Consider the following 139556-nt stretch of genomic DNA (forward strand, 5'->3'; position numbering starts at 1 on the left):
ATATCTTTCTCCAACGGGTTAAGATGTCAATGTTTTCTTATTAAAAGGCCTACTTGAAGGTTATTTGAACTGTTTTGGACACTTTGTTTAGGAATGATGTTAACACTTAGTTTTAGTTACTGTTACGATACGTAACTATATTCAATTGCACGGCTTTTTATTTATTAAATGTGTGTCACGAAAATGACCAAATAAAGTCACTTGATAACTCAATCTTCTCTGAGCAATATTGTATTGAACTTCTTTTAAATATAATAATCGCATTGCCATTACTCGATCTTGAAAATCTTTTTTGAAAATCATTGCTAATTGTCGTTGTTTTGGTGCAATGATTGCTTGACGTAGCGAGTGAATGATGAGTTGTTGTTTCTTTACTCCTCCCAATGAACGAGAACAGTTACAACAACAAACAAACCAAGAACTGTATTAAAAATCATCGACTGATTAAGTGAGTGACTTCAGCTTGTTGTTATCATATTTCCATTCATCTTAAATATACAAGATGAACAAATGCAAATAATTTACTAAATTTGCGGCAATAAATACATTAATTTGAGTTAGTATTTTAAACTCGAAATGATACCCTATGTAAAAGATAATACGAAATGTGGACTGAGCAAATAGTTTTTTAACCATCCGTCCGTCCGTCCGTTCGTCCACAAACCCACTCACTCACTCACTCACTCACTCACTCACTCACTCACTCACTCACTCACTCACTCACTCACTCACTCACTCACTCACTCACTCACTCACTCACTCACTCACTCACTCACTCACTCACTCACTCACTCACTCACTCACTCACTCACTCACTCACTCACTCACTCACTCACTCACTCACTCACTCACTCACTCACTCACTCACTCACTCACTCACTCACTCACTCACTCACTCACTCACTCATCCATCCATCCATCCATCCATTCATTCATTCATTCATTCATTCATTCATTCATTCATTCATTCATTCATTCATTCATTTAGTCATCCAATCAGTCAGTCAGTCAGTCAGTCAGTCAGTCAGTTAGTTAGTCAGTCAGTGATTTACTGATTGATTTATTCATCGGTAAAACCGTATTCATTTTATTAGTCAATTGTTTATAATTAATTGAATTATCGGCAAAACATTCACGGATTTCGAGTGGAGATACTGTACTCTATTGACCTGAGCTGTACTGTACTGTACTGTACTGTACTGTACTGTACTGTACTGTACTGTACTGTACAACAGTTACCATACTGATCACGTGGTATGGTCATTACCCATAGACCTACATAGATACACGTTGTGGGTGGAAATATTAGAGAAGTACAAAGTTTTCTAGGAAACACTTGATTTGAAAAAAAAGAAGCCTGGAATCAAGATTACTATTTTCTCATCTATAAAGGTGAACCAGTGTAACGATCGAGTGACTGTCTGTCTCTAAAGGCGAAGAGAGGAAAAGATTAGCTACCACGAAAAGTATCAAATATCAACCTGCCTATCCTCCTCCGTATAGTTTATTACACACCAGTAGAAAAACATACACTTTTAAACACATTGTAAGTATGATTTTAAAAGTCAACCTTATAAATTGTACATGACACCCCTACCCCCATCCCCACCCCACTCCCATTTTTGATAGTTATCATAGTCATACATACATTGTCTGGATATCAGAACGAAGCTTTCCATGGGTTGTATGGTAGAGGCAAACATTCTACATCACTCTGCATAACAAAAACCATGTTTTGCCTCAACTTTCTATTGCGATTGCATGCTTGGGTGAGCATGAAGAGTAGCATGATGACAAATTGGTATGTGCATGGATAGGAGGAAATACCAGGAAACTGATACGGATAAAAAACCCTCTAAAAAGTAAAGTGTTTGGATGCTGAAGCGGAGGAAACATTTAGGGCAATTGAAGAAATGGACAAGTGTACTATCACTATGATGTCGTATTTCCTGTCTGTCATGTTCAGTTAACTTCAATTGTGATGACATTTACTGTGTGAACGCAGTAATCAGACTCATAAGTGAGTTAATTGAGAAGTGAAATCAAAATGGAATTTTTATGTTATATAGATTCCCCAGTCCCTGTCTGTGTATCTATCATATTAAGTCTATTAATGGTGGTACAAGGCTTTAATGGCAATAACGTGACACTAATATCTCGTTAGAGTAAATTGCACAAGTGGGCAGCAATATGCACGCGATTGGTGTGACGTCATTCTCGACACTGAATAGTGGTTTTCAACCATATTTTGACGGCTATGATCCTTTAATACAGAATCGTCACTGAACACAGCACAAAAAAGGAGCCAAAATAAAGGATGTATGTATGTATGTATGTATGTATGTATGTATGTATGTATGTATGTATGTATGTATGTATGTATGTATGTATGTATGTATGTATGTGTGTGTGTGTGTGTGTATGTATGTATGTATGTATGTATGTATGTATGTATGTATGTATGTATGTATGTATGTATGTCTGTCTGTCTGTCTAGTGTGTGTGTCTGTGTGTGTGTGTCTGTGTGTGTGTAAGTGGAAAAACATCAAAATAAAACAAGTATTCAAAGAATGTTTCAGAAGTACGCATTTGAGCAAGTCCCTTTTTCAAATCCCGTAAAACTTTTTAAGTGGAAGGCCATGTTTTGACAGACAATGTGGTAAAATCAGTGAAATTATAGTTACTGTACAGAATATTCCAATGTATGTTAAATTGGCTCTGCGTCTCAACACCTTTTAGCGTTCGCTCCGCTTTGAAACAAAGAAAACTCGGTTTATTTAATACCGATATGTTAATTAAATATTTCTCTTGCGAAATGATACATCTGCCATCGACACGTCTGATACTCGTTGCTATGGCAACCCAAATCAGTACACCGCCAACCGGAAAACAGTCGTAAACTGTTTAAAAGATTCGATATCCTACCAATTGTTGGGATGTTCGCCGATGGACAAAAAAAATAATCATTATGTTTTAGAAATTGTCACATTAAGAGTTGTAGTGTTAGGTTAAATGTCGGTTTGCAGAAGGCTCGCCGCATGGCGTACAACGATACAATACGAGCACTTGAGTTCAAGTCGGCATAACACATAATAATCAATGTCTATAGGAGGGCATTATGATTTGTTATTGACACTGTACAGATCGGTAGTTATACATCAATATATATATATGTATATCATAAGTGAAGGCTCGCCTCTTCTACAAAGTTTAGTCAATACACAACAAACGTACTATCGTGTGTTATGTTGAAACTACAAATCTTGCATTATTGTAACGTGCGTGCTTTAAGTCAGTTCGATATTGAATTTATATAAAGTTCAGATTCGATAAAGAGTTCCCGTAAATACTAAAGATTTATATTACACTTGTTTCTTCATTGAACGAAAACATTGAAACTTGCCGATAAAATCAGTTTCGTCAAAAAAAAATTATTGTAAAATTTGAAATTCGAATGCATTGATGAATGTAAGCGAGTCGAGTTATTGTGATGGATGTGTGGCTCACACGAATTTTTAATTTCGGAATAATAATTTAGTTGTAAATTACATTGCACTTAACATGTAGTATAGCCATTCACCAAACTCGACGCTATAATTGAAAATGTCGACGAGATGCCCGACCTGTCGAATGCTACACCCCATCATCATTGTTGAGACGATCCGACACGTTTGATCACTATTCCGTATTACACCTCGGCTCTCTATTCGGTAAAATTTATTTCTCGGGTCACAAAAAATCATTATCAAGGAACAGTCTGAACGGCGATTCGATTGCCGATAGTGATTAGCGCTTTATGACCGCTGGTGATCGTTTCTGGACGGATGTTTCTTCTGTGGATAGCAGTTTCGCAAATAAATGGAATTATCCGACTTTATTTTACGCAAAGATATTAAGGAGGCGAAGATGCATCCCTTATCACAGTCAGGGGTTTTAGGAGACTATGGTGGATCTTACTTTGTCATTAGTAATTTTGCTCAAATTCATACGTCGGTCTTACTCTATCGATCAAATGTCCATGTTTTAGATATCCCCGTGAAAGATGACTTCTTTGTTTGGTTGCGACATTGCTTAGAGAGCAAACTCTGTGATCGTCATTCTATTTGAACACAGTGATAGTTTTCGATGATGTTGTGTGCACTCGGCGTTAAGATAGAACCATGTAATTATGCCTGACACTCATGTAAAAACTGTGACCTCATCAGTAAACCTCTCTCTATCTCTATTGGTCATTCGTCGAAGACAGCCAAGTGAAACATCGCTAGTTCGCCCAACTGGAAAACATGATGGCTACATCTCGGCCGTACCTTTATGACTGATTAAACTGAAAACACTCGCTTTCGCTAATTGCATGTGACAAAAACCCAAACCCAGTGAACCTGAGAGAATATGCTGTTCTTTGGCGAATTTTAACAATATTAGTATTAAGGCCCATCTGTATTGTATTTCTCTTGAAACCGTGAGTATTCTACTCATGCAGTAATGCGCTTCCAACAGTGTGTGTTATGCCGTTAAACGCTGCTGCCCGTCCGGCCAAATACAGACTTTATCTCTCATCTCTTCAGTACTGCACAGAACGATTAGCCCTTGTATTTGATCTACGTCCGTTTTAAGTACTTACACTGAGCTAAAAACTCGGGACTCAGACTTGCGATGATAGTTTTTTTTTTGCTTACTAGATTATGGTATCCCTACGCATTACGCACGAAAGATGCCCGTTTCGAAGCATCGTAGACTCAAGCGACATGGGAGACTAGTCTTCTCACCCTGTACATTAAATATGCAACGCTACTTTCATTGCCTTTGCAAGTTGTCGACAGTTACTAGCAAGTGACGAAGTACCGCTTGAGAGTTGCTTACCTCAGCACACATCATTGATCTTTTAATTTGGTTTCTTTAAAACTCAAACCAAAACTTAGAAATACAATCCTACATATTTAGCTAACAGATACCAGAGAGCTGACTTTTCTCAACAACCTGCATGTTTTCTCCAACTGTGGCATTTTAAAACAAAAGTACGATGTACTTACAATCCCAACCCCAAATGGTGTATGTATTACCCAATGATTCTATTGTTCCGATTGTTTATTGTGGAGGACACCCATTGTTCAAAATGGGGACTAACATGCTTTACAATTCGTATTGCAACGTTACCATTTCAAATATCTTATCTTATCAGTCATAAGATGCTACGTTACTTCACAAAACTGAAAACAATACATATTAATAATAACTGCGGACAGATGTATTTAAAACAATCATGGCTTTGAATTCAGCTTACCATACAAGGCACCATGAAATACGGGGGAATTTGTCGAGTTGTAGTATCGGTGAGAAGTTACGTCAAAGTACACATACACTAAACAGTGGAGTCTTCATATAGAGGGCAGGCAGACACGTCACGGGGAAGAATCGAAAATGTAGTTTTAATATAACACCTTAACAATCGCCAATATATGCTGTTCAGTCGATTTTTTTAAAAACCCGTTGAGTTCTCATTCTGACCCCCTCCCTTCCGTGTGACATTTTTGTACAATATATACACCCCTTGGGCATTATATATATATATTTGTAGCTTTTGATATGTTGAAGTCGAGCGTTTATTTTACTATAAAGTTTGTTCAGTCGCATCACAATTTGTTATTGACGCTCTGTGGTAACTGACAGGTTCTGCTAGCTTCTGTCGTCTTTCTCACGTCACAAAAACCGAACATCTAGGTTTGATCAGAGGACGAGTCTCTCTATAGTAACATATATAGGTGTAGGGTATTATAGTACTTGCACAGAAACATAAGCTTCAAGTTTACCTCTCCGTTAAAACTACACCTGTAAGATAAATAACGGCAGTCTTGAAGCTTTCAAAATTGATGAGGAACGCTTTGAAAGGCATCTGGCTGTACTGGCAGTACAATCATTACTACTATTAAATTTGGTGGTGACTCGTAGGCTGGTAGAGCGATGGGAACTCGACAGATTATTCAGCATTGGCGCTACAAAACAAACTGTTTTTTATTCAAACCCTTTCATTGTATTCATTACCTCGTGTTGTAATTCGTCATAGTTTAACGATTTTCTCGCGCTAGGGTTGTAACTCCGTGTTTTTTCATTCGTTCAGTGTGTTTTCATTGCTTCGCCAACCTGTATGAATAGTTCAAACCGAGAAGAAATACATTCGTTTCGTACAAGTGAAAAATTCGATGATCTTTCTTTATGTGGCTAAAAAAAATTGAAGGAGGGTTAACATTTTGCATTTATTAGCTTTTACTAAGTGTATCGCTTGTAAGCATTTAACCAGACGACCGACTATTGGCGCAAATTGTCCAGTCGTTTCGTCGGGCGCGGATATTAATTGCTACGGGAGTTTTAAAATGTTACATTGTGTGTCAGTATTCCCTGGCGTTTCCGTTCATTTGCAATGGTCCACTCGCTGTCCAGTAAGCTTCGTAAAATTATTGCCTTAAAACCGGTAACGCGCATGCGTCGTGACGTCAGCCTATGAATATATGAGAACAGCTGCAGGTGTATTGATGGCAATACAAAGCATTATATTTTCTAAAGGTTTCTTTCCCGTGCACACCAGTTAACAGAACCATTTTCGATTCGACCCCCTTATCGCGTACACATCTTTGACGAGGGCTGCGCGTCGATTCAGAGTTCTACTGCTGTGATGCAAACGAAGGACCACGTCAGTATGCACCCACCGATACCGGCTACTCCTAAATACGCGCCTCTACACCGTCATCACGATCATAGCTCCGAAATGATGAGAAGACATTGTATGTCAAGTGCTGCGGTATGTATATTTATGCACAAGAAATTTTTTTTTTTTAGTTTCTTCTACTTTTACTTGTGTGTTATTTTCATAGCCGAATACCCACAACTGATGGAGACTATCACTGTTCACTTTCTCTCTTCACGTTATTTATGTATACACTGTTTCATATTTTATGACCCAAGCTGGAATTTTATTCCTGTTATGTGTAGTGTGCTGTCTTATCAGAATTCCCCTCTGACTGTCTTGCATCTATTTGCAATTTCACAGAGCAATATATTCGGCGGATTGGATGATAGCCTACTAGCACGAGCCGAAGCCTTAGCCGCAGTTGACGCAGTGTCGAAGGGTCCACCGGGTATGAGCTTCAAGAACGACACAGGTTATCCGCACATGAACGGCGGTAATATTAATCACCATCATTTGTCAGCGCCTACCTCACGAAGTGTTCATCATGGTTATGACCATGCCGAGTCGTTACTGGGAGATCCTATGTCCATGAGTATGTCGACGGCGATGCCGTTGACCAGTATAGGGGACAGCATCACATCTATGGCCATGACGGGAGCCATGACTTCTCATCACCAAAGTCACGTCGGAGTTCCGCCCGCATCTCACGGTTTGATGGGGCCACATTCAATGATGCCCCATGGTATGACAGACCTCGACACAGACCCACGAGAACTCGAAGCATTCGCCGAACATTTCAAACAACGCCGTATCAAACTTGGTGTGACACAGGCCGATGTTGGGAATGCGCTAGGCAACCTCAAATTGCCAGGTGTTGGCTCACTCAGTCAGAGCACAATTTGCCGATTCGAATCGTTGACACTAAGCCATAATAACATGATAGCATTGAAGCCTATACTTAGTGCCTGGCTTGAAGAAGCCGAGAAATCTGCCAAAAGTAAAGAGAAAAACCCCGATATTTTCAGCAACGGCGAAAAGAAACGTAAACGTACAAGCATTGCCGCACCCGAGAAACGATCATTGGAGGCGTATTTTGCAGTGCAACCGAGACCATCCAGTGAAAAAATTGCCGCAATAGCAGAGAAGTTGGATCTTAAGAAAAATGTCGTCAGGGTTTGGTTCTGCAATCAAAGACAAAAACAGAAGAGGATGAAATTCTCAGCACAAGGAAGGTGACGGGCTTGAACAAAAACTTTGATCATGAGAAAAAACACTGTCCGAAAAAAACCTATATTGAAGCTTTGAGGAGCGTAGCACCAGACGCCACTAGAGATCAGGACGCAGTTGTTGAACGCTGCTGGTGCGGTATTGTAATATTTCTGTAACGTTTTCATTGACTGACATTGCTGTGATATTGTCGTATTTTTTATGAGTTTGGCACTCCTTTTTGTAAAAAAAAAATGGTGCAGTATTTAAGTATTCTTTGAGAAACTTTATAATTTATAAGAAAGGCTATAATATATTTTATAATTTTTATTTACTTCGCGCACAAAAAAAGGATGAACTGACACGGGCATGGTACGATGTGGGTGGAATGAGGGACACTTGTCACTTTCTAGTATGGCGCACTTTCGACCATCCCTTTGACGAAGCCTATAAAGTGTGCATAAAGAAAACACGTTAAGCGGGACAGTTGAATACAGAACGGTGTGTTGACAATAGAGGCCATCTTCACTGCCTGACTAACAATAGATTATCGACTAGGAGAGAACACGGCCAGTGAAATCTTAATCCGTATGTAGATTTTGAAACTCTTCAGGATTATCGAAATCCGACTAGATCGACTATAATGATATGTTTACACAGAGGTCGTGAAATGAGAATGTCATATCATTCCGTAGAATGTACGTATGTTTTTTTTTCCAAAACAGTGAACGTCTAGACTAGTCTAAGAGCAGAAAATACTATTTCCCGTAATCTGTTAACACAACCAACGATCTCATTCATCACGGCCGCCAATGTACCAAAATTACCTTAAATATTGCAGTGATAGTGTTATTAAGGGGTTTCATATGTTACTTATAAGTGAATTGGTATGCTATATTAGCCCGATCGTTCACTTTAATGAGTGTGTGTGTGTAGTAGCTTATCGTACGATGGGACATCATTTTGTAGTTCTCATTTTCATTGATAAAACATAACAGCAGACGACATCAGAATTTTTACATTTTGAATACGAGCATCCCACATCACGTTATGTGAACCAGTGTTAGGAATTTTACTGCTTGCTTTTTTGTACAGTATACATGTTTTCTTTTTCTTTCTTTTTTTTCGCTATGAAAGTGTGCCTACAGCAGGCGGATTCACCAATTCCGATGGGGGTTTTCACGACTTTGGCAACCAAGCGGAGCCAATTATTTTTGCCTACTCCGTAGTAGATAAAGGGTAATTTATCAGTGACACAGTCTTGCTGGCTGCATCCTTGAAAATTCAACTATAACATATCATAATACTATCCACAATTCCATATTATATTTATACAAGGGTGATTTTCTGGACCAAGATAAAAAAGAGTGATTTTTTCAAATTTTGTCTGTATATAATCCTTATTACGATTGCCATACGTATTATCGTTAGTGTGTGCGTGTTGCTTTTTTTTCCTGTTGGCTTTCCTATCACGGTAAAAGGCCAATGCTGTTGGTTCGATAATAAATATAACAATATTATGTTGTAAACGTAAGAAACGAGTGTATTGACTAGAGTTGGCACAAACACGTGTTTTCGTAATGGGTTACATTTAGCCCATTATGGTAGCCATTAGGCCGTGCATGCGTTCCCCTATTACTATAGTACCATACCCTACCACTTTATAGTATAACCAGAAACACTTTACAAGTGTGACACGGCATTGCCTTCTTGTCTTTAAAATCGTTAACTTCGTCTATTTTTTGTCCACAACAAGGTCAGTTTTGGTAAGGCACGCGAGTCTGCAAACATAGGAAACCTGGAGTGATTAATCATGTATTGAAATGAATGTTCAACACTAATTGCCTTCACTGAAATTAGTATAAGACTCGTGCTGTACACTAAACGATATTCTTTCTGTTTCGACCTTTTGACTTGCTGACAACCCTGTCTTAGAAAAAAAAATAGAGAGAAGGAGAGAGAAAGTCGTTAAATTTGAACCGATGTTGTTGACAATGTTGGGTCTATTGTATATAATCTATATAGTAGTACTAGTAGTAAGGTGGTGTTGCAATGAAGCCTTACGGCTTTCTATAAAAGTTGGCCTTCCGTTTGCCATGCTCTACTCTTTCCTGTTGGTTTTTAGATGCATCATGCATTGGGGCCCCCATGGGATATCAGCAACACAAAACAAAATCCAACCTAGTAATATATTGCAGTGTTTAGCCATCAAAATAATTAATTAAGTTAACGTGAGAAAGGTCACACATGCAAATTACTTCATGATATATATATACATGTATAATTAACATCAGCTTCTTGGTAGATATGGGGAGAAAAATTAAAAAACTGAGAAAAAAAGGGGAGGAAATTTATTACCAGAAAGCTTTTAAAATACACAACAATAATGGCTTCTACTAAAGGTACTACAGGTGGAGAATAGTCAACAAGAGAGCTGAAATTACTTTATGTCCGGTAAAATTGTTCTTTGGTCGGATATGTGCATTGGTAATGATGAGTCATTGAGTGATCACTTGTTCGTTTCTTCTATTTATATTATCTTGTAAGAGGAAGTAGCAGAACACGGGATAGTTTTGAAAACACGACGGTTATCAAGGTATGATTGGCAAAACAGCAACGGGATCGTAGAGAAAGGACGCTATCAATTAACCCTACTATGCCGTAGGGGGCAAGGATATGGCTAATAATGGCTGCCACTGGGATAGGTACCTACCCAGGGGACAAGGCTCTTCCCCACGGTTGGCTCACAAACATGGGTATCAACTTGAAAACATCACTTTGCTCTATGCGCGTAAAAGCTGGTGAAAGCGCTTTAAAAGGTTTATTTAGTCAATTATAGTGGAAGAGAGAGATCCTTATCGATGTGAATGCATTGGCGTAACCCCAGCAGCTTTGCTACAAGAAGGTACATTTAACTTGTTTGAAAGGACGCGTGTCCAGTTTGCAAAGCGGCACACTCACTCGAACTATTATCACTGAGTTTGTGTATAACAACAACGGGCGGCAGCCAGTGTGCAGCGTGCAACGCTCGCATCTTGTCTTTGCTGCGGAACTTATCGAGATCGACTCCACTGTGCTATTCCCCTAGGGCCGCTTTCAAGCTCACTGTATTTGGGTATGCTGAATCAGTTAATATGAAAACATTAGTACATATGTCTATGTATTCCAGTACACATGCTTTGTGTAGGGGACACATGATTGCAAACGCACTACTTAACCAATCCACCACGCTGAGTAGTACGTCTATATTAAGTCAATCCGGAGTGGTGTCCCAAAACGCCATCAACATGCACGAAAAACCTCTCAAACAGGTGTGTGTCTCTGAATAAAAAGCCCTAGAAGCGCAATAATAAATATTTGTATGGACACTAGTTAAAAGTTCAAATAGTTAGATAATGTATTTTGTAAATATACTGAAGTAAAAGAGACTAATGCCTAAGCATCGCACCTGCTTCCGTTTCAAAATTTGTGCTTCCATAAACAGTGATAATGTTATTCATTAAATGTCATCTTCAACGGATTAGCAATAATAGAGGCCGTAATTCCTGTCAACTATATTACAAAGCTTACAAGAACGTGTAATAGACCAGAAATGCTAACATCATCTTTCACTCACAGTCTAATACCATTGTGCACAGCTATCAAAACACAATAGGCAGAGGTATACCTACTTCCATAAAACACACAATTTATATCACAAAAGTGTCTACTTTATGTTTTAATGCTTACTCTTAAACTACTTATAAAACATTCAAAATAAACCCTCAATTTCGCCAGGTTCGCGACATGATATATATTATGACTCTCACATTCAAAAAATCAATTCGTTATCCTCTCATCGTTGAAGTAATTCAAGGAGATATCAAAGGAATATTTGTGCGTTTCTCTTAAAATATCTTCACATTATATATATATATGTGTATAAACGGTGCAACCTGAATTTTGTTGAAATATTGACGAAGATAAAGCATAAGCTTATTAGTGAAAAATTTCAGAGAAAAATGTGTATGAGAAAGAGATATAAAGTTTGCTTGTAGTACGATTGAATTTAAATGGCTGTACCGTTTTAACAGTCATTGCAAGCAGCACAGGGACTCGGAGGAACTCATACAATTACAATATTATTGACTGAAGCCATAGTTTGAAAACCTACACACTCAATGAGAGTCAATATATGTAAACAGTAAAAGCAAACACTGACTTATAAGAATAGATCTTGAATAATCAGTATCAATAACCAAACTACATCACTCAAAACACGAAAATTACATTCTGATGAACTCCGAAAAAATATTCAGTGCCGGCCGCGCCATCAGTGTCACTTTGATTCAGTAGAACATATGTAGTGCCGCTATACTGTCACCACGTCAACAGTATTTTGATGTCTGTACGTCGCTTTAGCGCTGTTAGCTTTGACATTCAGAGCAGCTTACTATCACTGCTCGATTGTGGACAGAGATAAAATGCATTGACGGTGATAAGGTCACAGGCAGTCATTTCATCGCCTAGTCACTGTAGACTTTCACCAACTATTGAAGGATTTTGGGTCGTCTCAACGGTGCTGTAGCTCAGTATTTATCAACCCTAGTCACGTTGTAAGGAGACTGATTACTGAAACAGGGCGACCAACCGGTATGCGATTCCAATTCTACAGGGTGTTAATAAACACAAAGATGACTGTAAAACCCAGAGCTCATCTTTCCTATTTTTAATGACAAAACCAACAATCTTTGTGATTGATTAGAAGACATGTCGTTGCTAAAACACGCCCGAACATCTACACTTCATTTGCGTACGTTACTACCAAGTTTGTCGACACGTAGCTGGGTTTGTTGTACCACCGAAGGTCTCAGCGCAACATTCTGCACCTACCAATAAAATTAATGAAACCAGTGGAGATCAGTTACAATTATATAATTGCTAACATTTTAACCTTATTATTAATATAATTGGCTCACCACTAAAAGAGTTGAACGATGCGGAAATCTCGTTGTCATGGATAAATTCATAATTTATTTTGAAATGATGACTAAAGCTTCTGCAATAATCGCATCAATGTATTACTTCGTTCCCATATGACCGTGTTTCTCTTTTCAAAAATGGAAATATGTACTTTATGGAAAACATACAGGAAATGAAATGTACATCATGTCCATTGCTTCACTCATAACAATAACGTTGTTAAACTCGCGATAACATAGCACATTTAGTAACTGCCCCCCCCCCCCCCCCATGTCTTCAAATATTCACATCATACGCAAACACAACCTGGATCAATTGTCATTTGTTGAATATCGACCAGTTTAGGTGTTTCGCTGGTTTGACTTAACGATTTTACACATCAGCAGGTACCTTTGCTCCAACTTACAATTTACTATCTCAAAAATTAATACTTTCAAATACATATAGATTGTACTTGACAAAATTCGATTATTTCAATATTAAATTCATCGTCGGGTCAAGTAGGGTTAAACTTGTCTCGGGATGTTTCCTAACTCATATTAAAAAATGATCATCAGCCACGCTTTGAAATATTCACGTTCATTAATTTTTATTTGGTAAATAATGATATTCTGATCTGAATGATTGGTAATCTTTTCATCACAGGTCAAAATTTTATTGGATATTGGCAGATGTTTACGACTGTGCATTCTAAAATATTGAAACAATTGACGTTAGCCATGCAGAGGTCAAAGGTTCAAGGGGCAAATACAAGCATCACATCATCTTGAATGATTACATACAGAATTTTGTCATTTCTTTAAAATTTAATTAAATTGATTCCTGTAATAGTTTCTAATTATGTGCTGGTTTGATTTCATAGGGAACACACACACACACACACACACAAGCGCGCGCACCCACGTGCACACACACACACACATACATACACCTATACATACATACATACATACATACATACATACATACATACATACATACATACATACATACATACATGCGTTCGTACGTACATGCATGCATATAAGCACGCAGGCAGGCATGCATGCATGCATGCATGCATGCATACATACGTACATACATACAGACAGACAGACAGACAGACGTTGTTATTCATTCTTATGACAGTTGGGCATTCAAAATGTAGTTTCTATCGATAATGCATTCTTTCAACAAAACACGTCAAGCAAATGATCCGTAAATTTCAACTCCGATCCGGCATGAAATTTCAACACTGCACACCTGTTCAATAACGTACAACACAAAACACCATTTTCTAACATATATACACACTCTTACGCACCCTTTCACGACAGACATTCAAGCCAGATTTCTGTTCACTTATTTTTGTCAATGAGTTATTGCAATTTTCTGTAATCTGCAATAATATCACAATTTATTCCGATTTGCTGTCTTTTTTTATCAACCATCTTGATTGAGTTTTACGAGACTGTTTGCATGTTTGCATATATTACACAATTGTCAATTGAAAACATTCATGAAAGCTGTCATTAGGGATAAAAAATGTAACAAAGCGATTCGGTGAAACTATAATGTATTGTCTGGATATCTAATCTCACTACTCATGGTGAATTTCATTTACATAAGTTAAAAAACGCGTCTGAAGTAGAAAGGGGAAGCACCTGACCTATTTGTACAGATGAATAATAAAAATTCACTTTATTTGAGAATGTTTGAGCTTAAACCAGACAATTAGTAAGGAACAATGAAGAGAAATAACTCAAAACAAATCATCTGCGATGACCGATTCCAACCTGAAAGGGAGGTTGGAAAAAAAAGGATGGAAATTATGAAGTGATGTGATTTTGGTGTAGACTGTACATTGTACTCTCCAATGAAGTGATTTAGTTTCAAATCAAATCAATTAATGATGTTTGTATAGATTTAAATAGAATGATATTCAGCAATTACGTGGGCTAATTTTCTCGTCTTCGTTAAAATGATATGACCATTCAAATCAGAGTGAGACGAGACTACCGGCAGACAAACAATTAAAGTTATCCTTCTCGATCATGGTGTCAAGTCATGATAAAAGTCTGGTCGGAGCTCGTGAAATGAGATACATTGCAGAGACGAGGAATTTTTCCCATTCAAAATTTATGCAATTTATGAAATTACCGAACTGACGGCGAGGCTTGCGGCAATATGCATATATCCAGAGCCCTTCTAGGCCCAATCAATGGTGAAGACTCAGCAATATTGCTTGCATTGGTGAACAAAGAACTCATTCGTCGTGTGCCGACATGTGCTTCTATCCGTTTTACCCAACACCTGAACAGCTACGGTGTACTTGAATAATTCAAGTTTATAAATTTCTCAATCAAATTAATAAGTGGAAACAAATTTAAAGGCAATTCGTCTATCTGTGCGATATTGTCTTGTTTTGTTAATTATTAAAATTCTATTTAGTGAAGCCAATGCCCGCCAGGCTGTCCATGGCGGTATGTGGAATTCCACAAAGAAGCGACCTTAAGTCATCACCGCTTTCTTTTTTACGTTTCAATCTTGGCTCCCAGAAATAAATGCATTTTAATTATCTCTTGAGTTGTTTCATTCATTCCTTAATTGGCGATACTGCCAAAATTTAGGACAAAACCTTCTGTTTTCATCTTTTGATATGCTTGAATGCATATACAGTGAACAGAGCTGCAGCCGACCACATCTTGTGAATAATATTTGTCTGAATGATGCTTACAACTATCACACAATCAAGTTGTTGCCGAAATTTTTTAAACAAAAGTTTGGGGATATTTACACCCGTTTTCCCGCCCTTCTTTTTGTTTATAACAGAGAAATCGCAGGACTTCAGTTCTAACGAGTTTTAAAACCGGTCTATAATAAATAAATGCGTGCATCGTCCGCTGTCATTCATGAATTTTCTGCATGTTAGCGGAACTATTCAAAATAATACATTTTTTTGGTCCCATCCAACTTTGTTCCGATTTTTGGACTTGTGCCAAGTTTTTAAGTCATAAATTATTCTACTCTTGACGATTTCTAGAAGAAAAAAATTGCTGAAAACTGCAACTCTGTTTAGTTTATTAACAGAAAATAATTTCAAATAATCTTCGCGTAAGTAATGATATTGGGTCATAAAGGCAAAGAAAAAATTAAGGGCAATTGTTGAACGGAAACAAGATTGCTTGCAGCGGGATTCGGGAGTGTAATGGTTTCCCTTTATATTCATTCACTTCCGTAGATGTGTCCAAGTAATACTGTCATTTGAATGAATTCACCGTACAACGATTCTTTCAGCGTTGTACATGCTTTGAACATGACAGCAAGGAGTCGGTTATAACCTTGAGTTCTAGTCAAACACCTGCACTATCTAAGCTATCTTTTTTATATCTCTGTAAACCTAAAATATAGGTAAATCTATTTCTTTGAAATACTACCAATATTGGGATTGGCCATTTGCTTTTAATTTACAAACTACCATATTGGCAGAGTTACACTTACGAAGCAGATTGGCCATTTTTGAAATCCAAAATGGAGTCACTGAAATATTTGTTTTAAATCATGTATTATTATGATGCATTTTATACATATTCACGTGAGTGTTTTTGTTATGAAAGATAGTTAACCAGTTTAATATACATTCATATATATATATCGGTTGTATGAATAACCATCGACATGAATTAAGATGAGTTTTGGGAAGCGATAAAAGCTGAAGACAAAAAGCAAAACTCAAAACTACACCATTTCAAATATCTTTCATCATCTCGTTCTTGCTTTGGGGGTATATCTGCTTCAACCCGACCATTTCTAAATTAAGCAATAGTTGCTAAGCAACTTGATATGCCGAAATCGCTTTTGCTGAAGAATCGTATGAGGCGAAAACCTGCGTAGTTGTTTGACAAATTACCCACCGAGGGAATTAAACCTTGTTGATTTTAGAAGCATGTCAACCCATAGTAGAGCCGACATTCAGCTTAGCCCACGGGTATCGTACAGACATTATGCTATCAAGTGAAAGCCAAAATTAAACCTTGGAAATATCTCTTCACAATATATCCAGATCCCAAATTATTCTGTCATGCAAAATTGTCGGTCGGGATAATGATATACCGACTAGTCAGAGGAAGAAGGGGCGATTATCTAAGCCGTGCGGTGTGAAGTTACACTTTTGTTGGCGAGTCCGATGCTGTCATCAACACGCCAGGATAGATTTCCCCTCGTGCGCAGAAGCATTTCCTTGTTATTGAAACTGGACCCATTGCAAGGTGATATCTTTATTTTCTCGCTTGGGTATCGACGAAATTAGGCCCCGCACACTGCATGCATTATCGCAATAACATCGTTATGATATAACCTCCTCTCTTTAATAAAAAACAACAACAAAAACGACAACAACAACAACAACAACAACAACAACAACAAAAACGACGACAACAACAACAACAAAAACGACAACAACAACAACAACAACAACAACAACAAACATGGCGACACGATGAATTTGTCACACCTCCCTTGAGTACGTGAACATAGGTATTATTTTCGCGAACTCACGATATTTAAAATGTCTGTGGTGTAGTGCACACAACAACTAAGCTTATCGCTTTGATGAAGAAGTTGGTGAATTTGACATAATTTCGTTTGCTATTAACAACGCATATTGATAACATATTATCGACGTTCCAAACTCGTAGTGTATTTTGATTCGATGGACCGTGTCAATCCGTCGATAAGCCAGTCTTTGAATGAGAAAGTAATGTGACTCTCATTTTGAAGAAACCCTGCATGCGAATCATGTCAAGGAAACTTATATGTACATCTCCAATCAAAACAACAACAAAAAATACGATAAAATGATAGTGAAATCAGAAGACAAGCATTTTAACATGCATTGTAAATAAGAATAAGATTACCATGTATAAACGTGCATGGCTTGTATGTCTTATCTCATTAAACATTCATATTTCTTGTATTTCCCGCGTTTTTTATATCTTTTTCAGCGACAGCATTCTATAGTTAGAGTTGGTCATTTTAAAAACCTATATTTTCTACTTTTGCATAAATTTATGTATCAGTTTTGATAAAATAAATAGGTAAACAGAACATGATTGTTTTAAAGATGAAGATTTTGGCAAGAATGACAGATATTACGGTATTTTCAGTATTAAAAACGAACGCACGGACGATCAAATGTAACATAAAATACACGGTTCACCTACAGTTCTACATCGCATCGTTGATCACGCATTTCGAATTCTGATAAGTACAGAACAATAGTGTATGTGCCCTATTTTAGTTGCCATCAACATCATCACGACATTTTCTTTGTCTAATTTACATACGAAAATTCATCCTCAAAAGAGAGAAAATGTAAACTCCTGTTTTAGGACATTTAGTGACAGGTTTTCCCCCACTTGGCACAATATTCATTCCTACACAGAGTGGTGTAATACGATAGTAGGTCCAGTTAGTGCTATATATGGAGTACGAACGACATCACTGTGTTTTCTCGAGTGCAGAGCGTTGACATGACGTCGTTGACGAGTTACTCCTGAGACGTGATAGTTAAATCCCAATACTATACTGAAATTAGTTTCCATAAATTGTATTCAAAATAATTCCATATTTATGCTAATTTTTGCCATAAATCAAAAAGCTGCTGTCAGTATACTCGTAGACTTTGCAATAACGATAAACTTGTTGTCGACGCGCGCGATCGAGAATTGTCATCAAAATACAACCACGGTCAACAATCACATCTATTTTTTTCACTCTCAAGTTTCAGGAACTCTTGTCAAGTTTCAATATCTCGTATGATCTTTGCCATGTACACGTAGTAAACTGTAACAGTCCTAGAAACGTAACAGTTTTAGAACACACACAAAGCTAAAACATTCGGTATCACATTATTACTTCATATCATACTTTTACCGGGTGAAAAACACACACATTTTGATAATCGAGACAACGAAAATAAAAACTACGACTGACTGAATTTCTACTTCCAGGTGAAAAAAATTACTGTCATCTGATTAATATTTTTCTTCGATGCTGATCGTAATCATACGAGGAATGATTCCATGATTGAAAAAAACAACATTAGATTATTGTTAGGTCACGTGATGATGATCTTTGCAATATATCATTCATACGCCATCACACACAACGGTTTGTGATAATAGATTTTCAGTCGAAGACAATATCATATTTTAACGCCTGCTTATTTCCTGTCAGCAAAAAGATGTTTGATACGAGTGTGTATAAACATAAATATATACTATTGTCACCGTTTCCCCCTGATTTTATTCAAAGTCTGCCTCAAATGGAAGAAATCATTATACTCATTTCTTAATTTTTAATGATATTTTTAATCACTAAAACACTTTTATTATGTTTTTCCTACTTTAAAAAACAACATACACAAAGTCCGTGTTTCTGTTCCACTTAGTGTTTGTAATCATTTCTTGTACGTATACAACAACAAACGTTTTTACATATTTTTTTAGAATAATTGTTTGCAATTGATTAGTTACAAATACGGGCTTGGTCTATGTTGTTTCACATTGCTTTTTCAAGTAGAAAAATGAAAGTTGTTTTATTTTTTAATCATGAAAAATGCAAGATAAATAAATACCTACTGCCCATTCACATACTTTTTTTAGCCACTTAACCACAAGAAACCAAACGTGCTCTATGCTGGCAAATAGTTTACGGTGTAATTTGAAATTGCGTTTGACTGTTTTTTTTTTTTAAATCTCCAATGTTCACCAGGAACGAAAACATGTGGACACAAATCAAAGAGGAAACAAATGAAACGATAGCAAATCTTGCAGTGTGTGGTTCTGACCTTAGTCTTAACCCTTGACCCGCCACAAATCTTAGTTGTTTTCTCACGTGGTCGCTGAAGTAACGTCACCTAGGCCCGTGCATGTAATTTTTTTGCCCTTCTACATTCAGACCCCGTATATTGATGGAGTTGAAGTTGTTCCCATTTTGTTTGAGCATTACAAAAGGTGATAAAGTTTGGGAGAAAATTGACACTTTCCAGCGCCGTCTTTGATATATCCGATATTCTAACACTAAGCAGTCGGGTAGTCATCTGATTCGTCGTTGTTCTGGCGCTGAAATCATGTTATACATGACTATCACATGAAACGAGATATATCACCCTTTTTTTGCACAAAGTGACGTCACACGGGAACATATGGTGACTAGTCGTATACTTTATGCGTGTATGTTTGTCATTACCTCGCATCACTGACTGTAAACAAAGCTTTAATCTTGATGATTTTTACGTTGATTAAAATCGTTTGGATTCAAGAGATGTTTTAGGAATTATTGTAATATTTCATGTCAGTAATTCATTCAATGTAAACAGGTACAATATTTCAAAGTTTCAATTTTGTCTGTTATAAACTCAACAACTTACAAGTAATTAATCAAATTAAAAAAAATGATGAAGTCGTAAAGACTACTGTAGCCAAGCCTGCATCCATCCATCCATCCATCCATCCCTACCGACCTACGTGCGTACGCACGTCCATGCACGCAAATAAATAAATAAATACATACATACATACATACATACATACATACATACATACATACATACATACATACATACATACATACATACATACATATCACAATAAATGACAAACAACTTAATCTCAAACCTTGCAGATGTAAATTATTTTAATATCATACTCTACTACAGTATATACAATTATGCCATTTTTAAGCGAACACAGTAACCAGGCATAATTAACAAAAGTTTCAAAGACGAATTTTCTCATCCGTCCACAACCCCTCCCCCTCCCCTCCCCTCCCTCTATCAATCACCTCACTCCTCTAAAGTACGTGTTTAGGCAATTACAACGATCAACGAATCGATAGATAAATGGTCATAAATACATGTATGATGTATCGTCATTTGTTTCGACTCATTGTATGCTAAGGTCTCTGACATCACTCTGTTCCACCATCAACGAGCGTAGGCATACTATGTCTTGCCGCGAGGAATACTTGTTATCTTGTTAACCAACACGGTGTCTAGAAAACTAGAAACGGTCATATACGAGATAAAACACAGTGTGAGAGCCAACAGTTCTCTCAGTCAAAAAACGTGACTCGGATAATGATAGCTATACTGTTTACATCATACACTTCAACTTGTAAGAGAAACTAAGTTGAGCCTGGTTTGAAATGTACATAATCGATCAATCAATCAATCAATCAATCAATCAATCAATCAATCAATCAATCAAACAACCAACCAATCAACCAGTCAGTCTGTCTGTCTATCTATCTATCTATCTATCTATCTATCTATCTATCTATCTATCTATCTATCTATCTATCTATCTATCTATCTATCTATCTATCTATCTATCTATCTATCTATCTATCTATCTATCTATCTATCTATCTATCTATCTCTCTATCTATCTATCTATCTATCTATCTATCTATCTATCTATCTATCTCTCTCTCTCTCTCTCTCTCTCTATCCGTCCGTCCGTCCGTCCGTCCGTCTGTCTGTCCGTCCGTCCGTCCGTCCGTCCCTCCCTCCCTCCCTCCCTCCCTCCGTCCCTCCCTCCCTCCCTCCCTCCCTCCCTCCCTCCCTCCATCCATCCATCCATCCACCTATCTACCTACCTATCTATCTGAAGCAAGCAAGTCTGTCTGTCTGTCTGTCTGTCTGTCTGTCTGTCTTCTGTCTCCTTGTCTGTCTGTATTTTTATCTACCAGAAATGGATGGCAATTACAAACACTTGTTAAGGCCTGTTGTCAAGAGAAGAGAAGTCGTTATGAAAAGTGCTTCATCTATTAAAAAACAACGTCAATGCAAAGAAAAGTATATTGAATCTTAACACAACAAATGAAAGCTGAGTAGCAAAGCCAACAAAGGAAGATGTCACAGTTGAATGTCTCATATCTGTCAGGAGTCTTGATAAGAAAAGAGGTTTTACCCCAAGCACCGTAGGAAAGACTATGGAATGATAACTTATATTCATATTTCCCAAATTGTATATGATATAGTACAATTAGACGCCATTCATCTTATTCTAGTAAGAAAGAAAATAATTTGGAAGCTTCTAGTTGATTTTGCAGTTGGTCTAATTTTAAAATGTTTTGTTTATGTTTATTTTTTTATTTTTTTAAATCGAGTTTTCTGGTCAATGCACAAAAGCAAATGTGTACATGGGTTTATACCACCTCATACGAACGACTGTATTGATAGGTTGTGACGTCACAAATCGTTATCTATGAGCGGTTTGACACTTAATACTTTGTTTTTATTTAAAGTGTTTCAGTATATCTTCCTGATCGTAGTAGTACAATAGAAACCATGTCACTTGAAACAGAACGACACCAGGCTCGATATATTCTGTACTACATTGCTACAATTCACTGTTTGTTCTATACTACATTGCTACAATTCACTGTGTGTTCTATACTACATTGCTACATTTCACTGTGTGTTCGAGTCTATACTACATTGCTACATTTCACTGTGTGTTCTATACTACATTGCTACATTTCACTGTGTGTTCTATACTACATTGCTACATTTCACTGTGTATTCGATTCTATACTACATTGCTACATTTCACTGTGTGGTCTATACTAAATTGCCACATTTCACTGTGTTCTATACTAAATTGCTACGTTTCACTGTGTGTTCTATACTACATTGCTACATTTCACTGTGTTCTATACTATATTGCTACATTTCACTGTGTGTTCTATACTAAATTGCTACATTTCACTGTGTGTTCTATACTATATTGCTACATTTCACTGTGTGTTCTATACTACATTGCTACATTTCACTGTGTGTTCTATACTACATTGCTACATTTCACTGTGTATTCGATTCTATACTACATTGCTACATTTCACTGTGTGGTCTATACTAAATTGCCACATTTCACTGTGTTCTATACTAAATTGCTACGTTTCACTGTGTGTTCTATACTACATTGCTACAATTCACTGTGTGTTCGATTCTATACTACATTGCTACATTTCACTGTGTGTTCTATACTACATTGCTACGTTTCACTGTGTGTTCTATACTACATTGCTACATTTCATTGTGTGGCTTGGCAAACCTCTTACAAACATTGCTACATTTAGATGCCTGGGTCGACATTAGAGATATTACATTTCGGTCCTTTCAAAGTATTAACTAAACACTAATAATAATGTCAGAATATTCACTGAACGTTTACTTTGCTACATTGTAAAAAGATTTCCATTATCTGTTTCAATAAAGGCACGCCACACAAAGAAAATGTAGCAATGGAATGTAAGATTTGTGCCGAACAAGATAGTGTAGCAAACTTAGTACGATTTTTTTTCTAATGTAACAAAATTAGCATGATTTTTTTCGAGTCAGACGATATTCTATTTCAGATGAACTGGCTTTCCTTTGTAAACTGTTTTGAATGTTTTATCAACACATTTACAAAGACTCGTTATAAGTTATGGCTGTAGATTTTACTGGCTCTTTTAGGTTGATAAAAAAAGGTCACTTTTATCTCTGAATTACACGATGACGTTTATCACTTACTTGGCCCTGAGTTATTCTTCAGATTTTGTGCAATGCGAGATTGTGTTGAATTACTTTTATTTTGAAGCGAGCGCTCAAGAGATTTGAAACACATCCCCGTCCATTTTTCTCAAAAGTGAGTAATGAAAACTTGGGGGGTAAAAGTATCGCTTACTCAGGAAGGCACAATCCATAGTTATACTATATTGTATTGTAGACTGAGTAAATGAATGCGATTTCGTCGATAAAATCGTTTATTAACTATGGTTGTAAGCGACTGGGGATTTAAGAGAGACAATACTCTTGAGCGGAAAACTGATTCTTTGCGTTTCGAAAGTTAGATTTATGACTCGGGGAAATTGAATTTGTTGGCAAGTTTAGCCGGTGACAGGTAAGTGTAATAATATGCCCTCTGCTTTCTTTCGAGGTCTCTCGCACCTCTGTCTCCCTTATCTTTTCAAATCGAGGTCATGATTGGAGGAAGTATAACGAACGTTCTGTATACGTGTCATGGATTCGCATAAAGGACAGAAGGCCGTTTTTATCAGGTTACACAGCACCTCTGCGATATTTCTATATTTTTTTTTGAATACACAGAGGTGAATAAAAACTACAAATCTATTCAACATTCTTGTTCTCATATCCACTCAATATATAATACTCAGTAATAACTTAGGGAAAAATATCAATTATTGGATACACTTGATCAAATATAAAAAGACCAAATTGGTGCACATTTTCTTTATATCTTATTACAAGTATTCTATGTCAAGTTGGAAGAAAGATGAAGAACAGAGTCGCTACTGTACTGTTGTCTCTCAAGTGACAGCTCGTGCTCGTGCTCGGGTTCATCACACGTGATAAAGGGATTAGTAATTTGAGTTCCACTAGTTTTTCTTGTAAATCCCTTTTTATAGTACGCATTGGTGATGCTTGAAAGTGTGTATCACGCAAACATTGCATATTTACTTAACTTACCTGCATTTAATTTTCATTTACTTTATTTTTGTTTTATTTCACCTGCATATTCGAGAGTACACAAATAAGTACGCTTTGTTGTGATTTTTTTTTATCAAGTTAAATGCCGTCTAAGATTGGAATTATTTGCCTATGCCATTTTGGGTGGGAAGGATGTTGATGGGGGTTACAGACTAGTATGAAATATCAACCCCAAACATTGTAGTAGAGGTTTAAGCAGCAAGATATTGGCGGGGAAATAATTCGTCTGACAGCATTTGATTGGTCAGTCTGTGTGCCGGTTACTTGGGTCGCTGATATAGTTTGATGGATTGAATTTAGATGAATGGTTGACAAATTGTTGCATAGATTCATAATAAAGTCGATATATGTGAAACTTTTGGTGTTTTGACTAAGCGTCTTAAGTAATTGAGTGGTATTCTTCAATTCAACCACTTACCTCTTATAAAATGCAATATTCATGTAGCAATCAAAATAAGATTTTGCTAGAGTAAGACTATCCCTCCAAACATTCTCCGACCAGTTTTATAATAATCGCATTGGAAATCTCAACGGAGTATTATATTTCATTGGACTAACTCATCTACGCCAAAAATTATTTTGTGTTTATTCGCCTTTCAGCCTCTCTCTCTCGGCTGTCTTACTGCTGCAAGTAATATATCTGAGGAAATTTATCGTTACATTGTTGGCAAAGAGACGATTACCGAAATGTTGCCTCTTCAGAAGCAATCTTATTGATAGGATGGTGATAGGCCCAGAGGCAGTTTACGACGGGATTTGGTTCATCAAATTGAAAAACATATTTCCGTTAGGAGAACTAATCATGCTATCGCCGTTTATTTGTCAAACCAACATCCAAGCCCAGGCCTTCGTCTATAAATAGAATGACGTAGAATGGCGAGGTCACGCGTCACGCTAGCTGACTTTTCACGAATGGACAGCTCCGTCAAATCAAATCACCATGTTCAAATTTGATTTATTCATTTAGTGGACATATCGTTGACTCGTTTTGACTCGTTGAATTTACAACGCGCCCCTTAGAAAACGGATGAGAAGTCGGCATAAATCACAACATGGTACATTTTCCTGAAAATAAAATATTTATCTTCAAATCGCCCAATTTTGCACTCTCTACTCCTGTACTATCATCACCGAGTGTTATTCTTCAAGCGTAGTTTTCCCAAGAATGTTGTAAAGACGATGAAATTGATGTTATTTGAGGGGCAAGTTTGGCAAATTGATCCAATAATACGCCAATTAAAACCAAGTATACCACGATTAAAGAAATCATCAATGATTGTGTATGGTGAGGAAGGTATATTTCGTATCATCCTAAAATGGTTTTCGGGCAGCAATGAATACATAATTCGTTATCCACAGTGAAGATTTCCAACTTAGATTGACTAAGTAAAGAGCTAGACTACGATTACACAGTTTTATAGTTTAGTAATTTATAAATAATGTTAGTGGAGTTTGTACCTCATTTGTATTTTCGATGGGAAACAGCAACATTTCTACGATAATCAACATCGTAGATAGAATCAAACAAAAAATAACCAACCAGGTATAAGAATTGCACTTTAAAAGAGGCACAGTTTGCGACCCTCTGGGTATTTTGTTTAAATGGACACAATCTGTAACTTTATGGTCTTTGGGGGTTACTTTTGTTTAGAGGTACACAGTCTGTAACTTTATGGTCTTTGAGGGTTACTTTTGTTTAAAGGTACACAGTCTGTAACTTTATAGTCTTCATGGGTTACTTTTAATCACGTCTAATAATTGCTAGACCAGCATTTATGATATAACAATGTCAGTATGAAAATAAATGTTTTGGTTACCAATAAGATATATGTAAGATATACCCCTCTCAGTATATATTTAACTTCAGACCACTACAGTCTGAAATTTAACCACTCCTAAGTTTTACCTCAGACCACTATTTTCTATAATGCTCTGACGTTTTAGTGTGCATTGGACATGTAAAGTAAAGACGGAAATTGAATTTCAGTAACAGACTATGCCCCTTTAACTTATGTTACGTAATCGTATGTGTTGTTTGACACACTACAAATCGAGTACATGATACATGTAGTAACAGGTCATAACCCCTACCAATAAAACGGTCGGATTTTCAGACGAGACCTGCGACCCGGCGATACTTTCAGACGGGATTTGAGGCGAGACTTTGATAAAAAACCTTGACCGGAACGACATATCATTACTTTTTTATTTCAACATGTATGTTTCATTTTAATTCTAGATTTGTTTGTTTGTTTGTTTGTTTGTTTGTTTGTATGTTAAACACTCTCTACTAATCATATAAATGTGTACTAATTTCAAATTTAAACTGACCATATACAAGATATTACTAGAAAATGTTGTCTGGTCAAAACCTATTTTACATAATATGTATGTATGACTGTTAGACAATCATTTTTCCCTTAGATTGGTTTTATTTACAAGTTTGTGTAATATTTTAAGAATCACTTTGGCAAGGCAAGAGCTAATGTAGAAAAATTAGGGTATTTGCTACCCCTGAAATCTAACAACCTATGTGAGATATGGCTTCATATACATAATGGTCGAATGGCTGGAGTGGTTGGCTTGGAATCTACAAGTTGTCGATTAGAGAATCGCTGCTTCCAACACTTGATTCTGGAAGGTTTTTGGGGTAAGATTGCAACCACTATATTGCGTCCAAGTCAACCTAACTGTTTAATTTGGGACCTGATAGGATATAAGTATATATATATATATATATATATATATATATATATATATATATATATATATATATATATATATATATATATATATATATATATATATATATATATATATATATATAAGTATATATATATATATATATATATAACCAATCTAAGGGAAAATATATATATATATATATATATATATATATATATATATATATATATATATATATATGTTGAGGGTAGAAGAAAATCAAGTCGGGTTTTTCGTCTCTACAAGCCTGTTTCGTGAGTAAATCACTCGTCAGGAGATGTTGATGTTGATATATATATATGTTGATATATATATATATATATATATATATATATATATATATATATATATATATATATATATATATATATATATATATATATCGACCCTAACGAAAACGAAAAAAAGGCTTTTATCTATGAGGCTACCCTGTCTAAATAAAGTTTATTTTAAACGCATGAATACCTCACAGAGGCTGCAACCAGGGATTGTGTGCTACCCGGCGAGTTGAAAAAGAAGAAGTCCATTGTGCCGTTCTAGGCCCGTGCAAGGGGGTCATAATTTCAAAACACACTCAACACTATGTTGGGGAACACCTGTATAAAAACATTAAACACATTATCATCCATCTTTTCAAAATTTGTTATCATTACAGTAACTCCTTGCAATTCATTCTCTCCGGTTTAACATTAATAAAAGAACTATACTGTACATAAATATCTACGATTCCTGAACTTCAATAAACACATTGCACTAGTAATAAGCAAACAAGTGGCTTACTGCACTAGTGAAAAATGTCCACGTTAAAATAAGACAAAGGGATTCCATCATCATTATCTAAATTACAAAACCAAACATCAAAATAAAGCATTTTCTGTATGTACCACAATCATTTATAGTATCCATATCAAGTGTAAAAGTATACTGTTTCATTTGCTTATTGACCACATTAGAAAGGCCGCATACTAGGCTTGTAAATAAACCAATTCAAACAGTATACTTTTACACTTGATATGAATGGCTATAAACGAGTGTAGCACATAGTGTTTACAACTGCAGACGTCAGACCATAGACAAACAAGGAAAAGTAAACTGAATTGAATTAATAACATTTGGCACAGTATGTTGGAAATGCAGATACTTGTGTTACATTGTCATTGGATAAAAAAAATTTTTATGGCCACTTTACATAATTTCCAGTTCCTCTGGCATTTCATGCACATATAAAGAAGCCATAACACTGTTCTTATCAAATGTTGGAATGTAATACAAGTCTCATGCTGCTGTGCCAAGTTTTATTAATCCAATTCATGTGTATGTTTACTTTCGCTGTTTGTAACAGATTCCATCGTCCACGGTCTGATGTCTGCAGTTGTACTTTAGTGTTACTCGTTGTAAATCCCGTAGGAATATTTCAATCTGCTTGTAGAACTTTCAACTTGACCTTGATGTATTCTTTTCACCAAGATGATAATTTACCAGAGTCTGGAGTAGTTACATTTTTTATTTTGGAAAAAAAAACATTAACGACGTGTGAGCAGGCTATATAAATACAATTCTCTAATATCTGCTAAAATGTGTTTCCTTGGAGAGGAAATTTAGGTATGGAATGACTGTATGACCTCATGGGCAGCTAGACGATATATTGAGAGAGAGAGAGAGAGAGAGAGAGAGAGAGAGAGAGAGAGAGAGAGAGAGAGAGAGAGAGAGAGAGAGAGAGAGAGAGAGAGAGAGAGAGAGAGAGAGAGAGAGAGAGAGAGAGAGAGAGAGAGAGAGAGAGAGGGGGGGGAGGGGGGAGGGAGGGAGGGATTGAGGGAGAGAGAGGGAGGGAGGGAGGGGGAGACAGACAGACAGACATACAGGCAGGCAGGTAGACATAGAGACAGACAGACAGACAGACAGACAGACAGACAGACAGACAGACATATAGACAGACAGACAGACAGACAGACAGACAGACAGACAGACAGACAGACAGACAGACAGACAGAGACACAGACAGAGACAGCGGGGACTGACGCAGATGAGACAAGCAGAGAGGGGCAGAGAGAGAAAGAGAGAGTGAGAGAGAGAGTGTGTGTGTGGGGGGGATAATAGTCTGGCGGATCGGCTAACAAGCAGTCAACATTTGACGCAGACAGACAGACAGACAGACAGACAGACAGACAGACCAGTTCATTGATACACGTATTTCCTTTGACATGAAAACACCCTGTGATGGTTGCAATGCGACCTAAATGAGATAATTGTATTAATATTATGAACATGATAAATATCCTCTAGTAGGTACTAGTAGATCAAAAGTACAACTGTATTAAAATGATCAGAATCAATTTCCGGATACAGATATTGTATTATTTACCAACAAGACTATCTCCATAAATTAAATTATATTTTATAGTCTATACGTCTACTTAATCACGTATAAACCCACCTACTTTTATTTACTTACGTTTTATTCTCTGAAATTGTTATTTAGCTAATTGAGGAAGTCTTCTTTGTAAATAACGCCCTTAAAATTTAATTTGACTAATTGTAATGTGTTGGATCAACTATATTAATACGTGTCCATTCTTGTAATAAGATCAATCTACTTACAGCAATACAGCAAACTGGTATCGTCACAGGATGTTTGCCTGTCGAAGTAGGAAAAATCCTAAATTTACTGTAAACACGGTTATGCAAATACAACGCATATAACATCTTCATGTAGTTCAACGAAGTGTAGGTATCCAACAAGCGAACCTATATGATACTGCAAATCATTCAACCAACCGACCAACCAACCAACCAACCATCCATCCAACCAACCAACCAACCAACCAACCATCCATCCATCCAACCAACCATCCATCCAACATACCAACCCACCCACCGACTGACCTTAATTGACCGATCGACAGATCGATCGAACCTACAACCCTCTACGTGTAGGGTCTTAACTTATGTTCAAACCACATACAACCCCATGCGTTGCCCGAATTGTTACATCAAAGTTTCGACTGCAAAATTTAGTGTTTGTCAATAGATTGAACCACTTTTCAGAACAACCTGACCTTACAGACACATGAACTTATCAGCTTCCTTCAGTCACACGTTCAAAGTTTCAGTGTCTAGGAACTTTCCTATAATTATCATTTTGAAATACGGCTGTTGAAAACTGGATGACCGAGAAACTTACGTCCTGTCACAGCCTTATACAACAACCCAACGTGTTTAAATATTGTAATTGACTTATTACACGATTTAGTCAAATATTAATTATCTGATAAATTTGTTTTGTGTAATTCTTATAGAAATAATATTCAAATTTGTAAGTTTTTCGATACATTCTTGCTGAATGTTATGTTGTTCAATTCACTTAAAATGTATTGAGATAACGTTTATTCAAAAGGCTTGGCATGAAGTCTCGTTAGCTTACCGCTTAGACTATTAGAGCCAGTTGACATGTCCTTCACTATGATATGTTTAGTGATTTGAATATGCATTCTTGCCAATCTTCCTACTACATACATGGAAGTATGATCTTAAAATTCAATGCTGAAAATGAAAAAGGAATACATAAATGAATCGATTGAAAAAAAAATAGAAAAAAATATTGCAGACTTTAATTATGCTAATTATTCACCTTTTAAGTTTCCTATATGTTCTGGGGTTTCTAGTTTAAATTTCTGGGTTCTTGCATTATTCTGTAACTGTTTTCTTTGACATAACAATCACGTGCCTACTCAAATGCTTAGTAAACCACGAGATGCGCTGTGGTACTTTTTGTGTTATTTTTCACATTTAGATTTCACACATCGAACTATAGAACTGCGATACTGAAAAACTACTTTTTTTTAAAGAAAGGACAACAGTTTGATGTTAGCTCAGACCACTATAGAATTGATAGAATTTTCTATAATGGTCTGAGGTGTTAGTAAGCTGCCGTCGCATCCCACGCAGAAATAATATCGCATATCAATGTTCCTTTTTTTTTTCGCTCCGCAAGAATATACTGTATGTTAGGTTTTCGCGCCTTTAGCACGAGAATGAAACTAGAAATATAATTACTAATCACTTGAAAACATACAAACGAAAAACGGGAATACAATTGTTACTTAAAATTTGCGGGGAAAATAAGATTGTCACGTCCCTCGTGAGTGTAATGCATTTTGTGACTGTTAACTATACGCATTACAAATACTCACAACTGCAAAATGAACTGGCGCGAAAGTATTGATAAGAAACCATGAGTTAACTGTCACGATACGTGCGTATTTTCTTGTTACTACATTCTAACAGTGAGTGTGCATATTGAGCAGTAAAATGATGGAACAGACGACTGGTGAGGAATAGATATGCGGACACTTGGGAGAATCGACTCGTTGACTTGATAACAAACCCCTAGCTTCGTATTCTCTCTGATGTGTTTCGAATGTCTATTGCAGCAGCATCATTATAAACGGTGTCAAACTTGAACTTTTTAAAAAAAAATAAAAATATCGTCATGACATGTCGTTTTGCTAAAAAGGATACTGCTGACTAGCATTACGGTACTGTATGAACGAGCCATGGACAAGACTAGTTCCGCTGAACTATTTCCATGGTCCACATCAGATAACAATTGTACAGGCCATGGACAAGACTAGTTCCACTGAACTATTTCCATGGTTCACATCAGATAACAATTGCGTATTTCTTTTGTATCCATTTTGTATATTTGTATCATATGCATGCTCTTTGAAAGTGTAGCTTATTTTGTTATTTGGTGAAATAAATTTCATTCATTCATTCATTCATTCGTATGTTCATTCATTCGTATGTTCATTCATTCATTCATTCATTCATTCATTCATTCATTCATTCATTCATTCATTCAAATGTTACTGAATTTGAATGTATATATCAATACAGCGGAAAAAAGCATAGCTTAAATGAGTAAACCCGTGGCGAAAAAAGTCATTGTGAGTTTTAAACACAAACAAACAAAAACAAACAAACAGGTTTTCCCCGGGTACTCCGGTTTCCTCCTGCATTAACATTAGGGATGGTCCTCACTGGGCTTCTTGGGAGACAAGTGTTTATATACTTAAATATTAAACTATCCAGTATAAATGAAGATTATTATTATTATTATCATTATTATTAACAACAAGTTTGATTTATACATTTAATTTCATTCTTTTATACCTTCGACAGAGGCCGAAATCACTTAAATTTGTAATCAAGGAATTAAAATAAAACACTCAGATAAGAATACCAAACTTTTTTATGTAACAACTCTTTCATATAAAAGATAATTCTACACCCGAATTTTGGGTGTTTCAAAACATGTTTTTTATGTCTCACTCTGTCTCTCCGGTGCTCATGTTCCTGTTGTTGTTTCATCTGTAGGTCATCAGAGTGTTTCATCGTAAACTACTAGTTTTTTCGACAAGGGAAAGAAATGGTCATAAATAAAAACGTGTTGCTGTCCAAGATTATCAGAAGACTTTGTTTGTCCGTATTTGCTTGTTGTGTTGCTAAGTAATGCCCATTAAAAATATGATCTTTATTGACCCCAAAACCTGATGACCGTGTCTTCGATTCATTTCCATTGAAAACTTCCCGTCAGGAGTAGAATTAACAGTCGACGAAGAGTAAACACTATCAATTACATTCTCTGATAAGAGAATTAATCATCTGAGGAGACCATCCTCGACGGTGCTGATCAAAATGTAATCCATTAATTTTCAAATATCAGTAAATAAAAATCTCGCTGCTTAAAAGCGTTGAATACAGCAGGGAAAAGTATAGTTCGTTCAATGAGAATGAAATAAACCAAACCGGTTGGAGAAAGTTGGGAAATAAACTGTGTGGAGCAAACTCCAAGGGAAATATGCTTCTGAACCGTTTTGTATTTTCCGATACCTATTTTTTATTAGAGATATGAAATAATCCCTGAAGTGTATTAGTATTATTCATTAATGAATAAAGGTTAGTCAAATGTGTCTGTTTTGCTTTGCCGTGTTCTCGCCATGTGTAGCAGTGCATGTATGTACGTCTTCAAAATGGCAGCTTATGATGTGTAACATGCAATGATACATTGCTACAGTACGTCCATAGCATCGCAGTATTAAACGTATTTGTTGATTGTTAGACAGGGACCCCAATAGTGGCATATACTCGATCAATTTACTCCAAGAACCTGTCATCAATTGTTCGGACTCTGAAAGGCTGGGACCTCGTCAATGATTCATACTCGCGTTACTATAAAGTCGCCTGTAATATTATCATAAATAAACCCCGTGTTTACACTGCGTTTAAAGGAAAGTATTTGTCTCAAGCAGCCTGCACCGTCAGTTTATTTACTATAAATGGGAAATGTTTAAAATTTTATGTCGAAATTGAAAACGTCATCACATGGGGGAAACGAGAACCTTTTATTCAATAAATGACATATTTTATCGCTCTTTGAAGAGTTGTGTCGAAATTAATCAAATTTTTATCACCTGTTCAATATTCACGTTCCATATAAGGAATGAACGAGCTTAGAGTGGTTGAGACTGATTCCCAACGATAGTAGTAATTATGTGAAAATTATAGAACAGGTCTCTCAAAGGGCATGGCAAAGTGAATTATCGTTATTAATTATACCATCACACTACAGCTTGTGTTATTCTCACCTATTCAAATCGTTCAATTTCTGTGTATAATTTTGGCTCTATTAAAACAACAACAGTTTCCTGCTACATACATCACTTCATTTAATATCCTTAGTGACACCGGCGTACATTTGATTACAATGAATCGATTTCGTTTGTGGATAGTTATAAAGGTGGAAAGGTATTTTTTGTGTAGACATGTTTGCTTTCATCTCGAGGTTGAATTGTTGTGTTGTACTCAATAGTATTTCTTATGAATACATTCACCTGTCAATAGTAAATTCGAATATATTTCACGCTATATATAGCACCTAGATTCATGAATGGTTCGGAAACGGTCTCAAGATGAAAATTGTCAATTCGCTCTATCTCTACACAAATATTCGTTCTAGAAAATTGACAGGTACAATTCAAAACTCGTACACTATTTCAAAAATATTTGCATAATTCTTATATCTTTTATGATTTTTCCAGGTTATTTTCCAAGTTTTCCCGCCAAGACATAAAAATTCTATCTTATTAACGTGGTGGAGATTTCACACAAAATCAGATATAATTCAAAACTCAAAAATTGGTATTCGCACAAAATAATTTTCAGATTTTATATTAATTTTTTAGTTTTTCCATGAAAAAATTAAAAATACATATCATTTTATTCATTCTACATGAACATAATAGTTATACATAATTCATATATGGGCATAAATTGTGTTGGGTGACAAGGTAGCTTTAGTACTGTTTGTGTTCAATCGCACATCAAACATCCAAGTCCATATTCAAACTTATTAGAATCTACTGAAACAACATTGAGTGTGTATACATTTCGAGAAGTGTTTATATGTGCGGGTTAAATGGCGGGACGTTAGTGTTAGTAGAGCAGACATCAAACCAGATAAATAAGAAAATTGAGAATTTTTGTTAATTTTAAAAATGTTAATTGGTTTACAATATTTTGTATTAATCGGGTCAAGATTGTATGGTAATTTACATATTGGGGTGAAATGACATAAGATCTACAATTTTCGAAAAAAATTTCTAAATTCCTTTTAAAGTCAGCTAATCAAAAACGCACGTCTTTTAATAAAACTTATAATTATTAAAACTGCAACGTAAAAACTGCAACGTTTTATATGATATGGTGACTCAAAACGTGGTCTGTTTACCGTTTACATTATATTTTAGATTGTCATCTGTATTTTTTACTATTTTGAATTTGACTGATAAACATTACTTGACGTTTTGTTGTGCTTTTTTTTTTTTTTTATCTGCAAACGTCTTTTCGGATATAACGGGAAATTGGGACATCGTCGGCTTGATGGTTTGAAACAAACGATTAAAATGGTGAGAATTGACACCTTGGCTTGGTTGAAGATTTGCTAGATTCACGAACTCATCAACAACGGGGAATTCCGTAACTGTGAAAGTAACTAACCCGGACAGTTACTCATTCAAAATTGTCGGGTTACTTTGCACAAAACCCACGGCACAGACACTCCAGAGACTTCAAATACTGTATCTTATATTAGCTAGAATGTGTGACACAGGCCTCGGTCATCCCATGTTGAATTTATTGAATTCTTTAGGGACCTCTACTCCCAAACAATTTTCTCCCTTTTAAGTCCCCATCAAAATAAAAGTGGGGAATCTAAATTTCGACCAATTACGGAGGTAAGATAGCTTGTGACGGAGGAAGAAGCAACACAAGTACCATTTCTATCAGTCACCTCCAGAACTGAGATCTGAAAGATTAAAATTTGTGTTGAAAGGTTGCGATCGTTTATAAAACCATGATATGTGGATTATAACTAAAATATTGGGAATATTTTTTTACTTGTATTTGGAGTTTGGAGATAAGGTTTGCCATCTGCTGTGTAGGATGGTACAATGATGGGTTGGGAACGCATTAAGTGGTGGAAGGCAATAAGTCTTTTGAGCGAGCACTCCAACTGGAAAATCATCCATTAATTTATTTATGATCCTGAATTATTGATCTGGGCTATATTTCCCTGTAGAAGCTCGATAGATGTGTATACAATAGGAGATGAAATTTGCCTACGGTCAACCCAGTGTCTTTGTTACGGTTTTAAGACTGGTCCGTATCGTTTATCAATTTCATTTGCACTACTTGATGGTTTTCTTTGAACGCTTTATGTTCTCGGGACTCCCTTTGTATCTTCCGTGATTGTCATTTAATTAAAACTTATTGTACTGGACATTCAAAATCTTGACCTGCTGTGATCGTCTTTGGTAAATCGGTTGGTACAAGACAATACTTTACAGCGGTACACACAACGGACATAGGTACTTTACAACGTTGATAACATTGATAATAATACAAATCAAAAAGCAAACTTGAAGTTAAAAACCAAGTATATAGAGTCAAAATATCATATTGTCGGAAGACTGATAATTTCCTCGCCAGGCATTCACTTACACAGATTCAACAGTTAGGGAAAATATTTTGAAATTATTCAAATTATTCAAATCTACCACAACAAACTTTTTGTTTCGTTTTAAAACTCACGCATTGTTGTCATGACAACATGACTGTTTTGTAACGTGTGTTTTTTTTCGTAGTAATCCCATGGAATCGTATCCGTACAGACTATGTGCAAGTAGGCGTTTAATGGCGTTGCACATTTCAAATCAATAGCTAACGTTTATAAAATGGTTACTTATACTGCCACGTTCTACATATTTTATTCTATTCAAATCGAAATGTCGACGAATCGTCAGGATAATGTTTATTTTATTTGGTGTAGACTGTTGCGGAAGTGGCGAGGTTATAACCATTGACAAAACTAAGATAGCTAGAGTTCTGAATCTTTTATGTGCCAATGTCTGAGTGTGTCTGTGTAGCTCTCACACTTCTATGTGTGTGTGTACAGATCTCTTCATTCGTCGCCGGCGCGCTGTACGGAATAGACGTTCAAATCACGACATTTCATAAAATACAGGCTCAATACCAGCATAGAAGCATGGAAGTAATGGATAACGGCGATTGACGTGGCTCAGGGATCGTTTTATCAAGTGTTTTCAGTCGTGGAAAAAGTCGTCTGTTGGAGAGGTAGGTATATTCCGAAGGGCATATTATGTTCGAACTGCTTGCTGCACCTGCTACCACGATCCCTAGTTTAACGTTATCGGAACCCAGTACAGTTTTTTAACGCCACACACACAACTTTTAACGTCATTTCTAATAATTTGTTCTTTGTTGAACTTAAATTTACGTTCCTTAATAGATGAGTATTTTTGAAACGTGTTTTTTTTTGTTATACGAAATATCTGTGTGTTCACAGTCTGTTGAATGTCGTATCGAAACAGTTTGACAGACAGGCTCGTCAACAGATTTGAATACGGCTATGGTCTTTCACTAAGTTTTTATTTATCAATGGACATGTTATTTCATTCAGATTTTAAACTTGACGTATCAGATAACGAATAAACCCTGACGTGACATTGTAACCTATCAAAGCAAATCCGACGATACGGATAATTCTTTCGCACACTTCAGAAAACAACAACAATATTCCTTCCATCATTTTTTTTATCTCCAATGTCAACAAATACATCGTTATTAGTAGATGAAAACAGATTGATGGCAAAAAGTGAAATTTTGAGTTGATGGTTCAGACCACACAGATGTGGCGGTAATTTTAGTACAATATAGAATAATTCACATAATATTGAATCCAGCAAACATGCCTAGAAGCAGTTTTCAATTACGTCAAACTCCGCCATAGAAATATTGAAGTCAGAACATCTCTCCAACACAATATTCTAATTAAACCCAGTATTGCCGATCATTTTGTGAGCAAATAATTCGTCAAGAAAACGTAACTAAAACACCATATCGTATCAAATTTTACAGATTTTTTTTTGGCTGAGACCATTTTTGCAAAAGTCGCCAGCAATCTAATCACTTGAAACACACATCTGATAGAATTAGTAGGCCGTCATATCTTTGACGGCTTGACGGGCATGATACATTCGTTATATGGTTTGTTTTGTTGGATTGCTAAATTAGAGCTAATTTAGAAAGACGTGTCCACCAAAATCCCGCTAGTCATTCTTTCATCTTAGGGACCCGTTCGTTAAAAGGTATATTGTTGAATCGACTTACTGTACGTCACCTTGCATTACCCTCACTCTCCCCGTCCTGTTATCACGTGACCTCAGCCACCGTCTGTAGGGATAGTTGGAATTGAGGCGGGCTAAATGTAGTAATCCAGTTTAGTACACGAAACACTTATTTCGACAACATAAACTTCTTAAAGACGACTTTTACTTTTACTAAAAATCGATAGTTTCTGGATAAAAAACTTTTTGTTTGTGGTTTTTGCCTCGGATGGTGAACCCAATAGTTAGGATACATCTGTCAGTATGTCATTGAAAAAAAATCTGTCTTATATTTGAATAGGGTGTTTATATTTTTGTTTTGTTGTATTATTTGTGCTAAATATCGTCTTAGATTAACATCAAACGACTGTTTTTGCTTATAAATGTCGTACCATATTTACCCAAAGATTTCCCTTTAGCCGAAGGCGACAGATATCACGAGTCCTTCCTTTTTAAATGAACACATTTCCTTTACCCAAAACCACGGAAATGACCTCCTTTCGTCTAGACGCCATTTCAAAATCGTTATACTCTAGTATTTGAAAATTACAGAATGTACTTTCATGTGATTCCTTTTTTTAGTACATCCTAATATCTGCGCCATCATATTTTAGAGTAGAAACTCGATTGAATCAAAATTATTTTGATTTATATCTATATAATTCAATAACAATGTAACATTTTATTTGCAAAAGTTTACTGAACATCTTTACAAACACAAAATATTGTAAAATTGAATAAAATTTAAACGTTATTCATGAATAGATCAACATCGTAGTATTTAGGGACTTTGTTGGGTTTGGTTATTATGAACTGGTGCCACAGAACAGTCACTTCTCAAACTCTCACACAATGAGGGGTTCTTTTTAAATATTTAATAACAACCATTGCAAACTGTCACATTGGTAAGGTCGGGGTGTCATTGTAGGTGTGTCTACTCGGCTCACAGCCGTCTCCAATATACCTTGGTGATCGCTCTGCCTTCTTTCAAAGAACCTGCCACCGTTTAAACCTTGGCGCCAAACACAGCAGACGGTACAAATCTGACCGTTCGTGCATTGTAAATATTGCGTGACTCTTAGGAAAATGGAGCGATGTTCACTTCCTTCATAATTATAGTAACATGTGAAACAAAGTACAATTAGCAAAAATAACTCGTTTTATATAAAGTTCCTAAACAGAAAGATGTTTGTATTTTCCACCTTCGTTCAAAAAAGAGTAAAATTCTAAATTAAGTTTTGTTTACTTAATATGTGTAATTTATTCTTTGAAAAAAAAAACTGTCCCAAAAATTCCGGTTTTTTTTATCCCATGTTGTCGGCTCTTCTTTAGGGGATGTCCGTAGCCCCAGTCGACTTAAGTGCGTTTACTCCACGGTTCGGTAAAAAAAAGGGAGAACGGACCCGACTAAAGAATTGTACTGAGCATTGCCTAAGGATAAAACAAGATGTACTTTGACGATAGAAGGAAAAAGAAAACATGATTCTAATTGTAAGACACGAATTCGAATCTACGAGCTATATGTATCCTGGTCACTGAGAAAAAAAAATATCGATAATTGTTGACAAAATCAGTGTCTTATTAATATACGACTAGGTGACGTTTCGCCATATGCAGACGATTTCGGGATTTGTGAAAAGGCCTGGGTAATGTCGTCGTCACGGGTGGAATAAATTTCATTAGCTTTCATTACATTTTATAATGTGCAAAAAGCCGTTTCCCAACCATTAGTGTCACGGTAAATATGACTCTGATAAGTGCACTAATACGGCGAAACGAACGTTACTGACACGGAGCAGGAAATTTCATTAAGAACAACGGGCGTCAGTTTGAGAGACGACACACTGACGGGCAACATTTACGAATAGTAAATTACATTATGCTACAATGATGTATTGTGTTCAAACCGACTACTCACAGCATTATTGCATTTCCTATGTATCGCAACTCAACGATTAACTTAATACGATACAAAATATACTTTCATCATTTCAACTCCTCTTATTTGCAATTCTCTACTCAAGTATAGAACAAACTAAAACATAGCCAATTAATTTCATTTAAAAAAAATAAACGCTATTATAGAAAACAGCCTTGATGATTTCAGATTAATGTTCGAATCAGTTATTCAACAAAATTAATGTTAAAGAGAACTAGTTGTTAGCCTACATAATGCTGGCCATGATGGAATCATATGAAATACGGGGATGGGGTGGGGGGGGGGGTATATATATAAAACAAGTATTTTATTTCAGAATTATATTTCGATTGTGCTTTGAATTATCCCGTTTTTTAATATCAAAATTAAAAATCAAATGAAATGTATATGAACAGAAATATCATAATGGGCAGTAAAATCAGTTAACTGTAGTCTGAGATAAATTAAAGGGAAATTGACACCCCGAATATTTTTTCTTTGAGTCTGTTAATCTGAATTCGCCAGTTGTTATTGGGATAAATGAACCGATGAAAATTGATACAGCGGAGGAGTTCAAACAATAGATAGGAGATGCGTGATTCCTGGAGAGCCACAACGTTCCTAAATTGAACAAGATTGGTTTTACAGCCGATATAGATAAAAATGTAAACAGTGGACGTATGTGATGAAAAGCTGTCGACTCCTTAGAACGGGCAGTCAAACAGAACGCCCCTTCCATCAATTCTATTGTTATGGAGCTGTTGTGGAAAATACACTGTAGAGTGCGCATTGTGACAACTAAGATCTTATCAAGGGCGAATGACGGAGACTATGGCTTCGTCCCGTCCCACCACTTTAAACATCTTTCGCCGATTTGCTAAAAACAATCGCTGTCCATCGGAACAGATAAACCGCCGCGATGTACGTTTCATGGAGAAACCACCGTAATGGGAACGAACAAAAAGAAACATACAATGCGGTAGAACTGTTTTCTTTCAAACTGCAATCTTGGGATAATAAAATAACCAATTTAGGTTTAGGATTAGATTGGAGTTGAGTTGAAATGCTAGAAAAGTGAGTTTTTTTTATTCTTCAGTGGTCAGTGTTATGAAGGAATTCCCGTGCTACCAAACATCCATCGTTGTTTTCATGTCAGGGATTTCCTGCCGCTGTCATTTTTCACTTCCTCATCGGAAATATCAGGATTTATGAGATTTCATCTAGGACTAAGCTTGCATCATTTACCCGTCTGAGTCTTGGCAATTGACCTCGCAAAGTCTAAGTAAAATTGAACAAATTACACTACAGAGAAATGAAGACGCATTCGAAGTCATTAAGTGCTGCTGCAGCGGAGAAGTACCTTCTACTAAACACATAACGTATTAGTTTCTTAAAACAATGTGCTGGGTGTACCTACTTATAGACCATGAGAGAAACGCATACTGATTTATTTCGAACTAACTTGATTTGTCACGACACAATTCAAAAGCTATTTTATCGACGTTCTATCTCCATCTTTTATGTTGGTCGTATTTTATATAATACATAGTAATAAGCAACCATTTTTCTTCCTTCTCGTTCAACTGTTAGTAATATTTTAAACCTCTTTGTAATATTTGCGTTTCTCTAATCTTGCAAAAAAAATGAACTGAATCTATGACCAGTTCTGCTTTTTGTGTATTATATTTTTTCCGTTCAGCTTTCACTGTTAGATAAGATTATTTCGTCGTCAAAATAATGGTTTTCATTTTCGTGACGACTTCCCGTTGCTATTGCTGTGCAGGTGGTTGTTTAAACTCCTGGCTTTTCTAAATCTACCAATATAATCTTGTACCATGCCCTCTGACTTAAGCGGATATGACGTACATTTTACCGAATTCCAATCTTTCTTTACTTTGCGCATTTTCTCCTAGTCATGCACCCATCCCCCCTCCCACACACATACACACACACACACACACACACACACACACACACATGCGTGCACACACCAGGAAATCACTACGTGTGTTTCAATACATCACCCGGTCGTTTCGCAACAATTAAGCGTGACGTCATAAGTCAAGGTTTTGTTAAACACAGAATTGCAGATTTTGTATATGTACCATTCATAATTGCGAGAAAACGCAAAAACGCAACAAATTATAATCAAATATTTTTCCTTTTTTAAAATCGCGCAATTTATTAATTTCATACTTTATCTAATTATGACATCACCGTCTTCAAATTCTTCCATTCTCTGACCATAAAACAATCGAATATACATTACAAGATAAAAATAAACCAAAAATACGACTTATGGACTCACTATCTATCTAACTAACTAACTAACTAACTAACTAACTAACTAACTAACTAACTAACTAACTAACTAACTGACTGACAAACTGACTGACTGACTGACTGACTGACTGACTGACTGACTGACTGACTGACTTGACTGACTGACTGACTAGCTGGCTGTCTGACTAGCTGAAAGAATAAAAGGTTGACTGACTGACTGACTGACTGACTGACTGACTGACTGACTGACTAGCTGGAGGGCTGGCAGACTGACTGACTAACTGACTGACTGACTGACTGACTGACTGACTGACTGACTGACTGATTGATTGATTGACTGACTGACTAACTAACCTTGATAGCTGACTGACTATCTGTAGCCGTCTGGCCAGTTGGATAGCTGAATGACTAGATGTTTAGTTGTTGCTTTGTATCACTGATATTACCATTTGACAGATTCAGTTATAGATGGGTAGTGTAACTAATGAATAAATGGGAAAGTTAAAAAGTGCCATTAACTGATCGATTATTAATTGATCGATTGAGTGACTATCGACATATTCATCCATTAATTAATCAGTCATCTGTCTGTTTGTCTGTCTGTCTGTCTGTCTGTCTGTCTGTCTGTATGTATGTATGTCTGTCTGTATGTATGTCTGTCTGTCCATCCATCCACCCATCTCTCCATGCATTCATCCCTCCCTCTCTCCCTCCCTCCCTTCCCTTCTCTCCCTCCCTCCCTCCCTCCACCCACCCACCCACCCACCAATGAAACATTTTAGTTGTCATCCTGCGAAAAAGACTTCAGTTTTAATTGAATCTATTTTGTACCCCATAATACAGAATTTTCGCTATAGTAAATGCATGGCACTAAAATACAGTAAAGTGTCAATGAAAGAGCTATTTTATTTTCACAATTCGCCAATTAAGTTAGAAGGAGTGGGGTGGGGTGGGGGTGGAGTCTGAGTTCTAACTAAAAGAATTTAGTTGAATTATTGATCTCACCCCTTACTTTCTCTGTTTACTAGGTACTTTCCCTCTGTTCACTCGGGATCACGTCATTTGTTTTTTTACTACATCTCACTATTGAGACTCCAAAACCTCCAGTACGATTTAAGCCTAGCTTAGAGTATCTTAATTTCCCTCTAGATTTCTGCCATATCCGTATTTTGACCCGTTTTACACCAGCTTCCTTTCTCCTAAGTCGTCAAAGCCAACAATTTTTAAAATAGACACCTTTTTTTTAAAACCAGTTTGAGTTGACCAATATATGCACTAAGCATCATGTTCCTCGTTCGCCAATTGTAATCCGGTCACGAACTTTCACCACGTTTTAAAATCCAAACATTTAGTATTATTGTCAAGATTTTGAAAGATCGTGAAACAGATTTATCGAGATTAAAATGCTATCAAACAGAAATTGTTACCAACGATAACATAAAAAACGCATTTTTAAGAATACGATGAGGCATTGTTTAAAAGTAAGTTTTGATTGATATATCTATATTGACAGATTGTCGAACTCCAAATAAAAACATGGTTTTATCTTCTATCTACAGTCCTTTCTTTCACCCCCATAATCACAGATCATATTGAAGTGAGTGTTTATATCACAGAGGGACTGTGGGTGATTTCTATATTTCCATGGCAACCATAAGTGCGGTAGAAGTAAGCGTTAGTGCAGTCCATATGTGGGAGATCCTTATCTCCTATAGACTATTCTAATTGAGACCTGGTGACTTGACGGCTACGACTGACATTTGACAATAACCCTTGGATCTCTGTTTCTCTTTGTGTACCAAATATCACCCAGAACATCTATCTGAGTGTATATGTTTTCATCCTTTTATTTGCCGATCATTTGAAACGGAGTGTTCATTCGTGGGTTTTAACAAAAAAAACTTGCTCTGTGTCACCGCATTCTGCACTGGCAATTATACTGTTTATAGTAAAAGTTTCAAAGATATCACGTTTCTGTATTTCATTTGTATATTATAACAGGATTAGAGCCAAATGCATACTATACTTGGTTTGTGTAAAATAAAGGGTTAAAACTAGGTTTCAATAAACTGAAACAGTGGCTTCATTTTGCATCTTATTTAATTAGATACAGCTATTACCCATGTCAACCTAGTCAAATCTTTCATGAAAAATGAATGGAGGTGAGTTAAATCCTTCACCGTAACAGATATAAAAGGTTGCCTAATAACTGCTAGTGCGTGATCATTCTATCCCAGCGCTAGTCGCCAAGCAAAGTTCGGAAACAGAAAGAGCGGCCATTCTATAATTTTTACTTCAGAGGGTAAAATTAAAACATGAAGGTAACGATAACAGGGATAATCAGTCGCCAGCACAGTTCGATGATTTGAATTAGCATACTACAGAATACGGGGAAGGATATATAGCAACAACTCGGCGGAGCGGCCATGTAGAGTCGTAGTCCGCATGTTGCTATTACCATTATGGGTAGCATTGTGTTTAATCTCAGCCGCTAGGGCTGTACCGATCGAGTTTCATGTGAGGATTTGGACGCAAAATCGTCCCTTTATGTCTGTTCCATTTGCCTCAATCCAATAAAGAAATAAATCATTTTCAGAAAATCACGACTTTGCCCTAACTTTTTTTTAGGACCTGCAACTTTCTATATATCTCTCCAAGCTTATATTCTCCTAAGTATTGGTTTGGTTTCCGTTGAAAAAAAAATTCACTGCCGAATTATAGTGAATTCAAGACAGACTTGTAGATTTTTTTTAACAACATGAAGAGAAATGTAGCGGTAATGTACATATGGCATGGCTTCTGGCCTTCTATATTTTCCTTTTAACCCATATACTGCTTTAGAATTCTCTCTATGATAATAACAAAAACATTCAAAAACATAATCGGTTTGAAAGAGTCGTTGTGAGCTTATGAAATTGGCTCATGTACAAACCAGGGACCATTTTTCAAGGCTTGTTATTTTCTTCAATCTTTGAAGTCGAGACCGAAACTCCAATATCAAATTTATTGATTTCCTGTATTCTTCAAATTAATTTACAAATGTAAAGAAATCTTAAACCACGATTCGTTACGTGAAAAAATATTCTAAATTGTGTTTTGTTTTGTGTTCGTCCGTTGGTTATGTGTTAGAGAAGGGGTAACACGGCGCCAAGTATATACAGATTGATACTTCCATGCCTGACATGAAAGAAAAGGCCAGGCATACTGAAGTTGTTGACCCAGCAATTGTGTCACCGTCTTCAGTAACAATACAAGCGATGCCCCGTGTGTTTGCACCGGAACAGGATAATATTGCCTTTGTGTATCTTTTAATACAATATGAACTGCATGTAACCTATGATTACTCATTGTATTCCTGTCGACAACGAATGTTGGTATGTTGACTCCTTGTAGTTCACAACTCGGGTCTGCACGATTACGTCTGCCGTGCATGGATGCAAGAAGAGCCCCTGCAGATATCAAGTCCCAACGTCTATAACAATGCATCCTGCTTCACACACGCTTCAAATCCGTCTGAAGTTCGAATGGGATACACGCACTTAATGGCTCCGTTGCCATATGCCTTTATTCTAGTCGTAAAAACAGGAACGGTGGCGTCCGCCGACACAGTCTCCATTTGACCAACTACTACCACCACCAACATTACATTCGATTCGTGCATTTTCAAACTAGCATTTCGATTATGAGTGTATATCAAACCGAGTGAAATAATTACTTAATTGTGGCAGACGGAAATATTTGTACCATGTAAACCCATAGGTTAGTTCTGTTGACTCGAACTTTATAGCATGGATTTGCTGGACGCCATATGTACGAGTTCTGTGTCATTTAACATGGACCTGACAGGTTTCTCTATTAACCCACACTTTGATGTTGAAACGAGACATATTCAATAAAAAGGCAGACAGAAATAAAACATTAATACATTGGTTGTAAACATGAGTAAAGACACGCAGAAAAAATTCTTACATGTCACTTGCCAAGTCTAGTGCATTGTACACAATGCAATGTATAGATTACTTTGATATGCTTACCAGATACAGATTCATAGTACATCTAATACGTGATAAGGAAGTCATTAATATACTTAATATATTGGGTATTCATTTTCAGACCATCATTCAAGATCAATGAATGACTTTAATTTCGTCTATTTTTGTTTTAAACTCAGTCTGTATACCCTGTAGATATCATCAACTCCAAAGAACTCATAGACACTTTTATAATCAACGGAATAGTCGTACATCACTATAGTTAAACTTAAAAAAAAATTTAACAGTGTTGATAGAGCGCTGTCTTAACAAGTTGTGAACAAACTCAAGCTAAATGAAATAACACTTTCAATCTTCCAAAAACAACAGAAGAATGGGCAAAATATTGAATTGTAATTGTTATACGATTGTGAAAAAAATACATTAAGTGTACATTGCTTCTGAAGATCGAATTTTAAATTTATATTATATATATATATATATATATATATATATATATGTGTGTGTGTGTGTGTGTGTGTGTGTGTGTGTGTGTGTGTGAGTGTGTGTGTGTATACCTATATATCTGTCTATTCATTCATTTAACTAACTAACTAACAAACCAACCAACCAACCAACCAACCAACTTAACTAACTAACTAACTATTTGTCTGTAGGTCTGTCTGTCTGTCTGTCTGTCTGTCTGTCTGTCTGTCTGTCTGTCTGTCTGTCTGTCTGTCTGTCTGTCTGTCTGTCTGAAGGTCTGTTTGTCTGTCTGTCTGAAGGTCCTGTCTGTCTGTCTATCTGTCTGTCTGTCTGCCTGTCTGTCTGTCTGAAGGTCTGTCTGTCTGAAGGTCTGTCTGTCTGAAGGTCTGTCTGTCTGTCTGTCTGTCTGTCTGTCTGTCTGTCTGTCTGTCTGTCTGAAGGTCTGTCTGTCTGTCTGAAGGTCTGTCCGTCTGTGTGTGTGTCTTTGTTATTATACCATCATCCTGCTATCACAACCAGGGCCGTTAACGTTTACGTTTCTTGTCTATTTCTGTAAATAAATGACGAAGTAATCATGAAATTGAGTTGCCTTAATTCTTAATGTACAACGTCATTGGTCCTATATATATCATCATAGGTATATTGTCTTCTACTAAAAAATTAAAACAAAATGTTTTTTTGAGAGAAGAACTGATGATGGAATAAACTCTATAAAGGAGAGTGTTTTCTGATAGTGCAGTCGCTGATCTATTACTTTTCTATATATTTTGAGATGTCCGTAGGAATGCGATGCAGATTTCATTTCATAACAATGCTATGTGTACTGTACGACAGTGAATATAGAAACAGTACAACTTAGTAACTTGGTGTACGATTTCAGTATAAGAATGTAGCTGAAGATCAAACATTGAGGATAATTCGACGTCCTTTTGTACGACCGCGACCTGTCACCCCTATTGGTTATGTACTGGGTTTGTAATAACCTCGCACGCAGAGTCCTTACGTCATCCATATATTTCTAATCTTAGCTTTTCATCACTACAGCGGACCATCTTTCATATTTGTATATGTCGATATCCTTTTTAACAAGTAAGGTGTTTCGTAACAGAGTGAATACGTCATCAGAATGATATAGAACACGTCAAACTAACTCACAGGAGAAAATGGCCTAAGTTTACTCTCATGCCCCAGACCCCCCCCCCCCCGGCCCTCCCCATTCTAACTAAATTGGCCAAAATTGAAAATGTTTCGGACAGCACAATCAATTTCATATCAGTGTGTTGTAGTATGTAGTGCTATGAATACAAATCCAGTACGTAGTCAAGAAAAATCGTTCTTTTGTTGACACTTTACTTTATCTTAGTGCCACGCATTTAAAAATTTTCTATTTCTCAATTTCACGACACTTTTTTTAGAAATATTTGCATTTAGGGTTACAAACAGATCACACCACATCCCCACCCCTAAAGTGAAATAATTTAGCTTTTTAATCCTACATTGAACTATTGATCTCGCCCCTAATTCCATCGATTTGGAATTAGTGTCGATTTAAAAAAAAATTCATTGATCAATAATCAATCGATCAAACGATCATCAAATATTGATAGATTGACGACTAATAAGTTGTGAGGCCGTCGATCTCTGTATCTGCTTAAGTTGTCAGTTCACTAAATGAGTCTGACACTGCATTTTATCTCCTCTGTCATGATTTCACGCTCCGTTTTATAATTATGCTTGCACCAAAACAAAGCATCAGTTGTCACTCATTCACGGTGACCTTTAACCCCTGGAGATATATCGCGATGATGCTCTGTTGACGTTTCCGTTTATTGGAGTATATATATGAACAATACGCATGTGACCAAAACCCAGTGGACCGTAAGAATCGTTTCAGAGTTGCAACCAGCGAATCTACCGTTTAGTCATTCAAGTACACGTGCACACGACGTATAGTCTTTTTGTGTATGTCTGACGTTGTTTGTATAATGCTCAGTGTTTCTTATTTTTCCTGGCCCAGCAAAACATGAGTGATTGGAACAATCTTGTTAACTGACTGGGGTTATTGTGTCCTTCGAGGTACATATCATACTGCTTATGAATTAATATCACTGACAGGTGTTCTAGTGTTTTACGGCAACAAATCATATTAATTCATGAATTAATATAATGATTGATAATGCATCACCCACCACCACCACCACCACCACCACCACACCACCACCACCACCACCACCACCACCACCACCACCACCATATCATTATCGTCGTCGCTGTCATCATCATCATCATCATCATCATCATCATCATCATCATCATCATCATCATCATCATCATCATCATCTTCTTCTTCTTCTTCTTCTTCTTCTTCTTCTTCTTCTTCTTCTTCTTCTTCTTCTTCTTCTTCTTCTTCTTCTTCTTCTTCTTCTTCTTCTTCTTCTTCTTCTTCTTCTTCTTCTTCTTCTTCTTCTTCATTCTTCTTAATTCTTCGTCGTCATCATCATCATTATCGTCATCATCATCACCACCACCACCACCACCACCACCACCACCACCACCACCACCACCACCACCAAATACAATAATCATCAAACCATTTTTAATCTGAAAAGCGCGTACTCACCACTTTCTGTTTTGATGAGCGAAGAGTTGACATAATAATAATGATTTATAAGTGAGTTAACTTGTTCAGAAATACAGTATATCGTGTTAATGATATATTGATTACATCGCTTGATTTGATAAAACGAAAAATTAATTTTTAATTCTAATTATTCCTATAATGCTTTCCGGACTAACTTACCTTGAAGTGATATGGATGAGAACTGGTTATTTGTTTTGGATTTTTAATTCATAAAACGATTCTATCAAGGCTTCTTACTTGAAAAATCAACGTTATACAAAGTCTGTGTTTGTAACTCAATACATTGCAACTAAAAAAGTGTAAAAGAAAAAAGTGTGTTGTAGGTGTAAGCATATTTGCGTAATACTATAGCAAACATAATGTGGTGCCAAATATCCAGTTAAATTTATTTTTAGGTCCGCACCAAAAATTCAGCACCCAAAATTAAATAACAATTTCAGCTTATTACTGTACTGTAGATAAAGCACTATGTATAATGTGTAATCCTTGGTCATTTAACAATTTTCATTGAATACATTGTTGGTTGTCTGATCGAAAAGACAATACCCCAGTAATAGCTGATACAGGTTTAAGTTTGTAGATTCCACTTTTCTTAATAATACTGTGACAAACTTTTTAAGCACATTGCAAGAATAATCACCTATCAGCTAATGTCATTTGTAATTTCTTTCTTGAACTAAATATTGAAATTGGTCACACTGGGACTAAAGTATTCAACGAATCTTGGATTTTAGCATCATTATATTTACAGAGACCGGTTCATCCTTGTAATTTAGAATGGCGTGTTTTTTTTAAAGTTCAAAAGAATGAACAATTCTAAAACAACAGTACAACAAAGTACATGGATCGAACCGGTGCGAAAACTACGGCTTGTCAAACTAGGAGTCTTACAATGTGAAAGGGGCTTGTACATAACTTTTGTAAAATCGTTTGACAAGCTGCTGAATATTTTTTTTTGTCTTGTGTGCAGTAATGATACCAGTCGCAAGCAAAGAAGCGAATTATCAACAACCGGAAAATGTCCCTGAAAAAAAGTCAACCGTCCTAAAAAAATCGTACCAATAATGCAGCTTGTAACTGTGGAGTATAAACTGTGCACGGTACCGCCTTTCATGCATATAAGTATTGTAATAATTTTTAACATTTTCATATTTTAGGTAGATGGCTTAATGTTATGTACACACAGATTGACACCAACGGTTTAACACACCTATCAATGGTACAGTTATAGAACATACCTAGAGTTTACTTTCCAGGTTATGATATATACATAAACGAAAGGGGGCTTCAAATAGAAACTCCCGTACAAATAACAAATATGTATCATAAAGTTCACAATTGGCATGGCTTTAAAAAATTGTGTTTCATCAGTTTTGTCATCCAATTTACCCCTAGTGAAAACTCGTTGTGATTATGGTGACAATTTCTTATGAAATTACCCACAGTATCAAGTGGCTGACAATAGCGTGTGAATTTATTGGAAAGCAGGTATAGAAAATTAATAAATCGAAATTTCATTATGCTTTAAAAATTCATGCGACTGTAAAACGCGACCTCTGGATGTGTTGATTCCCACCGCGTTAGCACTTTTCCTCGGAGCATGACTTGACACGTTGTCAGTTATCGATAATACCATCTACAACGTACATAATGGAACTTATGGATAACACTAAACTTCGTGAAACGTATATAATATGTTAAAACAGATTCACAATGCGATAGCTACACAATGCAAATTTTGTGTCATTCTTCACAAAATTGCGTATCTAGTAATAGTACGTGTGGCTTGATGTGTTTATTAACTCACCCACAAATCGAAATGAAAATATTCACAATGATTACTGTCTCACTGTAAAGCAGAACCCTTGTCAATAGGAAGTTACGTTGCTACGATCTAAAAGAAGAATAAAAACGAAGGTGAGAATAAAAACCATGGTTGTTTTTTCAAAAAAAAAAAATATTTCTGAAAAAATACATTCTTCCGAATGTAAATAAAGTATTTGTAAGTAAAAGTGTCTTTTTCTCTCTAAATAGTCTATTGGGGAAAAATGACAACGTTCAGATATCACTGAGTGCCAGGTTTTCACGCAACACACTCAACTATGTGCATTTATGGTTTTCTATTTTTTCATGAAATGAAATTTACATTTTGTGATTTTAAATATGCAAATATTCATGATCCTAATTGTCTTAGTTTAATGAAACTGCATTTGTTCTATGATGACAATAAAGTATACGTATACTAAGATAATGATAATTATTGTAAATTCGTTTCAAAACAACCAAAAATATTAGCGCTGGAGATTTTTTTTTTATCTTTCAAAATATCTGAGATTTAATAAAGACAACGAGGGTTTAAGATAGACAATTTACGTATTATTCACTCTGGAAGGAGAAGAAAAGGTATAAACATATAAGCTTAGGTGAGATGGCTAAAATTCAAAACTTGAAATTATATAAACAATATGAGTTCATTGCTTGTTACAATGCAGACATTTGTCGAGTTCAATGCCCGGAACGTTTGAAAGTAGAGCATAATGTCAGTGAAGTGATACGAGGCTAAAGGTAAAAATAAAGAAGATTAACGCTAGAGATTTGTCTCCTGGTTTTATTTACATGTTGAAAATAAAGCATTTAAAGTAAAGGATGAACTCAAGTGTGGCTAGTGTAGTTGTAACAAGCAGCGGTATAATTCATATATTCATTCATTCATTCATTCATTCATTCATTCGTTCGTTCGTTCGTTCGTTCGTTCGTTCGTTCGTTCGTTCGTTCGTTCGTTCGTTCGTTCGTTCGTTCGTTCGTTCGTTCGTTCGTTCGTTCGTTCATTCATTCATTCGTTCGTTCGTTCGTTCGTTCGTTCATTCATTCATTCATTCATTCATTTATTCATTCATTCATTCGTCCGTCCGTCCGTCCGTCCGTCCGTCTGTTCGTCCGTCCGTCCGTCCGTCCGTTCATTCATTCATTCATTCATTCATTCATTCATTCATTCATTCATTCATTCATTCATTCATTCATTCATTCATTCATTCATTCATTCATTCATCCATTTTCCAAACGTTGATAAACGTCTGTAACTCTGTAATACATGTATATTTACGGTATTTGGATTCTAATTCTTACATCTGTTTATATGTAGGTATTACCTAACTTCATCTGATACACTGTTGTCCATCAATACAGGTATACAATTTTGAAATAAGAGTAAAAAGCAACGTACAACTTCAATATCAAGGTGCTATTTGGTCTGCCATTTTAATATAAATCATACCATTGTGACAATAAAATGATAAAAAATTATCCTGTGCACAATTTAGGAATACAAATATTTACTATTAGAGTACAGACACTTCTTGTGACTGTAAATATGACTCTTGAAAAACTGTTTAATTTCGACATACATCCATAATTACAAATCTGTGGTTTTTCTTCAGCAAATGGCTATCTAAATGGTTTTATATCTGGCATTGTGATATAACTTACTTATTGAAACAACTTTCTTCTTTTTATTCACTTTAGACAAATTATAGACCTAGTGTTTTCAGGATTTAAAAACTTCACAACGCCAATTACTTCAGTATTCTCTCTTTTTTCAACAGACTAGATGTAAAACAATTCTGAAGACGTGAAGAAAGAAGCATAAAAAAGTGGAAGTAGGAAGAAATTAAGGAAATGGTGTATATGAATCATACATAGCAAGGAAATGTATTTAGGTAAACGGACGAGTATTGTACTTGGATGTGAAATTAGGAATACAAAGTTATTCGACTCTAGTAATGACCTTTGACCACTGACGTCATATTCAGAAAGGTCAATACCAAAAAGAGCTTTTGATTTTTTATACTTGCCGACAAAAGACAATAAAATGTTTGCAACTTAAAAGTATCTGATCGAAAATAAGTATGTAGTTTTTTCCAGTATTTTACCCCATACAGAAATGTTATTCCATATTGAGTCGAGGCTATCTATCCCATCCGTTGTAAAGTGAATTCACAAGGTCTGTTTTACAATATTATGTAAACGATTTTGGAAGTACTTTACAAGGCATATTGATTGCTTCAAGTTAAACTGTTTTTAATCTAATCGTGTTAATATACTGGTATTTATGAAAGCAAAGTAGTTTTTATCGAAACGTCTTTCGTATTTCAATAATATGTATTAAATTGTAAGTCTTTATGTCCATTTCAATAGTGACGTATGTGTATATTAATATTCATGTATTTGTCTCGTTTATCATCATTGGTACATTTCATTCCCTTCTAACATGCTTTTCGCTTCTCTCTCTCTCTCTCTCTCTCTCTCTCTCTCTCTCTCTCTCTCTCTCTCTCTCTCTCTCTCTCTCTCTCTCTCTCTCTCTCTCTCTCTCTCTACACACAAACACGAATACGCTCTTATTCAATAAATACCTTCTTATAACTTAAAAAAAAGGTCTGAATGTATATTTTAGAAGTTGTTAGATCAACAATATGATTAGCCTACATATAATTCATGTTTATTTCTCGAGTCGTAAAATGCATGGTGAAAGCGTTAATGTCATTTTTGGAACGTAAAAAGTTTACTTTTAGATTTGTTTATTCTGGATTTCGATACATCGTAACGCATTTTATTGTCTATCAAATACTGATATAGGCGGCAATAAAATGAAAATAAAAAACATGGACCGTAAAAGCTCAGTAACATAATGTTTTATTTCCTGCTCTATTTTTTTTATTTACTGTCTCATGTAGACAGAGTTTATTTCGATTTATGGAAGTAACAACCAAACATCATTTCTAATCTTATCTTTTCGACATTCGTGATTCCATTTCTATTTGTGCCGTAATTTACAGTTCACTTGTAGACTACAAACTACAAGATAAGCTATATCTTCTGGTTTATAAACTAATTTTGAAAAAGAGTTATTTGCCCGATCGGCATTTACAAAGGCAAACCCGTGTCATGCTGTATGTTGTCAATATACAACCTTTATACCCTGTGTTGTGCGATCACTATAACGTGCATAATGCATTCTTGCTCTTCACTGTCAATAAATTAAATGTTTTTAACCGAGCGTCTGGAAACCCTGTCACTTTGCATCGACACATTAAGAATTAACACTTGACCGCCTCCGACATTCTTTGTTTGAATAATTGCTAATTTACTGTGTGTTCACCTGAGCACAGTAAGGCATGTGAACATAGGATAGTTTGCATTGCGCAATGTTTTGTATGATTAGTTCAGGAGCTCGTCGATACAATGGAAAGATATATCTGTTGCCGTATTATTTTGTTAATAAGTGTGTTACATAATGGTACACGTACGTAATAGCCCGCGCGTGTTCATGCGTGTGTCTGTGTTCATTTGTCAGAGAGAGAGAGAGAGAGAGAGAGAGAGAGAGAGAGAGAGAGAGAGAGAGAGAGAGAGAGAGAGAGAGAGAGAGAGAGAGAGAGAGAGAGAGAGAGAGAGAGAGAGAGAGAGAGAGAGAGAGAGAGAGTTGACAAAAAACCAGGAGACTTTCTTATATTTTTATTCTGAAACACCTGGGTCTTGGTTTGAACCGGTCAATACAATCAACCAGGTTATATAAATAACTTTTACAGACATAAATGTATATGTAGCTAAGGTTTGTCCATACAGGTGTAGTACCATTACAAGACTAGTTTAGTTTAAAATTGACAGTCGTTGTCAAAAATGGTACGGTGACGCAGATGGGAGAACGTTACCACCCAGCGTGCTGCGCTGCTGGGCGATAAAACTGGTAAGCAGCGGGGTATCATTTATGTAACTCGAAACCACTTACTTCTAGTTTTCTCTCAATTGCTTTTTCCTATTCAATTAATGATTTTAAATAAGATTTGCTGTTTTAACGGCTCAAACTCGTCGTGTTCGTGATATATGAGAAGTATCTGTCGCTCGCTCAGCTTGTCTCTGTCTGTTATCATATGTACAGGGGCACTCAACGTTTTTTTGGTGGTTAGATGAATTCTGTTTTTTTCTTTGGAGTACCGCCTGATCGCAGTCAGTTATGATATGGTTCGGGGTAATCACTATCTATCAAAGTGAAGTATGCTGATTTGCGTGATATTTTTGATATCTGAACAGCCGAAAGTTGCAAATACTTAAGTCTGTTTTTATATAACGAACCCTACACAAACGTTCATCCACGTGCACATGTATATACCCACATATCTTGCTATGTTTGAGGTTATACAATATTCGATTGGTCCCCGAATGCTTTCAGGCTGAGAACTTGAGTTTACGTTGAACAACAATTTCAAGAAATCCATTCAGTAACTCGAAATTGAGTCCATCCAGCAATTGCCTGTGTATAAGAGTCACATATCTTATGCATCAGGCCTAGTCCGTTTGGTTGGTTGAAATAAAGTTTGTGTATTTATTTATTTATTTATTTATTTATTTATTTGTGTATGTATGTATGTATGTATGTATGTATGTATGTATGTATGTATGTATGTATGTATGTATGTATGTATGTATGTATGTATGTATGTATGTATGTATGTATGTATGTGTGTGTGTGTGTGTGTGTGTGTGTGTGTATGTATGTATGTATGTATGTATGTATTTATTTATTTATTTATTTATTTATTTATATATTTATTCATTTATTCATTTATTTATTATTTATTTATTTATTTATTTATTTACATTTTGATTAAGCTTATCGAATTATCATTTTAGTATTTTTGGTGTATGAGCTGGTACTCGAAATAAATCATTTATTATTTATTACTAGTATATTATTATTTACAAATGTACAAATATATAAAATTCATGAAAATGTCAGTGAATTATACGTTACAATTTTACACCTGTCTTAGAACAACGTTTTTGTTTCAATCTTCACACTAAACTGTACAGTCTGTTGATGATCATGTTGATGGGAGTGATTATAATACCTTTAGCCCCACGCCAAGTAGCGCGTCATTGAAAAGTTATGTTTATAACGCCCTCTATTACCAGATAGAAATTATTTCGTTTTCACAGTATTCTGTCCGTTCCAGGTCTCTCTTATTTAACTATACAGAATGTATAAACGCAAACTATTACTGTAGGCAGAGTAGGGGACAAACAGCGATTGATTGTGATTACACAAACTTGAAGCTACTAAATTACCAATGGAAATGAATGAAGCTTTATAGCCCATTTAGCAATTTTTCATGAATGTACGAATGAATGAATGAATGAATAAATAAATTAAATGAATGAATGAATGAATGAATGAATGAATGAATGAATGAATGAATGAATGAATGAATGAATGAATGAATGAATGAATGATTTGATTCGTCAGTGGTCACCAAACAAAGTTGGCCAGAGGTTTTCTCCCAGCATTCCTTGTAAACAAATATGGCTGCGTCCATTGGAAAGTTGTGCTCCCCGATTCGTCCCACTGTTTTACTCGTACCGTCTCGGTATTTCTGTCATTCCTGTCGGTTGCATCGAAAAAACAAGGACAATACAAAGCAGGCGAGGTAAGTTTCAAAATTACATACATATTTTTCGGCATTACACGGAAAACTGGCCACAGCTCAGTAAAAATGAGTAAACAGACGCCCCATGTTATCGTCGAACTCGACAGTACAGTGCACAGCGGTGGTAGGTGACAGGGTTTCTCTGGTAAAAGAGGGAGTAATAAAGATCGATATGTATAGATTAAAATTGCCATAATACAACTGTCGTGTTTTAGAAAGTGAATTTTGCAACGACTCTTGCTGTCTGCTCAGGCCAGACATGCCGAACGAGGTAGTTTCGTGTTTTGAAAACAGCGCCCTCAGCAGTTTACAAAAAATGTGAAAAGTGATGCACCTATTAAAAATGAAATATTAAAACCAAAACTAACTACACACAAACACATATTAAAACAATGAAATATTGAAATTCATCAACAATGTGTTCACTTAAAGAGTGGTAAATATTAAGTGAGTTCAATTTGTGAGATTTTGAAAATCATAAATTAAAATATTAATGACATCACAGTGTACTAGATCTGACTATGGAAGTACCACCAACTGACAATCAGAGACAAATTCCAACATCCACCTGTTTTAGTACTGTAATCAGGGCACAACTTTCACTTCTGATCTTGGTAGGTCAATTTAGGCAAGTGATTTGTTTTAGTTAAAATTTTATCTGTCTCGCAGAGTACCAATTTGTTATAAAGTTGGTATATAGATAAGATATTTAGTATAAGTCTGTGTGTTGTGGACTACTGCTAATTTCATTTCAATCCCTGCTGTAAAGCATGTAGACTCACTGATGTAGAGTTGGTTAAACCCTATCAGAATAACAGTAATTTACATTATGTTGGTAAACAATATGAAATAGTCCAGACTGTTTGTCCGTATTTGTTTGCACATGGACATCAAGTTGGTGTACACAGTATCAGTAATTAGATCCATATGCTGCACCCCATCTATGGAATGCACTGCCATTGGAAATACGACAAAAATCAACAGCTAAAGCTTTCAAAAAGAACTGAAAGTCATATCTATTCTCCAGAGCATTCTAACTGTACTGGCACTCATATAATAAATTCACTGATTGATTTATTGATTGATTGATTGATTGATTGATTGATTGATATGGCTAATTAGAAAGACTGAACCATTTTCAGAAAGTTATTTTTAAAAGTGAAAAAGTTCTAAGCTTAACTCAAAGTCAAACACACTGATGTCCACAATAACCAATCCTCAATAAGGTAAATGATGTGTTTCTACTCTACACGATAGCTGCAGATAGCAAAAGAAAAAATTTTGTTTCAATTCTTGGTTCGCAATGTATTCGTTTAAGCCGCAGTAATAGAGTGGGAGTGTCTTGTGAATGTTACATGATTTTGCTTCTGTTTATAAAGGAATCATGCTGTGACTACCTAGCATTTCATCACACCAGATGATGGTACAATTTCCTTTGAATTTAAACAAAATGTAGCAGAAGACGTGTTAAAAGTCAGGGAAATCTTGAAATCTTGAACTAGCAGGACTCAGTATTAGTACTATTGCAAGACGAGTGTTGGGGTCAAGACTTTTGTTTCATACATGTACATCTATTGAATACTGGATTAAAGCCTTTGCAATTTGGGTCTTATGCCATTTGCTAAGTGATCCGTAACATAGACTACTTCTCTTAAAGGTAAACTCTTCCAATACATCTTTGCAAGTGGCTAAATATTAGTTTATCTAAAAAATTCATTTTTGAAATGGATCCTGTGTTTGCCCCTACCATTAAATCTGATGATTGTGATAGAAGAGAAAGTAACTGACAGCTGCCTTTATGTTGCTATGGGACTCTATTCAATTCTCTAGTGCGTACATACAGTCTGGTACTACCAGGTTCTACTCTTAATATTGACATGGCATTTCGTGCACGATATGTTTACCCCAGGGTCTAGAGGGAAAACCTGTTAAGTACTGTTTTGTGTAGAACATGTCTGTTGTATGATATTTTCTCTAATATTTTCTTTTTCAGAAGCACTTTACACAATTTAAGAGGATGGGAGACCGTGGTTGGATTGGAGATACATGCACAAATATCATCAAAGTCTAAAATGTTCTCAGGATCAGAAGTGCGTTTTTCTGCTCCGCCGAATTCCCTGGTCTCATTCTTTGATGCATCATTACCTGGAACTCTACCGGTGAGTACGGCAAATTGTACAAAGTAAAAATTCAAAAATATATTTAGCCTCTAAAAATCACAATTTTTAGATATTTTGTTTACAAATAAATAAATGCAATTTACTCATTACTATCTTTTTCATTGCTGTGTGCAGTGCTGAAATTCATTGCTGTGTACAATGCTGAAATTCATTGCTGTGTGCAATGCTGAAATTCATTGCTGTGTGCAGTGCTGAAATTCACTGCTGTGCACAGTGCTGAAATTCATTGCTGTGTGCAGTGCTGAAATTCATTGCTGTGTGCAGTGCTGAAATTCATTGCTGTGTACAATGCTGAAATTCATTGCTGTGCACAGTGCTGAAATTCATTGCTGTGTGCAGTGCTGAAATTCATTGCTGTGTGCAGTGCTGAAATTCATTGCTGTGTGCAGTGCTGAAATTCATTGCTGATGCAGTGCTGAAATTCATTGCTGTGTGCAATGCTGAAATTCATTGCTGTGCACAGTGCTGAAATTCATTGCTGATGCAGTACTGAAATTCATTGCTGTGCACAGTGCTGAGATTCATTGCTGATGCAGTACTGAAATTCATTGCTGTGCACAGTGCTGAAATTCATTGCTGTGTGCAGTGCTGAAATTCATTGCTGTGCACAGTGCTGAAATTCATTGCTGTGCACAGTGCTGAAATTCATTGCTGTGCACAGTGCTGAAATTCATTGCTGTGCACAGTGCTGACATTCATTGCTGTGTGCAGTGCTGAAATTCATTGCTGTGCACAGTGCTGACATTCATTGCTGTGCACAGTGCTGACATTCATTGCTGTGTGCAGTGCTGAAATTCATTGCTGTGCACAGTGCTGAAATTCATTGCTGTGTGCAGTGCTGAAATTCATTGCTGTGCACAGTGCTGAAATTCATTGCTGTGTGCAGTGCTGAAATTCTTTGCTGTGCACAGTGCTGAAATTCATTGCTGTGTACAGTGCTGACATTCATTGCTGTGTGCAGTACTGAAATTCATTGCTGTGCACAGTGCTGAAATTCAGCACTGTGCACAGTGCTGAAATTCATTGCTGTGTGCAGTGCTGAAATTCATTGTTGTGCACAGTGCTGAAATTCATTGCTGTGCACAGTGCTGAAATTCATTGCTGTGTGCAGTGCTGAAATTCATTGTTGTATGCAGTGCTGAGATTCATTGCTGTGTGCAGTGCTGAAATTCATTGCTGTGCGCAGTGCTGAAATTCATTGCTGTGCGCAGTGCTGAAATTCGTTACTGTGCACAGTGCTGAAATTCATTGCTGTGTGCAGTGCTGACATTCATTGCTGTATGCAGTGCTGAAATTCATTGCTGTGTGCAGTGCTGAGATTCATTGCTGTGTACAGTGCTGAAATTCATTGCTGTATGCAGTGCTGAAATTCAGTGCTCTATGCAGTGCTGAAATTCATTGCTGTATGCAGTGCTGAAATTCATTGCTGATGCAGTGCTGAAATTCATTGCTGATGCAGTACCGAAATTCATTGCTGATGCAGTACTGTTTCAAGAAAGATTATTAGGGTAGTTCAAATTTTACAATACAGTAAAATTATATTTTTGTTCTAATTTGCTGCAGGCATTGAATAAATACTGTGTTGAGGCTGCAGTATCAACTGCTCTCGCACTCCAGTGTAAAATAAACAAAGTGTCATATTTTGACAGAAAACATTATTTCTATGCAGACCTTCCTGTAAGTGATTTTGATGTTATCTTAGTGTTTATTTCATTATTGGTGACATGCAGTGTGATTTCTGAAGTGTAATACCTGTATCTTGTATCTTGTACACTCAGTCAGAGACTTACTACTACATCATTGGGTAAATTTCTTAGTAGCTTTAAGGACGCCATATTCCTGTTATTGTAAAAAACAAAAGATTATATTTTTTGACCACTAGGAGTGCTGTTCAAAAGGAGCTTTTGGACCAAACTGGCGAATTACAGTAGTCAAGTCAAGTACAGTACTAGATACACTAGTCTCCTCATTTTAGCAGTGTTTTGATATCAAAAAGTCAATTGTATTGTTAGTCAGTCCAAAGAATTAATGTGTATTATATTCAGGAACTCACAGGGTTGTTTTATAGGCTCATTTACTTTGTTTATCTAGAAGTACACATTTCTGCTGCTGTTTGATTTTTTGAAAGTGAAATTTTGTGTGATTGTGAAAATGGTGTTTTGTGGAAAAACAACAGCCTGGCTGTTTCTTGACCTTTTACAAATACAGAGTGACAAAAAATCATTGCCAGATAATATTTTCAAATTATGATTATTAATTGTTAGGATATTTTTATTTGAAGAGTGGTTACCAGATTACACAACAAAGGGTTCCCTTGGCAACTGATGGGAAAGTAGAGTTTTCCTTGTTTGATCCTGGCAGTAAAAAGGAACCAGTTAAAAAGACAGTGAGATTACAACAAGTACAATTAGAACATGATAGTGGTAAAAGTCTACATGATGAGGATAATCAAGAAACACTTGTTGACCTTAATAGAGCAGGTAAATCATTGTTGTGTTATGAACAGGTAAATCACCAATGTTGGAAATGCAGATTGTAGAAACAGTTGTCCCTAAGGGGTGAGATCAATACTTCAATGTAGGATGAAAATGTCATTCTTTTTAATACTTAGGGGATTGGGTTTTTTGAACCATTTTAGTTCTCATCCGACAAAATCGATCTTACTTTTAATTGAATCTGTTGTCTACCCCAAAATGCAATTATTTCTTTAACATGTTGTCAAATCAAGAAATGGAAGAATGTTCACTATATATTGGTAGTAAAATGCATGACACTGAAATATAGTAAAGTGTCAAAAAAAGAGCCTTTTCTTCACTAGATACTGGCTTCATATTCATAACACTACATACTACTACACACTGATTGAAATTTATTGCTGTCTGAAACAATTATCAATTTTGGCCAATGAAATTAGAGGAAGGGTTTGAAGGGTCTGATTTTACATCACCTACAATTACTTGTGATTACAGGGAAACATCAATTAATCTTGTGCCTTTATAGGGTATCTTTAGTGTGGGCTATTGCATGATGGGAGTCAGCAGAAGTAATATATTCATGGTTGAACAATGAATATTCACGACTCCTAAGTGCTTATTCCCTTCAGTGTAAAACATGTCATGAATATTCATTGTTCAACTGGGAATACAGTATATTATTTTTCCTTTATATTACCAATAAATGTAGAAATTTATTGTACATAGGAAAGTAAAAAACAATAACAAACTGATTGTCCGAGTCAAATGTGAAGGAAATATGAAGATGAGATTTTAGCTAAACTATTCGTTTTATTGTTTGTTTGTTTGTTAGGTGTTGGGTTAATGGAGGTTGTGACCTTACCTGATATGTGCAATGGTACAGAAGCCTCAGCCTTGGTTAGAGAGTTACAACTCATCTTACAGTATCTTGGTACTTGTGATGGTAAAATGGAAGGTAGGAGACACAAAAAAATCATTTTAGAATTTTAGCAAAGAAGGAATTCATCTGTTTTGGCAGCTTCTTGATAGACATTGTTTGTTCTGCATAACATGTAAGTGTCTATAACAGGACAGTATGTCTGTCAAAATTTTGATAAATATGGCACATTCCAATACTTACCCACCTTACAGTCATTTCTGAGAGAAGTGACACAAGAAGGCGTACCAGCTGGGTAAAAGTGATGGATAAAATTACATGGCAGTACAGGAAGTAGCCAATAAAATGATGTGAGGGTAATTACTTGTACCTGAAAATCATGTTATCTGAAACAAAGTTAGTAGAATATGCCATTGAAAATGCCATTAACATTTGCCATGAAACAATGGGGAATAATTTATGTAAAGTAGGCTACAGTACTCGACTATCATGGCCCTCACTTTTGGTTTGGTCCAAAGACTGCTCCTGAACAGCACTCCTAGTGGCCAAACTGTAAAATCTTTTGTTTCTGTTTCACTTGTAAACAGAATATTGCATATTGGCATACAAAATAGAACTTTCTTATTACTTAGTATTTGAAAATCTCACGTTTTAGTATTGTAAGCAGTCAATGTGTCTTTCAACTGATTTTAAATGTTCTTCTTCAATTTTTGCATTCATGTTTTACTGTTTTGTATCACCAGAGGGCTCACTTCGAGTTGATGCCAATATTTCTGTGAACAGACCAGGAGATCCACCAGGTACTCGTACAGAAGTGAAAAACATCAACAGTGCTCGCTTTGTTAAAATAGCAATAGGTATGTTGGACGACTTATTTAAGTTGCATTTCTTTGGCATAACATACGAAGCCTCAACATCATGAACAAGAACTAAAAATACTAATGAATTAACAATTTTTTTAATAGAAATACAAAGATTTGAAACTTGAAATGTTCATTTTCCGAATGGTATACTGTATTACATGTACTTAAGTGCTGATTTGATATTGAATTGTAAACCCATTCTATAGGCTGGTTGTACCATTGGTGAAATCAACTATGTTGATATCTAGAATAATGTAATGTACATAAACCACTATGACTACACACACTCTTGCCTTCTATACTACAGCTTCATGCACAGAAAGACTTGAGATTTTAAAAACACTTCATTATATAGTTAATGGTAGCCCAGACTGTTGTCATAGTCTCCTATCTCCAGCCTACCTTTCACACTATGCCAATGCTTTCACCATTGCAAGCACAGAAATCTGTCCTGAATTTGAAATTTTCTCTGCTGAAATCCAATTGGATATCACATTTATATATTTTACTGCTAATTTAACTGTACAAGCTGATGTGGCTTACATTGAGGGGTGGGTGGGGGCAGGGGGGGGGGGGGTTGCTTACAGGGAGTTGAGTGGTATGATATTTCCTGTTGTTAACATGACTCTTCTGTAACCATGCCTGTTGGCAGATTTGCACAAATTTGTTTATTGCAAAACACTGTCAAAATCCATGGTGTGATTTGATGATAGGCTGAAGATAGTGGGACAACAAAGTGTATCTGTGTACTAATTCACTATTTTTTATTTTTGCCTCAGATCATGAGATTGAAAGGCACATCCATGTTTTAGAAAATAATGGTCAGATTTACAATGAAACACGGTCATTTGACTTTAAACTAGGGTAAGTTAAATCTCATTTCTTGGATTCTCATTCCACTATATCAGTATACCTACTAATCTATCAGTATATCTACTAATCACAACTCAAATATTTACCTGGTATTTTCAAATCATGTGTCAGGTTCTGTAAATCAAACCTTATTATCTGTTAGCCAATGAAATTAGGTTGAGTCTAATCTAATCAAATCATCTAATCCAATCCAATCCAATCTAATCAAATCAGATCAAATCATCTAATCCAGTCTAATCTAATCCAATACATGTATAATATAATGTAATGTAATCTAATCCAATCTAATGTAATCTAATCTTGTCTAATCTGTGTAATTCAATGCAGTCTAATTGTATGTAATGTTACAATATTTACAGTAAAACTGTGCCTATGAGGGTGAAGGAAGCCTTTGCAGATTATCGATTTATGCCCGAACCCAACCTACCACCATTGGTGTTATATGATAATATTAGTATTGGTATGACACAGAATACTAATAATGCAGTCAACATTGATGGCCTACTCAAGAATTTACCAGAACTACCTGAAGAAAGACGACAGAGATTAATGAGGCAGTTTGGGATTCCTCTCAAACAAAGTATTATATTAATGGTTGGTATAATTTGGTTAGTGCTAGTATAACCTAGTTAGTGGCTACTTCTCAACGACAGTATTATATTAATGGTTGTTATAGTTGGTTAGTGCTAGCACATATTGTTAGTGCTAGTATAATTTGGTTAAAAGCCAGAATAGCCTAGTTGGTGGCTAGTTTTAAAGCACAGCTTTGTACTGGTGGTTTGTATAGACTGGTTAACTGGTTAGTGCTAGTTTTTTTGGTTAGTGGCCAGTATAGCCTAGTTAGTGGCTACTTCTCAAATACACCATTACATTGGTGGTTTCTATAGACTGGTTAGTGGTAGTAGTTGGTGGTTAACAGCTTGTATAGCCTGGTTAATGGCCAGTATAGTCTAGTTAGTGACTAGTTTGTAAACACAACATTATACTAATAGTTTATAGAGTGGTTAGAGCTAGTATTTGCTGGTTTATAGCAACATCAATCTCAAATACAATATTGTTATAAGTTGTACTGTAGGTATTGAATGTTGTTGATAAATTGATGCAATAGACAAAGAATAATTCATCACATTTTCAGTTTGCCAGTGAATCATTTATTTCACTCGTTGAAATCTTGATATGATCTCAGTAATTTTTGTTGGAGTATTTCACTTTTTCTGTTCAAGTGATGATAATCTTTAAGGACTGAATATATGTTTTGTCGGATCGTGGTTGTGCGATGAAAGGGCCCAGCCTTGAGAGGGCCTGTAAGCGATACTACCAAGGTCTGCGAAATCCATATCTGGTCCACAAAGGTTTAACCATATACCCTATGGGTCATTAAAATACGTTAGGAAACATATATTGCTTATTTTTGGAGAAAACATTGGTTCAACAATTTGTGTTACTGACCTTATTTGGGTAAAGTGTGTCAGGGTGTGATACAGCAAATTAATAGTATTGCACGAATGTGAGGGCGCTGTCTCACATTGTATCACAATGGAGGTGATACGGATGTGATAATGGATATATGATAAAGAGACCATTGTAATTGTAGATGTTACTAAATATTTATTTTGTATTACATGTATTTATATGACAGCAAGAACCAGGCTTAGTAGAGTATTATGAATGTATAATGAAAGAGAACCCTAGTAGAGATGCCAATAAAGTTGCTAACTGGATCGTAACAGATCTACTCCGAGAATTAAACCAACGTGCAATGTCACTCAAAGAAAGGTATGTTTTTGATATGTTTGCATTGTGATATTATCAACCATTAAGTAGATATGTATACCGATATATATTTGTAAAAGTAGAATTCATTGAAAGCTCCTGTAACTTTAAATGTTTTGTTATATTCATTTAATTTTCAACCATTGAAATTTGTACCAAATATTTACATAGAACGGTTGTATTAATAGCCGGCCTGATGGGGCAGGCCTGTCACAAATCTGACTGCCTTAGTATGCCACAGGCCTGATGAGAAAGGTCTGCACAGCCCTGACATGACAGGCATGTTGAAACAGGCCTGCCACAGGTTTAACTGTTCAGGCCTGCCATAGGGCTGCCACAACCCTGATGGGACATGCCCTCCCACAGGCCTGATGGGACTGGCTTGCCACAGGCTTTCTACAGGCCTGATGAAACAGGCCTGCTATAGACCTGAAGGGACAGGTCTACCACAGACCTGATACATTTTTAGTGGAATACATAACAAGTTTATGATATGACAGTGCCATGATATGAAATAGTTTGATGGTGTCATTTATGTGTGTGTGTGTTCCATTTCAGTCCAATTTCAGCCACGTCACTTGGTGAATTAATAGATTTGATGGATAAAGGTGTGATTTCTGCAAGTATTGGTAAAAAAATGATGTCACTTTTGTTTGATAAAGATTCCAAATCACTTTTAGAGGTAAGGGCTGTGTACAGTTGGTCATTTTGAAGAAAAGGACAAAAATGAGTGTGTCTACATGTTGGTGATTCTTTCAAGTCACAATTGCATAAAAATGACGATTAAAGTCAAAGGAAATATGAATCCATAGTTTTAATAAAAGTTCCTTAAAGTTTCTTTGATTATCCATTATATTTGTTCAGATACACATTAACAGTGTTGCCATCTTAACCATTGTGAAGTTGTATTTTTTTCTTATCTGACCACATAGTGTTTGTAAACTTTTTAAAAAGATGTTCGGTTTCACAGGTCATGTGAAACTCTGAAATCAAATGAGAAATCCTTAACATTGTGGAAAAAACTATTAATCAGTAATTTTATGATAGATGAAACATTTCAGAGGATCATTTAGTTTTCTGTAAAACATATTTTTCTCAATTAAGTAATTGTTTAATATAATGAAAGATGCAATATCTGTAGTTTGATGGAAATATCTATATTAATTGAATACAATACAATTATGTCTAGTAATATTTTTCATTTCATACAGATTATTGAGGCTAATAATTGGGCCCAGATCCGAGATGAAGAAGTGTTGGAAGAATTATGCAGCAAGATACTGGTAGAAAATAAAGATGTGGTGAGGAAAATGTTATTAAAAATGGGAATACCAATTCAATCAATATGAGGCAGCCAAATATGTCCGATCAATCTAAAAAGACATTTTTGTTATTAAACTTTGGGTTTTAGAGAGTAAATTTCATGACTTACAAAACTTCCGTTACACATGTTTCACGAGAAAAATAAATTGAAACTTTTAATCTCAGTGATTGTTCAATGAAGTCGTTTCCATGGACATGCATTGCATCATGGGAGTCAGCAGACATGAATATGCATTAGCAGAACATGAATATTCATGACTTCAAAGTGCTCATATCCTTCCATTTAACAATCTTGAATAGTTATGTTTGCCTATTAGTATTCATATCTACTGACTCCCATGATGCAATGTACATCTATGGAAAGGACCTACACTGAACAATTAAAGAGGAACAAGGTTCAACTCCTTTTTTCTCTCTCCGCAATGGCACATAATGTATTAAGGTGATGTAATGTTATGAAATGACTCACCAGTACCCAACATTTACAAAAATGCTTTATTACCTGGGGTGGCGTTCCCCTCTAAACAAATTTGATGAAATCCACTTCGTGTGGTACAACTGCAGCTATTTAGTGTTTTGTATTTTGATGTGTGTAAGTTACACTGTCAGATTAAGTGTACTATGAGATATCAAACATAAGTATAAAAGTACCATTGTCTAGTTCCTTAACAAGATAGTCACATGTTCCAGCTAAGACCTGAGAACCATTGATTCTGAGAGGAATCTCATCAAATTTCCATACCTTAGTACCCCCTATTAAGTGTGAAACACTGCACTTTTTTTTGGCTGAAGGTTTTTCAACCCTGGTCACATAGGAGGAATCTGGTATAACTTGCACAGATTTCCGTTGTCTTTTACCCTATAAAACTTTGCTGAAAACTTGGTAAAAGATCCCGGGAAAGCAGGTAGATTTTACCAAGTACTTCCCCTCAACAGAAGCATTGATACTTAAATTTGTTGCAATTTTAATTCAATACTTATTTGAAATTTTGAGTGAAAATTTAACTTAATATTTCTCTGGCATACATGAGTTTTTGTTGTTAGAATTCAGGTTCTATGATCTCTTCTCTCTGACAGTAACAGGTGACTGTGTATCACCAAGGTAACAACATATTTGACACCATGTTCTTTACTTTTGTAACAGGTGACTGCTTATCACCAAGGTACCAAGAAAGTCTTGAACAGACTGATTGGATTGGTACAGCGACAAACACAGGGAAGAGCTGATCCAATAATTCTGAACAAAATCATGAAGATGAAATTAGATGGCAAATAATTCATGAACTAGTGGATAGATATCACCTGCTCATCTCTCATCAAGATGTTGTGAAAGATAATCACTGACTTTTGGAATCTGATTGCATTCTTCTAACAGAATAGCAACTTGTGTGTTTGACAAGATCAAAATCAGTGAAAATTGAAGTCAATAATATCAGTATACTGATATGTCAACGTGGAGTGCTCATTTGATGCTTAGTTTGGCCAATCTACAGTTAGAGTTATAGCGCCCTCTAGATTTTCATCACAATCCATGATATTAAAGTGCACATTTGTATTTGCAAGTCAAGAAATTTTAGTGATGTCGCCCTCTAGAGTTTCATCACACTCAATGATTTGAGCACAGAGTATTTCTATTTGCAATTTGAGAAGTTTGAGTTATAGTTTTCTCTACATACTTGACGAGGGTCAAACATTTCAGATTTGGGTCAGAGTTACACTAGCACTCAAGACAAAGATAACACAGTCTTCAACTTTTGGGTTTTAAATTCATATTGCTCAGTTGAGTTTTGTTGAAGACCAAGGATGTGTAACTCCAATCATTTCCACATCAACTTACAACAAAATAGCATTGAACTGTCATAAACTCACCAATGTCACACTGACATCTATAAATAAATGGTGCCAATAAATGTCCTTATAAAAACCTGCTTATTTGCACAGTATTTTATTTACAATTTGGAAATTTTTGGTTTGGATCTTACGTTCTCGTTTGTCATAATTCAATAATAACTGTTGGGATATTGTATATACAGAATTTAATGACTGGAGGACAACACATGCTTTGGGGAAAAAAAGAATCACCTTTGATTATATGAAAATAAATTTTGTCAAAAGCAAGATGATATTGTATAGATTTTTTTTTTTGCTAGATATGTGTTATGTGGTGAGAGAGTTTGGTGAAATAGTAGTTATGTAAAAAATAATAAACATATTGAAAATGGTATCTTGATATAGACTTACATCTCAGAGATTTGCGAGTCAATACAACAGAAATCATAAACCCTGAAACAAAATGTCGTCTGGCTCAACAAAAGCTCATAACAAGCTACATTTTATCGTCTGGCTAGACAAAAATCTTACCAACAGTGTTTCATCAATTGTCTGGTGTGACAAACATCTTTACCGATATTGTTACACTTTCTTTGCGTGAGCTACCATTATCCACAGACAAGAATCTCTTAGTTGTCTGTGCATTATCTTAGGAGATCAACGCCAAATTCATATGTCCCTGCCTGGTAAACCTAAGGTCTGGCACGTTCTTTGATATTTTTGAGACAGTCAATTGACTAAAATGTATCAATTGTAGTTCAGTTCTTGTTGTGCCAGACGATAACATGTGGAAATATTAATTAGATTTTTGTCGAGCCAGACGAGAACATTTACAACATCAAAGAGATATTTTGCCTGGCCAGACAAAAACTGGCAATGTTAGTGAGATTTTTGTCGAACCAGGCGACGTTTTGTTTCAGGGTTTGTGATTTCCGTTGTATTTTGATGACTTCATGAAAGGTGATTCTGCTCCCAAATATTATTCTAAACCTAGCTTATTGCTGTAATACCTTGGTACCAATGGTCCTTTCTGTGAGTTGATATTGCTGCCAACATCAGGATTGAGTTGCACCAAGTTCAAGTACAAATATTAATTATAAAAAATCTGTCTGAATTTGATACAAAGTTGGTTGTCTGTGTCCGAGTGGTTAGCTTGTACCCTTCTTACCTCTGCAGCCTGGGTTCAAACCCACCAACTATCGGCTGGGTTTGATTAAAATTTAACCAGGTCTGTATGTAAGAAGGGTGATGCTCAGTTTGACCCTGCCAAATTGCAGATTTTCCCCGGGTACCCCAGTTTCCTCCTGCTTCTTCAAAACTAGGGCACTATGGCATTATCTTGTGGCAACCATTCAACAAATCTCTGAATTTATTTGGACAAACAAAGATTTTTATTATCATGACTATCAAGTGAAGTTAGAAGCCTTCTTTATCCTATGACGGAAAGCCTGTTTCTTCTGCTTCAAAGATCTCAAACTAACAAAAACTCACGTTGCAGTTTATCCATGTTCATTCTTCCAATATCAAAGTGTACGTCTGAAAATTTATTTACACACCACCTTGTCAATGGGATCTTAAGACTGATTGAAACTATACAACAAAACGTTAAGATTACCGAGTTGTCAAAATATCCTACACATAGTTTCTGTGTAACACCTTTTGGCCATTTGTGACATTGATAATTTGATGACCTATTCACAGCCTAAATCCAAAATGTGTTCTGTAGCACATAGCTCAGCATACATGTGCCATTCACAAGGTAGTTTGTAATTGCTGTAATAATCCAGGTCAAGAAATTCACTACAACAAAATAACAGCGGTGCATTTGCGTACCTGTTGCATTCAGAAAAGAGACAAGCTTCATGCAAAAAACACAAGACATACAAAGTCGTCACTGTAGTATCAGTAACTTATCAAAGTATAAACATCATGGGATTCAGGATCCAAACTCTGTTTACTTATGCTTCATGTTATAACATTTGATTGTGACTTATTTTACAACATGACTAACTTCCACAGATATAAACAAACTGATAAAAGCATCTTGTCAACTGACATCAGAGGCATTCATTGTTTTTGTACAAGTTTTCTTGGTTTTTTTACCTATTTTTTCTTGTATGAAGTCTTTTCTTAGCTCACTTCATTAAGCAAAGGCATCAATGTTTTTTCACCAGCTGTATAATTTACTGAATGTATCATATATTCAAACAAATACCGGTGTTTTTTCTTAAGTTGTATAATTTACTGATACATTTAAACAAACACACCGATGTTTTTTCTCCAGTTGTATAATTTACTGATACATTTAAACAAACACATCAGGGTTTTTTCTCCAGTTGTATCAGTTGCTTATACACTCTAACCTTATTATGTGCAATTCATATCTGACACAATAAAAGGACAGTATATTGGTATATAAATTAAGTGTTTTTTATTACAAACAGTACTTACCAGCTATGAAATAAAATGTACATTGCTTCTCAAGAAAGAAATTTGGATGACAAATATAGAGCAAGCATAGTTGCAAACAAAGGCAGTTATATGTATTTTCAGTCTGGCAGTCAAAATAAATTTTAGAATTCTTCATTTCTTGTACATTGATTATTTAGAGTCAGCATACATGTCTAAAATTACCCAAAGGTTATTCTTTATATGACAAAGAAAGTTTTGTATGGCTGTGTTTAAATTCTTCAGCATGATTCAAATAATATATTGCATTAAAAAAAAAGTGTTGTACTTTGACCAATCATAGTCAGTTGAATACGGTAAATCCATCTGGTTCAATATAAGTACACCAGGTGTTGTACAATGTCAGCCAATCACAGTTTGTCTTCTGTAAGGAAGCTAAATCCACCCAGTACAATTCATGTACAACAGGTGTTTTACAATGTTGGCCAATGGCAGTCTGTCTTGTGTGGGTAGGTATGCTTAAAGGCCTACTCTGCATATAAATAAGGGTTTAATTATGCTAGATGACTTTGACTGTCTAATACGCTCACAGAGCTCATACAGCACCTATGAAATTGCTGTTTTAGAGAGTACTACAGATTTTCTATCTCCTAATATTTGACTACGGTACTATGAATATACAAGAAAAAAATCTGTCACTGTATTTTTTTAATTAGTTGCATTTTGGGGAACTGTATTCATGAAAATGTTGGCTTGATACAAGTGGGGGAGAGTCAAGACACTGACCCAGGATTGACAGTCACCTGGCACAGCTCAAATACACAAGGTATACCATGTTAACCAATCAATTATCTTGTGCGTCATAGGTTCATATCTATCAGTTGTTTAACTGGGTTATGTCATATGTAAGCTAGTCAGTTTGTATTATCCACCAGGTAATATCTTTGTGAGCAGATCACACTCAAATTCAAATTTCTCATTGGTTGAATTCTGTCAATGTCTATCCCTCTAAGGTTTCTCCTCTCCATTGTGAAGACACAGTTCTACCATAAAGTGCTGATAGAAGTATCTACTGTGATTATATGGCTGACACATAGGTGGCTTAACAATACATGGGCCATTCTGATTGGTCCTTAAAAGCAGATCGTTCCACAAGCAGATTTGAAGCAAATGCAGAGTAGTGGAAGACACGTGGTCAACCATACATATTGTGTTTATCAGGGTTGAGGGTGGGAGGTATATTAATTCTATTCATAACCCTATCCCAACCAACCCCAACTTCCTAGGTTGGACACAACGCGCTAGCTATCATACAGTCAGTCCACTCTCCAAACTCTTGATGCAGACTACAGCTGCTAACATATAATCAATGATAACTCACTTCCCAAATAAATAGTTATGTTTCCATCCTTTTCAAAGAAACATTCTTACATGTACAGGAAATGTGTAGTGACGTTACTTAACTTGATTAAAAATGTTTGAAAAATAAAATAAAATGTATAGGTTAAATATTCCTTCCATGTTCATCTTCCACTTGGGGTAAAATGTTCAACAAAGTGAACAAATGCTTGCTGGTTCAATAATCAATGCGATGTGGACAACACTGCAAGTAAAAGTTTGTGATTCCCGATAGTACAAATTTAGTCAACACATTCTCCAGTAAGTTCATTTGTTTCTCATTCATGTTTTTGGTGGTGTTGGTGTTGTTCTTTTTCTGGCTTTGACTTTCTGCAACTGTCCTTGTTGCAGTGTGTGTTGCTGTTGCTGTGATTGCTGTGATAGGGTCACCTGCTGCAGCTGACCCTGCTGCTGTTGCTGCTGTCTGAGTTGTAACTGTTGCTGTTGTATCTGCAACTGAAGCTGTTTCTGGTAGGCTATCTGGGCAAGTTGTTGCTGCTGCTGTTGTTGAAGGGTTTGCTGTTGAGTTGTAGTTCCTACAGCTTGTATCTGCATCCTCGGTAGCTGTTGGAGACCCTGCAATGGAGATGGTGTAGTAGAATAATCAAAATGGTGGACAGATACTACCAAACCAGGGTGACTATAGAGTTTCACTATAAAGCAATTGACCAAACTCAAACCTGGCATTAAGATATCACTTATAGATGATCCAATGATGTAATTTATTATACCATTCTATATAAAATGTTCATGAAATCCCTACTATGCAACCAACTATTCTAACAACACCAGAAGACAATTGTAATGTCATAGAAGACATTCATTGACATTAACATTACACTAGCACACTTTAATCAAGGTTTTATGAGAGTATTTTTCAAGGCAATAAAACTTTAAAACTCAGCTTGTGACCCTTTAAAGTTAGATGCATAAATACTAGCTATCCTTACTTGTGGTCTGTTAACAGATGATGTGAGTTGAGATAACGCTGTTACACTTCCTGGTGATGGTGATATAACATTCTGTGGTGCTGGCGCTGGTGATAATTTCACTTTCATAGACTGCTGTATCTGTTGCTGTGGAACTGTTGCTACCTGTCCCTGCTGCGGTGATTGCTGGGGTTGCTGTGTCAGTGACGTTACTGTGGCAATTTCACTCTGTTGTTGTCCCTGCTGGTGACTTTGTTGTTGCTGTTGCTGTTGTTGCTGTTCTGATGCCTGGCGCTGGAGTTGAGCAGTTTGTTGAAGCTGTTTCAACTGCTGCAACTGGCTCGGTTGTAGTTGTCCAACAGTTTGTGGTTGCTGAGTGACTTGCAGTTGCTGCGTCTGTTGCTGCAGAGCTGCTGCATTTATGGTTGTCCGCTGTTGTAAAGCTGGTGCATAAATTATAGGTTGCTGTTGACCTTGAACCTGTACATTACAGAAATATATTACAATTAGACAACATTCCTTACTAATGTTGGATTTTATATAGCACTTTCCCACTTTGTGCTCAAAGCGTTTTACAATTATTACCCCTGGCACTTATCTATAGCGGCACAATGACCCTTTGGGGAATACACCTTGAATACAAAATGTGTGTATATTGCATAATCCTGTCACTGACCTTAGTCTTGCTGAGCTGAGAATATGAAATGTGACACTACTTTGTAAGTTGGTTTCATGCAACTAAACATTTGGCAGATATCCAAGCAGTTGACTGCATGTGAATTACGTTTGATAAGTAAGTTGTTGAAAGTCCACTCAGAGATTTGTAGGTGATGTACAAGAGTTTGCAATCAATGCTACACTGCTCTGGTAAACAGCAGAACTCCTTCAGTTCTTTGAAACAAAACACAATTCTCAAAATGTACATCACATCACTACATTTCCTACCAGTATAAGGATTTATCTGGTTAATACACATTTCATTTTGTTTCTTTGACAATAAAATAACTTACCTGTTGACCAGACTGCTTTTGACCTATGGCTTGGGTCAAAGGTAACTGGGTCACACCAGGCATTCTGGGTACAATAGTATTTGGTAGTTGCTGAAAGAGTAATGATGTAGAATTACATGAACATAATGACTGATATGTACAGGTATACTTATCTACAAATGGACTTTTTGATTTGTTTTCGAACTCATGTTAAAATAAATTATCCATTTTTCTACTTAATATCATAACTAGGCAAAGCCTATAAGCTCACGCAGGGTAGATTCATTTGTGACCGGCTGCCTGGGCTGATATTGTAGATAGCGCCCTCTGTGTGGAGAATGTGCATAACATATAGAATGTGCATGCATAGTCATTGCGCCGCAATGCATCCTTGGATAAAACCACGCAAAAAAAATCGCATAGTATATAGGCCGTGCATGCTCACTGAGCCACTGCACGAGCTATTGCTTAATATCAATGAAGTATAAACTATAATTATTTACTGCAGGAAAACAAATTCTTTTCTGTGATCAAGCCATGAACTTTGAGATTAGCATTGGATTAGTGGTATGGTTTCTGACTGGCCATACTTTTTTTTTAAAGTCAAAATCATTGAAATCCTCTGATAATAAATGCTGTGTTAGACATACATATTGTGACATATGGAAGAGTTGTTACTTTTGATAGTCTCTCTGTATTTCCCTAGTACCATACATTGTGTAGTTTTGATTGTCTCTCTGTATTTCCCTAGAACCATACATTGTGTAGTTCGCATACCTGACACAGTGAAAAACCATACTTGGGTAATACCTGTCTTGTGATTGAATTCAGCACTTCTATCATAAAAATACATGAATACAGTGTATCATGTTACATGTTATGTTTATTTCACTCCACTGTTTACTTGTTTCTATTTCATAGCCCTCTTACCTGTAATAAGGACAGTGGAGCTTGGGCTGAGCCAGTTGTTGTACGTAACCCCTGTGGAGTGTTCTTCAACCCTGTTGTCATCAGCTGTGCAAAGCCTGCATGACTGATACCAGCAGAAGTTAACTGACTACCTCCTGTGATATTAATTGGCGTTCCTGAACTTCCAACTACAGTTTGCGTAGCACCAGAGCCAATCACAGCCTGCCCACCACTGATAATGTTTATTGGAGCCGTCATGACACCACTAGGTGTAGTTATCACCCCCGCCTGAGTGCTAACCACCCCTGCAGCTTGAGTACCAATGACCCCAGAAGCTGTTGTTGCTGTGACTCCTGGAGAAAAGGTCATTATGTTTGCAGGGGTGGCAGCAAGGCCTGAGTGGGTGGAGACTGCACCTGTTGGTGTTTGCATGACTCCAGTTAAGGTGGTCATCACTCCAGTGGGTGTGGTGAAAATTCCGGAAGCATTTGGCACCATGCCGGCTGCTCCGGCCAGACTCACTGGAATTGGCACAGTGATGCTTCCAGATGGCATAGACATGGTGACTGTAGCTATGTTTTGGTGTGAGATGTTTGTAGACAATGTACTGGTTGGTGTTGTGTTCCTATTTGGGGTGGGTACTCTGTTTGGTGTTGAAACTCTGGTTGGAGTAGTTGTGCCTGATGTAGAGGTAGGTGTAGGGGTAGACACAGTTGGAGGAGTGGGTGGTGGTCCCATGCTACGAGTACCTACAATCAAGGAAATAACATAACACAGGCTATCATAGTTTACAGTCGTTCAATTTTAACACTTTATTAACATTTATTTTTGTGCTATGGTTATGAAAGTGAAACTATGAACTGATAACATCACTCTGGTAGTTGCTACTTTAGTTGAATATTACATTTTGAATTTGCAGACAATTTGTACATGCCCATCATAACAATAATTAGCACTATCAAATAAATCAGTTATTTAATCAATCTATCAATCAATCAAATCAAGTGATCAATCATTCTATCAATCATGATCAATCAATCAATCAAGTGATGAATCAATCTATCAATCAATCAAATCAAGTGATGAATCATTCTATCAATCAATCAATCAAGTGTCCAATCAATCAATCAATCAATCAATCAATCAATCAATCAATCATGTGATCAATCAATCAATACCAGTATTAAAGTCAACAAATACATAACAGAAGTGTGAAACACAACTATCTGAGACGTTGGCGAGTTGCACACGATTCATGATTCAACGATAAAAGTTACCATGAAAATAATAAAATATACGCATAATTTCTGATGATACCTTGGATAATATTAACCCCTCCACTTGTCACAGTAGCCATACCAGTTTGTCCTGTTGTCATGGTAACCTGTACATTGGTTGGTGTTTGTCTACCATCTGTCAAGGAGGACCTTCTAGTCAGAGTAGTGGCATTGGTAGGAATAGTTTTCACCAAAGGAGGGGGTGGTGACTTCAGTGTAGCTAGAGGGGTATATGGGGGCAGTTGGCCTATCCGGTACGAAGGGAGAAAGGGGATACAACAAGTCACTAAGGGAGGCACAATGAAGACAAATTTGTACAAGATAACAACATGCTATCATTTCATGCATCAATTACACACCTACATAAAATAGATGCTACATCTTAAAAAAAAACTTGCATAAATGATTAAAAATGAATTGGGTTTCGGTAACGTCTTTTGCATTTTAAGCTAGTGATACAGACAATACATGCTGTCAAGTAATTAACAAAAGTTCAACACAACTTGCTGTCAACACATGCATATCAATATATCAAGCAGGAAGAGAAAAAGAAGAAGCCAAAATCTGACATTTCAAACACTTAAGGGTATCGTAAACTGACAAAGCCATGCATGATGAAACACACTACAGGATACGAAGGATTGGAAGACCGGTAGAGGGTGCACTACTGAGGACTTATTTCAAAACTGTTTCTCGATGGCTGATTATAAACCTGAACAACTAACTTCAACAATATGTAATGCAAGGAGTAATACACATTGATGTTTAACAATGCCATGGCACATTCTCGCTTGGCTTTACAGTAGTTTTGGTTAATAAAGTATTCTAATCTAATCTAATCTAATCTAATCTAATCTCATCTAATCTAATTTATATTCAAGCAACATTTGTATGTGATGTTAGATGTTTTTGTGCACTACTGAAAACTTGTATTTGTCATTTTCTCAATACCGAAAAAAACAACCTGAAATCAGTACAGGAGTACTGGATAGATTGATGAACAGCATAAAAGTCAAGTAAATATATCTCAGTCTAGACTTCCTCTACTTGCCATTTTCTTGATGTTTTTGTTCGATAGCCAGAATACGTTGACTATGCTCTGGACAGAAAATTTATGGGTTTCCTTAAATAATGACACTAGAACATATCAGTAAAGTGACAATCTGATATAAATGTTACAAATGGAAAAGACAGTTATACTAATTCAATGTTTGTAGCTGTGAAATATCTTAAGACTTTCACTGGCATTTTAATTCCCAAACTAAATATGCAAAAACCTAGATGAAATCAAGTAAATTTGATACCCCCCCCCCCCCTCCCCTTTTTCATTCAAGTTAACCATCATAACTCAACATTTTTCTTGAATGGGAAAGATAAACTCTACCAGAATGCAACAGGCATTTCACCAGGATTCCCTCTAACCTTACGAATATTACATAGGAAACATTGATATTTACACAATTACCGGTACCCCTCTAACACCAATCACCCAAACCTCAACCAACACAGCCAGTATCTTGACATGTTCTGGCCACTTTAACTTATCTCAAAATTTGTAGTCATTTCCTAGATTCTATCATTGAATAGCAATGTCCTATTCTTTCATTTATAGTTCAATACATATGATGTATTGTGATTTGCTGGCACCCTGCTGGAATGTACACAGTCAATTTTCATTGGAACTCGATAATCACAGTATGTCTGATATCATGAAATGTACACAATGCAGTGTTCATTACAACTCAGTAATCACAGTGAATCTGATATCATGAAATGTATACAATCTATGTTCATCAGAACTCAGTAATCACAGTGTGTCTGATATCATGAAATGTACACAATGCCATGTTCATCAGAACTCAGTAATCACAGTGTGTCTGATATCATGAAATGTGCACAATGCAGTGTTCATCAGAACTCAGTAATCACAGTGAATCTGATATCATGAAATGTGCACAATGCAGTGTTCATCAGAACTCAGTAATCACAGTGAATCTGATATCATGAAATATACACAATGCAGTGTTCATTATAACTCGGTAATCAAAGTATGTCTGATATCATGAAATGTACACAATACATTGTTAACTGGACTTCAGTAATCACAGTATCTCTGATATCATGAAATGTACACAATCTGTGTTCATTGGAAGAAAGTCTTTACAGGTGCACTGTAATGTACAGTACGACTAGTATTATGAAATGGTGGTACAACAATTAGTGAATCATCAATTAACCATCTCACAATTGACATTTGGTGATTCAATGTGTCTACAGGATAACAAATGAAAGAATTAAGCATTGCTATTCATCTAAACCACACTACCCCTTCCTGAGAAAGTATTATTGATAAAATTTAAGATGTTTAGCTTATTTAAGTGTGCTATTACAGAGACAAGGTGTGAAGAAAAATGTTATTTTACAAAGCAATGAATATCCAATATTGAATTACATTTGTACGCATCTTTGAATCTGTGACCTGTCAAAGTAGAAATGGCATAGTAAATGTCATGCCTAGTGATCCAATGCATATATGAAGATACTAAATATGTGTCAGGGTGAGTGTGTATATATGTATGTGGGGTGGAATGTGTGTGTGTGTGTGTGTGTGTGTGTCTGTGTGTGTCTGTGTGTGAGGTTTGTGAGGGTGTGTATGAAGATGTATCTGTGAAGATGAATGTATGAAGGTTTGTATCTGTGTGTGTGTATGTGTGTGTGTGTGTGTGTGTGTGTGTGTGTGTGTGTGTGTGTGTGTGTGTGCATTCACAAGTGTGCCAACACACATTGTAAATCTCAAAATGAATGTGTATTTTTGAGTGTGCGTGTTGGCATGAGTGCATGCAATGGTGTGTATCTGTTTATGTATAAGTGAGTTTGTGTGGCACATACATGAAGGGGCATGTATAATTGCCCACATACAAGTGTGCATACCTTGGTACATGCCAGTTTGTTGAAATCACATTTCACAGCAAACCATATCAGGGAAAATGAGCACAATCATACTGGACAATTCTTCTTACAGGGTTATCTTGTAACATGTATTTTCTTTCTAGTATGACTACACCATCCTTTTACAAAGTTGATTATTTTGTTAAAATTGTTACACATAGGGTGTAACATAGACAACCTTAACTCATCCTTCAAAGGCTGAATTTATGACAAGGAGAAAGTTTTACAGATTCAAGTTATAAGACAGAGATAGAGACAAGTATGTGAGTTAAGGGGTTGGATGATACAATACCTGTCAGTGCCACTGTTGATACAGGACTTCCTGCACTGGGTGATGGTAAGGATCCTGACGGTGCACTCTGTGATCTACAGACAAATCATAATAATTTTGCTGATCGATGACTGTTTTACACATCTAAAAGTCTTGTTTCTGCTCTACATTGTGTCTACCTACATCGCATCAAACTTTATGCTGACAATTCAAAATGGTCACTACAGCTCAATCAATCAATCAATCAATCAATCAATCAATCAATCAATCAATCAATCAATCAATCAAATAAATCTGTAAAGAGACAAACTCTGTTGTGTTTTGTGGCACTGGATAGTTAGACCACACTTTACTTTACTACAACAGGAAATCTGAGAACACACATTTTACTACGACAGGAAATTTGAGAACACACATTTTACTACGACAGGAAATTTGAGAACACACATTTTACTAAGACAGGAAATCTGAGAAAACATACTTACCTGTTAAACTGAATAGACTGCTGCCTTGCCTGCAGTCTCCCTGCTGATGCTAGGGTTTGTTGCTGTTGATGTTGTTGTTGTTGAAGTTGTAGCTGCTGTTGTTGTAACTGCTGTTGGGCTTGCAACTGTTGTTGCTGGGTCTGTTGTTGTTGCTGCTGCTGCTGTTGTTGTTGCAGCAACTGTTGCTGTAACTGCTGTTGGTGGTGTTGGATAACTGCTTGCTGTGCAAGTAGCTGTTGTTGTTGTTGACTCGTCAATTGAGTGGGTGCTGCAGCTATTGTTATCCCTGAAACAGAGAATGTCAGACAAAACAGACCAAAAATCAAGATGGATACTTCTTACGGTAAATTCTTTACAATATTACAAGTCCATGTGCAAACAGTTTTTACTGTCAAGTTCTATTTGTGCCGTTTTCTAAAATCTGAGACAACGAAATTGAATCAACATGTTTCCAGTAAAATTATGTCTGAAATAAACTGTATTCACCATATATATCTGAATACATCTCATTGTGTCAGTGCAGTAAGGTCGTATCTGCCATGCAATTGTATAGGCAGATACGACCTTACTGCACTGATGCGACAATCTATTGAATAGGTTGTCGTTTCTTATTACTTGAGTACAACTTCCTACTGTCTGTAAAATATTTCTCTCTCAAAATATCCTTAGGACAACAATATTTTGAGTTTTATTTTACAACTTGCAAAAGTAATGTTTCTGTATCTAATGATAGATTGCAGCATTTGATGTGCATGACTGACTGTCTACCTTGATAACAACTCCTTACCTGTTTGCTGCCCGGTTGGACTCAGTATATTTGAACTTAGTCCCCCTGGATTGAGTTGTACTCTGATGGGTGGGGTCTTTTTAACACCGGCAACAGCAATCTGTTGGTTCACTGTGGCAGCAGCGGTCGCCTAAAAATATCACATAAAAGTAAATGTTAATTCAAGAAAGAATTTATCGAAATAAAACATTTCTAGGTGCTCAATAATCAATAACATATAAAAAAAGTCTGTGAAAACTTTGGAAAATGACTTCAACTCCAATAGGGTCAGCATCATTTTCTACAACTCTTCATCTACACACCCTTACAAACAATCCCAAGCAAATTTGCAACCAATTTGTAATGATATTTTTGAGTTCAAAAGATTTTTGGTCATACTATTGTTTTTTCATAATTCTTACATTTGTCACTTTAATTTGAACAGTTTCTTAACTAAACATCCAGATTAAGATCTCCACCAAATACCAAGGTGATCAAACACAGTTGTCAAAATTAAATTTGCACTAGCTGTAATTTTATTTTTATTGTTAGCAGACAACCAAAATACATTCACTTTAAACTGTGAAAATACCAATATTTAGACACAGTATATGTTAATTAGGGGTCGATTGTATCCAGAAGTGGTACAGCAACAGATTGATGGTGTAGTTACGACATCATAGATATACTGACCTGCTGTAGAGTGGTAACAGCTGATATCGTGCCACCAGTGTTAACAATCATTGTAGGGTTTCCAGACACTGCAATCTGTTGTACTGCAGCTAGTGATTGCTGCTGCTGCTGCTGCTGCTGTTGCTGCGGTTGACCATGTATCGCTATACTGATTGGCTGCGTCACTGGTACATTTTGTGCCACAGTTGCTGGCTGTCCTGGTATAATGTGTGAAATCTTCACTGATCTTCGTCCTTCTTCTGTGAAAAGATCTTTGAACTGCTGTATATACCTGTAGAATAAAAAACAAAGTGATTTATATAGATTAGCTATTGCACCCTTTGTATATCTTTGTCACATGTTTAAATGCATTCATCAGGTTGGTAAATCATAGATAGTTTTTGTTACACTGTCAAACATCAAACAGACAGTTTAAACAATGTTAGTTTTTATGTAGCACTTTCCCACTCTGTGCTGAAAGCACTTTACAATTATTATCCCTGGTACGGGATCTATACTGCCCTTTATAATTCCTCAACTACCTTGGATGCAAACAATCCATTGCAGCCTTTATAAGTGCATAGGATTAAACCATTCGCAGTGCAACCTCTATCCTATCAGGTCCCCAATTATACAGCTGGGTTGACTGAGTTTGACAGAGCCAGTATTCAGACAGGGAATTACATTATATTGAATGTTTCAGAATGATCGTTCAAATCAAACATATGCACCTACCTTTGAACATTAGCTTTGGTTCCAAGTGGAAATCTGTAAGTAAGAAAAGATGGAAGATTACAAGAACTTCATTTTTGAAATGTAAATGTCACCAAAAGACTGACATCCCTACATTACAAACACTGCCATCGTTTAGTACGTAACATGACTCAAGATATTTGGTCATACACAAATTTATACAATCTTTATTAAATCTTATTAACTGATTACAAAATACCATAAATTTCTTTTTCAAATATGAAATATCGATACCTGTAATGTCTAAACAAGTGCCTCCATCTTACCATGTACCACCCTTACAAAAAACTGTGCACTTCAGGAATTTATTGTTGAAATGGAGAAAATACAATTTGTTACAGTGCCCTCTACAGGTATACTTACTTGCAGACTGACCCAGGTCGTCTGGGGTCGTTGACCCTGCCTGGATGGTAATCTCTATCAATGTACAGTTCTCCAAGATAAAACATATCGGTCTGTCTTTGAAGTATTGTCACCCTGGCATGGTAAATCTTGTTATTGTCTCTCTCTCTTTCAAGGACAACCTCTTCTACTTTAGCCTCATGGAAAACATAAAACATTTCTTTTATCGCAAAATTTTAAGAACAAAATTATGAAATGATTAAAAGAGGAAAGATTATTACTACAGTCAAGGTACATATGTACCCCCTATAGTGTCTGACATTTGTGCCAGGTTTGGTTTAAACTGGTGTTGGTGTTTGAGATATGGCTGTCCACAGACAGTCGGACAGATGCATACAGATCAACGGACATAGGCCATTCCTATAGTCCCCTGCCTATAGTCCCCTTCTAAGGAGTCTTTAATAAATATAAATACTTGCGAAAAAACCCATAATTTTATGTTTTACTTCTAGATCCAAGGTATTGTAAGGTGAATAATCCCTTAGATTATACAAGTACAGCCTACTCCTGTATGTACACATACATGTATACAAATGTAGATCATTTATAGGTTATATAATGTGTGAAGATCATTGCTATTCTGCATCAAACGTCGAGTGAAAGAAGCCATCAAGATCAAAGCCATCAAGATCAAACATCAATGTCCGTCAGGTAACAGGGATGAGGGGAAGTAAATATTGGTCGTATACAATGCCCTCCTGTGGTCACATGACAAGTCTACATCATTGAACCGTATACAATAATAGCTGAAGCAGGCCGAGTAATATAGACAAACTACACTAGGTAAATTATTTGCCCTCCGGGTTCAGAAAACAAAACATGATTCCAAAACAAGGTAACATTTTAGTTAGATCACGTAGGTTTGTAGAGGTAGGTAGATGTACATTGTATTATGCCACAGGCAAGATATCTATGTCAAATTATTCTGACTACAGTATGACAAAGTAAAACCTAACCTTGGTTTTCCAAGAAAAGAAACTACTTACTGGTGTGTTATCTATGATGCCACTGGGTCTATCTATTGACTTGGCAAGTTGTTCAACCTGTGGACATAAGAAAATCATATGATTTTGTTAGTTGTACTTCCAACAGGTGATAAAGTGGGTGAAATTGTCATTCCTATCGGTGATATTACTCTCGTTTACAGATAAAATAAACACTGCCTAATTTCAAATTTGACTCACACGACATGTACTATACGTCATTAAAGTTTCATTTTTTCTGACAAAATTTGATTCCATGACGATCAATAGGTATTAAAATCTGCCCGAGTTCCCCAGCTGTTTTACCAGTTTGTGCACGTACAAGTGTGCATGCCTACATATTCAAATCACATTTCACAGCAAACCATATCAGGGGGAATGAGCACAACCATACTGGACAATTTTTCTTACTGGGTTATCTTGTAACATGTATTTTCTTTCTATTATGACTACTGAGCATCCTTTTACAACTTTTACAAAAAAAAAGGTAATCTCTACAGTTTTGTCTGATTTCCCATCTATTATTGAGGTTTTCAAACCTTGACATTCAATTGTATGATAACACTTATTGAAAAATGAAGACACTCCCCTTCAGAAAAATGTTCTCTGTTTATACATTGTAATGTTTTGGTATATTTCACATTGATGTGCTATATATTTTTAGCCCTAGAAACTACACATATTTGTCAAAGCATGTTATAATAGTTGTACTTACATCAATAGTGGATGGCGTGGTCAAACTAACAGGTCTTTGTTTCCACATATCTACACACTAAACACAAGAAAAATACATGAATTTTGAACATTTGCATATTACATGTATACTAGATTCAGCAGAACTACTACAATATATCATTCACATCATACAAACATATCTGTTGACATTTTCAAGGATAAGTTCTGTCAAGAAATATCATTACTGGTGAGTTCTTGTAATATTTACCTATTTTTGATAATTCGTCAGTTCCAACAACTTGCAAGAATTGTTACTGGTCTCACTGAGTTGTCAGAAACTAATATGAAGAGATGCTTCAAAAGCCAATGAAATGTGTATTTATATGCTACCTAACCTGATTGGTGAATGGCATATCATGTGACATGATCATGTGACTAGCATGTGACCTTATTAACATAACACAGACATGACTGTAAGCATCAATGCCAATGATTGGTTCATTTGTGGTGTAGTGAAATTATATGATACTGTCATGTGACTTTACATGCATAAAGCATAAGGACAAGGGTTTTTCAATACTGCTTGTAAATTAATGTGATGTGCACAAAAGCAAATTGACTTCATCAAGTCATCAAAATACACAACATCACAGGAATGCTTTACATGAGGCGATAAAGACAACACACTTAGAAAAAGAAAAGATGATCGTTTTTCAGATTTTAATGTTTGATGGTACAACTTTTTCACAGCAAACAATCAAAAGAGAGAGCATATTTTCAACAACATAGAGTTAAAATTGAGAAGGAAAAGTGAGATGACATTGGTTGTGGGAGGGGGAGGGGAGGGGGTGGAGGAGAAAGGAAGACAAAACAGAATATTTACCATGTCATCTTCCAATGTGTCCTCATTTGGCTGGCAGTTTTTATGGGGAGCAAATGATAGTGACAATAATCAGTCAGTCAGTTGCATTGGATGAGGTACATGTATGATTTTGGATGACATGCCAGTAATTTCATTTTGTCAACAAAATGATCATTTCTTATAAAAATAGTCTTTTTTATTACTGTTTATTATAACTATTATCACCCAGGTTTGTCTGCTACGTGTCCTTTTCATTTAAAATTAATTTTACACAAAAAAAATATCCTGGGGACATTCAAATAATGTTTTAGGCCACAGCTGAACTTTCCGAACACAAACTCAGATGCCATCTGACAATCTTGTTGTACTCAAAAGATTTTTCTGAAAGATGGCAAATGACTCAAGTCCATGTAAAAGACAGTGGCCATGGCAGGATTTGGACTAGGGTAATAAGCTGGTGCGAGATGAAACATTGCCAGCCACCAAAATATCTTCTTAATTAACAAGTGTGTCCTCATCTGATAGTCATTTACTTCAAACTTGCATATGCATTCTTAAAATCTTAAAAATGATCAAAAGAAATATATCATAGTATTTATCTAGTCTAATTAAGACAAGCGTATGATGATGATGATGAATTGTGTTACCATGGTTATGGACTTTACTGAGTACATGTAGAGAGGACAGTGTGACGCAACATACATTGTACAATCAATGTTAATGATTATAGATACATGTATAATGTCTTTGTGTGATTGTTACGTATGCAATGTATGTTGACATGAAATGGGATATGTTGTACACACAAAATACATATGAACAATAATGATGCAGTTTTAGTGACTTCTCTTTCAACATATACTTTTAATTCAAAGGGCACAATCCAGATCTGAACCTTTATGTTTCTTCTGTGTAATTTTTGTATTACATAAAGATTTTTTTGTTTTGTTTTTAAAAGATTTTTTTTTATTGCAGTCAGAAAAAGCAGATAACATTATTGGAAACATCTGGCTGGAAAATATTACATTTCAGATATGAATTCCTTTATATTCACTGAGAAAATTACCCCATTTTCGCAGGTGTTTATTGAGTTTGCACTTATGATTAGCATTGAAAAATTCTGTTTTTCGTATCCTGTGTACATAAGATTTTAATACATGTAAATTCTGGTAACTTCTCATAACGACGACTTACATAAATGCATTATTTTGCAGCCAACAGAAGATTTACTAGTTAAACTACTTTCACTGATACACATATACCGGTACGTACACTTTCTCTACATTCCAAATGTCATTGACAATATCTGAGTTCCATCAATAATTATGTCACTGATTTTTGGTCATGCCATTGATTCATTTTGCTAAACTACAGACCCTATGACTAGTTAAGTTCCAATAAGTAGAATTGCCAATTTTCCGGTTCCAAGATGCACTGCACGAGATTGACGTCGCTTCTGTTGTTACATTTTGGCTTGTTTTGTCTTTATTACATTTGAAATAACATTTTCATCAGGAAATGATGGAAAGATGTGTTGGCCTCTTTGATTAGGAGTGATTTTTATAGAACAAGGACTAAACACCATCAATGACAGACAACCATGCTCCTGAGTAGCGTGTGCAAACCCCTCAGTACATACACAATACATAGCATTGTATGGAGAGACGTGCAATGCATCTTGGAACCCCCAACTGGTCTATTCTTCATAGGAAATGTAAAAAATTCAGATCTGCACTGTACCTCTTCAACACAAGCATGCACATTTGTATTTTCACGTTGGTGACAGCTTTGTTAAGATCATTCAGTTGATACATACATCTCACAAGTTACATACATGCTGGCTTCCTTAACTCAAACACAATTTACAAATATACACATACGGATATCTTGGACATGCAGGTTTCCTTATCGTCAGTATTACATTATTCTGATTGTTATTTCATCTTTACTGCCACTAAAATTAGTGAACATGACTACAATACATCGCAGCATGCTAACATTGACAAGACATTAGGGACACATTCAGGACAAGCATTTTGTTCCTGTTTTGTCAAGGCACCTTTGGGCCCTCGTGAACGATGTTACACATGAAAAACAACTATTAGTGTCGCATTCGTATAAAACTGTGTCTCACTATGAGTTGAGTCAACATTTATTGACTAGGGGCACACTCAGGATACAAAGTTTCTTGTTATTGTTTTGTTAGGGCAGATTTGGGCTTGAATAATATCAATATTGCGTGCAGAAAACAATGTTAAGATGTCATGTTTAAATAAAACTATGTCTCATTATGTGTAGATTCGGCATTTATTGATGACAGGACAATTTGTATCTCTAAAACATATCTTTGCAGTACTGTCAGGATGCATGAATGTCTCAAAAAACCCATTCTTTACGCTTTACTTCTCTTACACTGCCCATTTACTTGTGACCTAATGTTAAAGCTATCCATGTCTCAATGTTAGTCGAATAATTGCATTATGTCGGGAACTATTTCTATCTCTAAATACTGCGACCAATTTCATGAACTTTTTGCACAGATAAATCAAAACGGGTGCGTCCATAGTAAACCTACACTAGTAAAATTCACATCTGCTGATGAAGTGTAATTTCAAAGCTACTATCTTGGCATCTCGTAAGTCAGATAGCTCTTCCTCCTTCCATTGTTCCAGGTCACCCATGAAAAAATTTGACCAAATGTGCGTTCATGAGCAGAACGGTCTGAAAGGTGCACTGAGCATTCAATTCCTGAATGTGTCCCTAAGCATGCAATATATTTGAGCATGCTCACAATTGCAATACATCTGAGCATGCTCACAATTACAATACATCTGAGCATGCTCACAATTGCAATACATCTGAGCATGCTCACATAATTCAGAGAAGAATTTGAAACTCACTGGTTTTGCAACTTTTAGGTCGATAGATGGCTGTGCTCGTTTCCCTCTCCTTTTGGTCAAAAAGTCGTGAAGAAAGAGATTTGATGGTGCTGGACATGCCTTCATTGCTGATTGTCTATTCCTAGTTGTTTGCATGTACCTTTTGACACATCTGTGAATTAAAATCATATAAATCAAAATATTTTATAAAACTTGTATATTAATTACAAATTTGCATAAGATGTTGGTTTCATTCTGATTGTAATTAAATGCTGTTACATTATGCATGTATGTGTCCTTGATACCTCATTTGAAATAACTCTGTATTTCTATACATCCACACACACACACACACACACACATATACACATACACACACACATACACACACACGTACATACACATACACACACACATACACACACACGTACACACACATACACATGCACACACACACACACACACACACACACACACACACACACACACATACATACTAGAACTTCTGCTTACCAAAAACAATTAATAGAATTCTTGTTGGTGGAAGAACAAAATGGATTTGGTGATTATTAAGAAACAAGATATGTAAACAATAGAAACTGTCCTTTTAGTGATAAAGACTCATGAGCTTTGATATGGAAATTTTTAATATCCAAGCAATTTTAATAAAACCATTTCAAAGCGAAACAATTTAGATACCTGTTAATTGAAACAATGTCACCCAAAAGGAAAGCCAGGTTGTAATGTTGTAATAGTAAGTTGATTTCTCAAAGTCTAAACTAACAGACTAAATCAATTTTGACTTTTTTTGTTACAATTCTGGTGTATTGTTTGACATCAAATGATTAATGATGCAAACCTCAAAGGCTTCAACATTTAGGACAAGTTGTGTGGGAAATTTCTGAAAACCGCCTACCTGTGCTGAGAACAAACTCTCAACAAATGTCATTGAAACAGACAAATCAAAACTTAGCACCTGGAATAGACTTACTTTTTCATTGGAATAGTACTGAATTTCTTCTTGTTATAATTAAGTTGATTAGCCACACACAGTACAGAGATGGATGGATCTAGACATAGTGGGTCTTGGGTTGCCAATAACAGCTGACTCTCAAGTTCAAATTTGTCTTCCTACGGAAAGAAATAGTAAATGACAAATAATGTGACATGTGTTTCTGTTTTTGAAGTCTTTCAATTTACTTTCATTTCTTTTGCTTTGAACAACCAATATTGAATTTAGGATAAGGGCATATTGCCACATACTGTGACAAAATCCCATGACATGTGACTACAAATGTAGCCAACTCAAGGTATGCTTGCAATGTTCTCTACAGCTGTACTTTCACAAACATAGTGACTTTGAGACGTGAGAAAACATTTTGATTGGTTAGAATAGGTAAGCTTAGGTCAAAGGTCATATGAATCTTACACCACCTACCTGAGTCCACACTTTGTTACTGTCACTGGTAATAGCATTAATATCACATAGTAGAGTCTGTTGCATAGAAGATGAAGAAAGAGTTTGTTATAAAAGATAAACGTTAAAATAAACAGTAATACCAATACCTTGCAAGTATTTTTGGAAGGTTTGATAAATGGGACAGCATTTTAGTGTAACTTACAGTAAGTGGGTTGATTGGTACTACATGGCACTATTTGTATCTTTGCACTAGACACACTTGTTAGGTTGTTACTATACAATAGACCAGAGGATTGTCAAAGATCAATGTCTTCTTATAATACTGGTAAAACTCAAACAGCAGCTTCCCTCCAAAGTAACTAACATACATTTAGTGGTCTAGGAAATCAAAACCTTCTTGTAACTTCTCGATAACATACTATGTATTCACTTACTGATACTTCAAGTATTGAATCTTTACAGGTAAAATACTTTAAAATGAAATATGCAATATTGGAAAGAAGTTCAATTGATTCCACATGATGTTGCTTCCAGTGTGCCCTATAGACAAATTTGATACATCACTGATGCACATAAATTTTTGTGACTCACCACAATTTTATGTTCCCCTATCCATTACTATGTGGTAACTCATCGGAAACCTCATATTTTTCATTTTAACCCCCGACACCAAATGTTGTCTTTCAAGAGGGCACACTGACCAAAATTTATCTTGTCAAAATAATTGTTGCCCACCACATCATAATATTCCCATTATAGACATGAAGATTTCATACTTTTTTTCATTCAAAATTCGTCATTTGCTTTAATAACGGGACAAATAAAGTAATTCTGATTCGATTCTGAAGAGAAAGTTATTACCTGGGCTGTAGGGCGGAGTAGAATATGGTGATTATCATATGTCTTTCCTGTTGCTGACTGCCTGTAGTCTCGAACTTCTGCGATCACACAACCATCATAAAATATATTTGCTTGGGATTTTTCCAAAAGATCCACAAGAATTGGGGGTAACTGAAACATGAAATAGTTAGAATTATGAATTTGCTTTTGGGAGAAACATCATATTTATCAGTCTTATGGTATGACAAGAGATGAAACAGAAGGTTATGAGTAATTTTTTATAAACCTTGTATTGTATAAACTATGCATTAGAGTATTTCCTTATTTTGTGTACCAGTGTTCTCCCAACTACAGAGAAAGCACAGTGCACTAATACCATCCTTGCTACCTAGAGCACCATACTTGGCATGTTTCTACCAAACTTCAAAAGTGTTCTACCACCCTTGAGCTTTAGTAATCTTTGAATGACAATATCACGATAATACTTTCACATGAAGAGAAATGACATATCTCAATGTACATGTGTATGTATGTGTAAAATATTAACATGCCAAGGTACATGTATGTTTCAACATTGAAGACATGCATATTATATGCTGACCATTATGCAAATCATTGTGCAAATTTGACTACAGTTTTTGGAACATCAGTAACACAGGGATGAAATCTTGTAACCATGGCATTGATTCCATATCTTTGGTTGGGGAACCCAGGCAGGTAAAACATCTAGGGATCTCAGGTACATTTTGTAGACTTTTCTAGCTTACATTCATTATAGACTTCAAACTCTCTCAGATAATTCCTCCCTATGTCTAAATTACTGTCCTTCACGAATACATTGATTCTAGACTTCCAAATCTCTCAGTTGATCACTCCCTAACTATAATCCTACTATGAAGTAATATATTAGACTTTTGACTTACCTCTTCTGAATCTAGGTATTCCAACAACTCTGACTCCTGTGAAAGCAAAATTGTATGTAATGTTCTAGTGATTATAATTAAAAATTGAACAAACTGGCAATGCCAAATTCTCAAATATTTTTACAAAGTATTGTAAAACATTCCCCACTTTCTATCCACTCTATAGCATTACAACACCAGTCAACACCATTACTATATCAAGAATACTGTGAAATACTTATATAACTACTGGATTGTATAATGTGGATTTGCTAAAAATGTTGTGTTATACATTGTAAATTCATTTTCGCCGTGTCATTTTTCTGTTTGACGATATGTAATTACTCTCTTGAAATGAGGATATTTTACATTGCTTGCTATGTCTTACCTCATACGGAAGTCTGATTGTCTCTGAATCTGAAAAACAAAACCAAATAATGATTTCAATCTGAGAAGTTGAGGTGCTTCAGTGGAAATTTACTACATGTAATGTCATAAATGCAAAAGTATTTTCTGTCTGGCAAATATAAATTAGAATTCTCTTGCCAAAATGGTGAAATCAAAATCTATTGTTATGTTAAGAAACTTGTACAATGATGCATTTTTTAAAGGCAGAATGCACCTCGGGGGCAAATTTTCATGAAAATCAACGTTCTTCAATTCTGTCCAAACTTTGCCATATGAAAGCTTGTTCACTGTCTTATTTTCAAGGAAATTGCCAATCTTCCATTTTCTCAGAGTTACATGTAGCACACTATTCAGCAGCCATATTGGATTCAGCAGCCATATTGGATTCTACGGCCATATTGGATTCTAAAATGATAATATTTTGATATCATTTTGACCTTTATTTCAAACATTTGTATGGTGACCTCAGACTTTTTTTTATTAATATTAACTGAGAATAGGTTGGAGTTTTCTTGAACAAAGTAACAGCAAAAATTTACAGAGTTTATTTACGAGATGCATTCTACGTCAAGATACCATCTTTGTTATCAAAGTAACTATAGTGATAATGATAAAGCATAAAAGAGACGATGAACGCCAGAAGGTGTGCAGTAATCGCTGGTTTTGTTTGGAGACAAGCATTGCTCATCCAGTATTTATATCACTTTTGATGACAACATATTGGCACACAAAAAGAGTACATTAATCTTATTTATTTGTACCAGATTGTAGTAGCTCACCATTTCGACAGGATTTTCCCAAATGAAAAGGTACTCAATGGGAACACTAACCTGATCCATTTTTTCCCTTTAGCATCAAAGAGTAGCCTTCATTACCAGGGTATAAATTGACAACCAGGCATGTTAATTTCTCTCTTGCTACCAACTTATCCAATAAATGTACATTGCTACGAAGCTTCTGTTGACAAAAAAATGAACAAAATGAGGGATATTTTGGAGCTGGCACCCTGATATTATTATTGGGAAGTCACTGGCTAATTTTGACTAGTGCATCTAGAAATCTAGGTCATCTGAGTTCACTGACACTCTAATGATGCTCTAAGTGGTCAGTAACCCAGCATCTCAAGAGAGGTCATTACAGTTCATTCACATGTAATGCTGTCATCTCGGGTCACTGCCATAAAAGGACTACTGAACCTCAAAAGAGGCTATCAGACTTCACTGACAACCTTTTGATAGAAGTCACTGGCTAAAACAGCACCCGAAAAACAGGTCTTCAGAATTCACTCTCACCCCAGTGCTGTTCCCAGGCCTATAGGGGTCACTGGCCCAAAGTGACCACTGCAGCTCGAGAGAGGCTCCCAACGTTCATTGACACCCAGATGCTTTTGATAGGGGTAACTGGTCATTTTGGAAGATTTTAAAATTTCATATTTTATTATAAGAACTTATCTGAAGATAATGATGATGAAATAAATTCTGTTGCATATTTGTGACGGGTCACTCAATGTTTTGACTGGGCTATAAGGACTATTGCATCTCGTGAGGTCATCAGGTGTCATAGGCTAAAATGTAATGGTCACTGACCTACTAGGATTCCTGAAACCATAGACCCTCGTTGGTGGAGGGTCTATGCTGAAACCAACATGTTACAATAACTGTCTCTTTGTTCATGCAAATTGTATTTTAAAATAAGGGATAAAATGTTTATAGGTTTTTTACAGTGAGAAATGTCACAATTTCAATTTGATGAATAATGCATGTTTTCATTAATTTTTACAATTAGTGGTGGTCCTATTTACCTAGTAAATTTCTCTTTGCTGATAGAGAATGTATTTTTAAGGCCAAAGAAAAAAATTGTGTGGTTGCGATGGTGTCTGATTCCAAAACAGGGTGGGTAGGTAGGAATTTTTTTTTTTTTTTTTTTTTGGGGGGGGGGGGGGTGTCAGGTTGTTACAATGTACGTAGAGGTCAACAGAGACTTCTCATCGAAGTGTTTGTGTGCTACACTGTATTCTGCGATGCTGTTTCGATTTTTCAATATTGTTTTTGAATTACCTAAATAGTAGTTTAGGGTCAGCATTGAAAGTTGGGTCAGGTTACTGAAACCAAACAATTATTTTTTTTTTTTGCCTCGTGGTTTATCCATGTAAATAAGTTTTGGTATTTTGATAACACACACCACTGGAGTGTCTATTGTATGTTATCATGATGGGCATATGACCCAAACTGCATACTATGTTTACAGGGATATGACCCAGACATATTGAAATAAAAGTTACCTTGTTGACTGGTTCTTTGTCACTCTCTTCAACATACAAATCATATAACTTTTGGTGTAATGTTTTCCTAGGGTGAAGAAAACACAATGCATATGGATTATACTATGTATGTATAACCTTCACAGCTGCACAGTGAAATTAGAATTATGTGGTTACTTTGCTGTTAGCTGTTGTCTGGTACAAGCTGCTGTCTCAAAGCTGCTTTGTGAATATTAACTGCCATCTTCACACACTGTGTTGACTCAGATTTCAGTTTAATAAGCTTTAGTAAGTATTACATACTTGTACCGTGTCAACTGTTGTTTGTTGAATATACGGACCTCAGTTACAGACTGTGCCCCTTTAATATCAAATTCAACACCTCCACCCACATTTATGTACGTCTCCACTAATACTTAGTTTTTGTAGAAAACTTACCATTTGCTTCCTAAGGTCACTTTTCTTTTAGGTGGCTTTTGCCTTGCTATGTCAATAATATACTGAAAGAGACAAAACAATGTTATAATATGATTACAAAGATAGCATTGCTTTGAGACGACGATGCTCATGTTGTTACATTTAGGCTTGCTTGTCTTTATTACAGAAGAAATAACATATCCATTGTGAAATGATGGAAAGACATATTGACCTCTTTAATAGTAAATGTTTTCATATAGAACAAAGACTAAATGTCACCAACGACAGAAACAGGTTTTTTCTCTTTGTAAATCCAAGGTATAGTCATGTGACAACTATCTCCCTAAGTACTGCATGCAAACACACCCCTGCACGTACAGACTTTGGGGATATGCCCAATAAATCTTTGAACTGACAACAGGTGTATTGTTGCAAAGCTATTGTATTAGTCTAATAAATTTAAACAAACTATATATATCATGTGATACACAGTACCAACCTGTGCTTTTGCAATAGCCTCTTCTAGCATTGCACTCTCAGACTGAAACAAAAATCATGTAGATGTATGATAAGAATAACCATAATTTCAAAGTCACGAAAAACCTAAATATTATTGTTTGTAATGGACGCTAAATACACATGACCTTATCGTGCAGGTCTGTGTGGGCTTGTCAGTGAATGAGGGCCCACCATCTCATTATTCATTCGAATAAATTGTTCACAAGTTAGAGACTACTTGGATCTTGACTGAGAATGGAGTGATACCGACCAATACATCTGACTCCAGAGTCCATGCTCAAGTGAAAGCCTCCTTGGACTATGAGTTATCTAGCTATCACAAACTAAAAACATTCTGACTTACCATCTTGACTTTTGGACAATATTATCTGTATCCTTTGATGCAACAAGGTGTTTATCTGTTGATAAGAAATATGCAAAGTGATTTCATTTTCATAACATTACAACAACCAATAACACCAAAGTAAAGTGTTTTCTGTATGCACCCCAATCGTTTATAGCATCCATATCAAGTGTAAAAGTACACCATTACATTTGACCACATTAAAAAGGCCACATGCTTGGCTTGTAAATAAACCAATTGAAAAAGTACACTTTTACACTTGATGTGTGAATGCTATAAACAAGTATAGCACTCACAGAAAGTGCTTTACTTCAGTGTTACCTGTTGTATAATAACACATTGTGTTGTGTGAATGTCCCCAGTATTACATACATAGAGCACAGTGGTATTTTTAAAGCATGAACAGTAAGTACACCTTACCTAAGTTCCCCTGTCATTTTACAGGGGTTACCCACCAAAATTATGTTGCAGTGTATGGGAACTACAATGTACATGTACATGTATGCCAGTTTTACCATATTTACCCCTGTCTCTTACTGGGGTAACAGAACACTGGAGAATGAAAGATCTCCTTCATTATTGCCATTATCTTTGCTCAAAAAAGTATTCATAATTCAAAGCAATCTGAAATCTGATTTTGTAGCATTATACTCCTGAAAAAAAACCTTATCTATTTTCTCTGTAATCTATAAAAGAATACAAGTTTTTGTATTAATAATAGTATGTGAAAATTGAAATTAAACAAAAATGTCATATCATTTTCTGTCAAATATGAATATGGAGTTATTTTCTCTAATTTGATTTTTTAGACATAAATGATACAGATAAAGCTACAATATATGAATTGAACATAGTAAAATGAAATAAATGCATTTTCAAAATTTTTGATATTAATAATTATGTAGATATAGATGCAATTTAATGATGAAAACAGTATCATATTAAACAAGCAATGAATAAACATTTGTACAGTATCCGGAGGGATGGGGGTGTCAGAGGAAGCTCTGTATACTTCAATACAGAGTCCGATATCTATGGTCGCACTGCTCCGTTCTCATTCTGAGAACATATTCGATAATATAACAAAGTAACATCAAATACATAGAGAGACAACAGACTAGAGTTCTCATCTTTTTCATAATGTACGATGTAATGGAATAATGTTGATGGATTTTTGTGCTTGGCGTATAGTTTAACGATAGTGCTGGAGTGAACATACCTGAATAGTTACTGCATTCAGCTAGCTGTCACTCACTCATATTCGGCTTTCACTGATTACCAATACCATCATCAGTGTTCTGAATCTGACTATCAACAACACTGAGTTGAGTCCAGCTTCGATCTTGCGTTCAGCAGAAAATGATCTTGCGAAGTCACAGTAGATGCATGTGGAAAGATTTAAGTGTATTTTACTGAAGAGGTGAAATGTTCTCCCCGATCAATCATTGGATCAGATGCATCTTACAAATTCGTAAAAGCCTCCGATCACTCTTCAAAACACATGAAAGTCGCCATATTAGTTAATTGATCTCGCGGAGTCTCGTTTTATCGCGTTTTGCTAAAGGAGGAAGCTTGTAGATTTAAGTAGATGTGTCCTAAAACTTTGATTCGTAAACGAGAAAAAGTCAGTACAGACAATCTAAATAGTGGAGTTATTACTCTTTATAATGCCTTTATCATATCACTACACACAAAACTAAATAATGCAGTTGCGTACATTTCTGATACCCCCTAAACGAAAATGGACTATTCTCACTTTTGACGGTTTCTATTGACACATTGGATTGGTCAATAGTTTCTGAACGCTATCCAGACTTTCCATCACAAATATCATTTTAGCTTACTTTCAGAATTGAAATTTCCGATAAATTGCATTTTAGCTGCATGAAAATGTATTCAAAAAGTAAGTACTGTCCAAAGTATTTTTTTTATGTAATCTACAGGCACTTTTCTGAACTTTGAGATGAGCCAATCAGAGATGAGGTTATAAATAAATTTACAAGTAGGCCGGATCATGACACGTGATGAAATCATAAACACAACCACATGTTGTGGTAAAGGTTACTTGGAAGTTCAGCTGCAAAGAAGATGGCGACACTTCCAGCAGGCCCATGTGAACTACCGCCTGTTTGACGTTAATATTTTAGCTTTCGGTCTGCCCTTTTTGGGCTACTTTTAGCTTGAGAAAGTCTGTAAATGTAGCGGTGGTGTTTTAGCACTGACAGTTCGTTTTTAGAAACAGTTTCTAACAAAATGCCTCGTGGGAGGAGAATTTCAAAGTGTGACCCAATGGACGAGTATCTCTCACATTTGGGACTTTTCAGGAAACCGACTGCCAAGGACGGTTCATGCTTGTTTAGAGTTGTTTCTGAACAAGTAAGAATTTTATTTACTCTTCAGTAATTATATAATTTTTTTCCAGCAAAACTTCTATACACATGACGACGCAATGTCAAGTTCTTCGCAGTACACTATAATCATTTGACCGATAACGTCAAGAACAGCAAACCAAGAAACCAGTGTTGCATACTGTCGTCACTTCGTCACAGTGTTTTTTCAACACCAACTTTATGATATGCTCTATAATGTTTGTTTTCTTGTCAGGTATTTTATTGCCAAGCTTTGCATCTTCAAGTTCGCGACGCATGTATACGTTACATGGAGAAACACCGGGAGAGGTTTGCACCTGTAAGTTGTTACTTTGTATCTTGCCTTCATTAGTTTTGACTGCATGGCAACGACCAGTTCACTTTAAAATGCACGTGTGATTTTATTTCGAGAAATTTTATGTTAAATTATATATCAATAAATTTTGACGAGTACCATGAGTTTCTGGGGTCTAACCAAGAATTTTTCTTTTCTTTTGCAAGTTTGTGGAAGGCCCGTTCGATCACCACCTCTATACACTAAGAAACCCAAAGGTATGTAGCAAAGTTCTACTGTCATTTTCTTCATATTTATCGCAAAATCCAACCTTGTGCAACTACTTCTACAGTAACATGTAAAAACCACCATAAAATGGGGTAAAATAATTGTAGTTTCATTTTTTTGGCATTATTTTCCTTGCACTGCAATCGAAGCTGCTAAATTTGCATATGAATACTGTCAGGCATAACAGGAAATATAGGCTGCTACAAATTGACCAATGTACAAAATAAATTTCTGTACTTTGTATGTTAAATGTTGCAAGGAATAAACAATATTTTGCAAAAAATGTAGCGAAGTTTTCGTTTGCAATGGACAAATTTTACCTAAATTTTGATTTTTGAAATAGAGTTGAACAAAAATGTACGAGATTTAGGGGGGGGGGGGGGTTCAAGAAAATTAGAATTTGGGATGTCTATCATGTAAACTGTTTTTGCATGCAGAACAGACTTATTGAATTACAAGCTACTGTAGCAAAATTGAGCTTCAAATGTTAATTTAAGAATAGTTACTTTTATTCAAACATGCAGAAAGTCACAATTGAGTGACAAGCAATAATGCATGGTCTGTATTCAGAGAGGTACAGTTGAGTTTGTACATCGCTGGCGTGATGGGAGGGCCATATGAAAATTCTTGTCAATTTCAGGGGCATCATGAAAATTTTGAGTGAGGGAGAAGGGGCAGCTGTGACTAAGGAATGATCATATTTATTATGAAATGAAACCAGTTTTCTTGAAGATAGAGGAAGCATATGAAATCTGTAATAACAGTTATATATTATAGAAAATATACACATCTACTCATAATACTACTGTTTTGGATTCCAATCTTGTGTTGCGATACATTTACTAGAATTTCGAAGTACAATTCCATCATGGTCCACATTCAAGAAATCTTTATAACTTCAACATGTCATTAATTTCCTTATTAACTATTCTTGTATGTAACCTCCACCTGTTTGTGCCCAGATATGCAAATTAGGTAAAAATAAACAGGTGATAATTGTAAGTCTGCAGGCAGGTGTAACCCATTACTTCACCCTAATGTTTTGTCTATATCATGCAAGTGTTTTGGTTCTAGATGAAGGAAACTAATTTCTTTTATAGTGCCTTAGAATGTATTTTTGCTGCTATATAAAAGAACACAACTAATTCGCTTTTTTGAATATTTTTCTAGGAATGGGCTGGTCAAGTTGAAATAAGTGCCATGTCATTGATGTACAAGTAGGTATTGTTTATATAAATTGCAGGGTCAATGACCATCAAGCCAGCTGATTGGTCAAAAGAACAGCTTGACTTTAGTTGACATCTATAATTGCATATGGAATAATTAAAAAATGTATTCAACTGTGAAGTAATCCATCTTGGAGCTGACACAGCATTTTTTTTTGACATTTATTCACAGTACTTCAAATTTGATGAATTTTATATTAAATTCAGGGATGATTTGATGTTGCCTTTAGAAAAACTAAAATTGTTATGTCTTTATACAAAATATTTGGGATACATAGAATGGTTGGTATTTATTCAAATTTTGTAAGAAGAATGGATTTATCAGTCATTTCAAATCACATGAGAATATGAAAATTATCAAACACGCTAGATATTTGGCCCACAAATGACAAAAATCTCATGGAAATTTTCCCCACACGAGAAGAATCGGCGTGAGCATATTGCCACGAGTGAAATTTTGCTCAGCTGATTGCTCTAGTGTGTGCCTGGCTTAAGCCAACACTGAGCAGTTATAATAAGTCAGCTATGCTGTACAAATGTCAGAGGAGGACACTGACAAGGGTTGGATGCTAGTAATGTCCTGTCATGAGTGTAAGATACATTTTGTTCAGTCCTATCAGTCTTCTAAACCATGATGCTAGTGGTAGCTGATAGCATGACATGAATGTCATATCTTGTCATGATGTCACATTTGATAATTAGTCTAGATTACTTGTAATTGGGGTTTTCATCCACAATTTGTTCTGTGAAAGTGTTGATTTGATTTAAAAAAATACATTTTAATTAACTAATGGATATTTCATCCATTTTTTCTTGTGGATTAAAAAGCATAGATAATCAAAACTGTAATCCAATTAACCGTGTTTCAGTTCATAATTAGTTCTTATGAAAGTGTTGTTTTGATTAAAAAATATTGGCATATTAAGAGTTGAGTTAATTAAAAATGCAATTTAATTGAAATTACTGACCACTGCAATGGGTGTTTACATGCAATGATTTGTTCTTATAAAATTATTAACAAGTGTTATTGTAATTAAAAATGTGATTTCATGAATAATGACTGCTACGTGAAAAAGGTGAATGAATTTTTGTAAAGAGTCACTAAAATTTAAAACCCATGTAACTCATGATTTTTACCAAACTCTAATCAACTGTTCTTTGTCTCATAGAGCTTTCTACAACTTTTCATAACTTTTTAACTATCCTGCTAACAAAAAAACAACTAGATGAACCAGGGTTCAAAAAAAACATCTGTTCAACTCTGGTAATAAGTAGAAAATAAGTATACAGGCTATGGAAGAAAAAGTTTGTTCCAGCTACTGGATTTAATGGTTGGGTCTCGCACTTTAAAATACTTGGGTAACCATTCTGAGTTCTTAGCAGACTACTGGGTTTAATGGTTGGGTCTCACACTTTAAAATACTTGGGTAACCATTCTGAGTTCTTAGCAGACTACTGGGTTTCATGGTTGGGTATCACACTTTAAAATACTTGGGTAACCATTCTGAGTTCTTAGCAGACTACTGGGTTTAATGGTTGGGTCTCACACTTTAAAATACTTGGGTAACCATTCTGAGTTCTTACCAGACTACTGGGTTTCATGGTTGGGTGTCATGGTTGGGTCTCACCCTTAGCATGACTAGGATAACCATTGAAACAGTTCAATTACCTGACCAAGCCAAATCAGTATTTGAAGTCACTGTATATAGTCTTCAACTGTCTTTACCTTCCTAGAATGCAGTAGTAGTACTGTTTCTTTATCTGTTTTTGTAGCAATTCACATTATGTACATGTGTCAGTGTAATTATTTGTGGGAATATTTATTTTCCATTATCAGGCGAGATTTTCAAGTGTATCAAGAAATTGGAAAACCTCCAGATAAAGTAACACAAAACGGTTTTAATGAAACGGTAAGTGTAATTTGGCTTCAACGAAATGTATAGATGTGCAGCAATGCAATCCGTCAATTTACAGGAATGGGTTTCAGACCAACTTCTGAACTTTAAATCTTCCCTGCACTGAAATGTTCCTTGTCTTTGATCATGGTAACTAACTAAAGATAACTAAGGGACTTGTATTTATTTCACTGTGTGCCAGACAGATCAACAAGAACACTAAGCCCACATGTAATTTTTGGTTACCATCTTGAATTACTGAAAATCGTACTTCAAACCACTCTGTTGTTTGCAAAGTAGTATCAGAATCATCAGTGTGCATTTAATGCACTTTCCATGCTCACAGATTGACAACTATAGATTGAGTTCGGATCTCAATGCAATCCTTCATGGTATGGGAAGTGGAGAGGGGATTAGCAAGGTGTGATTACATCACTATGAAAGTTCAGTAAAAGTCATTCATCACACACTTCCCGTACTTGATTCAGGATAAATGCATGTAAATATAGCCCATATGTTTTGCTTAGTCAGTATGAAAAATTTAACCATGAAAAATGATTTACAATAAGTTTGTTGCTTGACACCTCAAGGCATTTGCCTTTGTATCGGCCATAAACCTTTTATCAAGATATAAAGATAACTAAGAATATCTCTGTTAGCAAATTTGAATATCATGGACAATACAACTATGTATTACATGCTTGGGATTGTATTCAAGCCTACCCAGTAGATTATTGAATGATCGATTGTGCAATTACAGGAATGGGTTTCAGACCAACTTCTGAACTTTAAATCTTCCCTGCACTGAAATTTTACTTGTCTTTGATCATGGTAACTAACTAAAGATAACTAAGGGACTTGTATTTATTTCACTGTGTGCCAGACAGATCATAAAGAGATTGTATCCTTCAACATGGTAACAAGAACACTAAGCCCACATGTAATTTTTGGTTACCATCTTGAATTAATGAAAATTGTACTTCAAACCACTCTGTTGTTTGCAAAGTAGTATCGAAATCATCAGTGTACATTTAATGTACTTTCCATACTCACAGACTGACAACTATAGAATGAGTTCGGATCTCTGAGGTGTGAAAAAAGTTGTGGGAGCAGGCTAGATATGCACAGAGGAAAGAATCAAAATCCAATGAATAGCGCCCTCAAACATCTGTAGAAATGCATGCATTATGAAGATTTGATTTTATGCTGCATTTAACTGGGATATGACCTGCAATTCTTATCACAAGTCTTTGTTTCTTTTACAGATTTTATTGTGTTTTTCTGGTGGTAATCACTATGATAGTGTTTACCCCAAATCATTTCATGATGCTGCAGCCATTTGCCAATGTAAGTGTTACATCCTATCAATCAATCAATAAACAATTCTATTAACTGCTTGTCATAATGTGAAAGACAAAGTTGTACTGATTGTAGGTAGACTGTCTTTTGGGGTTTGCCAATTTTGAAACACTGAAATAGTAAATTTTCAATTGGAATTTATTTTCACCTTTTTTCCTGGTGTGGTTTTCCACCAAAATAAAATCCCCCTTGAAAATAGTGTCTACCTATAGTATACATTCCTAAATCATTGAAAATTAGATCCGGGATAAACTGCCAAATTTATATTACAATGAAAAAGAAATCCCTTATCTGGTATTTGACTAAGTAACTGGAGTCCAGGCAACGAGAGAGAACTTGTTTTCTTTCTAACATGTCCAAACATATGAAGCAAGTCTGTACCAAATCTTTTGGTGATAATCACCTAAACCTAAACCTAAGGTTAGTGGCTGGCTTTGAATCTGCAGGTTGCAGGTTCAAGCCCTGTTGCTGCTGTTTGTTTCTGAATGGCTAAAGTCCTTGGTCAAGATTTGAACCACGATTGTGCCCTAGTCAACCCAGCTGTATAATTGGGTACCTGGTAGGATAAAAGTTGCAATGTGAGTGCATTGCCACCATTCAACAAATTTTTGAATTTATTTAGATGAATAAAGATCATTATTAAAAGGGGGTCGAGTTCATATAAGGAGTAAAAGTTAGGTTTAAAAAATAAGTTATCCAACAGAGCTAGCTATTATAGAAAAAGTTGGTCCAAAACAAGAGAATATTCTGTATGTAATCCTTATGACTTGCTGATAAGATAACACTAATACGAAGATCTGGGATTGAAACCCAGGCCTTTGAGCAAGTATTCTGACGACACCCAACCCAGAATTACCATCTATGAATGATCTATTTTTATACAGCTATTGTATATGGCCTCCTTTATAATGATGTATTTAAAATGGAGAAAGAAGTTATTGAAGCCATAGATCTACTACGATCAAAGTCAAAAAGGAAACAGAGTGAAAGTAGTACTGACAGTGGAGAGATAAAGCATGAAAGGTAAGAAGTATAGAAGGTGACAGTTTGCATTTATGTAGTATAGAAATATCCTTATTTAATTCTTATTCTGACCACTGTAAGGGTGACCCTATTTTTTTATGTTTTCTCATTACTTTTTCATGGCAAAAAAAAGGTAAAAAAATAAATCATCTTTATGTTTCTCTACCTCGCCTTTTCTTTCTATCTTTTTATTGGATTCCTGGTAACAAGCCCTTTCCCAACTTCTCTACACAATTGCCATTTTCCCAGCTCCCACCCCCACACTTGAATAACTTCTGTCATGAAAGAAAAGCTCTGTTCGTGAAGGATTGTTGTCGCTGCCATGACTGTGAATAATATCGACAGTCCTGACACTTGCTTATTCTTGCCAGAGAGGGTAATGTTCCGTAAAATATTAAGGATGGGTGAAAATATAACCATTTTTTTTTTATTTTGATGTCGGAACTGAAAGTAATGAGAAACAGAAAAAAAATTTGGTCACCCTAATATGTTGAAACATGGTTAACAACTGGTAGAACTCTAATCAGGAATTTTATAATGATATAGAAATGAGCTAACATAATGTACTGTTTGACAGAGATTTAGGAAATGCCAGTCTCTGTTACTAACTCTCTTTGTGCTTCATGAAGCAATATTTGTATGGACTGAGGGATTGAATCTGGCTCACTTTACATAAACTGTGGGTACAATGAATTAGTATTTTGAGGAATTTAAAATGAATTTTTATTCCAGTGAGCTGGAGACATCAACTGAATCTGATAAAAGTAAAGATGGGGAAAATAGAGTAAGTACACTGCATTTGCTAAATTATGGCTGGTCAGAATCACCCTTTGATTTGGATTGACAAGCCAGTCGACCTAAACAGTTGAAACGTTACTCATATGTAATAAGAACTCTTGGTTTTGCAGTACAAGTATGTATTATTGCAATGGTCAGAATCAAACCTTTCTTGCAATTCATCAAATTTCAAAACATACCATCAAAGTCTTCGTTGAAATTTTTCTAACCCCTCTTTCCAACTTTGGTAATCATGCATTATAACACCTCAAGTCATAACTTGTATCATAAAATGAACAAGTGAAAGATTCTTAGGAGAGCAAGACCATCATAAGAATTGACTGATTTCTGTTAAGAGGAATGATAGTTGTTTATTTGCATGGTGGTGAAAGTCGTTCATGATAGGCTATTGTTTCAGGAGAATGAGGCGGACTATAGAAGACTAGAGTTGATTCCAAAGAAACCAGCCTTTCCATATAAGGTAGCCAAAGCTTTAGATCCTGAAATCTACAGGAATGTGGAACTTGATATATGGGTGGATGCTAGAAAAGGTATGTCAATGTAGAGGATAAAATGGATGGATGCTAGAAAAGGTTTGTCAGTGGGGAACTTGACCACATGTTGATGCATTGCAGAATTGTTTTTGGGCTCTTATTCGGTGCCAGATGTGAATGAGCAGTGCTTGATTTTTCTTCCTAAATGCTTTGTCTCCATGAAATGTCACATGTTGCAACTTTTTAACCACTGCTGCAAGTGAAACAACAAAGGATTGTCACTCCTGATGAACAGCTGTCTTGTAAAAAAAAGAAGATTTTGTGAAATATTTGTCATGTTGAGTAATCACAACCTGATACCAATAGAGGGCGCTATTCGTTTTGTCAGTGTGTATTAAATATGTGGTTTGTCTATGTACAAGTGTGCATACTTGTAAGTTGTATCACTCATAAATGTACCGTAACTTTCCTGTCAATTGTGGGACTAGTGTGGGAATGATGTAGGATTCCCATTGGACTGGTGTGGAAGACTGTTCCAAATTACCATTGGAATCCCATGTTTGGTCCCATATCAATTCCATTGACCACAATCTCATTGCAAAAAAATTTGCAGTCCCTATGGGACTTTTTGTAAGGAAAATGTAGTTCACATTCTGTTACAGACTAGTCTGTCCCAAATAATATCTCCTTTGGTTTGTGAGTGAGTGACAGACAGAGTAATTCTTTTGAACTGATTGCACCTACAAAAAAATACATTGAGTGTAGTTTGAGGTCACAAAATTGATTTTATAATGAAAGATGTGCATTACTTTACCATTCATTATTGTAACTTGGAGTGATGTCAATTTTTATTCACAGAGCAACAAAGATTTGATTATCATTATGCTGCTAATTTACAATTTGCCCCAGGGGATAAATGCCTGGTAAGTAACAGCTGTACAATAAAAAATTGTCACTACCAAGATTGACATCGTCTTGACCCAGTCAATATCAAATTGTTCGGAATCATTGTTCATAAATCTTGGAATGGTTTGGACAGTTCTCGACCAGTTGTCAAAATTTAGCCATCAGTACTATGTTTTTCACTAGTGATTCATTCACATTTCAAGAAACTTCCATTTGTTATAATTTACCTGCACTCCATGTGCACCGGAATCCATTCATACTGGCTCTCCAGAAATTGATAATTCAAATCTGAATTCTCTCTAATTTGCATATATCCAATAGGTGCACCTGGATGATGAATCAAGGTACTTCAATGCTCATATACAAGAAGTGCATTCTCATCATGGTCCGGTGACTGTGTTTATTGAAGATCTTGGAGAAAAGTGAGTAATATATGATTTAGAATACTTTCTCAAAACCCTTGTCTGAGATATAGACATTGTATTACTAAATGTTCTTCTGAATGAAATTTTACCTACTGTAACTCATAATCTCATAGAATTTCAGGACTTGAGGTCAAATTTTAGTTACTGTAACTGTCATCTGATTGAATTTTAGAACTTGATTAACATAGAAACACTTCTTCTGAACTGTACAATTTGAAAACAAAGACCATGTCAAAGAGTTCCACTTGGTTTTACAAAGCATATTGATGAGAGAAATAAACTTGACTGAGCAATTTATTCAAAGAAACATAGTTTGAATTTCAATTCAAAATTTTTTTTAATCCCTACATTATCATTTACCTAAATATCCATACGTGAATTAGTTTTAGTGTGTTCCAAAGCAATAGGCAACATGGTTTGCTAAGGTTCGGAAATCCTGGTCTTAAACAGAGGAGGAATTAGGTAAAGTTTTCATCGATTTCCGTACCTTATACCATAATTTTGGTAGGGAACCCCAATACTGTATCTGTGAAACTCTATTAGATTTTACCTACTTAACTTGCCATCTGAACAAAACAATACAATGCTGGAGGTGTTGAGTGTAGTTCGAGGTCACATGACAAAATAAATGTTCCATCTACATATATCATATGTATGTTTACATCAAAGTATGCTCTTCTCTATTATTTTGAAGACATATACTTCCACTCAGGAATTTGAAACCACTTATGCACTATGGTTATCCTGGCAACCATCCATGGATATCCGTCGGAGGAGGTGGTAGTGGTGGTGGTGGTGGTGGTGGTGGTGGTATTGGTGGCGGCGGCGGTGGTGGTGGTGGGAAAAACTACAAGCAGTTGTCGGGTTTCTACCAGAAACAACAACCACCACCACAACAACAACAACAACAGCAAGTTAATAGTTATATTCCTGATTATGGTAAGATATTGTGTTCTGCCTTCACATCACAACATCTTATGAAATAATGTTCAATTAAATAAAACATGTAAAGGAACACTGTGTGTTTGTGTTGATGTAGTGTAAACTACCCATCTCTGTTGTCTACTGATAGATAAATCACACAATTTTAACCAAATGTAAGTACCAGTCTGTTATGTACTGATAGATTACTAGCACAATTTTAACAAAAAATCCAAATTTTGTCATTGCCATCAAGATCATAGAGAAAAGAAATATGTATCATGAAAACCAAACTATCTTTAGGTTGGTGGTATGCTCTTTTTTAAGATGTATGTAGATATAGGTACGATAATTGATGAGTATAATGCAAGTATGTATTTTGATAAATATGTATAGTGTGTCATGTTGGATTTTGTTAAACTTGAACACTTTATGTGACTACTTAGGAAGCACTGTATATGATGTATATTATCTTCTGGCTCTGTCTTGTAGACAAAAACAAACGGAGACCCAAAAAAGGCAAAGGGATGTATCCTGGTGCACCAATTTTTCATGGACCAAATGCGTTTGTGCCACCATTCCAATACCCAGCAGCCATGGCTGCAGCATTTGAACATCAACAAACCATGGTGCGCAACCAGATGTCACAGCAGCAGCAGCAACAACATCAACAGCAACTACCACCACAGCATCAATCACAACATCACCAATCTCCTCAGCATCAACAGTTTGGAGAGAGGCCGCAACGACAACCTCATAGATATTCCTCCCCATCCAAGTAAGAGGCGAGATCAATAGTTCAATGTAGGATAAAAATGTCATTCTTTTACTTAGGGGATAGGGGTTTTTGAACCATTTTAGTTCTCATCCAACAAAAATGATTTCACTTTTAATGGTATCTGTTTTGTACCCAAAAGACTAATATATTTGAAAAATGTTGTCAAATTGAGAAATGGAAGAATTTTTTCCATAGTAAAATGCATAGCAATATTAAAAGACATTAAAGTGTCAATGGCGGAACACTTTTCTTGCTACACACTGGCTTTGTATTCATAGTACTAGATACTACTACACATTGGATTTGTATCCCATATTACAACATAGTACTACATATTGGCTTTGTATTCATAGTACTAAATACTATTACATACTGATTTGAAATTGATAGTGCGGAAGGAAACAATTATCAATTTTGGCTGATTACGTGATGGGGGGGGGGGGGGGTGTTCCAGGGCCTGACTAAACAAATTTAGTTTTTTATCCTACATTGAACTGTTAATCTTGCCCCTAACAGACTTAGCCAAAAAACTTTGAATGTTGCGTGCAAGGCAGCCAGCAGTATTCGGGCAACCAAAACCTGTCTTATCTAAACACATTTTCATTATTCAATATACTGAAGTATATTTTATCTTCAACTGCAAGTTTAATGAATAACAGCCGCTCCTGGCAAAATTCTAAACTAGGAATGTTTTATTTATTTTATTTATTTACTGTGATGTAGTTATTTATATATTCTTTGCATCCCTTTCCATCAACTGCTTACAAAGAAAATTGGGAAGATGAATTTGTATGTTTGTAAGTTACTGTAAACCTGGAAGTTTTCGCTACAGATGTACATTTGTATATTTGCTTATTTCGCTGGAAAACAAATGCAAAAATAAGCAGTGACTAAAATATCTTCTTGTACATGAACACAATGTACAAGTCTGGTCATTAGTAAATATTAGTCTTTGAGAACTAGGTGAAGATTGTAAAATTGTAAAATTTTCTAGTATTGAAAATATCTAGGTTTACAGTATCTGTGCAAGACGAAAATAGTAATGGCTGTAAAAATTCAAATTGATATTGGTATTAAAATATTCACGGATTTGATATTTGTGTCCATTATAGACTGGCACCACGTTTTAACAGATTAAATCAAGAGAATGCAATGGCAGAACAAGGTGGTTACAATTCACATGGGAGATCCAGTAAACCCTCACATGACTACCAGCAACAACAACAACAACAACAGCAGCCACCACGACAACAATGGACAGATAGGTAAGAATACACCAAATTCGTATGCATAGGTATCCATAATCTTTCGCTGCCATCATTGGCGATATATTTGAATTCTGATTGGTCGGTTACTTTTGACAATTTGGCAGCATATGCCTCATATATCATAGTGCAAATATATGCACCACTTCCTTTTGCCATAAACTTGGACCATATTGTTTATTGGGATGGCAGGTGAACCGTAAACCTTGTGATTACATTCACAATGTTTTGTTCTTTGTGAGCAGTCCTGAATGAGCATGTACAATGCACTTATACAACCATGCAGCAACAGGCAAGCATTTACAAGTGGAACTTGTTGCAAACAAGGAAAGTAACCAACTGAATTGAATTAATATCACTTGACACAGTATTTTGGCAGAGACATATATGGTTTGATAAGAACAGATTTATGGCCGCTTTACATGTACATGTGGATGAAATGCCAGAGGAAGTAGAAATTCATCTGTGAACTTGAGCTTTTGTCTAAAGAGTCCAGAAAACTGTTCTTATCAAATGATAAAATGTACTACTGTCTTTGTAGTTCCAACATGCTGTGTAAATGTTTTTAATCTAATTCAGTTGTTTTACTTCCCCTGTTTGTAACAAGTTCTGCTTGTAAATGCTTGCCTGTCAACAGTTGTAATTTGTTGATACCAGTGTTAAATTCAATATGTCAGCTACTGATTGTCATGTTACTTGAAACACTTGACTGGAATTGAAATTTTATTTTTTTGTATTGTTTTGAAATGACTTCATTATGACCTGTAGTTTCAAATTCAGTCTCCATGTGTGTATTTCAGACCACCACCTCCAGGAAAGGGAAGAGGGCGATACTCCGGAAGAGGTTCACCAAAGTCGTACTTTGGCCACACACCTGAAGAAAGAGAAGAGAAAAAAGCCATGGAAGAGTCAGTTGCATTGTATGAATTGCAAGAAAGAGATATGAATGCATTTCCTGCTTTACCAGTAAGTCATGTTTCTCCTGACTGTAATATACCTGTGATCCATTGAAAACAAAATTGATTTGGTACATACATGCTCTATGAATGTTTACATACTATTACAATAGACCTTTCCAAAATTTGCCATGGTGGCGCTCTACTTCCTGTCTGTGTGTACCTTGGGGGTATACATGGTATAGGTTACTCAGTTAATTATAGAGCACTGCTGCTTTCCTCAATGTCTGAACAATACAAAACACATCCCTGATTTACACTTCTACAGAATCCCGAGGGACAAAGCTCTTAAGAAACAGTACAATGAGGTGACGATACCCCCAATTTGCACGAGGGCGCTGTATTCTCAATTTCCTGTTTGCAGTCTTGAATGGCCTATTGAAACCTAGGCACCATTTGCATGCCTATTAAAAATCTGAATCTAAATGTAGTAGTGTTCAATAGTAACATTTTTGTCGTGCCATATGATGAAATGTAGCAATTTAGTACATGCAAGATTTTAGTCAAGGCAAATGACATTTTCCAGTTAAACGGTTTCAACTGTAATGCTCGGCGATTTTAAAGTTTGAATAAAGGGTCCTGTGCTGATGGAAGGGGGATCACACAAAACAGGCAAGTACAGGTCTTGAAGTCTGTTTTCTTTGAATTTTACTATGTTTGAACGAGATATGTTGTACACTTTTAAAAGGCAAGTTGACAGGATCTTGCAAGGAAGGCTATTGTTGATTCTGAAATAACAATGACAGACTTACGAAAATAATATGAATAAAAACCACTTAATTTACAGACAGCCCCCACTGCAACTCCACCCTCTTCACCTGCATCGTTTTGGGGTAAATACAAAAAGGAGAACAGAAGAAGCCCTACACCACCGATTCAAATACCAACATCACCTGTGACCCCTGAAACCAGATCACCTTTCAATCCAGGTAATCTCTCTTTTAATCATTTTCTGCCAATGAAACAAGGAACCCTCTGGCAAATTTTGTTTAGATTGCAAGTTGGAAGAACAGGGGAATAGGGTATAATTACATTGCATGGAGGTAATGGCAGTATTGCACAAATTTATTAGAAACAATTTTTCTGACTTAATGATTTAAAAAGAAATACAATTGAGCATTATTCCTCTTACAAAATAATGAATTTCAATGGAAAGTTGTAAAGCTCAAAATAGTGTAACAATTATGTTAACTTGCCTTACATTTATTTGTGACAAATCATACCTTAAGGCAGAACCTACTTTTCTATGAATATGAATATCAGCGCAGACCATTTTGTATAGTATGAAATTTAGTGCATGTCTACAACGTATTTGATAATTGGGGGGGGGGGGGGGGATTCACAATGTATTTGATAATTGGGGGTGGTGGGGGGATTACATGAATTAGGGAACTCGTGTAACTTTGAAATCCTTTTTCACATTTTGTGTTGGTTGTAGTGGGAAAAGTAGCCAATGAAAATGAATTGAATAAACAGATGCAAGAAATGAGTTTGGCAGGTCAAGGTTTCCCTATGGAAGATGGACCTGATATAATTACCCCTAGAAAGGTAAGATAATTATCTAAATTTATATGATGGTACTACTGATTAAATGTGTGTGTTCCAAGACCCCCAGCAATGTGCAACAGGTTACAATACCATCAACCAAAAATACAAAACAGTGTTTCATATGTAAAGAAACAAGTCGTAATCTTATTTACAAAGTATTTCCTTTTGAGTGTTGAAAACTTTGAAAAACATGAAGGTGATATAGCTTATGTATTGAGAACACAGGTAGAGCTACTTTGCTCTTTATTCTAAGGTTGTACATAAAAACAATTTGGATAGATTTAATATAGCTTGGTTTGCCAGCATGACTTAGATTTTATATAGTTATTGTATATTTTGTATTTATTTAACTTGGTTGTAATTAAGCTTGTTTTTGCTGGAGTACATTTTATTGAAAGAGTCGACATTCAGTATAGGTGTCATTCAAGTAAACTTTTCAGTTATTACTTGGGTATCAAAGGAAATGGTGTATCGTAGATTAGATTAGATAAGATTAGATATACTTTATTGTCCGTCAAACATGGAAATTCGTCTTGGCACCAATGTTAAACTGTAGGTATACAGCCAATTGAAAAATAAAAGTGCTTGCTTGTGCTACAGAAAAATGACTGAGAATAAGAGCATTAAAAAATTGTGTTTACTCTTTGCCAACGTCGAAGTTTTAAATGTTTTACAGCAGTTTATGCAGTTCTGTTTGTTTGTTTATATCATTTTGTAGTCAGTTACACCCCCTACCAACCAGTTCTTGCAAAGATCAGTGGAAGAACAATCAGATCAAATGCAATTCTCACCTCAGCAAATGTTACCGCCACAACAACCCATGCCAATTCAGCAGCAGCAGCAGCAGCAGCAGCAGCAACAACAACAGCAACAGCAACCATTTTCTAGTAGTCCAACTCCAGGGGGCAGTATAACACAGATGTCAGCTAGTCCTGTACCGGCTGCACCTATGATGATAGCCAATAACTATGTACCATTCGGAATGCCTATGTATCCAATGGTGATTCCCTTCACTGAAAATCTCACTGGTCCGGTCAATTTTTCAGCAGGCGTGTCCAGAGATACATATGGTGCTGATCTCCCACATTCTGGTATGTAATATGTTCTTGAGTGTGTCATTTTGCCAGTAGCAAAATTTTATGGATTATCAAAAGTGTAGCTATAGTAGCTTATCACTATGTATCAACATGTTGTGACTATAGTTTTAGTCTATCTTAGTAAACCATAGCCTCGATTACTGAGAGCAATATTTAGAGTATACATATTCTCACTCTCCTTTCAGATGCCAATACTATGAGATTCTTCTACAACATTGGTGTTGAGGTAAGTCACAAAAATAATGTGTAACAATTATGAACTTGCAATCCATACTGAGCATGCTCAGATGCAAAGGACTATGGGGTTATCTGTAGTTATCACAATAACTCATCTGGAGCTCTTGATAGAATAAACCTCCTATACTGGTCAGGCTTTCCATAACTAGACTATCTGTGGTTATAAACATGTAACGAGATTGTTTACAATGCTGATTGATTCATATTTATCATCACATTTCCCATGATGCAACATTCAGGATATTCAAGATGGCGGCTTTGCAAGTTCCCTACTAAACATTTTGTAATGAGTCAATGTGTCTGATCAGAAGTGTTTTCCTAAGCTATCTATATTGTCGTGTTATTATTATTTCAGGCCATCAAAATGTCCCATAAAAGTAGCAAATCATATAGATATACAGATACAGAAAACAATAAATATAATACAAACATCTACCTACCTTATCATTTTTTTTCCAAAAACTTGAAAGTATGTGTCTGAATCAAAGAATTATTGATAATTAAAAAATACAAGTTTTCAGCATTGTCGTCTGAAATAACAGCGTTTATGTACAAGTGCAAGTTGAATCATTTTTAAGTGTGTCTATTTCCATGAGAACAAGTAGATAAGCAAGTTATTGTTTATTTCCACAATTTCAAGCCAATTGTGTATTTCGCTGAAAGTGCAAATTGAAAGCTGTGTAGTAGTGTTCTTTTTTTCCCCTTGGGACAAGATTAAATGCATGGTTGCTGTATAGACTGTATACATTTCTGGATGCTTAAGTAGACGGCTGCTTTTGTGACAACATAAATACGTATAAGCAACGATTGTCATGAAACCCACAGGTGTTTCTATTCATACATCTTGAATAGAAACTATAAAAACTCAGAGGCTTTGAAGGATTTGAATGAATATGTCAAGCTTTTTACCCATTGGATATTATTGATTGTGAATGTTGTTATCAAGTACTGGTACTGTTATTATCTCAGGATAATAACAATTGCCATTTCACATTTTAGCCCAACGAGATACATTTCCCGAGAGCTTTCATTCCAATTAATTATTGAGTGCTGGAAACAAAATATAAATAATGTATTCTAGCTCTCCTCAGTGTACTTTCAACAACGATTGTGGATGGTAACATTTCATAGACCTACACATGTAACAAAGTACTACCATGCATGAGCCAAGTTGAACAAAAAATATGGAATATATACTCTGGTCATTCTATGTCGTGACAACACTTGTCTTTATAATGTTACTTGTTCTGCTGTTTTCGAAATGAGTCAAACTTGAAAATTGCCATTTCTTTCCTCGATTTTTCTGTGATATTACTGGCTCTGGATAATTGTTATTCGCCAATATTTTTGTTCATTTAGCTAGAAAAAGGTGTTCACAAACCTCTGTACACTGGTGAGATTTGCGTATGATTGAAAGAGCTTATGTCTGAGTATACAAATCAGGGAGAATTGTGAGATATTCAGCATACTGTGCATTGCTTGATGTCACTGTTTGAATGTCTTTCAGTATTATCATCGATACCTATCTCTGGTCCAGATGCAGCAACAGGCTCAGCAGGATGCCATAGCATACAACATGCCACTAGGTGCTGCCCCACCACCACCACCTCCACCACCACCACCTCCACCACCACCTCAGCCTGTCATGGCACCACAGCAACAAGCAGCTGGAAATACAGGTATGGAGATGCAGTATGGTGGTATTGGTACAAACTCTGAAGACAAGCAATACGGTTCTGATGGCATCTCTTCACAGGATGAAACAGAAGAACAAGATGACCGTCTCACTAATGGTCAGTCAGAGAATGTAACCTCGTTCAGTTCATGTGATTTTATTGATCCTAGTATAATACAGCAAGGTCCAGCTGATACAAGCGCTACATTCCAAAGTACAGCATCAGAAATTCTATCAACTGAGGAGATTTCATTTGAGTTTGAACAGATTCAGGCTCAGGGTGCAGGTGCGGGTCCTGTCATATCTCAGGAGAAATGTACAGTTGGTGAAGTAGGTGCACAGATTAATAGAAAACCTATTTCAGAGCCCAGCCCAAACAGATCAGGACATAGGCAGAGGAAATCTTCAGGGGGTTCGGGTGGTTATAGATCTCCTCCCAGATTTAGAAATCTAAGAAACTTGCAAGCAAGGCAAAATATAAGTGAAAATCCTCCCTCACCGCAAAGCCCATCAAGCAGCATCATGCATGAAACAACCCAGCTTACATCAAGCACAGCTTCATCTGGTATGTCACATAGCATGCATTATAGAGGTACACAAAACATAAGCATGTCTCCAGAAACCAAAAACATTCCACCCCGATTCATGCATTCATCTCCCATCAATATCAGCAGCGACTCCACTAACCCTGCTAACACTATGCAATCCTCCCACTCCCACACAGGCCCCACAGTTCCAAGCATGCCACCCTACTATGCAGATGGTAGTACTAACAGCCAGTCCAGTGCTCCTCTAGGCTCCTACTACAGTTCAGCTGCTACTAGTCAGGCTGGATCAACCACTGAGCACTACACATTGCAACAGCCAGGCATAGCATATGAAAATCCAGCTGCCGCTGCTCCTGCTAACTATCAGTTCAACTCTCCAGCTCATCCCGGTGCTCCATGGCAACAAGCCAACACTAGCAATGCCTACATGTACACATCAAGCAGTCCAAAGCCATTACCCAGCATGTATAGTAATACGCCACCTTATGTAAGTTCTTATAGCCAGCAAGGTCAATATTTGGTGTCTTCCATGGTTTCACAAGCACAAGCAGGGAATGTACAATATTCTTAAATGCATATAATATAGCTTAAGTTTTAACAATATTCTTAAAATGCAGAAAAGTAAAGCTTAAATTTTCACTAACTCTTTCTTAGGATGATAGTACTTCAGAAAATTTGGAAGTCCAAAAAATAACAAAAGTTTTATATAGTGTGATTGGTTGGTGTAACTGTAGTGTAATCTAAAACATTTGTTGTGGGGACTCTTATCAAATGTCTCGTGTTAAATTTTCACAGGATGAGTGTATACTGTAAGTCATGGTGACACCTAATATTACAGTGGTGAGATCCATTTCAACAAGCTGAGACAGACACAAATTAGTATTATGGCAGCATGTAGAGTAGAACACCTGATCTAATTTGGCTTTTTATTTTCGTACACTTTTTCGATATTTGGTGATTAAAGACGTAACATTTACAAAACTTGGGATAACTTTGTTTTACAGTATTTTCACTTGTAAAGTGTAATTTTTGAAAGAGATAACCAAAAGTTGAAGATTAGGATGTCAAATTTATTGCCTTTGCTAAGAAAATAAAAACCCATAATAGATCAGAAGGTGTTGTAAGATTACATAAATGGGTGACAGCAGCTATAAGTCACTTGGTGATGCAAAAACAATAATGCTGAGACAATGTGTACCCACAGTCTACAGATTAACACTGCTTAGGTCTTCCCTTGGACTGACCCATTCCTTCAATCCAAACAAATACTGCAGACCTAAATACATGTGATGAGCTATCAGAGATTAGTTGCCCTGCTGTGGGTGTGTAACTATTAATATCAACATGTGTCACAATAGTTTTAGTTCATATCTGGTTGTTAAAAGGAATCCCACTGCCATCAGTGACATTCTTCAAGCAATTACTTTAGGGAGCACACCACTGCAGGAATTGAAGTCATTTTCATGAACAGTGGGTTCTGGTGAGTCATATTTCATGATTTTACATCACCTCCAATTGTGATTTCAGAAAAACATCAAGTTTATCTTGTGCATTAATAGGGTATCTTTGCCATGGGAAAATCCTGTCCGATTTACTTGGAGAGTTTCTGGTCCTACCTAGACCACACCATTTTGTGACATAGAGGGGATTGTGTAGCAATGAGGCTATGATGACAAGTGTATAATCAACAGGTGACTATATGAAACTCAACAGTGTTGTGAAGAAATGCATCTCTGATGGTTGTAATAGACATCAGTAAACAAAAAACTACAATCTACATGTCTTAACCAAACCTACACCGATGTTTACCCACACCACCTGACTATCGTTTGTGCCTGGGTAATACAAAAAATTATTAATTTGAAGTTCCCATTATATGTTCCCCATATTTTTTAAATGAGCAAAATAAATGAAAATGACTAGACTTGATATATATATCGATATATATATATAAATAGTTGTCATTTCGGGATGTTTCACAGTCTGTGACTTTGATTTTTATCTTTGCCATGAAGTTGAATCATTGGAGTCGGCAGAAATAATGTTGCACACTTTGAGAACTGTTTTACACTGAGGACTCATGAATATTCAGTGTGCAACTTGACTACATTATTTTTGCTGACTCCCATAATGCAATAGCCCTTACCAAAGATGTCCTCAAAAGGCACAAGATAAACTTGATGTTTCACTGAAATCAAAAGTAATTGTAGGTGATGTAAAATCATTTAATGACTCTCCAGAATCCATAGTTTATGAAAATGTCTCTATTTCCTGGAGTAGAGTTCCCCTTTAATATGTAATATACCACTTAGACATATGATAATAAACCAACCTTGAAATCTATGAAATGTAAACTTTTGTGTATAATACGGACTCTCTTTATAAACGTTTCTTTCTAAGTACACAAGATACTGTAAATCTTTTTGAAATCAAAAACTTAACTATTTCTATATTGTCTTGAATCATATATTAAGGAGTACCTCATGTAAGTGTAAGAGTATTGATCTGTGCAAATACCAAGTACAAAAGTTGTGGTTTTGATGTGTTAAGTTTTCTTGTATTTGAAGATATAGGATACTGACATCACAAAATGGATGGAGTAAGGAAAAATAATGTATTTATGGTGCTGTTTTTTGTGTTTGTATTATGTTAAAAACACTGGTAAAAAAGATAGCAGTGAAAAACAAGATATAAAAGATTTATTTTTGATAATATACAGAAGTGATTGTTATGATAAATACAGTATGTTTGTTTGTATGATTTTGATAAATCTATTTTGATTGTGACGTAGAGCGTCGCTCAGCACCAAATAGTCTGTACAGAATATTATAAGTTAGAGTTAGGCAAAACAAGGAGTTAGGCAAAGCAGAGTTAGGCAAAGCTAGGCATTAGGCAAAGCTAGTGATGTATGTTACTTTTCAAACAAAGCTATAAATATATCCAAGTGTTCATTCAAGTAATTTTTCAATAATTATGTAATTTCAGGTTCACAAAACATTTTTCTTGATTTGAACAAGTATGAAAGTGAAGATTTAATTAAAATGCACATTAATGTAAGGATTTTGTTGCAGTAAGTTCTCTGCTGGTCTTTTGTGCAGATATAGAGTAAACATGCAAGTGTAAGTTTGACCAGGTTTAAATTGTAGATAGGAAAATTGACAATATGTTTCATAACAGTTTAACTGAAGGTAAGTGATTTGATATTAGAGGGGCAAAGTCCATTATTCTGCATTATTTTTGTTTATGAAAAATTAAGGTTATTGTTACAATTACAGTCAATATACATTTGTATTACCACAGGTTTTCACACTTGTTGTTTCACTACAATTCTGATGTGTGATAATTTCTGGATGCACCAATTATATACCTAGTTTGTTTGAAATGAAATCATTTTGGTTACTAGTGATGATTTAAGATTGTTTAGTTTAGAATAACATTAATTCTTCATGCAAGATGAAACTAATGCACACAAACATTAACATCTGGACAGGGTTTCATCATAACAGTCACACACCAGTGTACTACACTGGGAGGAGATTTAGCAGTACACAGTATGCTAATGTCAAACAATTTTCTAATTTGTATGCGCACTTCATATTTAAGGTCCTCGAAGTCAAGCAAGTCTAGTGTGCAGGGGTTTTGAGAACATGGAATTACCACTGTTCGAGTCTTTGAATGTTTCCATCAATTCAAGTAGCAATGTTTGGTTAATTAAGAATCACAATTATATATGAATAAAGCCAAATAAAAATGTGTGTTTCTGATAACTCGATCAATCCCAGTTTAAGCCGCCAACTCTACAATTTTAAAACAAAAATATAAGAAATTCTTTGACTTCATAATGTACATTTTTTTTCATTCCCCAGTGATGTCTATACATATCTTCATCAAACTCTCTCACAGAAGGGGTATTCTGACTGACGTTTTGTTTGTTTTTTGGGTCGAAGCAATATTTTCCAAAAATAAAAGCAATTAAAAAGATCAAATCAAATCAAATCCCGACCTACCGTATTCTCTGAGGCTGTGTTTACCGGTAATATTGGAAACACAATTTTTGTTTTGCCTAATATGTATCAAAAGTATGCTAACAAATGAAAAAGTTACTAAATATATCATAAAATATTCAATCAACTAAATAATTACACATGCTATGAAAGTCAAGTAATCATCAACTTGGGTAGTCGGTCTGTTTAAAGAGATGAACATGTAAACTCCTTTTATTTTATAATTCCAAAAAATTAATATCCTCCGTTGACTCATATCAGCTGTAATTACTTTCCTTAATCTTCTCTCAAATATTCTGCGGGCCTTTCAAGGAAGTCTTTTGAAAAAATTATAAAATTACTATCTCCATCCACCCAAAATAATAATCGCTAATATCTTCTTTAACTGCAGATTGAAAAGGGGATTCAGAACTAAAGTGGAAATTTTTACATTTTGAAAATGTCAAAATGTTGCCACAAAACCCCCACGCACACTAGTGAGATTTGCATGAATTCAAAGAGCTAATGTCAGAGTATGGACGTCAGAAAATTGTTTGATATACAGTTAACGGTTGACTACTTCTCTATAAGACTTAACACAGAATAGTTAGTCCAGAGATAGAATGTCATGCATTCATTTCAACAATATCAGTATCAGTTGTACACTGGTTGTGTACCAAATGCCAATCAATGATTTAAACCCTACTCTCAGTCAGTTTTACTGAAAGGTAAGATGGAAATATCATTTCCTCAAAATATGAATATTTCATTGTCCTGACAGGAATACGATAAAACCATAATGTGAGAGTTTTTGATGATGAAGATACATGAAGTAAATGTGCCTTCTAAAGTCGAGCGTCCTTGGTCTGGCAAAACCCACATCTTGCAAATTGATATTGGTGAAAGGTTGTTTTTTTTATTTCTTATTTATCAGATATACTTGTTCATCTTAGGTTTGTTTTACTTTACCATGTTATTTTGAAAGTATATTTGTTATTTTTGTCAAAAAGTTGATTTAGATTAAGAGTACTTTATTTCTTTATAGTGTTTAAAACTTGTTTTTTTTTTTTAGTCTTTAAGTGTAGTTTTAGGCAGTCTTATTTTGAAAAAGACCGTAACTGTTGTGATATGTATATTTCTACTATCTACTTTCATGGTGTTGAATTTTGTATGCACTGTCTTTCAAAACAGCAAGGAGGAAATATCAAGCTGTACTATTTCAAGTGGACATGGAATAATTCTTTTGAATACAACATTGCATGATGGATATGTATTCAAAGATTTCAGGTAAATCATTGAAATCCCAGACATTTACATCTAAAGTGGTCATATGGATGAGCATTGGGTATTTATTTTGGATTTTGGATTACAATTTATAACAATTTTATCCTGGCTTCCTACTTGAAAAATCAATGTGAAACAACATTTACCAAGTGTGTGTCTGTAACAGCATACATTGCAAAAAGCTATAAAATAAAAAGTGTCACTTTGTCATTGTACATACAATAACAAACATTTTACATATGTATTAATCTTTTGCAATTTATTGAGTTGCAAACAAGGACTTGGCATATGTTGTTTCACATTGATTTTTAATTTAGGAAGCCATCATAAAATTGTTTTATAAATTAAATATCCCAAATAAATCCCAAATCCTTATCCATATGGTCACCTTAGGAATTCAACTTGGACTGGAGACATTACTGCCAAATTGATAACTGAACATAGTTCAGATGATTTGCCTTGCCATCGAGTGAAACTACCATCTCATCTTACTTGAGTCATATTGTGGCAAGAGTATTTCATTTCTTTTTTAAAATAGATTCAAAGCTGTATTGTATACAAGTTATCTCCAGTTATCATTGTTGAAATATGCCAAGACGTAAGGAGCAATGTGATTCTCGCGTTTCAAATTTATAGTGAACTCTGATGGGAGAATCTATTTATAAGAAAGAAAATCTACACAAGTACTCTCTCTGTATATGGAAAGATAAGATAATCCCAGTTCCACTGTACAAGTAGAAGGCTTCTCTTCGCCTCATTTGGTTTGAACTGACTATTATAATTTGTGATTTTAGATCTTGTGTATATTTGACAGAATTACAAACATGACATGTTTACTTTGCTTGACATGGAGACTCCAACTACATGGAGTGTGACACTTTGTACAGATGTATTGGAGTGAAACTTAAATGTGATCAACAATAATTAAGAGCCATTCCATAAAACATGCACACACACACACATACATACATACACACAAACAACAAACAACGACGACGACGACGACAACAACAACAACAACAACAAAATGAAAGCTATTCTCATACAAGGTGGTTACAACACATCTCCAAACATATACCAGATACTCGTGGATCACCAAGTATATGCCAGATAAACATGACATGTGCATGTAGCAGGTATACAATTTATATGGCCACTAATTTACATTGCATGTTGTATAATAAAACCTGTATCATTTCATTGCTATGCCCACTGATGGGCAGTGAATAGATAACGTGTATTGGCAACTGAGAAGCATTCCAGATTCCAGTTTATTGCTCACAACCTGGTGTTTTAGTGAATTCTACATGTATAACAGTGTTCTTGCATGACCAACATGATTCTTTATCAATAAATGGATTGACCATAAAACTTGACCGTTCAATCCCCGATTACTAGCATAACCATGGCATTTCTGAAATGTGCAGAAAAGTTGAATTAAGTGATGTGGTTAAACCCAGTGGCAATCCATGTTTTTTTGCATTAGTATGAGATCGTCAGTTCAGCTCCAAGGATTACATGGGATTTGTTCTCAACCAACTTTTCCTAGAACTCTGCTAGACAACTGTGTTTTCACTCCTTAATTATAATCGTAATCTGAACTGGGCCTTTTAATCTCAAAAATGTGTTTGAAGCTGTAAAATTTGAAGAAAAAACATTAAAGATGTTTTGCCTTGTAACAAAATTTTGACCGTGAAAGTAATCATGGTAGCTGGCAATGTTCATGTGGAAAAAAATGTAGTTATGTGAAATTTTGTATAATCTATTGTGGTATGTGTACCTACCATTCATTGAATTGTACTGGTCATGCAAGAATGGTTATGTTCAAGTGTTTCAAGTAGACTATTGAAATTATAACCGCATTATTTTGAGTCAAAAGTGTGCACATCTTTATAATTATTGATTATCATTATAAAGCCGTTTTTTTTAAAGCTTACATGTAAAACAAAACAAAGTCATTATAATGAATGTTGTATTAAATAATCATTGAAGGAGTGTCAATATTCACACATTGTTCATTCTAGGTTTTATGTATATAGTTTGTCACATAGAAAATGATTGTTTAAATTAAGACAAATCTTTAATAATGGATTTTCATGTCTTTGATATTTTTTGAGTTTTATAAAGAGAACAACTCGCCTTTAATTAACTCTGTAATATTTTCAATATAGAGTAGGGATTTTGGATAACTGTTGTACAACTCACTTATCAGAGTGCTCTATTTGGTAACTGCAAGTTAATTTTATGTATTTTTTGTCTTGAAAACGTTACTAGTTTTAGGTTATTGCTTAAAGTTTCAGTGTAACTGAGAGCATTTACAGAAGGAGATAGTTATGCTAATTCCCATTTTAGATAGTAATTCCGACTCTGGTAATACAGTCGTCTGTTGACTAAGATATACGCAAACTAAATGTATTATTCTTCAATGTGGTAGATTTACACAAGTGAGTGATAGGGGTTCCTATGTTGTGTGATTCTAATCACCCTGTGATCAAGATAGCGTAAACATTGGAAGTCCCAAAACAACACTGCAAGTTCATGGAACTCTAAATAAACTAGTTTTCAGAGACAACTCCCCAGTGAGACGATAATTAAACCAACATCCAATCAATAGCTTATCACTATTGTATGAAGATATTGTGACGATAGTTTTAGTTTGTGTTTTTTCTTAGAAAACTGAAGGCTCAACTACCAGGATTATATCTAATACCATGGTGTAGTTTCTTTGATTTGGTTTGAAAGTGTAGAGAATAAATATGAAGCTACAATTGTTTGGCCATCGCTCTGAGTTACATATCTTTGTTGATAATAGAATTCAGTGAACCAAGTAAAAACTGATTGCATTACACTTTGCCTGTATTATTGAATTTCAATGATGGATTCAATTGTGGTGCTAATGTACAAAATAAAATTATTGCCATGAAAACTCAAAATTGAATGGTATTGATATTTTTTGTTATCAGAATAGCAAAGGTGGTTTTTGAAGTGTGGTTGTAGCCTATTTATTATGTGGGATGTCATGTCATGTCTACTTGACATTTATATTGTTTGAATGTCCAGTCAGGTACTTGGAACAGTGGGGTTGTATGTCCAATGTACTTGCCTGTCTGTAATCCTATAAAGTGTCCTTGGATGAACTTTCATACAAGTAATCCATTTATCATATAAATACAGTATTAACTTGCCATCTGTTGCATTGTGTTATTCATTTGATGCCACCAAAAGTGGGTAATCGCTGTGAGAATTGCACATCTGATGCTGCAATGCGTGTTTGTGTATTTCATTTCGTTATTATTGATGGCACTTGCCCATAAGAGACCAGGCAAATAAAAGATATTGAATGAGATGACAGTTGTAAAAATATTCAATTTGTATTTAGAAAAGCTTTATTTGAACAGCAAAATGTAACATGGGAAAGAAACTATTCATTTAATAGCTACAGTGTTGCTACTGAAAATATTTTGTGTTCAGAATTTGTTTAGACTTTCCCAGTCATTTGCAACCCATAATACCAAAGTAAAGCATTTTGTGTATGTACCATAATCGTTTATAGCATCCATATTAAGTGTAAAAGCACACTTTCATTTGCTAACTGACCACATTAGAAAGGCCACATTTTAGGCTTGTAAATAAACCAAGTGAAACAGTATAGTTTTACACTATGAATGCTATAAACGAGCTTAGCACATAGAGAAAGTGCTTTACTTCAGTGTTACCCATTGTATAACATAATTCTTTTAACCCCAGGTTTGCTTGTCACAAACCATGCTAAAACTACCCACTTGTTACGAGTTCCTATATTTGAAGTCTACATCATTATTTAATCCTCTTTCTCCTAACTTTTACTTAGTTGTGTACAAACAAATACCCCTATGGAGAAAGAAGATTGATCACTATACTATGAAAGACAATCTGTTAATTAGATGTATCTCTCTATTACTACACACTTGCACAGGGTGTTATCTTCGATAACTCAGAAAAGTTGTTATTGTTTACTGCGTACATGTAGGTGTGTATGTGTATTGTAATATATCTTGTACACTAGCCAACCTTGGCCTTATCTCTGACCACTAAAAGTGGTCTGCGGCTTTGTCAACAATTTGTTTACAAGTAATCACCAGGGAGTGAAATATTATGATGTGATTAAAAGATATACTCATTGCTAGTAGGTTATGTTAGCACAGCTTGAGACAAGCTAACTCAGAGGTTTGGTCAAATTTAGTTGTACCTAACAGCAAATTCTTTTTGGTTTCCAGTGCAGAGAAAGCAGACTTGGACCATGGGTTGTACTTGTAATTTGACTTCAGGGTACAAAAATGTTTTGAACGTACACAATGTAATTATAATATATCGTCTACATTCTGTTGTAGCACATGAATAAGATGTTTCTGGGGAGTTGGGGGGGGGGGGGGATAATTGATTTGTTGTCATCATATCAGGTCATAACCTCAGTGCCAGTAAAAATAACATTGCCCAAAAATAGCATTGTCCTCATTTCAGGTTAGACAGAAAAATATAATTATGCAATGGAATGTGCTACCTTTAGAGTAATTCTAGTCTTAGTGATTCATAATAGAGTAAACGGATTTTTTCCATATCCCTTGAGAATATGACATTTGAAAGTAATAGCTTGTATGTGCACAGGGTTTATGTCTAGTCTGGTCTTATTGCCTTGCTTGTTACTTCCGGGTATCCATCAGAAATTGAGTAGTTTGACTGATTTTATTTGTTCAAGGTTTATGTGTGGGTGCATCCTGTCATAGTCTTGATCTATCAATTCCATTGCAAGAAGGAAATGAAAACTCAACATGTTCGCTGCCTGAAGTATTTGAATTTTTTTATGTTCTTGTGATACTCGTGATTATACTCATTTTCCCAGCAACTGTTCAAGAAATGACCATCGTAATTTATACCTAGCAAAAAGATCATGCCCATAGCAACAACCAAATGTTGGTATATTGCAACTATAACGGAGATGGATGGAGTGCATTGTCTGATGTGAGATGGGACATCATTCCAAATATTCGATGCAGCAACAGTAGACGGCATGCTTTCCACAGGACTTGGTGAATGAAATAAAAGTCACATTACATGTAAAGCTTAGTACGACTGAAAATTACAATGTAAATTTAATAGACTTACAAGTGTCTCTCTTTGTTTGAACGCATTGTATACAAATTTACTCAAGGATGTCAGAAGTTCAAGGTGTGCTTGTTTCCATCAGTCTTGTGTACTTGTTAAAATAGGTTCAGCTATGAGTTCGATTGGGATACGTTTTTTATCATTTTATTGTTACATGGTCGAATGAACATATTAAAAAGAAAGTAATAATCATCCTTTGATTCAAAGACTGTTACATATTTAGACGCAGGTGATATGTTTTTTCCCCCAGAAACTTGCTTGACAATCATATCAATAGACTGGGACCTGTTATTCAAAATAGAAGGGGAAATTTTGTCTAGCCCATTATATGTAAATAAAAGTGATATGCGCTTGTGCAAACACAACAAAAGCAATTGGTATCAATCAACTTGTCAAGAGAAAATGATGTCCTACCAATCAAACACTATGAAAATTTACATTAATGATTGTCCATACTGTACCGTTGCGTTATTTTCATAAATATCTTATGACCCTTGTTAGTACTGACTCTTAATTTATTTATTCTAATAATGCAAATAAAATGTAAGATGATAATGATAATTTTAATAATTTGATTGGCATTTGAGCAAACACAGACAACTCTTTAAGATGACATTATCATGTTTAATGCTTGAACAAACAGAAACTCATAACTGAAATGGATTTTGGAGAAAAGAAATAATTGTAAAGGACTTTTTAGGGATGGTGTGCATGTGTAGATAAATCGTAATATCATTTGCAAACAAGCGTTATCAGTCAGTGTCAAATAAAATTGATTTAACATTAATGCGTTGTCTTTTCCAGAATCACATCAATAAAGTTTTTTTTCAAATGACATCACGAAAAAAGAAATAAGATTGCTGATATGTAAAGAAAAATAGGTTCTCCATTTTATATGTGGAGGTAATGTTACAGTTCTGTCTGTATGTATGTCTGTCTGTCTGTCTGTCTGTCTGTCTGTCTGTCTGTATGTATGTATGTATGTATGTATGTATGTATGTATGTATGTATGTATGTATGTACCGGTATGTATGTATGTATGTATGTATGTATGTATGTATGTATGTATGTATGTATGTATGTATGTATGAGTGGATGTATGTATGTATGTACCGATATGTATGTATGTATGTATGTATGTATGTATGTATGTATGAGTGTATGTATGTATGTATGTATGTATGTATGTATGTATGTCTTTCTTGTCATTATCTTCCAAGCGGCTAGCTCAATTCTACTGGCATTATTTGGTACTGTTATTTTTTGGTGTGATTTTAGAAATTAATAGGTTTTGCACCAGTTCCGGATATGCTAATTAACTAAATTTGCATGTCAATAAAATATGATATCTAGGAAATATCTCATAAATAGTTGATCAGAATTTTATGTCATGAGTTGGATATATTCACAATATTCTGAATATCTGCAATATAATGACTCATTTGCATAATTAGTGATTTTGTAACTTGGCAATATCTTGAGAATGTATCCTAATTTTGTGTAACTTAGTTCATGAATTGTCAGACTACTAAATTTAGTTTCATAACTGGTGAATCAATGAAGAATATATGAGCAGTCGTATGGTTTTGTGTTTTATGTATGTTTTAGGTATGATGGGTTTGGCTTGCATATTACAAAACTACTTTGCATAAGTAATGAAACTGTGATAGTATTGCCCTACATGAATGACGGGTTTCGCTTGCATACAAAATGACTAATTTGCATAAGTAATGGACATGTGACACTATACCCTACAGGTATGATGGGTTTCGCTTGCATGCAACATGACTAATTTGCATAAGTACTGATTACTTCCAACAATGTCTCTCAGAATCTCGTTAACTATCTTTGTCCTACACATATGTTGGCTGTCACTACTGACTAATTTGCGTAATCAATGGTAACGATTTGATGCATCATCAAACTATGTTTAGTAATTGATCAGACTTAGTAGAGATATTCAAAATATGATCAGACATATATGTTCACATATGATCAATGTTGCTTGCCTATAACATTACAAATTTGCATAATGAACGATTTTCAGCCATTAGTTCATTTGTACAAAAATGCTTGTATAATAATTAGTTTCGAGTTCATTCAAAAGGTGACACTCAATACACTGTCAGTCCTTCATGCTTGAATGACCTGGCAATTTCCTACCTTGGCAATATACATGCAGGCACAGTAAACAAATGACAGGAACCCGGTTTAGATCTAGTTTTATCAAGCAGACTAATCATTCAAATTTTGCGAGATATATTTGTAGATTAGGATAAAATAGGTTTCATAAGGAAATTTCCATGTTTAATGAAGCGTGGATGTTTATCAAGCTTCAATCCTGGATCAATCTTAAAAAAGACAATAGCATCAAGTAGCATCGTCGTAATCAACCTTATTTGAAAAAAGAGACGTGTCCCTACTCTAAGTCGTGTTTCTATAGGTAAGAGTATTTTGAATCAAATTCAGTGCATATTGATATGATTTACCCCTTGGATTTTACCATAAATCTCCTAGGCGGGCGACGAATTCGACAAAAGCTGACAGAAAATAAGAACTTATTCAAATAATACCTAAGGTTTTTTATTTCTTTATTTCCCATCGTCGAGTTTTCATGTTTCAAATGCAATCTTTATTATTTTCCACCCCATTTAATACTTCTAGTGTATGAGATTTAGAATTGAAAGTTACCAGTCGTATCTGGTACCGATCGTGCATGATGGAACTTACATCCCTAGAATAAAGTAAAGTGTTTTTAATATTACTACCCCGTTTTATAAAAATGCACACTCTGTTTGTTACAACTCCTCGGGTGAGTTTAATATTAAACCATTATCATAGAAATTTGTCTACCTTTCTTCTTTTCATATACGAATTTCATTCCTTCTTAGATGTTAAAAATCGCAATTTGGAACCAAGCCTACAGCTCTGTATTTGCCAAAGAATGGAGCTTAAAAATTAGGAATTATCTAGAACATTATGCTTACAGTTGCCCCGACTTAATCGTGTTAATCTTGCGATGGATAGGTATAATCTTTATCGGCACGGACAATCGTCGTTTCTCAAGTGACTCTAATTGGTCTTGATTAATACTCTGAAGGTGGGTGGGGGAAACTAAATGCGCCGGTTTTAAGAGATCTTGAAGACGATTATGAGCCAGGCACTCTTAAATGAAGCGAAGAAATCTCTGCTTGTGGCCATAGAATCCGAGGAACAAGTCGGTCGTATTTCCCTTCGATCGACAGAGACATGCGTATCGTAAACCCAGTGAATTATCGATTGCTAGGATGTTGTGCATTATTTAAAATGATCTATCCATTGGAAATGTAGACGTTAGAATATTATGTGTATAATCGGGATTTTCTTCTCTTGTTACCATGACAACTAAGACAACTACGTAGCGTATATGACGTATGTATGTATGTATGTATATGTATGTATGTATGTATGTATGTATGTATGTATGTATGTATGTATGTCTCTCTTCTCTCTGTGTGGGTGTCTTTCTGTCTGTCTGTCTGTCTGTCTGTCTGTCTGTCTGTCTGTCTCTCTCTCTCTCTCTCTCTCTCTCTCTCTCTCTCTCTCTTTCTCTTTCTCAGGGTTGCAGAAACAAAAGTACTTATATACAATTGTATGATAATGACATTGAAATATCTATATTTGGTGGCAAATATAAACCTGAATAGTGATATTATTGACAGGGTAAATTATTGAATTATTAGCTCTTGGCCCTCTCTTTGTTATACTCTTCATTGTACTCATTGATTCTCAAGACTGGAATGAAAGATTGTGTCAACAACCAATTCAACCTCACAGTTCATATGTATTGGTCTGAACGTTCGAAAACTCATGAATAATTCATGATATAAAATGCTTAGAGCACAACACGTGCGTCTCATAATTAAGCTTACTTGCTCAAATGCCGAAACTCCCTACCCGGTTTTTCTCTCAATTCAAAGATAAGCTTGTATTGCGGATATCTCCTTTACCACGAAACCATGGGAATATGTAATAAAATAACTCCCTAGAGTAAATAAGGATGAAGTGATATTTCAGCAGATACATTCACAAAGGAACGACAAGTAGGCATGTATGCAAATGAAATCTCAGTCCAAGGCAATACAAGGAAGACAGATTTGTTTGTTATCTGATGAGGACCATGTTGGAAATACTAGCAGTCTGAACTCGTCGTCTTCATGGCCCATACAATATCCTTAAGTTCTATGCAATATAGAGACACAACGAACACACAATATAGAGACAACGAACACACACACACACACACACACACACACACACACACACACACACACACGTACAGACAGACAGACACATACGTACGTACATACATACATACATGCATACATACATACATACATACATACATACATACATACATACATACATACATACATACACACACACACATACACACACACATACATACATACATACATACATACATACATACATACATACATACATACATACATACACACACACACATACACACACACACACACACATACATACATACATACATACATACATACATACATACATACATACATACATCCTTTCATTTATAACTGTTCTTGCTAAAATAGACAAACTACATTCACTAACGTTATGAAATGTACATTTAATCACCATGTGTGCAAAGTAATAACAGAAGGTATTATCATTTGGTACTATTTTAATAACCTAGCATCGATCATTGTATGACGTCATCACATAGTTATGACGATGCTACTTGACAAGTATTCATTTAAAACTTGTTTGTCCTTTTTGTTAGCATGACGTGCTGTCTTCTGAATAATAACAATATTAATATTATAAATTACATTGATATGTGCCTACGGATTGTAATTACATGTCACAGACCTATACGACATTACTCTACCCACTACCCTCTCTACTCTATTAAAGTACTGTATACATCGAGGTCAACGTTGTATCAAAGTCAAACAACGTTGTATCAAGGTCAAACAAAGTTGTATCAATGCAAGGTCAAACAACGTTGTATCAAAGTAAAAAAACTATTTTTTTCAAGGATTGGTGCAGGTGTACATCACAAGGTAGTAATAAATAGTTGTTGTGATATGACGTCAGAGATTATAATACTGCTATTGACGTGTTGGCATAACCAATAACAGATTGGGACTGAAACCCTGGCTTTTAAAGCAAACCTTAGATTCGCCTTAATTGTAACTGCATCTTAACATTTGACTTCTTAGAGCAATACTTCAAGACGTGCTGTTATATCAAAATACATTTGCCTCCTTTGTATTATGTGTCTATATATCTTTTACAATGTCCTGATTTTCGACACTGCCTTTAATATTATATGTGCCGTCAAAATTAAGGAATGCCCCAAGGGTGAGATAGCGGGCACGTCTGTAATACCTATGCCGCCAAGGAATGCCCTAAGTAAAGTGGACACATCGCTAATACCCATTTTCGTTCACATCAATTATTTACCCAACTAATCAAAGGCAAGTCCATCAACTGATATTAAAGTTGTTGCAATCATAGTGGAGGGGCTATATTGCAATAGATGAAAAGTCATGGTCAATGCTTTATTGTGTCACTGTCTCGTATCTTGCCATTATGATCGTTTTATTATTAAATGAAAATGTCAGTCAGACTTGTAAACATGACACTGGATTCCAACATCAACTGTCAAGTCATCAAATAAAAAAAAAAACACCTAATGCGATAGTTTTAATGAAGTAAAACATAAATTAAATATACTCTGACCTATTAGTAAGAAAACATGTATTTATAGGTAGCATAGATCAAGATTCTTTCTTTATTGATAGACTTTGTTTGGTGTAATTTGATATTAAAGTGTGTTGTTTTTTTACTTTTATGTACTACCTTCATTCAAAATTTCAATCATGTATGGTGATGGAAATGTTTAATATATTACCAAACAAACGGTGTAATTTACTTTACTTTTCATATACACATACAAAGGGACCATTTTATCTGTTCATTATTTCTCTAAGAACATTAAAGGGGAACTCCACGCCATGAGACATTTTCATAAAGTATGCATGAGTCCTGGAGAGGCATACAGGCCATACTCTTCGTCATGTAAATTAGTAATTTTATTCACCATTTTCTGTGCTTTTGTTTTTCAGCAAGAGAGAGAGAGAGAGAGAGAGAGAGAGAGAGAGAGAGAGAGAGAGAGAGAGAGAGAGAGAGAGAGAGAGAGAGAGAGAGAGAGAGAGAGAGAGAGAGAGAGAGAGAGAGAGAGAGAGAGCGACAGACAGACAGACAGACAGACAGACAGACAGACAGACAGACCGACAATCAGTCAGTCAGTCAGTCAGTCAGTCAGACAGACAGACAGACAGTCAGTCAGGTAGTCAGGCAGGTAGTCAGGCAGTCAGTCAGTCAGTCAGTCAGTCAATCAGTCAGTCAGAGACAGATTTCTTTAATAAAGGAAATAAATGGCAACAACCTCGCAGTGAAGCGGTTATGCTTTGAAACTGAAAGTGTGTGAAACCTATATCGACATTTTACAAATATATTATGTTAAACGTATCAAAAATTAATGGGATTTGTAGCATCTATTACGTAGTTACATGAAAAACAACGTAAAAGGATTCTTAGTTACAAATGGAATGACATGTTGTGTTTTGACTGACATCAACGTAGGCAATATAAATATTGATCCATCGTCAAGTAATATCGCTGTCGATATTAAAACTAAAAGTTTCATCACGACATTTACGTGATTGTAATAAAAAATAATCATTCCCATACCAAACTGTTTGCTCTCATACTATTTGATATGGTCGATAATGTTTATCAGGCTTTCTGTAGTTTCCTTAGCGTCAGCGTTACATTCATAGCTATCTATATATATATATATATATATATGCTGTGAATGTCAATTATGAATTATTAAAAACCTGTTACGCTTATATGTTAAACGTTAAATGTCGCAAGCAATTTTGTAAATGAACAGACGATAATTGCTTACACATTGTGTACGTTCTTTTGATATTACAGTACGCTACGTAATTGAAGTTGCAAAGTGCTGTACATTACCGAAGGACAAAGGCTTTATAATTACACCATGATACTAATTATGCATTGGGTATTAACGCCTGTCATGTTTTCAACATAGCCTATACTCTACTAACATCCCTAACCCTAAATTGTTACTCATATCAGGGGCTTCTTCCTTTTGTTTCAGTTCGATAACATATGAACAACAACAAAAGACAAACAGACAGTAAACACAACCTGTACAATGGGGCTAGGTGTTCTGTATTAAAACAAAAACGTTATGGGAGACGTCAAAAATATCATGCTGCCTAAATGAAACTCTACAGTCACTCTGGTTTGGTAGTACATATTCAGCATAGCAACACTTCATTGATGATTTTCAAGGAGGTAATATGTTGTTTGCGGTTATTCCTAAGCCTATTCCTAATGCCAAAGTTTCAAAGAGCGAATATCTTCGACAGCAACTGTACTGAGTACGTATTTATACATTCACTAATTAAAGGTGGGGAGGGCCGGGTAATTAGGAGGGAGTTAGGTTTTACAATTCGGTTCTCGGTGGAGGGTCTAGAAATGAAATTAGGTGAGGGTCACTTTTTACTTTGACTCATTGTGTTATCTAGGTTGGCATTTTTTGTGATTTCGCATCCCACCGCTGCCACCGTTGTACTGTAATACCAGAACATATACCAGTTATTTGCTAGTTTTGCTGTGGGGAGAGGAGGGAGTCTCACAGGAATGAAGAGGGAAACAGTGTTGTGAGATATTGGAAGTGTGGATGTTGACCTCGGTTCAGACAATGTCGGTGGGCGCCCATATAGTCTTTGGGAGTTCAGACCTTCAGCTCTGCCAATTAAATCCAAACACAGATGGTAATACAATGTGGTGGCAGCGGTGGATCAAATTTTTTCAATTGACTCAAGAAAATTGAGTGAGAGCCACTTTTTTTAGAAAAACGGATTGCGGGGCAGAGACCGGGCTTGATTTTCCCCAGCCCGCCCCTTGTAAGTACTGAAGGCACCAACCTTTTGTCAATATGTTTATTTATTAATCGTCACTGTCATTGCAGTAAAAATCCAATTATCCTTTATGGTTTTAATGGAGTACTAACTGAAAGATGTTGTATAAATATCACATTTTACCGTCTATCTATTATATCAGCATGAGCAAATAAAACATTTGTGTTTTGTCTTACTCATACAGTCTATTCCAATCTAAGTTCACATTACAATGTAAATGCACGTCATCAGATTATGGTCCACAGGAAATTGTGTATATATTCAGCGCAGATTAAAAGAAAAGTAATCTCGACTACGGAAACTTGTAAAAATGATTATTTTACAACCAAAATAAAGTACTCGAATACTTATAAGGTACCAATAAGATTGGTAACCAGTTATTGAAACCAGTAAAAGTTACAACTGCTACATTTTTTTCGCTTTACTATGTTCATTGTTACAAAGTCTGGGTTTACTGTTGTACGAAAATCGAAGAAAGAAACATCCAGGCATGAATTGAATAGACTCTTCTTTACCCCCTCAAATAATCAAAATTGTTGACGGCAAAACCTTTTGATGACAACTGAAAGAAACGAGCGCTTCATCCTGTTTATGCATGAATAGTCCAACGCACTAAATAAATAAATAAAACTGAAAAAAATACATGTTTAGTAGAGTGACAATAACGGTTTGTTGTCTCATATCTAGTAAGTCAACAAGCAAATAAATATTTGATGGCTCATTAATATCTATCTATACGTGCACACTACTATAATAATGCCACTTTAGACCCTGGAGTCTAATTATCGTGGTACGTGGTGCTTGTCTCAGGTGTGCTAAGGTCGTGTCAAAGGTCATTTGTCAAAGATGTCGACTCTTATAACTTTCACTGTAGAGCAATAAGACGATTTATTATTCACTGCCAAAAGCACAGTCCTATGATAACAGAGACGCTTTCCGGCGTAACCTAAAAACTCGACAAACGTGATATGGAACCGAATGGATGTATTCGCTTTTCTCCCCGAAAACAGACTAGACAGATATAACTTGATAACCGAAATCTCATTCGATTAATAATTACTTTAGCGCTATCTTTTCATATCAAATTTCGTATATTTTATCAATGTATTAATCGATCACAAATGTGACCAGTATTCGTTCTTCATTTCCTAAACTATACGAAAACTACAATCTGTTGTTCCTGCCAGTTAATTTCATCTCATTCTCGCCATTTTAAAAGTGATTTCGCAGTGCTGTCTAAAATATGATTTCGCAGTGCTGTCTAATAGAGAACGGAGCGGTAACCTCGGTCTTACAGGAGAAATCAGCTTCTTTCATTGTTTTCTAATTTTAAATTCTATACATCACCGAAGCAAGGTTCGGTTATGTAGAGTTTTGTTTCTGTACTGTAGAGTCATTCCACGATTCTACATCATCTAAAATTGCTGAGGGCTATTGCGTCATGGGAGTCAGCAGAAATAATATATTCATGATTGCACAATGAATATTCATGCTTGAATTAAGCACACGATTGGTGGAGGGGGCTATGACTGAAGGGAATAAGCACTCAGGAGTCGGTGTTTCGAAGTCCCCGATGAAGCATACGATTCCTGCTCGAACCTTGTTAGCCTTTTTGGTACTCATGTATTGCAAATAATATCCTAGTGTTGAAATTCACAGAATTTAATTACTTCCCGACTTACAAGCAATTCATATTAATCGGCTTAAATGAGAAACTGTAATCTTGTAGCTTTGCCTTTGGACATCTATAATACACACTGCGTTGATATTATATATTAGCAACAGAACAGTCTAGCAGCGAGCAGAAAGAGATACAACCTATATACATTTTTTTAAAATTAGATTAACAAAAAGTGAATAAAAGCTAAACAGGATACATTTAGTGGCAAATGAAAGTCACGTGACATGTTTGCGTAAATTTACAGAGAATGTCATATCCATACTAAAAATTCATATACGTATAAAGATATGTTAAATCAGTATTCATATATAAGCTTTACTTTACCAATCAAGGCAAGTCGTAGAAAGAATGATGAATATAAGACATAATATGATATCCTGAGAAAAATGACTGATTTAGTAATAATTTGGTGAAGTTAATGCAAGGCGGGGATGATATCAAACAGATAAGAGTTAAACATGACATTTGATTTTGACCATTGGAGAATATAAAGCTGCTATTTTATCATTGTCTTTTTGTTCAAATAAACTTTGACGTGGATCAAAAGAGACTGTCAATCATGTACCAGATGGTAGTCTTGGAGATAATGGTAAAGTGACGCCAAAATGGTTGCCAGGTTGCTATATCCTTATGTGTAATTCATAACGTAGATCTTAGGGGTTGTTACGAGTCATGTGTAGTGGATAAAGATAATCTGACAAACCAGGGTAAGAGAGAAAATGACTGTAGGTTTTGTGGCGATACAAGACAACACCTTTGATCACTTACATTGTAAATATCATGTGTTTTACAATTACACTCTAATTCCGACATTGTCGTTGAACCTTTCTTTAGAGCCTATTGTTTCATCTTATTGCCTATTGTTTCATCTTATTGCCTATTGTTTCATCTTATTGCCTATTGTTTCATCTTATTGCCTATTGTTTCATCTTATTGTCTATTGTTTCATCTTATTGTCTATCTTATTGTCTATCTGAATCTAACCAAATCAATGTGAATAAGAACTAAAGTGATGTAATACTATGGTTGGTGGCTGGGCAGTTGCATGTTTTTTGTTATCAGAATGCCATTACCTTTGGTACTGAAGGATCACGATAATGATAAAAGCACTTTACTTTCATAGGATACGTAGTGAGTGCAGTTTTCCTCTCATCTCAGTACCTAGTCGCGTTGTAATCATTCATTGTACAACCCGCGAAAAAAACACCTGTGCGTTTGCCTTAATGTAGTGAGTCAAAAGACAAAAGACAAGGGCAAAATGACAATACAACTGATACAAAAAGAATAGCAAATACCTCTGATATAGGTTCAAGCAATGCTTTTATAAGGTTGTTTACTAGTATCACTCTGTGGACGTAATAGTGAAACAGTAACAGTTGCACGTTATAACAGTTGTTATAACGTGCAGTGTTCTATCAGTAAACAGAGTCATGCTATATCTTGGCCCATGTTGTGTTTATGCTTTGATAAGTTACCAACACTAATTACATACATTGTATGTCCTTGCATATCCGCATGAACCTTGCCTCATTCCTGCTTATCACAAACAAACAAACAAACAAACAAACAAACAAATAAACAAACAAAAAACCCAAACAAACACATTAGTATGTTTTTCGTGATTTGTATTACATATACTTCCATTTTGTACTGGACATTTATATTTACAATTTCTTTTTAAAAAATCCGTATTGGTTTCGTACACAATGAAGTCTACAAAGTATATGATTTATGCAAGAAAAGAAAATTAAACTGCGTATCACCATGATTGACTTTCTAGTAACGGAAACACTTTACATTTGTACAGAATACAGTTCTATTCTGTAATATAGCAAGCACAGTAGGCCTATAGAAGGAATACATTGACCATATACTAGATAATATCCTTGAATAGAAATAGCTTTTCATTAAGTATTATATAACGAAAATGCCCAAATTTCTAAATTTCTAAATCAGAATACCCAGTATTCTCAATAATTACTAGTATAGATAATGACAATTCAACACACTCGTATTGCTATTAAACCCATATCTTCTTGACACACCCGTGATTCAATAAAGAATTCATGATAAGCTTCATATTGCGAGGGGAAATATTAATTATGCATGTAAGAGGTTAAGACTTTCTTCATGCTGTATATTGAAACGAGTAATATCGAGTTACTATCTTTATTTCGCACTTTGTAACAAATATTTAATGATAGAGCATTCAGACCGATTATCTCCAACGTGTGTAATTATCATTTAATGAATCTTGAAATGGGACCTAGTACCTAGTAATCTCAAAAAAAAAATGTGAGCTAGAAAGACGTTTCTCATTGGAGTTGATTCATCCTATTAAACGCAACTCCATGTTCAAAATTTAAGTTCTTATTATCATTTGAAGAACGATATTGTGTTGCCGCGAACTGTAGGGTGACATTGTTTTATGAATGAGTGTTCTTAATTTCACTTCGTCGGGGGAAAATTGATTTTTTTTAGCCGTGCTATCTCAGATCACTATAAGTGGTAGTCTGAGCCGCTATATGCACTAATGAACACTTTCAATTTAGACTTATTGAGAAAGTGACAGCATGTGTGAAATTGTTTATTTATTCGTTTACGTGGTATTATCCAGGAAATGAAACCATGATTTCAATTGGTTTTCAAATTGATGAAAATGTTTCACATGAAGTCTGTCTGTCTGTCTGTCTGTCTGACTGACTGACTGACTGACTGACTGACTGACTGACTGACTGACTGACTGACTGACTGCCTGCCTGCCTGCCTGCCTGTCTGTCTGTCTGTCTGTCTGTCTGTCTGTCTGTCTGTCTGTCTGTCTGTCTGTCTGTCTGTCTGTCTGTCTGTCTGTCTGTCTGTCTGTCTGTCTGTCCGTCCGTCTGTGCCTCTGTCTGTGTCTGTCTCTTGGTATTTTGTATGGCTCTCTGATTGACTCTGCCCCCCTCTGTACCTAGGCCCCTGTCTCGGGCTGCCTGTCGGTCCTTCTCTGTCTGTCTGTCTGTCTGTCTGTCTGTCTGTCTGTCTGTCTGTCTGTCTGTCTGTCTGTCTGTCTGTATATTGGATAGATAATGACTTAGAACACTTGTGACACTAGTAAACATGTGCAGATGTTTTTGATGATGTTCGAAATTATGTTAGTCATCTGATATGAGATTAATTTGTCGATACTGTCACTGACTGTTTTCTTAGTATGTTTGAAAACATTCGATGGTCACCATGACTACTAACAATTGCCAGAGTGGCTATTCTATAATAATAACACACAGCAAGTATATATGTTCAATTTCTCGCTCTCCGATAGAGATAGATATGCTGCTAAAATATTTGAAATTAAACAATCATTTTCAAAAAAAGGAAATTGCAAGAGAAAAGGGTGCATAACATGTATTCAATTAGTTTGTGTTGATGAGTCGTTTTATTGCACATATACGATAAGGCAATAATTTCATTTCGTTAGGGACAATTAATTTTCTAGCCGCTATGCACTAAAAACCACTTCATATAGAGTATTGAAGAAGTGAGATCACGTTAATTTAATGGATGTTTACATGGTAGATGCAATTATCGAGGAAATAAAGCATCTTAATTTGTTTTAACATTTGTAATTACATTAATTATTAAGCCATTATTAAAGTTTAATAGCTACATTGAGAAAATATGTGACATTGTACAATGGAAATTAAACTATAGAAACGAAATATACAAGCGTCGAAAACGAGCTTTCAGTTAATAAAGATAAACACAAACTTGTGTCTACTCAAACTTTGTGTAGTTCACCCCGTAATAGCACTAGGCTTTATCTACATATGGACATGTATATA

General features: G+C 35.6%; 4 protein-coding genes across 6 annotated transcripts; 3 read left to right on the forward strand and 1 right to left on the reverse strand.

Annotated features, from left to right (window-relative positions):
- The first annotated feature begins 6584 nt into the window (after positions 1-6584).
- On the forward strand, positions 6585-9357 carry LOC144438803 (POU domain, class 4, transcription factor 3-like). The gene is made up of 2 exons (XM_078127979.1): positions 6585-6793; positions 7043-9357. Exons 1-2 carry the CDS (start codon positions 6668-6670, stop codon positions 7916-7918), a joined length of 1002 nt encoding a protein of 333 aa, XP_077984105.1. The 5' UTR covers positions 6585-6667; the 3' UTR covers positions 7919-9357.
- A 47153-nt stretch (positions 9358-56510) lies between these two features.
- LOC144439276 (glutamyl-tRNA(Gln) amidotransferase subunit B, mitochondrial-like) lies at positions 56511-69088 on the forward strand. Its single transcript, XM_078128552.1, has 12 exons — positions 56511-56635; positions 58629-58794; positions 60379-60492; positions 61097-61295; positions 62122-62244; positions 62910-63023; positions 63809-63893; positions 64262-64496; positions 65542-65678; positions 66234-66357; positions 66887-66976; positions 68143-69088. The coding sequence occupies exons 1-12, from the start codon at positions 56511-56513 to the stop codon at positions 68272-68274; spliced, it is 1644 nt and encodes a 547-aa protein (XP_077984678.1). The 3' UTR covers positions 68275-69088.
- A 2196-nt stretch (positions 69089-71284) lies between these two features.
- On the reverse strand, positions 71285-97021 carry LOC144438497 (uncharacterized). Of its 3 annotated transcripts, XM_078127544.1 has the most exons (27): positions 96765-97021; positions 95546-95600; positions 95183-95224; positions 94705-94766; positions 94288-94354; positions 92837-92963; positions 91987-92015; positions 91620-91655; positions 90718-90867; positions 89875-89931; positions 89428-89567; positions 88458-88608; positions 85579-85608; positions 84736-84792; positions 84024-84080; positions 82999-83174; positions 82618-82650; positions 81904-82174; positions 81232-81361; positions 80445-80730; positions 79981-80054; positions 79192-79218; positions 76780-76986; positions 75484-76211; positions 74575-74664; positions 73586-74044; positions 71285-73211 (listed from the first exon to the last, which is right to left on the reverse strand). In XM_078127544.1, the coding sequence occupies exons 2-27, from the start codon at positions 95546-95548 to the stop codon at positions 72918-72920; spliced, it is 3783 nt and encodes a 1260-aa protein (XP_077983670.1). In that variant the 5' UTR covers positions 95549-95600; positions 96765-97021; the 3' UTR covers positions 71285-72917. The 3 variants fall into 3 exon arrangements, with proteins under 3 accessions (XP_077983670.1, XP_077983672.1, XP_077983671.1); XM_078127546.1 differs by lacking the exon at positions 85579-85608; XM_078127545.1 differs by lacking the exon at positions 79192-79218.
- Positions 97022-97798: 777 nt separating this feature from the next.
- LOC144439277 (uncharacterized) lies at positions 97799-121185 on the forward strand. Its single transcript, XM_078128554.1, has 21 exons — positions 97799-97921; positions 98150-98233; positions 98416-98466; positions 99647-99693; positions 101540-101612; positions 102863-102944; positions 103841-103979; positions 104712-104763; positions 105175-105307; positions 106109-106173; positions 106478-106578; positions 107276-107379; positions 107995-108280; positions 109393-109545; positions 110346-110511; positions 111289-111430; positions 111940-112049; positions 112768-112871; positions 112905-113140; positions 113332-113372; positions 114891-121185. The coding sequence occupies exons 1-21, from the start codon at positions 97799-97801 to the stop codon at positions 116175-116177; spliced, it is 3579 nt and encodes a 1192-aa protein (XP_077984680.1). The 3' UTR covers positions 116178-121185.
- The last annotated feature ends 18371 nt before the right edge of the window (positions 121186-139556 follow it).

This window comes from Glandiceps talaboti, chromosome 8 (assembly GCF_964340395.1).
Source record: "Glandiceps talaboti chromosome 8, keGlaTala1.1, whole genome shotgun sequence".
NCBI lineage: Eukaryota > Metazoa > Hemichordata > Enteropneusta > Spengelidae > Glandiceps > Glandiceps talaboti.

What these genes read in the sequence shown, in the direction of transcription:
- LOC144438497 (XM_078127544.1), bottom strand. An exon ending in GCATCATAGATAACACACCA is followed by an intron (nt 83,175 to 84,023) that starts GTAAGTAGTTTC and finishes GTTTTCCATGAG; the next exon opens with GCTAAAGTAGAAGAGGTTGT. An exon ending in ATTCAAAGATGCGTACAAAT is followed by an intron (nt 76,987 to 79,191) that starts GTAATTCAATAT and finishes CGTACCGGATAG; the next exon opens with GCCAACTGCCCCCATATACC.
- LOC144439276 (XM_078128552.1), top strand. Translation starts at nt 56,511, where the DNA reads ATGGCTGCGTCCATTGGAAAGTTGTGCTCCCCGATTCGTCCCACTGTT. An exon ending in CATTACCTGGAACTCTACCG is followed by an intron (nt 58,795 to 60,378) that starts GTGAGTACGGCA and finishes AATTTGCTGCAG; the next exon opens with GCATTGAATAAATACTGTGT. An exon ending in TCATTTGACTTTAAACTAGG is followed by an intron (nt 63,894 to 64,261) that starts GTAAGTTAAATC and finishes CAATATTTACAG; the next exon opens with TAAAACTGTGCCTATGAGGG.
- LOC144439277 (XM_078128554.1), top strand. Translation starts at nt 97,799, where the DNA reads ATGCCTCGTGGGAGGAGAATTTCAAAGTGTGACCCAATGGACGAGTAT. An exon ending in ATACACTAAGAAACCCAAAG is followed by an intron (nt 98,467 to 99,646) that starts GTATGTAGCAAA and finishes ATATTTTTCTAG; the next exon opens with GAATGGGCTGGTCAAGTTGA. An exon ending in AAAACGGTTTTAATGAAACG is followed by an intron (nt 101,613 to 102,862) that starts GTAAGTGTAATT and finishes TTTCTTTTACAG; the next exon opens with ATTTTATTGTGTTTTTCTGG.
- LOC144438803 (XM_078127979.1), top strand. Translation starts at nt 6,668, where the DNA reads ATGCAAACGAAGGACCACGTCAGTATGCACCCACCGATACCGGCTACT. An exon ending in ATTGTATGTCAAGTGCTGCG is followed by an intron (nt 6,794 to 7,042) that starts GTATGTATATTT and finishes GCAATTTCACAG; the next exon opens with AGCAATATATTCGGCGGATT.